At 38.6% G+C, this 144,179-nt stretch overlaps 9 protein-coding genes and 1 long non-coding RNA gene across 13 annotated transcripts; 4 read left to right on the top strand and 6 right to left on the bottom strand.

The window, feature by feature from the left end:
* The first annotated feature begins 23,610 nt into the window (after positions 1-23,610).
* LOC121992047 lies at positions 23,611-32,783 on the top strand. Its single transcript, XM_042546168.1, has 5 exons — positions 23,611-23,626; positions 23,844-23,904; positions 25,597-27,202; positions 31,550-31,610; positions 32,725-32,783. Exons 3-4 carry the CDS (start codon positions 25,600-25,602, stop codon positions 31,573-31,575), a joined length of 1,629 nt encoding a protein of 542 aa, XP_042402102.1. The 5' UTR covers positions 23,611-23,626; positions 23,844-23,904; positions 25,597-25,599; the 3' UTR covers positions 31,576-31,610; positions 32,725-32,783.
* Positions 32,784-44,978: 12,195 nt separating this feature from the next.
* LOC121992045 (TNF receptor-associated factor homolog 1a-like) lies at positions 44,979-58,690 on the top strand. Of its 4 annotated transcripts, none has more exons than XM_042546165.1 (13): positions 44,979-45,146; positions 45,808-46,026; positions 46,741-46,852; positions 50,027-50,115; positions 50,216-50,284; positions 50,377-50,506; positions 53,044-53,202; positions 53,351-53,714; positions 54,013-54,125; positions 54,320-54,467; positions 56,122-56,582; positions 56,661-56,844; positions 57,228-58,690. In XM_042546165.1, the coding sequence occupies exons 2-13, from the start codon at positions 45,840-45,842 to the stop codon at positions 58,551-58,553; spliced, it is 3,342 nt and encodes a 1,113-aa protein (XP_042402099.1). In that variant the 5' UTR covers positions 44,979-45,146; positions 45,808-45,839; the 3' UTR covers positions 58,554-58,690. The 4 variants fall into 4 exon arrangements, with proteins under 4 accessions (XP_042402099.1, XP_042402100.1, XP_042402098.1 ...); XM_042546166.1 differs by having other exon boundaries at positions 54,317-54,467; positions 57,231-58,690; XM_042546164.1 differs by having other exon boundaries at positions 54,317-54,467.
* Positions 58,691-68,329: 9,639 nt separating this feature from the next.
* Positions 68,330-73,558, bottom strand: LOC121992044 (protein WVD2-like 1). The gene is made up of 7 exons (XM_042546163.1): positions 73,386-73,558; positions 71,427-71,835; positions 71,023-71,111; positions 70,844-70,937; positions 70,685-70,756; positions 69,355-69,465; positions 68,330-68,822 (listed from the first exon to the last, which is right to left on the bottom strand). The coding sequence occupies exons 2-7, from the start codon at positions 71,829-71,831 to the stop codon at positions 68,517-68,519; spliced, it is 1,077 nt and encodes a 358-aa protein (XP_042402097.1). The 5' UTR covers positions 71,832-71,835; positions 73,386-73,558; the 3' UTR covers positions 68,330-68,516.
* Positions 73,559-74,373: 815 nt separating this feature from the next.
* LOC121992043 (light-inducible protein CPRF2-like) lies at positions 74,374-80,306 on the bottom strand. Its single transcript, XM_042546162.1, has 7 exons — positions 79,797-80,306; positions 78,958-79,051; positions 77,446-77,602; positions 77,034-77,109; positions 76,827-76,952; positions 74,815-75,223; positions 74,374-74,752 (listed from the first exon to the last, which is right to left on the bottom strand). Exons 1-6 carry the CDS (start codon positions 80,172-80,174, stop codon positions 74,822-74,824), a joined length of 1,233 nt encoding a protein of 410 aa, XP_042402096.1. The 5' UTR covers positions 80,175-80,306; the 3' UTR covers positions 74,374-74,752; positions 74,815-74,821.
* Positions 80,307-84,205: 3,899 nt separating this feature from the next.
* Positions 84,206-96,824, bottom strand: LOC121989956. Its single transcript, XR_006114374.1, has 3 exons — positions 96,605-96,824; positions 84,616-84,720; positions 84,206-84,509 (listed from the first exon to the last, which is right to left on the bottom strand). It is a non-coding gene; the product is annotated as an uncharacterized LOC121989956 (long non-coding RNA).
* A 175-nt stretch (positions 96,825-96,999) lies between these two features.
* Positions 97,000-98,817, top strand: LOC121992042 (sec-independent protein translocase protein TATA, chloroplastic-like). Its single transcript, XM_042546161.1, has 2 exons — positions 97,000-97,390; positions 98,589-98,817. Exons 1-2 carry the CDS (start codon positions 97,052-97,054, stop codon positions 98,709-98,711), a joined length of 462 nt encoding a protein of 153 aa, XP_042402095.1. The 5' UTR covers positions 97,000-97,051; the 3' UTR covers positions 98,712-98,817.
* Positions 98,818-103,382: 4,565 nt separating this feature from the next.
* LOC121990781 (isoleucine--tRNA ligase, chloroplastic/mitochondrial-like) lies at positions 103,383-104,370 on the top strand. Its single transcript, XM_042544850.1, has 4 exons — positions 103,383-103,450; positions 103,882-104,009; positions 104,083-104,247; positions 104,362-104,370. Exons 2-4 carry the CDS (start codon positions 103,938-103,940, stop codon positions 104,368-104,370), a joined length of 246 nt encoding a protein of 81 aa, XP_042400784.1. The 5' UTR covers positions 103,383-103,450; positions 103,882-103,937.
* Positions 104,371-104,776: 406 nt separating this feature from the next.
* On the bottom strand, positions 104,777-110,104 carry LOC121992041 (NADH dehydrogenase [ubiquinone] flavoprotein 2, mitochondrial-like). The gene is made up of 10 exons (XM_042546160.1): positions 109,951-110,104; positions 109,826-109,879; positions 109,636-109,701; positions 108,611-108,727; positions 106,385-106,462; positions 106,157-106,262; positions 106,030-106,076; positions 105,827-105,904; positions 105,142-105,207; positions 104,777-105,073 (listed from the first exon to the last, which is right to left on the bottom strand). The coding sequence occupies exons 1-10, from the start codon at positions 110,014-110,016 to the stop codon at positions 104,966-104,968; spliced, it is 786 nt and encodes a 261-aa protein (XP_042402094.1). The 5' UTR covers positions 110,017-110,104; the 3' UTR covers positions 104,777-104,965.
* Positions 110,105-112,029: 1,925 nt separating this feature from the next.
* On the bottom strand, positions 112,030-112,512 carry LOC121990780 (auxin-responsive protein IAA3-like). Its single transcript, XM_042544848.1, has 2 exons — positions 112,313-112,512; positions 112,030-112,249 (listed from the first exon to the last, which is right to left on the bottom strand). The coding sequence occupies exons 1-2, from the start codon at positions 112,510-112,512 to the stop codon at positions 112,030-112,032; spliced, it is 420 nt and encodes a 139-aa protein (XP_042400782.1).
* Positions 112,513-113,833: 1,321 nt separating this feature from the next.
* On the bottom strand, positions 113,834-120,356 carry LOC121992040 (pyruvate kinase isozyme A, chloroplastic-like). The gene is made up of 6 exons (XM_042546159.1): positions 119,794-120,356; positions 118,637-118,727; positions 118,356-118,549; positions 117,448-117,569; positions 115,736-116,214; positions 113,834-114,306 (listed from the first exon to the last, which is right to left on the bottom strand). Exons 1-6 carry the CDS (start codon positions 120,304-120,306, stop codon positions 114,005-114,007), a joined length of 1,701 nt encoding a protein of 566 aa, XP_042402093.1. The 5' UTR covers positions 120,307-120,356; the 3' UTR covers positions 113,834-114,004.
* Between the last annotated feature and the right edge of the window lie 23,823 nt (positions 120,357-144,179).

Below are 144,179 nucleotides of genomic sequence, written 5' to 3'. Positions count from 1 at the left end.
TGACGTCCGCTAGAGGGGGGGGTGAATAGCGTCTCACCCAAATCGTCGCTTCCTACAATGGTTAGTGTGCACAGCGGAAATACAAGATAAACACTAACAATAGAAAACAAACCTAACACGTTGATTTAACGTGGTTCGGAGATAAAGCTCCTACTCCACGGCTGTCCGTAAGGTGGACGATCCCGATCCGTCGGTGGATGATTCCCCGGAGAACTTCCGGCTAACTCGCGTAGCTCCTTGTGGGTGGAGAAACCTCGCCACAACCTCGTACAAATACGCTAGATCACTTGGGCACTTGGAGACTCTAATTAGGGTTAACCACCACTAATTTCGTCAACTTAAACCAAGCTTCCAATGCTTGGTTATATAGGCCACGGGTTAGAAAACCCCGCCTACCAGTCGACTACCAAAACATGCAGTCGACTGCCCTTCGTAGAAATTCGACCGTTGCAGCCCAACGGCTCGATACCAACCCTCTGTTCGCTACCAGTCGACTGATGAAACCACCAGTCGACTGCTACAGTACTGTTACAGTAACGCTACAGTACTGCTACAGTAACCCCTAATTTTGGAATTTTACCCCGAGTACATTCACTCAGCACTCGTTCTCGCCCGACCAACCTAGACCTAGCCTTCTAGCCTCCTCCATCAGCCTTGCGTCCCTCGGATGTCTCCCCATCCTTCACGTCTTGCCTTCTGGAGCTTCCATCGGCCTTGTCATTGTTATCGGGTCTTCCTTTGCCAAGAGGTCGCGCCTCCGGGACTTCATCCATTGCCAAGTCACACTTGGACTTACGTTGCCAAGACTACATGCTTGGACTTACACCGCCAAGACTCATCCTTGGACTTTCCTCCTTTGCCAAGATCACACTTGGACTTACATTGCCAAGACTACATGCTTGGACTTACACTGCCAAGACTCACCCTTGGACTTTCCTTGTTGTACCTGTATCCTGCACACTCACAATGCATATCAAATACAACAATAAACCTAACTTAAACCTTTGCTCAAACATCAAAACCTAGGGTACCCAGATTGCTCCAACAGGCCACACCAAGGATAGAGAGAGGAATAGAATAGGGTTATGTCTCTCATGAGGCACCCTCTCTTTCTCTTTTATAATCCTTGGTCAAGGTAAAAAAAGGAAAGTTTTAAACATAATTAAAACTTCATTATTTGTGGTCTTCTTTTAAAAAAGGAAATTTTAATAACAATTAAAATCTCTTTTTTTTTAAATTTCCTATTGTACATGGCAATAAAGGAAAGTTTTAGAATTAATCTCTCTCTTTTAAAACATATAGACAACTACAAAAAAAAAGAGAAAAGATTAATTAAAACTTCTCCTTTTAAATCATGGTTACAAGAAAGGAAAGTTTTATTAAAAAAAATTAAAATATCTCTTTTAAACATTATAGATAACTACAAATAAGGAAAGATTTTAACAAAATTAAAATCTCTCTTTAATCTTTTGTTAATAGCTATAAAAGGAAAAATTTTAAAATTTTAAAACTCTCTTTTAAAACCATGAGGATGGCTATAAAAGGAAATTGTAATCTTTCTTTTATCCATTATAGATAACTACAAAAAATGAAAGACTTTATTTTAATAAAATAAAATCTCTCTTTAACCATTATAGATAACTACAAATAAGGAAATATTTTAACAAAATTTTGTTTCAAAACAAAACTTCCTTTTCCTTTTATTCTTCATGTGGTCGGCCCTTAGCTTGGGCACCAAGCTTTGGTCGGCCACCTCTTGGCTTCCAAGCTCATGCTTGGCTGGCCCCCTTGCACCAAGCAAAGATGTGGTCGACCCATTACTTGGGTAAGAAGCGGACTTTGTGGATACAAGGATTTATAGAGGCTACAACAGGGACCGAGAGGAGAAATTGGTTTTGGTCTCCCGATGAGCTTGAGCTTCCTTGTTCGCCCTGAACACTCAACTCAAATTCATCAATAATAACTCATACCGCTAAAGAGTTATTATTGAACTACCGCACCAATCTCAAATTATATTATGGGTTCCTACTTATTATGAGTGCATTAATCTCCCTGTGTTTAAGATATCAAATGTCCACTAATTAAATGAGCTACTGACAACTCACTTAATTAATATCTAGTTCCAAGAGTAGTAACACTCAATTTCATTGTCATGTCGGACTATGTCTACCTGCAGGGTTTACATGACAATCCTTATGAGCTCCTCAAGGGGGCATCATCAACCTAGATAACTAGGACACAGTTTCATTCTATAATCAACAACACACCATATAAATAATATCATTTCTCAACTTATCAGGACTATTGATTTATCGAACTAAATCACACCCTTTAATGAATTAAGAAATAAATATTAAATATACGTGTTTGTTATTATATCATGATTAAAAGTATACACTTTCATAATAACAGAGGTTTTGTTCTTTTATATAGTCAGTATAAAAAGAAACTATCTCAAATGGTCTTGCTCAATACACTCATAGTGTACTAGTGTAATATTATAGTCAAGATAAACTATTACCAAATTATACTACAACCACTCCAATGGTTTGTCCCATTCCATCTTGGTCGTGAGCTACTATTTATAATTTATAAGGATCTGATAACATGATCTTCTGTGTGTCTCCTCACACCATGTTATCTACAATATAAATTAAATGGGCAACTACACTTAGCATAAATGTAGACATTTGACCAATGTGATTCTTATAAATGTTTATACAAAAAACTAGACTTTTAGTATACATTCCAACAAGATCAACAGTTAGATTCTCTGCGAATTAGTGATGAAGAATATATATGGTATTTGAAGTTGTAGTGTTTATAGATCTTCTAGTTTTAATTCTTCACAATATATTAACTTTTGAACAAATTAGTTACGAAGAATAAATATTTATATTTGTCTTGCTGTTATTTTTTTCTATCAAGTATTATAGTTCGCATGTTTGATACATTTTAATGTATTACAATTCAAGTTATATTTTACTACTACAATCGCAGCTAATCATGACTAGCTGCTACAATATGAAAATCACTGGATTAGCTAGTCGTAGTAGCTACTGGATAATAGCTGCTATAACATCAAACTCGTGTTGTAGTAGCTATGTAACCATAGATGATATAACATATTTTACAAGGCTGAGATAGATCAACCCACAGTTCAACATTAAAAGTAAAATAACTAATTCTATTAGAAAGGAAAAATATGGAAGATAGTCATTGATCCTGTTCGAAAATGGAGATGGCGGTAAACTGGGAATGTGGCTGAAAGATTAACGTGACATCGACTCCTCACAGTCCTACAACACAAAAATATCAGTGCCGGGTCAGGAAGGGGTTCCCGGCGTTGGCCCTCCGATGCTCAAGTCAATCTCTAGTGATGTAGAAAAGTGGAGAACTGTAACTAATGCGTGTAGAAAATGAAGTTGCGCATACCTCTGCTTGTAGATGCGAACCTCCTTTTATAGTGTCATTGTGGTGTTTATGCATGCATCTCAAAGCATAGGCATGTTTTCCTATATGCCCTAGGAAAAAATAAGTCAAAAAGTGTCCCTGACACCATTCCTTAAATAACCATGCAACTTTTTGATGTAGCGGCCTAGAAAGTTCTAAAGTATGATTTGCCTGCTGGACATGCTCTTCTATCAGCGGCATAAACTTCCAAAAGAATATGATAAAATAATTAATTGGCCCACACGCGGCCGACTAGTCGCTGCTCGGCCGGGTAGTCCTTGTCCGGACATAATGCACAGAACTATTGTCCTACTTTCTGATAGATCGGATGAGTACGATAGAGGGGGGGGGGGGGTAAATATCGTACTCTTTTAAAAACTTTTCTTTTCGTATTTCAAAACAATTTGAGTAAGCAGCGGAAAATATAAAGGGACAAGTTCGTTTACTTCGTTCGGAGCCTAGCTCGACTCCTACTCGAAGGCCCGCGATCCTTGATCGCACCGATGGGCAAATCACTATAGCTCTTCTTTCCGAGATCCTCGGAAAGAAGCAGATCATACAAATGAGCAAGATAGTAACAACCCTACTATCTTGCTTAAGTGAATTACAATGCAAGCTTATATAAAAATATACCGATAAGTAAATGCAGTTGAAGCTTTGGTCGGCACTTCCGGATAGTGTGGCTTGCTAAGCTAATGAAGGCTTGTAGCACGATTTGCTTGCAGAACAGAACTTGAGTCGATCAGAGAAGAGTTGCTGAGCCTCAGACCTCGAGCTCCTTTTATAAGTGCCATTGCTGTTCGGTCGACCGATCCCTCTGTTTGGTCGACCGAACCCGCTCCCTTCCTTCCTGGCTGGAGTCTGACGTTGGCTCGATCTTTTGCATTAACTGATCTTTAATGGTTCGGTCGACCGATAACCTTGTTCGGTCGACCGAACGGTGAATTTCCCTTCTCGCCGAGATTCGCACTTAATGCTCCATTAATGTTTTTATTGGTTCGGTCGACCGAACCTCATTTTCGGTCGACCGATCATGCTGTGATGCCATATTTGCGATCCTGATCTGCTTTTCCATTTTTGCCCGTTCGGTCAACCGAATCTTTTTTCGGTCGATTGATAAAAAGCCTTTTTTGGTTGACTAAACCTCATGTTCAGTCGACTGAACCCTTGGTAAATTGAAGGTTTCTGAGTGCTGGTCGCGTGGCCGCTGACAGAGCCTGATTCTGAGTTCTGAGTCAAAAGTATGACCATTTGAAGTTCAAGAGGTCATATGATTCTGTAACACAAAGTTAGTTCCATATAACAAGAATATTCCTGCAAAACAAAGTTAGCACAGTTATAATAGTAATATGCATGAGTATAACAGTTAGGACTGTCTTGATCTCAACTTGGAAACATTCCCGGTTTCTTCAGTTGGATCAGCGACCTTAGGTTGTTCCCTTCAGGAACCCGACCTCACTGTCGCTCCTCCAGTTATTTACCTCAACCTACCTGCCAAACGTTAGGTCCTCCAGACCTGTTTGGACTTTACTGTCTGGCCATGACTAGGGCTTTCCTGATTGAGTAAATAGCCTGCACACTTAGCCAAATCATCAGATCATAACAAGACTTAACTTGAACCTTTGACAACATCAAAACTCAGGTTTGATTCTGGTGCACCTTGCACCAACAATCTCCCCCTTTTTGATGTTTGACAACCAAGGTTCACAGTTAAGTTTAAAATATGTAGAGTTAAGTAAACAAACATTTAACTCTCCCCCTGAATTCAATAACTCCCCCTAAATTTACTATCTCTCCCCCTTTGACACACATCAAAAATAGGGGTAATACCAAACAACATGTTGAAGTAGTTTTTAAGAGAAAAACTAAGTTTGAGTTAGAAAACTCATTTGAAAATTTTTGAAATCAAGGTTCTCTAAGTATAAGTTAGAAGTTATTCGATAGAAGATAATAGTAAAATAAGATTTTTTTTTTTTATAAAAATCCATAAAATATCTAAGCTTTGAATTATTAAGTTAAAACTATTTGAACAAGTATTTTTGAAAAATTATCTAAGAAAAACTTTGGAAGTTAGAAAATTTTTTAAGAGAAAATAGTGAACTAAGTTTTTAAAGTAGTATTTAGATTTTTTTTTTAAATCTAAGTCAAATTTTTAATAAGAAACTTTGAAACAAAAAATATTTTTAATCAAGAACATTTATACTTTTTTACAAAAATAAGTATATAATTTTTGAAATATTTTGGAAAGAGAATTTTGAAATATATTTTAAAATTCATAAGTCTAAAAGAAATAAGTTTTGAAAATATGAATTTTGAAAAATTCTAGGAAAGATGGGTTTTGAAATGATGTTGATGCTCCCCCTTAATTAAATAATCTAAAGACCAAGCGAGATATGAAAAATATATGTTAGACCAACGTTTTGGAGTAATTTAGATAATTATTTAAGTTAAACTTAATTAAGGTTAGTTTTGAATTGATTAAGATTAATTAATTTAGGATTAAATTTAAATTAATAAAATACGGTGATTAGTTTAAGTTGTTAATCAATTTTAGATTAATTAAAACAACTTAATAATTAATTGATTAAAATTAATTAATGTTGATTTTTAATTATATTAGATTAAGATTATTTAAACGTGAATTAATTTACGTATTAAATTAGAGAATTTATAAATTAATTGATTAAGTTGAGAATTAAATTTCGATTAATTTCAATTTTGTGTTAATTAGATTTGTAAAGTTAATTTAAATAACTTCAAATTAATTAATGATTAAATTAATTTTTTGTGTTAAGTTTTAGTTTTTAAAAAAAATTAATTAAGTTTTAATAAAGTTTTAAAAGAAATTTAATTAAGTTTAAAATAATTTTAATTAAGTTTTAAAATAATTTAATTAAGTTTTTAATTAAATTTTAATTAATATTTAAAAAAATTAATTAAGTTTTAAATTAAGTTTAAAATCATTTTAATTAAAATAATTTTAAATTAAGTTTTAAAATAATTTTTATTAAGTTTTTAATAAATTTTTAAAAAAGTTTTAATTAAGTTTTACAATAATTTTAATTAAGTTTTATAATAATTTTAAATAAGTTTTAAAATCATTTTAATTATGTTTTAAAATAATTTGAATTAATTTTAATAAGTTTTAAAAAGTTTAAAATAATTTTTTAATAAGTTTTAAAATAATTTTTAATAAGTTTTAAAATAAGGTTTGATAATTAATTTTGAATTTAAGTTTGAATTAAAGTTTGATAATTAATTAAGTTTGAATTAGGTTTGATAATTAATTTTGAATTTAAGTTTGAATTAAAGTTTGATAATTAATTAAGTTTGAATTAGGTTTGATAATTAATTTTGAATTTAAGTTTGAATTAGGTTTGATAATTAATTTTGAATTTAAGTTTGAATTTTTTAATTTTGAATTAGGTTTGATAATTAATTATAAATTTAAGTTTGAATTAGGGTTTGATAATTAATTATGAATTTAAGTTTGAATTAGCTTTGATAATTAATTTTGAATTTAAGTTTGAATTAGGGTTTGATAATGAATTTAAGTTTGAATTAGGTTTGATAATTAATTATGAATTTAAGTTTGAATTAGGGTTTGATAATTAATTTTGAATTTAAGTTTGAATTAGGTTTGATAATTAATTATGAATTTAAGTTTGAGTTAAGTTTGATAATTAATTATTCGAGAAAGGTTATTGAACCCATGTTAGATTCAAACTTAGCTTTGGGTTAATCAAGCAAGCGTCCTAAGGATAAGCTTTCAATTCAGTGGCGAGACATACGACCTACTTGGATATCATTAGACCACTTGCTGAAGGCTTTCCAAACTGTTCCCGCCCAAAAAACTTAATTCTAAATTTTGGTCTAACTAGCTCATGTTTGACTGGGGTAGCTTCGGTCAGATCCACTAAGTCTAGTGCACCAGGTAGAATTCCATATTCAGCCTAGACATGCCTTCGACAAAGCTTCCTTGACGTACTATCATCCCAATTCATTCCGATGCTATGTTATAGGGTTTGGTAAACCTTTTTCATCTAACCGTTCTAAGCAGAAATAAACCTAGTCTTAAGTATTGAGTTTGGTTAATCAAGTTGGTTGTATTATTTTTCTACTTGCTCCCCCTAAGTCAAAGCTTAGATAAGGTCTATCTAAGTAATAGATTTGACTCTTAGGGACCAAGTATAGATTTGGTTCAATTTGTTTGATTAAAAATTTTGTTTGGACCCATGCTTGGACTTGACTTCTAACTTTTTGACTAATTAAAGACAAATATGATTTGTTTGTTTGTTTAGGGTTGTAGCCAAGTCTTGATTTGTTGTACACGGCTCGTTGCGACCCAAGTACCATATTTAGACACTTGGATCCCAAATCGAACTTTTCCAACATTTCCTTGAGTTGCTCGACTTGTCTTTTCAAGTTGGAATTTTCTTCCTCAAGTTTTGTAACTTGAGTCGAAGTTCCAACTTGAACTTGATTAGTCGAGTTACTCAAGTTAACTTATTCCTTAAGGTGGTCTATTTCCTTAAGTAGCAAGTTATTTTATTTTTTGAATTTTGTTAATTTATTAAACAAGCATTTAATTACTTTCAACATTTCAGACTTCGAATTAAAAGTTACCTTATCGTGTCCTTTTGAAACTGATGCAAATCCATGCCTTATCTCAGACTCGTCGTCAGACTCTGACTCATAGTCATCTTCAGACTCGGATTCGGACTCTTCAGTCTTTGCCATAAATGCTATATGACTCAAGTGCTTTGGTTCTGGTTTTGTTCGGGGCTTAGCTTCCTTGTTTAGCCTTGCATACAAAGCTAACCCTTTCTTGGCTTGACTCAAGTTAGTCTGCTCATGTAATGTTAATTCACAAAATAGTTCGTCTAATTTAATAATGGAAAGATCCTTCGCAACTTCTATAATATATGCCCATAAGGAGTTTCGAGGGAATGAGTTAAGCGTATACCTGATGATATCACGATTCTCAAGTTGATGGCCGATGATATGTAGTCCATTTAGGATGTCCTTATTCCTCATGTGTAGTTGCCTTGCCGACTCACCATCTAGCATTTTAATATTTAGTAATGAATTTAATAAAAGATCACACTTTATTACCTTTGTATCATTTGTCCCTTCATGTAGTTTAACTAACTTATCCCACAAATCTTTTGCATTGTCGAAGGGGCCGACTCGTTTTAATTCTTCTTTTGATAATCCACATTGTAAAGTGTTGAGTGCCTTTGAATCAATTTGTACTTTCTTCTTTATTTCTTTTGTCCATTCCTCTAGATTGTTGACTGGTGATGTGTAGCCGCATTGGATAATGAGCCATTGATCAATGTCTGTTTTGAGAAAAACTTTCATCCTCTTTTTCCAGTATGGAAAATCGCTTCCATCGAATAGCGGAGGACGCACGGTCGAATATCCCTCGGATAGTGTCAAAATATTCTAAGAAAAAAAATGATGAAAAGAAAAAGTTTTAAAAGATGCTTTGAAAAACGATTAAGTAATTTCAGAGCTAACGAGGCTCTGATACCAATTGATAGATCGGATGAGTACGATAGAGGGGGGGGGTGAATATCGTACTCTTTTAAAAACTTTTCTTTTCGTATTTCAAAACAATTTGAGTAAGCAGCGGAAAATATAAAGGGACAAGTTCGCTTACTTCGTTCGGAGCCTAGCTCGACTCCTACTCGAAGGCCCGCGATCCTTGATCGCACCGATGGGCAAATCACTATAGCTCTTCTTTCCGAAATCCTCGGAAAGAAGCAGATCATACAAATGAGCAAGATAGTAACAACCCTACTATCTTGCTTAAGTGAATTACAATGCAAGCTTATATAAAAATATACCGACAAGTAAATGCAGTTGAAGCTTTGGTCGGAACTTCCGGATAGTGTGGCTTGCTGAGCTGATGAAGGCTTGTAGCACGATTTGCTTGCAGAACAGAACTTGAGTCGATCAGAGAAGAGTTGCTGAGCCTCAGACCTCGAGCTCCTTTTATAAGTGTCATTGTTGTTCGGTCGACCGATCCCTCTGTTCGGTCGACCGAACCCGCTCCCTTCCTTCCTGGCTGGAGTCTAACGTTGGCTCGATCTTTTGCATTAACTGATCTTTAATGGTTCGGTCGACCGATAACCTTGTTCGGTCGACCGAACGGTGAATTTCCCTTCTCGCCGAGATTCGCACTTAATGCTCCATTAATGTTTTTATTGGTTCGGTCGACCGAACCTCATTTTTGGTCGACCGATCATGCTGTGATGCCATATTTGCGATCCTGATCTGCTTTTCCATTTTTGCCCGTTCGGTCGACCGAACCTTTTTTCGATCGACTGATAAAAAGCCTTTTTCGGTCAACTGAACCTCCTGTTCAGTCGACTGAACCCTTGGTAAATTGAAGGTTTATGAGTGCTGGTCGCGTGGCCGCTGACAGAGCCTGATTCTGAGTTCTGAGTCAAAAGTTATGATCATTTGAAGTCCAAGAGGTCATATGATTCTGCAACACAAAGTTAATTCCATATAACAAGAATATTCCTGCAAAACAAAGTTAGCACAGTTATAATAGTAATATGCATGAGTATAACAGTTAGGACTGTTTTGATCTCAACTTGGAAACCTTCCCGGTTTCTTCAGTTGGATCAGCGACCTTAAGTTGTTCCCTTCAGGAACCCGACCTCACTGTCGCTCCTCCAGTTATTTACCTCAACTTACCTGCCAAACGTTAGGTCCTCCAAATCTGTTTGGACTTTACTGTATGGCCATGACTAGGGCTTTCCTGATTGAGTAAATAGCCTGCACACTTAGCCAAATCATCAGATCATAACAAGACTTAACTTGAACCTTTGACAACATCAAAACTCAGGTTTGATTCTGGTGCACCTTGCACCAACACTTTCCGTTTAGTTGTACTGTTGTCGAAGGGATGCCCTTTGTCCGACCGGACATACCTCCCGCGCAGGGGTAGCGGTCCAGGGGAATTGCTACTTGGCTATCAGCCTTAATTGTAGGCTTTCCCAGAGCAGTTGTTTGGGCATGATTGGGGCCGACCAGGTTGTCATGCCCAACATGATAGACGAGGCCACCGCTCGGCTTAATTGGTTTGCTTCATAGGCCTAGGCGTTTGACTATTTTGATCTTGACCTCCACGTCTGTTGCTTTTCTTCTACTTTGACCTACTGGTGGGTCCCCTTTTATCACCACATCAGTCGTTATATGACACCAACAAAACAAAAAGGAACATCAACACAACAAAAGAAAGAGCTACAAAATGACCCTTCTTTAGCCTATGGACATCTAAAGAGAGCCCCTAGCATTCCATGCTTTCCAGCAGATCAATGGCTGCTTTCATAGCTACCTGAGTCTCCACCAGTGATTGAAGGGCTCCCTTCAACTAGCTCACAGCTTGATCCTACTTTTGCTGTAAGGTTGTCGTGGTTTAGAAGGGAGGGAGGTCAAAGAGTCTTCCCAAGACTCCAAAGGAGAGGAAGATGTCACGGGACCATGAGAAGGTATTATTTTCTTAGCTCCCAAAGGAGAAGTCATTATCTGAAATTGATTCGTTTAGGATAATGAAGGGTAAAGAGTTTAAGATGTTATCTTTATAATGATGTGATGCCATTAATTCTAGAAGTTAAGTGCAAGGAGTGATGAAAATATTTTAGGGAGTTGAAAAATCATTTCCAGATAGCATATTAAATGAAACGAGAGAAGTTGGTGAAATTTAATAATTATAATCAAGATGATGTTATAGCAGTTATGGACCGGTAACTACTATAACACAGATTTCATATTGTAGTTATTACACATTGTAGCAGTAATTGTGTAGTTACTGCTACAACATGTAACAAATTAAAATTTATCAAGATAAAGATTATTCATCCCATTGTAAGAACATATTGTTGCATACTTTTTTACTAGTGTTTAGAACTTGTAATATTTTCTTTTGATAAATCCATCTGTAATAACTAATAATCGCTCGTCGTAAGTTTGGTAAACCTAGCTTCATAACTCAAAGGGCATGTTAGAACTTGCAACAATAAAGACAATTATAAGTTGAAATTTATCAAGAACCACAAAATTAAATGAAATTAAACTTGATAATACCAGCTATGGATATCAAATCTTCTCCATATTTGTCGTCATCGTTGTTATGATGATTCTCTATAGTAGTTGATCTAGCAATTGACACATCATCATATTTATTAGTATTTAATTAAAATCATTAATTTGAGAATAAAATTGTAATACAAATGCATAATTAATGAACACATACCCTTGCTACAAAATTGAATAGTTGCGCTTGTCGTGTGAGACACCTTGATGACTGAATCCTATTCTTTAACTTGTTTTACGTCTTTTAGAAACTCATTAGTATGTGCAACCTAATAGGTTTTTGATTTATCTTGACCATCCATAATTAACTACTTAATTATGGAACAATCATGAGTGGCGCTAGTAGTACATCATGATCCCCAATTAGCTAGAAAATCATAGTTGATCTTAGAACTAATTCTAAACCCTTCAGTAGTTATAGTGAGTCATGCCTTATTTCTTTCACTCGTCTTATACTTACTTGGTTCAAGACATAGTCTATGTGTCTGCCCCCACTAGATTGACTATGTCATACCTAGCTCAAGTAATACTTCCTCGTTCTATGGATTCAAATTACTTGTACATGTGTCTAAGAGTCTTACACTCTTAACATGTGATGCTTTGGCCAAAGACTTTGAGTAATAATCCTAACGAGTGGTCATAGGGTATACGTCTCTTCGTAAGGAGCGATGAATCCTCTATGGGCTATCCAAACATCTTTGGACATTTCGACTTATACCCAACTATCCTGGATCCACACCTCAATGAGGTGCTTACTTAAGATGTCAAAGTATAAGTCTTCATGACCAAGATGACTTGTATACCTCAAGTCGAAGGAAACTTGCACTCAAGATGCAGTAAGAGCTTCATAGACATATCCATATATATAGATAACCATATGAAGTCTTACAGCGAGTCACTCCAATGAACTAGTTACCATAACTAGCATCCACGTTTAACTCTCGGCATCCCAATGTTTCCAGCCAGTGAGAAAATAGCTGCTTGGTGAACCAAGGAGTATAGCTCGTGCCACTCTTACAGAATTGATGATGTCCGAATGCATCAATTCAAGAACTAAGAAAATTTCAATACGTCCATAATTGCACATGTAAAGATAATCACTAGTTGTGATCCAATTATAATTTCTCTCATGCTATCAATTGTATTGCGGACATTCAGTAAATAAGTTTAAAATAATCAAACATATAATATGCACTCAAATAGTGAATCTATATTTAGCAAAAATCGTAAGGCGATTGCCTTAGGACATCCCTCAAAATCTAACACTCTCACTTGGCCTAATGTCAATCACCACGGTGTCCTAAACTGTAAGCATGGATGTAACTCTCAAAATTGCTTTGTGGTAGAGTTTTTGTCAAAGGATCCGCTAGGTTTCTTATAGTGGAAATTTTCTCGAACTGTATTTCTTTCTTATTAATGATCTTCCTGATCAAATGATAGCGGTGAAACACGTGTTTTAAACGCTGATGAGACCTCGGTTCCTTTGCATACGTAATAGCTCTGGTGTTGTCGCAGTAAACAGGTAATGCTTCAACAGCAGATGGAACCACTCCAAGTTCAGTAATGAACTTCTTGATTCAAACTGCTTCCTTTGTTGCTTTTGAAGCTGCAATGTATTCCGCCTCATAGGTAGAATCTGCAATGGTGTCTTGCTTGGAACTTTTTCAACTAACTGTGTCTCCATTTAATATGAACATGAATTTAGATTGGGACTTAGAGTCATCCTTGTTCATCTGGAAACTTACATCAGTATATCCGTGTATGATCATATCACTATCTCCATAAACTAAGAACATATCCTTAATTCTTCTTAAGTACTCAAGGATCATCTTGATAGCCATCCAGTGATCCATTCCTGGATTAGACTGGTATCTGCTTGTAACACTCATAGCATACGATACATCAAGCCTTGTATATAACATAACATACATGATAGATCATATTGTGGACGCATAAGGTATCTTATCCAGGTAAATCCTCTCGTCTTCTGTGCATGGGTACATAAACTTCGAAAGGTGAATTTCATGTCTCATAGGTATAAAACCTTTCTTGGATTTAGACATGCTAAACCGTTTTAACATTCTATCTATATATGTTGATTGTGAAAGACCAAACAATCTTTTTGATATATCTCTATAGATTTTCATCCCGAGAATGTAAGTTGCTTCTCCTATGTCTTTCATGGAGAATATTTTGGACAACCAAACTTTAACTGATTATAAAATTGGCACATCGTTTCCTATGAACAATATGTCATCAATATATAATATTAGGAATATGACCACACTCTCACTAACCTTTTGATACACACAAGATTCGTCTAGATTTTGTGAGAAATCAATTTCTTTGATCGCCTCATCAAAATAGATATTCTAACTCCTGGATACTTGCTTCAGTCCATAAATGGATTGTTGAAGTTTGCATACTTTATTCTTGTTAATAGATGTGAAACCTTTGGGTTGTGTCATATACACGTCCTCAAGCAGATTTTCATTAAGGAAAGCTATTTTCACATCCATTTGTCATATCTCATAATCATGATGAGCTGATATGGCCAGGAGTATCCAAATAAATTTAAGCATGGCTACAGGTGAAAAAGTTTCGCCATAGTCAATGTCTTGCCTTTGACGATAGCTTTTCGCTACCAACCTTGCCTTGTAAGTAATTGCATTACCATCCATGTTAATTTTCTTCTTGAAAACCCACTTGCACCTTATAGGCGTTATGACCTCAGGTGGGCTCACCAAATTCCAAACTTAGTTTTCGTACATGGAATCCATTCCAACTTCATGGTTGTAAGTCACTTGTCCTTTTCTGAACTATTCAGAGTCTCTTTGTAATTAGTAGGTTCCTCATCCTCAATGAGTAATACGTCATTCGATTCTCTTACAAGAGATCCATATCTCTTAGGAATATTACATGTCCTACCTGATCTACGAGGAGGTTGTACCATAATTGGTTGTGGTTCTTGACTAGGTATCTCGTTAGTATTTATTAGAGTCTCTTGAACTTCATCAAGTTCAATTATACTCTCACTTATTTTTTGTAAGAGAAATTCTTTCAAAAAGGTAGCATGTCTTGAAATAAATATCTTTGTTCCAAGGGGTAATAGAATTAGTAACCCTTAGTTTCCTTAGGGTATCCAATAAATAAACATTTATCAGACTTAGCGTCCAACTTGGCTGACATAATCCTCTTCATATAAGTAGGACATCCTCATATCTTCAAATAAGATATGAGAGATTTCTTACTAATCCATACCTTATATGGAGTAGTTGAGATTGTCTTCGTCGAAACTCTGTTTAGCAAGTAAATAGTTGTCATGAGTGCATAACCCCAAAAAGTTTTGGGAAGATTTGCACGATCCATCATTGACCTAACCATGTCGAACAAGGTTCAGTTATGCCTTTCCGATACACCATTATGTTGTGGCATATATGATGGAATCCGTTGAGACAATATACTATTGTCCCTTAAATAATCTTGAAACTCTTGGCTTAAATACTCATTACCTCGATCGAATCGAAGTATTTTTGATATTTTTACTAAGTTGTTTCTCTACTTCATTTCTGAATTCTCTAAAATTGTCAAAGGCTTCAGACTTGCGTTTCATTAGATACACATACCCACAACAAGAGTGATCATCAATGAAGTAATGAAGTAGCTATAACCTCCTAGTGCATGAGTTGACATTAGTCCACATACATTGGTATGTATGAGCCCAACCAACTCATCAACTCATTCACCCTTTCTAAAAAATGATAACTTTGTCATCTTGTCTTTTAAACATGAATCACATATATTAAATATTTCCAATTCAAATGATTTGAAAATTGCAATCTTTTGTAATTCAGATATGCGCTTCTTGCTTATATGACCAAGGCGACAATGCCACGAGTAAGAGATTAATTGATTATCTAATTGGGCGTGTTTATTACTTGTATCAATATTGAATGCGTCACTAGATGTATCTAATGTGTAGATGCCATTGTATAAAGTTTCAGTGTCATAAAGAACATCATTCAATGTTATATAACAACAATTATTAATAAAAGTCAAATGGAAACATTTTCTATTTAAGCAAGAAATAGAAACTATTAGGATCGTTGGTGGCCAACTAGTGGGGGTGAATAGCCCTTGCATAAATTAAACAAACAAAAATACCTTTCTTAGATTTACAACTTGATTAAAAGAACACTTGCATAAGTAAGAATAAAAAAGAAACTAAAAAAAAAGAGACACCGAGATTTTACTTGGTTACAACTGGGGAAATTGTTAATCCAAGGAAGTTAAAGTGCACTAATTTCTCCTTTAGGCGAAGAAGCCTCTTACAACATTCAAAGCTTACAAAACAAAGCTAAACAAGAACTAGGAAGTGTACAAGTGTTGTTTCAGACTATTCAATTATTCTTCTTAGTTTCTGGGAGTAGGGTTGCTTATATAGCCCTGCTTGGGGGCACCTAGAAGGGTTCTAGGCTCTTGGAATAGGATAGAAATCTATTCCCAATGCAAAGTTTGAATGTCATGTTGAACTGGATTAAAATTAAGTTCCGGGCGCCTCGGACTGGTCCGGATGCCCCAACTTGCTCCGGGTGCCCTGAACTGGTCTGGGCGCCCGGACTAGTCCGGGCGCCCCGAGGCCAAAAATCACCCCTTTGTTGATTTTTTGTTCCGGTGTCCTGCTTCAGTTCCACTCGCATCGGTTCGGGTGTTCCACTCCGGTTCCGCTCGTTTGGGTGATTTCTGCCGTCCGGAATATGGCTCACCCGAACCCAACTTTCAGCCTTCTCGAGCAAGCTTCTGCTCCGGCTTCTTATCCCTTGGAAATGTCACACGCCTCCTTCTCGTCTGTCCATGTACTCTTCCACAGCACCTCGTCCCTTAGACGCACCGAGCCCGTCAGCTCTCTCCCGTGTCGTCCTTCTCGCTAACTGTGTCTTTTGCCCGACGTCCTGTGCTCCTAAGTTCATGCACACTTAGACACAGGGTTAAACACAACAAGACCTAACCTAACTTGGTTGATCACATCAAAACTACCTTAAGATATCAACAATCTCCCCCCTTTTGATGTGAGCAATCCAAGTTAAGTTAGGGTAAGCCAACATAAAGTAAAAGCAATAAATTTTGTAATTAAGTGCAAAAAGTAAAAAGAATTTAAACTACCTCCCCCTAGACTTAATCTTTCCTTCTCCCCCTTAGTTCACATAAAAAAAAGGGGTACCTCAAAAGTTTAAGTTTTTTAACAAAAACTCTGAATAGTTAAAAAACTTTGAAAAAAATTTTGGTAAAGCAAAGTTTTTATATATTAAAACTTTGTAAGACAGATAAATAAAAAAAAACTTTAAGTTTTGTTAAAATTTCTAAGTTAAGTTAAAAAAAATATTTGAATAACTTTTTAAAGTATTATTTAACCACAATAAAATGCTTTATCAGTTAGTCAATTAAACATTTTATTTCATAATTTACTTCTAGGTTGTGGCGAGGCACTAGGCCTTCTTGGTTATTGAAGCAATAACCACTTTCTAGACAAAGTCTCTTAAGTAAATCAAACATTTAATCTACTCTCTGAAAGCCCTAAGTTCAATTTAAACTTAATTTATACAGGTTTTTGGAACCCAATATAGGTTCCTACCAACTGAGTTAATCAGAAATTTCTTTGGAATATATTTTCTAGATAGTTTTCTGATTTGGCCCCAGTGAAATCTAAAATATTAGCTTAATCTATTATAATTTTGGGTTTTAACATTTAAGCATGCTCGTATTGTCAATTTTTTTACGTGTATTTTTAATTTATCATTTTCTAATTTAATTTATCAAAATCTTCTACTGAACAAGATTTTTCTAAAATCAATTTCAATTCATTGTTTTCTTTTTCCAACATGCAATAGTTTTTCGATAGTAATTTAACAAACTTGAATAATTTTTCAGGAGAAATAGATCATACCGGACTTACCTTGTCGATCCCGTTATCCGTAGCTCCCCCTGAACTGTTGCTTTCTTCCGATGTAGCTCTCCCTTCATCGATGCTCGATATACTCATTTCGGATGAGTTTGCTTCATGTTCATCTGCTTGATGGCTTGCCATTAACGCAAGTTCGGAGAAAGCCTCAATATCTTATTCGGACGACGTTTCATCCCACGTTGACTTCAGGTTTTTGTACTTATTCATTTGGATGAGCTTCTTGTTCTTGCCCTTGTCCTTGTTCTTCAATTTAGGGCAGTTGTCTTTAACATGCCCTTCTTCATTGCAGTGGTAGCATTTGATTTTTTTTCTCTTTCTACCTTGTAGATGGTTAGATTTTCTAGATTTGAATAACTTTTTAAATTGATTTACTATCATTGTTGTTTCTTCATTGTCGAGAGAGGATTCTGAGTCTAGTTCATCCTATTGCAGCAATCTAGGTACCCTAGGTTTTGATATTTGGGCAAAGGTTTAAGTTAGGTTTATTGTTGTATTTGATATGTATTGCGAGTGTGCAGGATACAGGTACAACAAGGAAAGTCTAAGTGTGATCTTGGCAAAGGAGGAAAGTCCAAGGATAAGTTTTGACAGTGTAAGTCCAAGCATGTAGTCTTGGCAACGTAAGTTCAAGTGTGACTTGGCAATGGTTGAAGTCCTGGAGGCATGACATCTTGGCAAAGAAAGACCCGACAACAATGACAAGGTCGATGGAAGCTCCAGAAGGTAAGACGTGAAGGATGGGGAGACATCCGAGGGACGCAAGGCTGATGGAGGAGGCTAGAAGGCTAAGTCTAGGTTGGTCGGGCGAGGATGAGTGCTGAGTGAATGTACTTGGGGGTTAAATCCTAGGATTAGGGTTTTACTGCAGCGTTACTGTAGAATTACTATAGTGTTACTATATCAGTACTATAGCAGTCGACTGGTGTTTTCATCAGTTGACTGGTAGCCGACCGTTGGCTTGTAACGGTCGAATTTCATTTAAGACCAGTTGACTGGTGGCAGGGAAAATAGTAGGTGTTTTCTTCCCGAGCTCTATTTAATAGAGCTCGGGGTGCTTGGCCAAGGTTGACGAAAATAGAAGTGATTAACCCCTATTAGAGTCTCCAAGGTCTTTTTGAGTGATCAAGAGCTTGTGCGAGTTTGTGGCGAGGTTTCTCCACCTACAAGGAGCTACTCGAGCTAGCCGGAGGTTTTTCGAGGAGTCATCTACTAACGGATCGGGATCGTTCACCTTACAGACAGCCGTGGAGTAAGAACTTCATCTTCGAACCACGTTAAACAACATGTTATGTTTGCTTTCTTTTGTTAGTGTTTGTCTTGTATTTCCGCTTTACACACAAACCATTATAGGAAATGACATTTTGGGTGAGATAGTATTCACCCCCCCCCCCCCTCTAACGGACGTCAAGGTCCCAACACATCCATCTTCACCTTGAGGATAATATTGTGATTCAGTTCCTTCTTTGAATCTGCACATCTTGTTTCATGGACTTTAAATGTTGAAAACATTTCTTCTAATATGACATATTCTAAATATTTAGATATATAGTAAGCATCTACTAATGATGTCTACTCAGTAGTTCTAGGAAATGCATTAAGCGCGTACCTTAGCGAATCTCGGTTGCTTACCTTTTCGCCGAGATTCGAGAGTCCGGTGATTAATTCCTTCATTCTCGAGTGAAGATGTGCAACAGTTTCTTCTGCTTCCAATTTTATGTTACTCAGTTGGTTCCTTAGCAGATCCTGTCTCACGAGCTTAGCTTCGGACGCCCCTTCGTGTAGCTCAAGGAACTTGTCCCAAACCTCCTTTGCTGAGTTGTAGGCACCGATTCGATTAACTTCTTATAGCGGTAGGATTCTCGGCAGATGGAACTCTGTTTTGCCATTTGCTGCGAAGTCGACCTGCTCCTTCTTCGTCCACTAGTATTTTTCCTTACCTTCAGGTGCTACAAAACCGAATTTCATTATTAAAAGTAATTCAAAATCAGTTTTAAAGAATACCTCCATTTTCTTTTTCTAGCTCGCGAATTCCCTCTCGAACTTCGATGGGTATATGCTTGGTCCGACCATCGTCTCGTTATTTCAGTCGACGGTTAGTCCTTCTGAAGTGTCCTCACTCTGATACTACTTGTTAGGACTGTTGGCCACCGGCTAGGGGTGGGTGAATAACCCCTACACAAATTAAACAAACAAAAAGACCTTTCTCGGATTTACAACTTAATTAAAAGAACACTTGCATAAGTAAAAATAAAAAAGAAACTAAAAAGAAAGAGGCACCGAGATTTTACTTGGTTACAACTGGGAAAGTTGTTAATCCAAGAAAGTTAAAGCGCACTAATTTCTCCTTCAGGCGGAGAAGCCTCTTACAACATTCAAACCTTACAAAACAAAGCTAAACAAGAACTAGAAAGTGTACAAATGTTGTTTCAGATTATTCAATTATTCTTCTTAGTTTCTGGGAGCATGACTACTTATATAACCCTGCTTAGGGCACCTAGAAGGGTTCTAGGCGCCTGGAATATGATAGAAATCTATCCCCAATGCAATATTTAAATACCACATTGAACTGGATAAAAAATAAGTTTTGGGCGCCCCGGACTGGTCCAGACGCCCCGACTTGCTCCGGGTGCCCCGAACTGGTCTGGGCGCCCCTGGGCCAAAAATCATCCCTTTGCTGATTTTTGGTCCCGGTCTCTTACTTCAGTTCCGCTCGCATCAGTTCGGGTGTTCCACTCCAGTTTCGCTCGTTTGAGTTATTTCTGCCATTCAGAATAGGGCTCACCTGAACCCATCCGAGCGTCTAGATTTGGTCCGGGTACCCGGACCATCCGGGTGCCTGGACTTGGTCTAGGTGCCCGAACCAAGTGAACCTACTTGTTGACTTTTTGATCCAGGCTCTTGCTCCAGTTCCGCTTACTTGGGTGATCCCGACCATCAGGAATAGGGATCGCCCGAACTCATTTTCCGACCATCTCGATAAATCTTCCGCTTCGGCTTCTCGTCCCTCAAAAACGTCATGCGCCTCTTTCTTGTCTGCCTATGTACTCTTCCGCAGCACCTCGTCCCTCAGACGCACCGAACCCGTCGGCTCTCTCCCATGTCGTCCTTCTCACTAGTTACGTCTTTTGCTCGACGTCCTATGCTCCTAAGTTCCTGCACACTTGGACACAGGGTTAACACACAACAGGACCTAACCTAACTTGGTTGATCATATCAAAACTACCTTAGGGTACCAACAGAAACAATGTTCTTTATTAATACGGAAATAAAATAATAATTATTTAGTTCTAAGACAAGTCCACTAGGAAGCTGTAACAATTATGTTCCGATGGCGACTGCAGCAACCTTTGCTCCATTCCTAACTCGCAGACTTGTTTCTCCCTTGACAAGTCTTTTGCTATTCCTTAGCCCCTATATGTCATTACATATATGTGAGTCACACATAGTATCCAATATCCAAATGTCTGAGAAAATAGCATGACAATCAATAATGAAAATACCTGAAGAGGATGGGATATCAGATGTCATATTCTTCTTCACAGACTCAAGATAGATTTTGCAGTTTCTTCGCTAGTGTCCCATCTTGCCACAATAACGGCATGAATCCTTTTATGCCGATTCTACTATCTTAGTCTTTTTGCTCTTCCCCTTAGCCTGATATTTTGATTTTCTCTTAGAATCTTTCTTGGAGGAGTCTACTAAAATCATAATTTTCTATTCACCTTTAACAGAAGGCTCTACAATCTTAGGCATATTAATCATCTCGGGAATGGTCGATTCCAAATTGTTCATCAGATAGTTCATCATAAATTGTGAATGACTTTTCGATAAACTATGTAGACTTAAGTCAATACTTAACTCATGATTCATTATAAAATCGAGTGATGTTAAATGCTCTATGTGCCGTTCATCTTTAGTACATATTGTACTGCGAACGAACCCTCCTGCATCTTTAAGCAAAATAGAAGCTTAGAGATCTCGAACCTTTCGGATCTAGCTTGCTTATCAAATAGCTCACGAAGATGATAGACAATATCATAATCATCCAAATGCTCATGTTGTTTTTGTAGTTTAGGAGTCATAACAGCTAGCATGATATAACTTGCAAGTACAAAATCATCCCTATGTTTCTGAAAGGCTAACAATTGATTGGCAGTTGCATCGGCATCAAGACTTGTGAGAAGAGGTTGATCAAGGACATAAGCTAGTTTTTCTACTTTGAGAATAATTCTCAAATTTTGTAACCAGTCCAAGAAATTCGCCCTAGTCAATTTATTCGAGTCCAAAATCGAACGCTGATTAACATAAGTCATAATTAAATGATTAACCTAGAAATATAAAAACAAGAATGTATGAGAGATATGATATTGTTTATGTAAATAATTTACATAAAAGCCCGCTTATTTATCAAATTCAAATACTCTTATTTTTGAATTCGAGAGATAGTAGATTTTCTCCAAGTGGGTTGATATCCACTACAGATAAGAATAACCTTGACTTTGGCCAACAAGCCCTTAGCTATAGCAGTAGGTAACAAGTTTACCGATTGCATATTACTTATATGCAACTATCACATTATGCTAACAACTGATTAATTTTCACATAAACATCGGGTTATTAATACATTAAAAAGTATATATCAAATGTATATCACCCAACTTCACCTCTATCCACATTGATCATGGCTTTGACATAACAAATCAACGCTTCAAGTTTAAAACTGACCTGTTAATCATGAAATTGCATCTCAATTGTCACGCCCCAGAGGAGTCCTGCCCGGCAAACGGACAACATCTCCCCTGTAACTGTGACAATATGAAGCATATATACATTACCTCAAGGCTACTCACAAGCCAACAACAAACCACACGACTAGATATAAAACATAACCAAGCAGTTATATATACAACCCACATGACTGGAACAAAAGAACATAACCATGCAGTTGTATAGTAAGCAGCTCACACGACTGTAGCAAAACACAATGGAAGTCACAAAATAACAAACATAAAATCACAATACAATTAACCGCGAGCCGACCCGACTTGACACAACAACAACATCAAATATAAATACACGAAATCACGAAGCTAAATTCTATACAAAAGACATGTATATGAATAAGTCCAAAGCCAATAATACGAACGGAAGTAATAACTGAAGAAGTTGCTCGATGTGACATGGGACTGGCGGACAGGATCTCCAAGCGACTCCATAAATCCTTTACATGTTACTTGGTGAAATAAATGAATTTATGAGTGGGTAATAGACAGATAGTGCATGAGTATAATATAAAACTAGAGATACAAAGGTATACAGTCTCATAGGAAAATTAGCAAATACTATAGTGATATCATAATAAATGTCTATATCTGAAACCATATCCTAGGCTAGTAATGTTAAGTATTTGAAAAAAAAAAAAAACAAAAAAATCCACCTATGCCATCCACGTGCACTGCCCTCCCCCACACCCCCTTTTTCTCTTCCTCTTTTCTTCTCTTCTCCACCGCTTCCCCACCGAAACTTGCAACCCTTTCTCCTCCTCCTCTTCTCTAGCGGCGATGAACGAGCAAATCTCTCCCTCTTCTTCTTCTCAAGCACAGCAGCCCTCTTCTTCTCCTCCAGTACTTTTTCTCCTCCTCTAGCAAGGGCAGAGAACTGTTTTCTCCGACCACTAGCCTTTGCTTCCTCTTCTCTGCTTCTCGGCAGCATCGTCGGAGCTCCTCGGAGTGTGTCAGAGCCCGCCGGACCATCAGAAAAGAGGGGAAAGCAAAGCCCTAGTTGCTGCCCTCTTTTCTAGCCCAACCACAGCAGCCATCGGAGCTAGTTGTGGCCTTCGCTGGAGCTCGCCGAGATCACCGGTGAGAAAGGGGAAAAAGTTTTTCCTTGCCCTTCACTATCCCAGTAGCCTTCTTTGTGTTCAATCTTCTCTAACAGCCCTAGTTTCCTTTTGTTTCCTCCAACAGCAGCCCTAGCTGCTGTCCTTTTATTGGCAGCATCGTCGTTGTTCGCCGGAGCTTGCCGCAGCTTGCCGGAGTTGCCGACAAAGAACCTTATTAGCTGCCCTAATTTCCAGCCGCTACACAAAACCCTTAGAAGGTATATTTTAGGTTGCTTTTGGGTTAAATTGATGTGTAGTTAGAAGGGATATCTAGATTAGAACAGATGTTGTATCTAGGAATGCGAAGTGGTACGAGGTATCGAGATCAAAATAATTCACTGATTTTGAATCAGAGTTAATGTGTAGATTTTAGGTCATTATTATTATTAGATAGTATTTTGATTATTTAAGTTATGTTTGATATTGTGTTTGTAGATCCGAGCTCGAGTGGAGCACGGTGACCTGCCGATACTCGGAGATTTTTGCTGTATATAAGGTGGATACATCTACTCTTGTCTATTTCCTTGTGCATGAATAAATATATAAATTGGAATATGTATATGTTGTATTATTGTTTTCAAAATGGGGATTAAACTGATATTATAAATAGCGAAATGGGTTAAAATATTAAAATTATTGGAGGGTAAATAATTAATATTATTTCTTGTTCACATGTGGGTTCATATTGGGATTGATATGGGAAGGGTTGTTTTTTTTTAAATTAAAGAAATATTCTAAATTACTCTTCTGTTGATACCTTGTCTCTTTTGACTTGCTTGACCTTTCATACTTCATGCTTTTGATACTCTATCTGTTGATACTTGTAGCTTTTTATCTGTGGACCCTATAATGATAAATTAATAGATTTGATACGAAAATATTACCTTGATTGACCAATCAATATGAAAAGAGAATAATCATGATAAATGGATGAATATAATCATAACGATGAATTAAGAAAGATAGTAAATGAAGAATTAAAAAGTGAAGACTATGAGCCTAGCTTTATACCAGAGCTCTATATTAGAGTACTGGACCGCCCACATGTTATTGTGGTAGCGCGGCGGCCGCGGTCCAGAGTACCTGACCGTACACCCGAGGCGTGTTGGTGTGATGTAGCCCTCGGTCAGTGTTTATTATGTCTTCCACCGGTGAGGGATGATAGCCCGTACGTCAGATGACGTATGCGACAGTTTTATACTCTTAGGAGGCTTTTAGCCTATCCATATGATATTTCACTCTGATGATATTGGCTCAGTGATTCACTTTTTAGTTGATTTATCAGATTCAGACTATTGATATACATGTTGATCTTACCATGATAACTTATAATTGAGTGATTAAAATTGATTTTATTAATGATGACAAGTGATGATAAGGTGAAGATCCTAAACTCTATCTAAAAAATTTTACCTGATTATAGATAATGAGAAGATGATTATACATATATATGTATAAATGTAGAACTTTAAGAATAATCCTAAAGTTGTAACAAAAGATGATGATTTATTCTACTTCCTTGACTTCTTCAATAAGATTAAATTCATGCACATCTTTCTTGAATATCCACTTAGCCATTTGGCTAAATTGCTACATTCCTTGGTCTCCAGTTTTGCAGACACAGGGATCCTTTTGATATTACTGTTGATTTTGGACTTTCATAGAGTTGCTCAGAGATCTCGACGTGCTGATTTTCTGGTTTGTTTTACTTTTGCTTCGCTGTATTTACATTTTGCACTTTTGTTACAGATGTCGTTTATCTGTATAGTAATTGTAGTCTATGGATAGATATATATAATTGATACATTTCGTGGTTATGTTGTTTCTATTTTCTGTATGTTCCAGCCGTGGGGGCTGATGAATATGTTGTCTATGTTTATATATTGTGATGTATGTATGTATGCTTCATATTGTCACCGGTACAGGGGAGATGCTGCCGGATTTTTGTCTGGCAGGGACTCCTCTGGGGGCGTGACAATTTTATTGGTATCAGAGCCCGATTTTCGTTTTCTGTTCGTGGGTTTTGGCTTTATTTCGAGATTTTTGTTTTCAGTTTATGTACTTCTCGAGCAAAGGAATTTTTATACAAGTCGAGTTGTATCTCTGAGCTATAGGATTTACGGGTCATTCTTTGTTTTAATTATTCTGATTATAAATGATTATTGAAAATCTTCATCTGATTTTATAGGCAATGCCACGAGCCCGTGGTCGCGGTTGGGGCAGTAGCCGTGCCCGTAGTCGCAGTCGTGGTCGCGACAGTGGTAGTGGTCGCGGTCGTGGTCGTGCATGTCAGCGTGCCACTACTACTGATCTTGGTTTGGATGAGGCTCCTATCTCCCCATCTGAGTTGATACCGGGAGCTCAGGTTGGTCCCAGTATTGGAGTCGGTGGTCAGACTGAGGGACAACCTCATCTTGTTGCAGCTCAGGTAGCCGTACCAGCCATTCCTACAGCATCGTTTATTATGGAAAAGGCCCGTATTCCTTTGCTTGCTAGTTCAGCAAAGGATCGTTTTACGCTGTTCCATGGAGGCACCGATCCTTGGGTGGCGCGTACATGGTTGGAGGATATTGAGGGCACTTTTGGGTACATGTCCTGTTCAGACACAGAGAAGGTAGAGCTAGCCGCTTATCATTTTCGAGGGCAAGCATCCACATGGTGGAAGATGCAAAAGACAGTCTTTGGGGATCAGATTATCTCTTGGCAGTCTTTTCGAGAGGCGTTCGAGAGACAGTATTTTCCTGCAGCATTTTGTGTTGCTCGACGCCAGGAATTCATGAGTCTCAAGCAGGGTGACCGAAGCGTGCTAGACTATAGTGCAGAATTTAGCAGACTTGCTGAGTTTTGCCCACATATGGTTGCTCAGGACTCAGACCGTATGTTTCACTTTACACAGGGACTGGCAGCATATATTCGGATCAGGATGTCTGGATTTCCTGTTACTACTTATCGAGAGGCACTTGATCGAGCCATATTTATTGAGATGACTCAGCAGCAAGTCTCTCAAGAAAGAGAAGCCAGCCGACAGACCTCGCAGAGCTCACACTCTAGACAGCAGAGTCGAGGTCGTCGATCTCGTGGTCAGGATACGACTAGAGAGTCTTCACGGTCACGAAAGGTGGCCAAAGTATCACATGGATCTAGTCGCCCAGTTCCATCACAGCGGGGCCAGATATCGGTGAAGTGTTTTCAATGTGGTGCACCAAATCACCTGGCATCAGAATGTCCACTGGATAAGAGTATATGTTTTTATTGTAAACTGCCAGGACATATGCAGAAAGATTGCACTTTGAAGGCACAACATCAAGCAGGAGGATCACAGTCTCAGCAGGCTCGACCTACCTCACGACCTCCACAGTCTCGGCAGCAGAAAGGCCCGCAGAGATCTCAGCAGTCTCAGCCACGAAATCCCCCACCTACACAGTCTGCTCACCAGCCACAACTCTATCATTTGCAGTCCCAAGTGGAGAGTGAGTATCACTCAGTACCTCCACTTCAGCAGTATCTGCCAGCTCCATCTCAGCAGTACTTGCCAGCTCCATCTCAGCAGTATTTGGTAGCTCCACCCCAGCAGTACTTGCTACCTCCACCCCAGCAGTACTTGCTACCTCCACCCCAGCAGTATCAGCCACCATTATCTTATCAGCCTTCGACCCAGTCATACCAGCCTTCGCAGGATCAGAGTCAGCCCTCTTCTTCTATCCAGAGGGGTCAGCCATCAGGTCTTGAGCCGGGACATGTTTATGCTTTGACTCGTGAGGAGGCACAGCGAGCTGGAGGATCTGTTATCCGAGGTATTATTTCTGTTTATAGTATTCCTGCGGATATATTGATAGATACGGGTAGCTCGCATTCCTTTATTTCTCCTGAGTTTGTATGCAAGATTAGGAGGGTCCCAACTCTTCGACCTTATGGATTATCAGTATTGACACCATCAGGTGGAGTATTGATGTCAGATCAGGAGGTCAAGAGTTGTCCTTTAAATTTCGATAGCCATATCCTTACAGTGGATCTCCAGGTGCTAGAGATGACTGAATTCGATATTATTTTGGGTATGGATTGGCTGTCAGAGCATCATGCCACTGTCGATTGTCGAGCCAAAGTGGTGACTTTTCAACCTGTAGATCAATCATCATAGGAATTTATTGGGATCAATGATCGAGGGGTATCTATTATCTCAGCTCTCCAGGCTCAGCAGTTGTTGGCTCGGGGATGCAAGGGGTATCTCTTGTCTTTAGTGAGTTCCAATGTGGATAGTTCTGTCCAGCTTTCTGATGTCCACATAATACGTGAATATCCCGACGTATTTCCTGAAGAACTTCCTGGCTTGCCACCTCGACGACAGGTAGAGTTTGCCATTGAGTTGCTTCCTGGCACAGCTTCAATATCGAAAGCTCCATATCGGATGGCACCAAGAGAACTGGAGGAACTAAAGATCCAGCTTCAGGAGTTGCTAGACAAGAGTTTTATTCATCCTAGTGTTTCTCCTTGGGGTGCTCCAGTGCTCTTTGTTAAGAAAAAAGATGGATCCTTGAGGCTCTGTATTGATTATAGGCAGTTAAACTCTGTAACTATCAAGAACAAGTATCCTCTACCTAGAATAGATGATTTGTTTGATCAGCTTAAAGGTACCTGTGTGTACTCAAAATTGATTTAAGATCGGCTATCACCGATTCTGAGTTAGAGAATCTGATATTCGAAGACCCTTCCTTACTCGATATGGACATTATGAGTTTTTGGTAATCTTGTTTGGCAATGCTCCTGCAGCTTTTATGGATCTGATGAACCGGGTATTCTTAGAATATTTAGACCGGTTTGTTATTGTCTTTATTGATGACATTCTGGTATATTCGCGATCAGAAAAGGAGCATGAACAACATCTCAGAATAGTTCTAGAAACTTTACGGAAGGAACGCTTATATGCTAAGTTCAGTAAATGTGCTTTTTGGCTGAGTTCTGTGGGATTTCTAGGACATGTAATCTCTAGCAAAGGGATTTCAGTAGACCCCCAGAAGATTGAAGCAGTTGACCGATGGGAACAACCAAAGTCAGTGCAGGAAATTCGTAGCTTTCTCGGATTAGCTGGGTATTATCGGAGATTTGTGGAAGGATTTTCTAGTATTGCTGCACCTTTGACTCGATTAACTAGAAAAGGAGTCAAGTTTACTTGGTCTGAGGCTTGTGAAGCAAGCTTCCAAGAGCTCAAGCAGAGATTGGTGAGTGCTCCAGTATTAGTTATTCCCTCTGGAGATGATGGATTCATTCTTTACACGGATGCATCTATTCAAGGATTAGGGGCAGTTTTGATGCAGTATGACGGAGTAGTAGCTTATGCTTCTCGTCAGCTAAAAGATCATGAGAAGAATTATCCCGTGCATGATTTAGAATTAGCAGCCATCATTTTTGCCCTTAAAATTTGGAGACATTATCTCTATGGTATTACCTTTGAGATTTTCACCGATCACAAGAGTCTGAAATATCTTTTCACTCAGAAAGAGTTAAACCTTCGACAGAGAAGGTGGATGGAGTTTCTGAAAGACTATGACTGCACTATCAACTACCATCCTGGAAAAGCTAATGTAGTCGCAGATGCATTGAGCAGGAAGTCTAGAGGAGTATTGGCAACTCACAGGGTGGCAGTTACAGATATAGTCAGACAGTTTTCAAAATTAGATTTAACTGAAGTAGGGCAAACACAGCGTGGTATACTGGTCTCCTTGATCGGACAGTCCCCATTGGTGGAGCGGATTAAGGAAAGTCAAATGGAAGACCAGTATCTCAGATCTATAGCTAGTGAGTTGGAGTTAGGCCCCAAGCCAGAATTCACACGTGATATGGATGGATCCCTTCGGTTCCGAAACAGATTATGTGTCCCAGAGGTACATCCTGTTAAGGAGGATCTTCTTCGAGAAGCCCACCGATCGAGATTTGCAGTTCATCCTGGTGGTACACGGATGTATCAAGACTTGAAACGATCATATTGGTGGAAAGGTATGAAAAGAGATATTGCAGACTTTGTAGCTCGGTGTCTAGTTTGCCAGCAAATTAAGGCAGAACACCAGAGACCGGCCGGGTTACTTCAGAAGATTGCAGTGCCGGAATGGAAGTGGGAGCATGTCACTATGGATTTTGTCACGGGGTTACCAAGGACCCAGAGGAGACATGATTCAATCTGGGTGATTGTCGATCGATTAACTAAATCTGCACATTTCTTACCGATTCGTAAGACAGAATCTCTAGATCGTCTAGCAGAATTATATTGCAGAGAGATTATTAAACTCCATGGTATTCCCCTCAGTATTATTTCTGATAGAGATCCACGTTTTACTTCGAGATTCTGGCAAAGTTTCCAAAAGGCGTTGGGAACCGAGCTGCGCTTTAGCACTGCTTTTCATCCTCAGACTGATGGACAGTCGGAGCGCACTATCCAGACTCTAGAGGATCTGTTGCGTGCTTGTGTGCTAGATTTTGGGGGTAGTTGGGAGGACCATCTACATTTGGTAGAATTTGCTTATAATAACAGTTACCACTCTGCTATTCAAATGGCACCATTTGAGGCACTCTACGGCAGAGCATGTAGATCTCCTATCTTATGGGACGAGGTCGGTGAACGTCAACTCTTGGGCCCTCAGAGTGTTCAGCATGATGCTGAGCTTGTACGAACTATTAGACAGAGATTATTGACTGCTCAGAGTCGCCAAAAGAGTTACGCAGATAAAAGACGAAGAATGTTAGAATTCACAGTAGGTGATCACGTATTTCTTCGTGTTTCACCCATAAAGGGAGTTAAGAGATTTGGGTTAAAAGGGAAGTTAGCACCCAGATTTATCGGACCTTTCCAGATTCTTGAGCGGATTGGTGCTGTTGCATATCGACTTGCATTACCCCCAGCTTTAGCAGGAGTACATAATGTCTTTCATGTTTCTATGCTGCGGAAGTATGTTCCGGATCCGACACATGTCTTGAAGGATCTTATAGTTCCCCTACAGTTTGATGCAACATACGAAGAATTCCCTGTTCGTATTCTAGATCGCAAGGAACATCGATTGCGGAACAAATGCCTCCGTCTCGTAAAGGTTGGGTGGCAACACCACTCTGATCAAGAAGCAACTTGGGAGCGTGAGGATGATATGCGTATCGGATATCCTCATTTATTTACCTCAGGTATCAATGCGCCTTAATTACTTAAATTTGGGGACCAAATTTCTTTTAGTGGGGGAGAATGTTAAGTATTTGAAAAAAAAAAAAACAAAAAAATCCACCTATGCCATCCACGTGCACTGCCCTCCCCCACACCCCCTTTTTCTCTTCCTCTTTTCTTCTCTTCTCCACCGCTTCCCCACCGAAACTTGCAACCCTTTCTCCTCCTCCTCTTCTCTAGCGGCGATGAACGAGCAAATCTCTCCCTCTTCTTCTTCTCAAGCACAGCAGCCCTCTTCTTCTCCTCCAGTACTTTTTCTCCTCCTCTAGCAAGGGCAGAGAACTGTTTTCTCCGACCACTAGCCTTTGCTTCCTCTTCTCTGCTTCTCGGCAGCATCGTCGGAGCTCCTCGGAGTGTGTCAGAGCCCGCCGGACCATCAGAAAAGAGGGGAAAGCAAAGCCCTAGTTGCTGCCCTCTTTTCTAGCCCAACCACAGCAGCCATCGGAGCTAGTTGTGGCCTTCGCTGGAGCTCGCCGAGATCACCGGTGAGAAAGGGGAAAAAGTTTTTCCTTGCCCTTCACTATCCCAGTAGCCTTCTTTGTGTTCAATCTTCTCTAACAGCCCTAGTTTCCTTTTGTTTCCTCCAACAGCAGCCCTAGCTGCTGTCCTTTTATTGGCAGCATCGTCGTTGTTCGCCGGAGCTTGCCGCAGCTTGCCGGAGTTGCCGACAAAGAACCTTATTAGCTGCCCTAATTTCCAGCCGCTACACAAAACCCTTAGAAGGTATATTTTAGGTTGCTTTTGGGTTAAATTGATGTGTAGTTAGAAGGGATATCTAGATTAGAACAGATGTTGTATCTAGGAATGCGAAGTGGTACGAGGTATCGAGATCAAAATAATTCACTGATTTTGAATCAGAGTTAATGTGTAGATTTTAGGTCATTATTATTATTAGATAGTATTTTGATTATTTAAGTTATGTTTGATATTGTGTTTGTAGATCCGAGCTCGAGTGGAGCACGGTGACCTGCCGATACTCGGAGATTTTTGCTGTATATAAGGTGGATACATCTACTCTTGTCTATTTCCTTGTGCATGAATAAATATATAAATTGGAATATGTATATGTTGTATTATTGTTTTCAAAATGGGGATTAAACTGATATTATAAATAGCGAAATGGGTTAAAATATTAAAATTATTGGAGGGTAAATAATTAATATTATTTCTTGTTCACATGTGGGTTCATATTGGGATTGATATGGGAAGGGTTGTTTTTTTTTAAATTAAAGAAATATTCTAAATTACTCTTCTGTTGATACCTTGTCTCTTTTGACTTGCTTGACCTTTCATACTTCATGCTTTTGATACTCTATCTGTTGATACTTGTAGCTTTTTATCTGTGGACCCTATAATGATAAATTAATAGATTTGATACGAAAATATTACCTTGATTGACCAATCAATATGAAAAGAGAATAATCATGATAAATGGATGAATATAATCATAACGATGAATTAAGAAAGATAGTAAATGAAGAATTAAAAAGTGAAGACTATGAGCCTAGCTTTATACCAGAGCTCTATATTAGAGTACTGGACCGCCCACATGTTATTGTGGTAGCGCGGCGGCCGCGGTCCAGAGTATCTGATCGTACACCCGAGGCGTGTTGGCGTGATGTAGCCCTCGGTCAGTGTTTATTATGTCTTCCACCGGTGAGGGCTGATAGCCCGTACGTCAGATGACGTATGCGACAGTTTATACTCTTAGGAGGCTTTTAGCCTATCCATATGATATTTCACTCTGATGATATTGGCTCCAGTAATTCACTTTTTAGTTGATTTATCATATTCAGACTATTGATATACATGTTGATCTTACCATGATAACTTATAATTGAGTGATTAAAATTGATTTTATTAATGATGACAAGTGATGATAAGGTGAAGATCCTAAACTCTATCTAAAAAATTTTACCTGATTATAGATAATGAGAAGATGATTATACATATATATGTATAAATGTAGAACTTTAAGAATAATCCTAAAGTTGTAACAAAAGATGATGATTTATTCTACTTCCTTGACTTCTTCAATAAGATTAAATTCATGCACATCTTTCTTGAATATCCACTTAGCCATTTGGCTAAATTGCTACATTCCTTGGTCTCCAGTTTTGCAGACACAGGGATCCTTTTGATATTACTGTTGATTTTGGACTTTCATAGAGTTGCTCAGAGATCTCGACGTGCTGATTTTCTGGTTTGTTTTACTTTTGCTTCGCTGTATTTACATTTTGCACTTTTGTTACAGATGTCGTTTATCTGTATAGTAATTGTAGTCTATGGATAGATATATATAATTGATACATTTCGTGGTTATGTTGTTTCTATTTTCTGTATGTTCCAGCCGTGGGGGCTGATGAATATGTTGTCTATGTTTATATATTGTGATGTATGTATGTATGCTTCATATTGTCACCGGTACAGGGGAGATGCTGCCGGATTTTTGTCTGGCAGGGACTCCTCTGGGGGCGTGACAAGTAATAGAAAGCCAGGAGTAGTAAAGATAGTACTAACAACTAAGCCAATGTCTAAGCATATGCAATAGGTATATCACTCAACATATGTAAGCATATCACATGGATATAATAAAACAACTGCATAAGTAAGCAATCAATAATATCATCAGATATAATAATAACAGCGTATGCACGGATGATCACTCCCATCCACCCCTCTGTACCACGACCCCTCTATGGTCGAGAGGCGGGGATAATGATAACTGTACTCACTCCAGCTACCACTACTCTCGAGTGACCGAGTGGGTATGTGCTGAGTAGCTAACTAGCTACGTAGCAATGTGGTTCCTGCTGCTCACATCTCCAGCTATCACTACCCATGAGTGACCGAGTGGGAGCACTATAGAACAAACAACATCTGCTCCAGCTACCACTACCCATGAGTGGTCGAGTGTGCGGCGCTGACTGACGACTCTCTCACACCACAAGGGAGACAATGGTCGTCACTATGCATGCAATGATATAATGCGCTAGATGCAACAGTCATCATATATATATAAACATAAACAAGTATGCTACAGTAAGCCAGTATGTTCAATAATGTATCTGAATAAACAACAATCAAAACAAGTAAGCATGATATCTAGTATCTGCTAAATATCATGGATAGTAACGTGAGACTATATAGATATCAAGTTGATTATCTCAAAAATCGAGTGGATAAGTATCAAGCACAGGAAAAATACGAGAAGGGTTAAGGTAAATACAACAACTATCCGAATATAAAGCTCATGCACTAGAGTCAAAGTACTAAAGAGACAAAGCAGGAAGTACCCGCCTTTATCTGTCGATCGTCCTGAATTATCTCCATGTCGAGATGTGTCTCTGACTAATATCCTGCAACACAGAATGCATAGTACTGCTAAGTTCTATCAAAAGCCAATAGTTAATCCTAATCCTAATCCAATTAGGATTCCATATTTGAATTCCATTTAATGATCCAATACTTCCTTCATAGCTAATCTACTTCCATTATCTATTATCACCATAATTGATTATTCTACTAATAAGAATCAATCCACCTAATAATCAATACATCATGAATCCGACTCATATAATCCAACCCAATCCAATATCAAATTCTTCTTTTACATATTACAATTTAATCAAAGCAAAACATGAATCACAGTGGAAATTAAAGAGGAAAAATAGCAATGGAGACTTACACTGATGCATGAATAAGGATTGACTGCCAATATCCCAACAAGAGCTTAAATCCACTGATATCCAAACCTAACGATCATTCAACCACATCTAAAGATTAATCCAAATCTTATTCCACTTATGGAAGCAATTAGGTTTACACAAACCCTAGAAATTGGAATCAAGGCTTATCTTCTTCGGTCACTCCCTTCCCTACAATGAATCCCTGGCAACCGCACTCAACGGCAATGGCAGTGAGCAGGAGAGGTCAACAATCTGCTCACAATGAGATCCCAACGACCATCTGTTGTGGATGACACTCTTCAGTCCTGATCGGCTAGGAAACTTACAATAAGGAAAATATTTCGAATGTATAGTACCTTGGATGAACGAGATGGGGAGGAGCTACCGTCAATGGAATGGATGATGGCTTCATATTGGAATGGGAGCTCTCTGATGGTGGCAACTAGGGCATGAGGCGGATCGACATCGATCGATTGTAGAGGTAGGTGACAATCTGCCAAAGGAAGAAGATCAACGGACCTTTTGCCCGTGGCCAAAGAGGGGCCAACAGCAGCTCCCACCACCACCGGCAGCGTGCAATAACGGCGGCGTCGGTGGCATCGACCGATAGGTGTTGTGTGACAAGGCTGACGGCGATCGGGCGGCGCCGTGAGATCGAGAGAGAGATAGATCGAGAGAGGGGATCGACGACTCAACCCTCACTACGTCGATGGCAGTGGCGCTGGGCCATCGAGGAAGCGAAATGCTCGGGAGGCGACGATCGGGATATGGGGAGAGGGCGGCAACGAATCACGAAGAAGAGGGGGAGACGTCGGTGGTGAATCAGGAGAGGAGGAACTTCGGCACAAATGAGGGGAGATTAGGTAATTAGGTTTTCTCTTTATACTTAGTTTTTATGTAATTAAACCTAAGTTAATTCCTCAATCAACTCCCACAAATAGTTATTCCAAACAAGCTTTTCCTAAGCCTAATTGATTCATCCTCTTAAACGTATTAATTTCAAAAAAAAATCTAAAAAATTCTGAAAAATCCAATAAGGTTATTGCTCAAAATACTCTTATTATTTAATTACTAGATCTTACATCAATGGTTTGAGTATATTTAATTTCAAGTTGAGCTTGACTTTGGCTAACAACTCAAACTTAAACTCTGGTTCTTATCATATTAACGGAAGGTGTAGGTTTTAATATTGTGTAAGGGATTTGGTCACATCTACATCATGCAAATATTCTATCTACATGGTATTACATACATGACATAAATGATGACATGACACGTCGCGCGCATGATATAAATGATGACATGACACATTACATGCATGACATAGTATGACATATCACACATATGGTAAGATCTAATCACATCGTATGCATGGTAAAATCTAATCATGCCATAATTAATGCATTTACATAACATACAATATGGTATGAACATGACATAAATTTACATATGTTATAAATCTGATTTTAACTAATTAAGCTTTATTTAATTAAATTAGTAAACTAATTTCTAAATTTAATTAATATATTTCATCTAGAATCTTTCTATCAATCAAGAATCTTTAATTATTTTGAAAACAAATTTTCAAATTAATTTCCTAAAAATTTAGAAAATAAATAATTAACATTTCTTAATTTATTATAGAATAATTCAAATCTAATTTTTTTTAAATAATTTTCTAAATCTTTTCAAATTTAGTATTTCCTAACAATTTAGGAAACTTTCTAACAATAGAATATTTTAATAAATTCAAAAATTTCATAAAAGATTAATTCTATAATTTAATTTAAAATATCTCAAATCTAGATTTTTAATGATTTTTTAAATCTTTACAAATTTAGTATTTCCTAACAATTTAGAAAATTTTCTAAAAATATAATATTTTAATAAATCTGAAAATTTCAGAAAAGATTAATTCTAAAATTTAATTTAGAATATCTTAAATCTGGATTTTTTTATAATTTCAGAATCTTTCTATATTTGGTATTACCTAACAAATTAGAAATTTTTTCAAAAATAGAATATTTCTTAAAATTTCAGAAATGATAATTTCTAAATTAATAGAATATTTCTAAATTTAATTTTCTAAAATTATATAAAAAAACTTTCTAAAAATAGAATTTCCTAACCATTTAGGAAACTTCCAAACATAGAAAAGTCTTAATAATTTAAAAAAAAAAATCTAAAATTAATTACAACACTAATTGCGAACCGTAAAATAATTTTACGATCATGTCGAAGCATGATCAGGCTCTGATACCACTGTTTGGATATGTTCGATGCGGGTACGTGCTAAACTAGGTTTCGTAAACATGCGCAGTGGAAAATAAAACAATAATAATCCCTAATTATTACATCATACACACCACACGCATACAAGGATATAACATGTTAAACATGATTGCATAATTAAAATTTTACAGGAAGTAAATTTATGTTAGGTATACCTTACGGATGACCTGTAACGAGAAGGGCATCAACCGTAGCGACGTTGTCGAACCTCGCATGTCACACCCCGAGTGTAAGGTTGTCCGACGAAAATCGGACAGCACCTCCCCTGTAGCAGTGACAAATGAAACTAGTATACATTGCCCAAGGCTACTCATAAGCCCACACGGTTGGATATAAAACACAACCACACAGTTATATACACAACCCACATGGCTGGAACAAAAAGAATATAACCACGTAATTGTATAATAAGCAGCCCACACGGCTGTACTAAAAACACAGCGGAAGGCATAAGCAAAACATATAAATAATACAACTAACTGTGAGTCGACCCGACTTGACATAAGAAGTTCATAACCTAAAATAAAAGACATCACAAGTCCGGAAAACCATATAGAAGGTACATAATACAAATACAAGTACAAAACCATTAATACGAGTGGAAGTAATAACGATAGAGGTCGCTCGATGTGACATGGGACTGGCGGACAGGATCTTCAGGCGACTCCAAAAATCCTTTACATGCTACTTGGCGAAATAAATTAGTTTACGGGGTGGTGAGTACTAAGACTCAGCGGGTAATAGACAGATAATGTATGAACATAATTAAGAACTAGAGATATAAAGGTATACAGTCTCATATGAAAAATAGCAAATACTACCATGTTATCATAATAAATGTCCATACTTGAAACCATATCCTAGGTTAGTAATAGAACGTCAGGAGTAATAAGGATCTGCTATAGTACTGCTCATAACTACAAGAGTAACATGTGAGGTATATACATATTACCAATAAGTAAGTCAGTGTTTAAACACCTACCACATGTATATAACTCAGCATATGTAAGCATGTCTATCATATGGATAAACTAAAACCACAGGATAACTGGATAAGTAAGCAACAACAACATAAGTAAACAACAACAACAACATAAGTAAGCAACAACAACATAAGTATAATAACAACAACGTATGTATGGATGGTCACCCCGCCCACCCCTCTGCACCACGACCTCTTATATGGTCGAGAGACCGGATCGATGACAACTGTATGACACTCCAGTCATCACTACTCTCGAGTGACCGAGTGGACAGTTTGCGTAGTAGCTGAATAACTACGTAGCACGAGGTTCCTGCTACTCATATCTCTAGTCGTCACTACCCATGAGTGACTGAGTGGGAGCACGACAGGACAAGCGGCATCTGCTCTAGCTACCACTACTCATGAGTGGTCGAGCGTGCAACCCTGGCCAATGATCCTCTCAACCACAAGGGAGACATGGTCACCGGTATGCATGCAATGACATGATGCGTAAAATGCAATAGTCATCATATATATATAAATAGAAATCAGGTATGCTACATGAAGCTCACATGCTCAATAAGTTACATAAATAAACAGTAGTCAAAGTAAGTAAACATGGTATCTAGTATCTGCTAAATATCATAGATAGTAACGAGTGACTGTATAGATATAGAAACGAGTAGCTCAAATATCGAGTGGATAAACATCAAGCACAAGAAAAATACGAGTGGAGTCAAGATAAACAAAGTAACTATCTGAATATATAGCTTATGCACCAAGATCAATATGCTAAAGAGACAAAGCAGGAAGTATCCGCCTTTATCTGTCAATCGTGCTAAACAATCCCACGTCGAGACGCTCATTTCAAAATAAAGTCCTGTAATCTTGTAATGTGGAGTTTAGCTAGTCACATCTACAATAATTATCTAGACTTCAAGGCTTAAAACAGATAGGGAAAACCCTAATCCAAGCGATCATTAATTAATCTAATTTAATGATCAACTTCAATTAATCTAATACATGAATCCTTTAAAATCTTCCCAATTATAATCCCATCAACTGGCAATCTATCATGAACCAAGCATACATAATTCATCTCAATAAGAACCGACTAGTCTCAACCCATAAACCATCACAACCATATTGGAATATTCATAATTCTTCCATAATTAAATTGCATTAGATCTAGGTATAAACCAATCCATTCATTATCTATTAAATATGTTTCTCAGTCAATCTAATGCCTCAAACAACACAGAAATGGATCTACCAAATCCAATCATCCCAATTCCACAATGAACACTCTACATTAGAAATTCAAGCTAATTAATGATCAATAATCCTCTTAAACCAGAGATCTTACATTCAATCAAACCCTTGGTCTTGTCGGAATAATAGAGACCATAGCGTTATGCCTAGCTAGTGTTCGACTTCTCGTCGGATGGAGAAGAGAGATCCGACACGGGATCTTGTGGCCAAAGAGTGGTCGAAGTAGGTATTAGGCAACCTCTGGACGATGACCAACAACCAATCGGGGACAAGAGTGGTGGCTGCCCTGGGTGAGTGCGACACTGGTTGTTGCTAAGTTGTCCTAGTGAAGAGGGTGACGCGATCGGGTGGAGAAAGGAGACATCGACGCAGAGGGGAGGAATAAGGTTAGGAACTTAGGTTTATACCTAAGTTAATTAAAACAATCAACTCCCAACTAAATGAGTATTCCAAACATGCTTTCTCTAAGTTTAATCGACTCACTCACTTAAACGTGTCATACGAACTCCATTTAAATCCCGAAAAAATTCTAATTTTTTTTGAAAAATCTAATAAGGTTATTTCTCCAATAACACTTATTATTTAATTTTACCGTATCTTACATTGCCTCTATTTGTATCCACACTGAGCTCCTCAAAACAATTCCTTGACGCGAGGAGAAAAGTCCAAGTGGGTCAAAGGATTGACCTGACACTTGGTGACGAAATCCCAACAGGTCAAGGTTGACCAAGTGCTAGGTATCAGGGAGTCCCAACAGGTCACGGTTGACCGAATGTTTGGATTGGAAACCCTATGTTTGGATATTCCCGACGTGGGTGCATGCTAGAACACGTTTCATAAACATTCGCAGTGAAAAATAAACAATAATAATTCCTAATTATTACATCACACACCACACGCATACAAGGATAAACATGTCAAGCATGATCGGATAATTAAAATTTTTACGGGAAGTAAATTTAAGCTAGGTATACCTTACGGATGACCTGTAATGAGAAGGACATCAACCGTAAAGATGTTGTCAAACCTCGCCTCTATTTATATTCACGCCGAGCTCCTCAAGATAACTCCTTGAGTATAAGGCTCTCCTTTGGAAGTTACTAGCCATGAGCGAAGAAGTGGGATCAAGAGGAAGAAGAAGAGAATGACACAAGGAAGAAATTATTCCTTGTGGTGGTCACGACAACAAGGAGGGAAGCCTCCTTGTTGTTGGCAGCGGGAAAGAGAGGAGAGGGAGAGGAGGATTAGGTTTCCAAAAATACAATCAACCAAATAATAAAACTTGTATCTAATTTTCTCTCAATTATATCTATATATAATCCTCTTTAATGAGTTGGATTAGAAAGCCCAAATTCAACCCATTATCCCTTAACAAAAAATTAGCCCATTAACCCCTGGTTTGGTTCACAACTAAACTAAGTTGGTTTATGACTAATTCATGATTAAACCAAATATGGTTCAACTCTACTATAAGAGATGTAGCCCATACGCGCTTCCATCATGACAAATATTTCCATATTTATCTTATGTATAGTCCAACCAAATATTTATCTCTTGATCTAAGAATTATATTCTTTAACTTGTTTTACGTCTTTTAGAGACTCATTAATACGTGCAACCTAATAGGTTTTTGGTTTATCTTGACCATCCATAATTAACTACTAAATTATAGAACAATCATGAGTGGCGCCTAGTAGTACATCATGATCCCTAATTAGCTAGAAAATCATAGTTTATCTTAGAACTAATTCTAAACTCTTCAGTAGTTACAGTGAGTCGTTCCTTATTCCTTTCATTCGTCTTATACTCACTTGGTTCAAGACATGGTCTATGTGTTTATCCCCACTAGATTGACTATGTCATACGTAGCCCAAGTAATACTTCCTCGTTTTATAGATTCAAATTACTCGTACATGTGTCTAAGAGTCTTACACTCTTAACATGTGATGCTTTGGCCAAAGATTTTGAGTAATAATCCTAACAAGTGGCCATAAGGTATACGTCTCTTCGCAAGGAGTGGTGAATCTTCTATGGGCTATCCAAACATCTTCGAGCATTTCGACTTATATCCAATTATCCCGGGTCCACACCTTAATGAGGTGCTTGCTTAAGATGCCAAAGTATAAGTCTCCATGACCAAGATGACTTGTATACCTCAAGTTGAAGGAAACTTGCACTCGAGATGCAACAAGAGCTTCATAGACATATCCATATATATAGATAACCATATGAAGTCTTACAGTGAGTCACTCCAATGAACTAGTTACCATAACTAGCATCCACGTTTAACTCTCGACATCCCAATGTCTCCAGCCAGTGAGAAAATAGCTGTTTGGTGAACCAAGGAGTATAGCCCGTGCTTCTCTTACAGAATTGATGATGTCTGAATGCATCAATTCTATGATTAGGAAAATTTCAATACGTTCATAATTGCACATGTAGAGATAATCACTAGTTGTGATCCAATCACAATTTCTCTCATACTATGAATTATATTACGGATATTCAGCAAATGAGTTTAAGACAATCAAACATATAATTGTTGGTTGTTACTCGGAAAGCCTAATGGTTCCACTGTACAAAAATTTTGTACAAAGGTCTGAACCTTTTCCTAGCTACCATGTGTTCTTTTAAATTAAACTTGGATCGCCTGTGGAACTTAACACGTTTGATCCAAAGTTTAATCTATTTGTGCTTTTAGGTTTAGACTTGGATCTCCTGCGGAACTTAACACGTTCGATCCAAATCTCCTAGATTATTAATTCCATTAAATATTAATTTCCAAAATTGGCTTCCAGGACTGCATGGCGAGGTATATGACCTTCTTGGATATGGGAACAACCACCACCGCCTAGACAAAGCCTTTTAAGGAAAGCTAATATTTAATTTCCTTAAATAACTTTAGGTCAACCGAAAAGAACAATCAAATCACAAGGAAAAGAAAAACAAAAGAACACAACATCGAAAACAAATTCGAAATACTAGAATCGAATGCCTCTTGTATTTGGTATTTTTTACATGAAGATAAAACTAGTATGATGCGGAAGTTAAATACTAGTATACCTTTTCTTTTGCAAGCAAAAACCTCTAGGTCTTCTACCGTATTTCTCTTCTAACCTCGGACGTTGTGTGAGCAACAATCTTCCGAGATGAGAAACCACCAAAGCACCTTCTCCTCCTCCTTGCAAGGTTCAGCAACAACAAGAGCTTATCCAAGGATGAAGAGAAAACACCACCAATGCTCCAAGGGATACAAACTTTCTCTCCTTCTTCTCCAAGCTAGAATCCGGCCACCACAAGATCTCCAAGAAGATGTGAGGTTCGGCCACAAGGATGGAGAGAAGAGAAAAGAGAAGGACCGGCCACACCAAGGAAGAAAAGAGGGAGAAAATAATAGAGGTTATTCACCTTGAAGGCTCCCAAAACCCCCTCTTTTATAATCCTTAGCTTTGGCAAATAAGGAAATTTAATTACAATAAAATTTCCTTAACTTTCCTTGACATGAATTAATTAAGAAAAATTAAACAAAATTTCCTAAACCTCCTTGTCATGGCCGACCACATCATTAAGAGCAAACAAGGCAATTTCAATCAACAATTAAAATTCCTTATTTGTCTTCGAAAATTTTTAAAAATAAAATTTCCCTTTAAAATCCCTTCATGGTTGATAAAAAAAAATTTCTATAATTTTAATTTTTCAACATGTGAATAATTTATAAAGAAGAAAAATAAAATATCTTTTCAATCTACAAACAAGGAAAGAGATCTAATCTCTTTCTTTAATCTTTTGTAGATTCTTTTAAAAGAGATATTTTAATTTTTAATCTCTCCAATAAATTATATCTTTCACATAAGAAAAATTTAAAATTAAAATTCTTTTTAATTTAATGGGGGCCGGCCACCTAAGCTTGGGATCAAGCTAGGACCAAGGCTTGGCCGGCCCTAGATTGATCCACAAGCTAGCTTGGCCGGCCCCTACATCATGGGTATGAAGGTGGGTATAGGTGGGTATAGTACTCTATAAATAAGAGGCTACGATAGGGACCGAGAGGAGGAATTGGTTTTGGTCTCCCGATAAAATTAAGCATCCCGTGTTCGTCCCGAACACACAACTTAATTTTATCAATAATAATTCATTCCACTAGAGAACTATTATTGAACTACCGCACCAATCCCAAATTACATTTTTGGGCTCCTTCTTATTATGAGTGTGTTAGTCTCCCTGTGTTTAAGATGTCGAATGTCCACTAATTAAGTGAGTTACTGATAACTCATTTAATTAATATCTTAATCCAAGAATAGTACCACTCAACCTTATCATCATGTCGGACTAAGTCCACCTGCAGGGTTTAACATGACAATCTTTATGAGCTCATCTTGGGGACATTATCAACCTAGATCACTAGGACACAGTTTCCTTCTATAATTAACAACACACACTATAAGTGATATCATTTCCCAACTTATCAGGCTTATTGATTTATCGAACTAAATCTCACCCATTGATAAATTAAAGAAATAAATATCAAATATATGTGCTTGTTATTATATTAGGATTAAGAGCACACACTTCCATAATAACTGAGGTCTTTGTTCTTTTATAAAGTCAGTATAAAAGAAACGACCTCTAATGGTCCTACTCAATACACTCTAAGTGTACTAGTGTAATTATATAGTTAAGATAAACTAATTCCTAATTACACTACGACCTTCCAATGGTTTGTTCCTTTCCATTTTGGTCGTGAGCTACTGTTTATAATTTATAAGGTACTGATAACATCATCTTCTGTATGTGACACCACATATTATGTTATCTACAATATAAATTAATTGAACAACTACAAACAAATGTAGACAATTTGATCAAATGTGATTCTTTATTCAAAATAAAAGTTTACAAAAGCGTAGGCTTTCAGTATACACTTTAACAATAATATGCACTCAAATAGTGAATCTATATTTAGTAAAAATCGTAAGGCGATTGCCTTAGGACATTCCTCAAAATCTAACACCCTAGACTTAAGTTAAGTAAGTTTGGGTTGGTCAGTCGATCAGGTGATTGATTGAGCCAGAGCCCAATCGATTAGTGGATTGATTGGTTAGTACTTTTTGACCCGAGGAGCTCAATCGATCAGGTGATCGATTGAGTGAAAATCGCATGAGCATAGAAGGCTTCAATCAACTGATCGATTGGGCTACTCCAATCGATCAGTTAATCGATTAGAGTCAGTATTCTCACGATATCGCGAGGCAGTCGGAATCAATTGGTCAATCAATTCTGGAGTCTTCTACAAGAGTATAGAAGCATTCTGGATTGATCAGCTGATCGATCCAACTGCCCCCAATCGATCAGCCGATCGATTGGGAGATGACCATTTCACAGGTTGCGAGTTTTTGACAATTGTGATCACCTGGATCTGACGTGGTAATTGATTGGAAATAACTCAATTGATTCGGAGCCCTAGATCGCGAAGAATAAAATCGTTGGCGAAGTTCTTCTCTGCAATAACTTATCGAGCTCACATGATTCTTCATCGTTGGTTCTTACAAGCTTAGGGTTTAAGTGCTGCTACATTTTCAAGCTTACAAGAGGCATCTATAAGCAACAAAAGATCAAGCAAGAAAATTTTCCATTTGTATTTATACATTTATTTTTTATTTAGAGTTATATTCTTATTCTTAAGTTGTACCAGGTTTCTTTATCTCTAGATTGTTCTGAAAAAGAATGTATTTCTTAACGAAGAATACACTCGTATGTGAATCTTTAAATTAATCATCTCATGTTGATATATATATCAAATAAATCTTTTGTATTAATATTAAAGGAGTTCGTTTTGAATTTTCCGCTATAAATCATCTTAAAGGGAGTTAGAAGAGCTATGCTATCCCCGTGTCCCATCCCATACAATTTTAAATTTACGTACAACTAAGTTTGTAAAATCAAAATAAACCCTTTAATCATATTATTAGCCATTTAGCCCTGTTAATTAATTACACGGAGAAATTTTACAACTATACACGCACAGTTAAAACTTTGCAGTTTGGTACCCAGCAATTGAAGGGAAATTCGCCAAAATCTTCTAGGTGTTAAATGCAAAGCCGATGCCTTCGATATCTGTATAATTTTGTAGCTGTTTTGAGCATATTTTTCCCCCTTTTACTGCGGTCTCTTCGGCCTCTCCGTGTCCCCAATCTGCTTGCCTTCGGTTCCTCTCGCTCGCCCCTCGCGCTTTCCCTCGAAGGCGGGCGGCGACTAGGCTTTTCCCTCTCGTGCTAGCCTTCTCCTGCCGCTTCCGCCGTGCCTCGATACTGCTTCTCCAGGTAGCCGATTTAGATCTGCTTCCCTTTTCGAGCTTGCGGCGGTTTCTTTCGATACTCCGTGGATGCGCTTGTTTCGATGGCGATTCCAACCTTGGCTCTGACTGATGCCATTACTGCAGCTGGGGATGACGGTTTCCGATTGTGGGCTATTGTTTGATTTGGGTTTGGAGGTTTATGGTTATGGAGAACGAGCGATAGGCTGGCGTCTCAATTTGACTCCATGGGCTAAGATTCTTTCTTGGTTCCCTCGTCGATTTTGCTTTTGCCTTTGATCTGGTAGTTTGGTCGTCAATGCTTGTCTCGATCGATTCTGGTCTTCCGCGAGTATCACGTATGGTTCCTGACTACCTGAAAATAGAGTGTGAGAGACGTTGTATTATAGTCGAATTGAGTGGGAGATTGAGGTTTTCGTTCTTATAGCGTTTTTGTGTGTGGATAAATTATGTGATTTTCTCACGAATTCCCACCTTTTCTAAAATTTGACAATCGCATGTTGGGGGATTTTTCTATTCGTGTTTCCTTTTCTTCTCGTCTTATCTCAATCAAACGATTTACTTATCGCAGAATAAACTAAATTTAAACAACGTGTTTTTTTTATACCGCTACTCTTGCCTTTTATCTTTCTGACTGTGTATAACTTTATGATAATTTTTGTTTGCAGTAAAAGAAGCGCAGAACGAAATTTAGTTGGCAATGGCTGGAAATATAACAGAAGATTTAGGGATGAATCTTAGGCTCCCTGTTACAGATGGGATGTTGAGTGAGCAGCGTTGCCTATCTGGGGATTCAATCTCGGAGTGGCGATCTTCTGAACAAGTCGAAAATGGAATAACTTCCACTTCACCTTCTTACTGGGATACTGATGATGACGACGACTGTGGTGCGTCTTGCTAACCTCCTCAATTTGCTGTTTTGTCCCAAGTTTCTTAGTTGTGACCTGACAAAATTAGCATTGGCTTTTTTTGTTGATAACTGGAACTACTTGTTTATCAGCTTAATGTAGATTGGTTTTCTTTAGATATGAGTGTGCTTGTTGACTGACGCAAACCTCATGTGCCAAAAATTTTTATGCTTGCATAAAGATTTTGACTCATATGAATTTGTGGATGAATTTAGCTAGTCATTTGGCATTATTAGGCTTCCATTGTTACCGAGCTTGTAAACAAATAATACCTGTGCCTAGAAATTTTGATAGTTAACATGCTAAACAAGGATGGAGCATTCAGATCTTCTTTTGCTCTTGTATTCATAGACTTGACTTGCATGCAGGCCTTCCATAGCTTAGATAATTTTTTGATATGATCTCTTATATTCTTCTTTAGAGTCTCATTAATGTTTCTTTATGATGCTGATTGGTCTTGCTGCATTGGTAGGTGATATAATTCTACACTGAAGATTTGCCAAAATTATGTTTTATCAATCTTCTAGTTGAATAAAATGGTGTATTTGGATTACTTTTTTTTGTCAAGAAACTTACTTTTATGTTGTTCATTAGTGTGATGCCATGTTTGTCCCTTCAAATTCTATTTTTTGTGTCCTGCATTGCATTGATTCCATCTTTGTTGTGCTTGAACTTCTGTGTCATCTCTTTTAGGACCAAAGCCTTCTGATCTCTATGGACGATTTACATGGAGGATTGAAAATTTCTCGACGATCAATAAAAGAGAATTGAGAAGTGATGTATTTGAAATTGGTGGTTACAAATGGTATATGTTTAGTTTTTATTCTATGCCAATTTTTAATCTGCACTTTATACTTTCTTTGACATCTGGTTAGTTGTGCTCTGATATACTCAAGTTTAAAGAATTGATTTTTTTTTGTTTTAATAATCAAACATCTGCCAACTTCCAAGAATATGAGTGTCTTACTCTACCATGAAATTGTGAAGTTTGCGCAATGGATATGAAAATATTATGTTATTTTTCTAGTATTAGCACCCAAATATTTGTTCTGAGTTCCATCCAAATTTGAATGAAATATAGGTTTCTACCATCTCAAAAAGTTTTGTTCTGTCAATTTGCTTATGCTAACTTTAAATTCATCGCACCAAAAAAGTTAATATGGAAATTTTTTATTGGCCCCTGTATGCATGCTCTATAGCAAGTGGCAGGGTATTTTGTAGCAATGTAGATCCATATTGAATAATACGGATTCTTAAAAAAAAATCCACACAAATTAGTGTTTATAGGTTGACTTGCTTATGCTAACTTGCCATCCTAGATTTGATTGTCACGTGCTAATTTTGTGTGCTCTATATGTTTGTAATAAAGAAGGTTGGATCAATTATATAACATTTTGGCCTGTGCAACACTAGCATAGTGATTTAGAGATTGGTTCTGTAACCAAACTTCATGCACTTTAGCAATTTCTAACTCTTAAGTGTTTTTAAGAAATAAAAATTAAATCACATTTTGGGTAGACTAAGTAGATAATACATATCATGTTGGCAGAGAAGGATTATAAGAAGAAAACCTATAAAAGAAAAAAGGATTTAGTTGCTCAACTGGCACATGGAAGTGTTAAATGCATAGATGTTTCTAAATATTACTTGTTGTATCTTCTGTCAGTTTGCTTATCACTTATCAGGATGAAGGTGTGTTTTATTTGTTGAACAAGGTATTGCCATGGGGATGGAATCCTTTTGCTATTCCTACCTAGAACTGTCTCACTCAGTACCAGTTTTGAACCTTTCTACAGAGTGCAAGAATCTGTGTTGATAAAATGATGAAGGAGGTGGATGGCTTGAGGCTGGAGCAGAGGTGGTGCGGTAGGAGAGGTGGAATCCTGGAGTAGAGAGCAGAGAGAGAGTGAACGAGAGCATAGAGAGAGAGAGAGTAGAGAGAGATAGAAGGGAATAAATAGAGAGAGAGAGAGGGAGTTTTTATTGTCTAATTTTTTATTGTGTAAAGATTTATTTTATAGAGAAAAATATATACCTTTTCTAATAATTCATTATGGAGATTTAATTTTTCTTCATTAATCAAATCTATTGTTGTGGAGATCACTTTCCACTGTGACCTTTTCCTCCTTTGATTTTTTCCTAGTTTCCAAGTCCATTTGACAGATTCTCATCTCTGAGTTCTCTTCTTTGAAGAGTGGGATGCTACTTGTGAAGAATGGTTCCCTTCCTTTGCCGAGATAGAGTTTCCAAGTCCATTTGACAGATTCTCATCTCTGAGTTCTCTTCTTTGAAGAGTGGGATGCCACCTGTGACGAATGGTTCCCTTCCTTTGCCGAGGTAGAGTCCTCCCACTTTGATATTTCAAGAGGTGGACTAGGTTCCTAACACTAACATTTAGCACCCATTTTGAGCCTTTCTTGACATTTTCAAACCAATTTATGAATGAATTATTTTGCAATTTCAAGGTTTCAATAATGGCTTTGAGTTGGGAGTTAATCCATGACCGAACTAAGACATGTTGACCATGCCAATGGTGGTGTCGGTGCCTATGCTTACCATAACACTAACTGTAAAAAAGGGAGAGATAGCAAAGGAGGAAGAAGTTGCTCGCTCTTGCCTCGCATGTGTCATACTGTGTTTCACTCAGTTGCTGGAGGAGCCACTCACTATTTGCATCTCACCTTTTCCATGTCAAGGAACTATTCTGGATGAGCAGAGAAGTAAATGAACTAGTCAAAGAAAACAAATTTTGGTATCTCACTCTAGTCAGGTGGTGGAACTAGATGTTTCATTTGTGCTGGCCAACATGAATCAAATTCTGAAACCATGTGCTTCATGGAGTCAGTTATTTGAATTTGGATCTCTTCTCTTAAACTCCATGTAATTTATATCATTGTCTATAACAATGTTGTGGTTGTCTCAACTATTTGGGGGGATAGCTACATGAAGCCTAACCCGCATATGCAAGGCTGTAATATTCAAATCATTATTTTTCTGTTAGGATAGGAGAGGACGAGTTGCCTGGAATCGCGCGATTTAAATATTTAGGATCATTTTTACAAAATGATGGAGGGATTGAGAGAGATGTCTTACATAGAATACAAGCAGGATGGGTGAAATGGAGGGGAGAGTCGAGTGTTTTATGTGACCGTAAAGTACCTCTTAAACTTAAAGGTAAGTTCTATAAAACCGCAGTTAGACCTGCTATGTTATTTGGAGTTGAATGTTGGGCTATGACTCGAGCACACGAGCAGAAGATGAGAGTTGCAGAGATGAGGATGTTAAGGTGGATGTGTGGGCATACGAAGATGGACAAAATAAGAAATGAGAGCATTAGAGAGAAAGTCAGAGTTGCATCTATTGAGGAAAAACTTCGAGAGACACGTTTAAGATGGTACGGACATGTACTTAGACGACCAATAAATGCTCCAGTTAGGCGATGTGAAACTATGATAAACATGCATATCAAACGAGGAAGAGGAAGACCAAAAAAGACTTGGTTAGCAACAATAAAACAAGATAAAATTTATTTAAATATAGATGATGATATAATAGGAGATAGAGCTCAATGGCGTAAAAGGATTCATATAGCCGACCCCACCTAGTGGGAAAAGGCTTGGTTGTTGTATTGACTAATATTTTTTTGGCTATCTCTCTATCAATATGCAAGGCTATTCACTAGTAATATTTCAATTAATTAAATCATCTTTGTTACATTGGCTAGAATTTCTGCAATTGGTTATCTTGGTCAACTGACACTATCTCCCTTTTCACTTTTTTTGACTTCTTGATAGCCAGTTTCCTCTGTGGCACTGTGATGTCAGGGAATGTACTTGTCATCATTAGTAGCTGTGTGAAAATGCTTATTGTGCTATCCTGATCTTACCATAATGTGCTGCATATAGTAACTTCTTAATATACTCTCTGCTGAAAAAAAATACCTTTCTCTATTTATTTTAATCTTTAATTGAATTTGCAGGTATATTTTGATCTACCCACAGGGTTGCGATGTATGCAATCATCTTTCTTTGTTTCTTTGTGTCGCTAATCATGACAAACTTCTACCAGGTTTTCAACATAATTTTTTTTTGTTCATATTGGTTTACACCCTATTAAGCTCTAAATATTAGTACCAAACTTATTCCTTTGTGCTTCATCATATTGTCAGGGTGGAGCCACTTTGCACAGTTCACAATAGCTGTAGTCAATAAAGATCCAAAGAAATCCAAGTACTCTGGTTAGTCAATGTCCGACAATATGAAATTGCAGGTATTCTATTGAGTTTCACTGATATTTATAAGGAGCTTATCCTTATAAGAAATTTTGCAGACACATTACACAGATTTTGGAAGAAGGAGCATGATTGGGGTTGGAAAAAGTTTATGGAGTTATCAAAAGTTTTTGATGGTTTTATTGTTACTGACACACTTGTTATCAAAGCCCAAGTCCAAGTTATAAGGTAACTGTTGTGTGACTGCTTCCACTTAATAGTATCACTATAAACAATATTTTAAACTTGATTGTTCATTGTTCTACTTGAATGGAACTTATTGACCACATTATCATTCAACTAACATAGACCCTGTTTGTGATTTTTTCTTGTTGACAAAAAAGGGAAAAGCAGGTGTTAAAGAAAAGCATATTTGAAACATTGTTGTGTTTGCCTATTTTAGGTTGCATTGTATAGATGTCCAAACCAATGAATTCTTGAGTACCTTAAGGATGCATATTGAGTTATGGTACTTTTCCTCGTGACATATCATATGGGGCTATAACTAGTATTAATAACATAACGATTCTGAAATTCTTCTAGTTGAATAATTGAACTACAATATTGGTAAAGTTGTTGGAAATATGCAGATATTTGAGTTAATAACTTATTTCCACATTTGTCATTTGAAAATTAGATATTGTGTTACAGTTTGTCTTCTTAATTTGGTGTTCTCAAGATTTTCTTCTTCAATCCCCTGAAGGAGAGACCTTGTTCTTTACTAGTTGTGATTGTTCTCCCTTTCCATGGCATGATTAATTTCCTCTTTCATCATCTCATTCTCTTTTCTTCTCTGCTCTCGTGTGGTGGTTCCTCTTTTGTCTCTCGTAGGTTTTCTTCTTCCTTTCTACCCTCTCTATTGTTTGGACCTTCTGATCCTCTCGGGATGTTACCTGTGTATCAAACCATAACATTCCTCATTTGTGCTCTTGCTTACCACTACATATGCGATGCAATATTCTCTTTACCCTCACCATCAACACTTCCAAACTGGCGTGACCACTTTAGTCTGCCTCTTCTTGCCTACACCCCCAATATTGTTGCTCATGACATCCAGATGGATCATCTTCTTTTTTCCATTGCCATGATATTTTTCTTCATTCAACAAACTAAATTCTACTTGTTTTTTTATCGTTTCTTTGATCCAGATTCACCATCATCTTTGTTTTGTGCCCTTTGCGTGTTTTGGGATGCTATCCTTAGTGAGATTAAGCAACTTGATTCCTTCAAAAAAAAAAGTGTGTTAGAATGACAACAAAGAAGGACATGACCTATTCTCGTGTCAGTTTGGGAGAAGCAGGAGCAATGGGCGTTGGAGAAGAAGTAGGGACCACGGTGCTGGCGAAGTAGGAGCTCCAGATAAAGGATCATGAGAACTGAAGCTAGTCTTCAGTCTTGACCATGTCCCAACAATATGCCAAGAGTATCCTATGAAAGCGAGAAGGATGGATTCTATGTTAACTCTGTGTCTAAGCTTCTGAGATATCAATACTAGAACTCTGAAACATGAAATACCTTGTAACTCCATTACATTACAGTTTGTAATAAAAGGGTAAGAACAGTAAGAAAGAAGGGGGATAACAACAAATCAAATAAGTAGCTAAGTTTTGAAGAAAAATGAACAGCACATTAACAAAAATAAAGATAGCAGATTCTATGAAAGGAGAGGCCAAATTTTAAAATGAAATTATTTCAGAAAGGGGAAAATAGATACCATGAAGAAAAAGGAAGACAACTACATTTATAAAAAAGGAGAGTGGATTAAATGGATTTAAAGCCAAGATTTTTCTAGCAATACTTCACCTTCCTTTCTCCTGTCCTATTAAAATTGAGGTGCCACTAGATTCTTTAAGTCACTATCAAGTTTAATATTCTATTCATCTGTTAATATATGATCTGCATTATTTAAGATAAAATATTATCTATCTCGTCCAAAATCTCTGTTATCTTAGAGTCGATGTTAGACATTTATTCTATCTTTCTTGGCATCTTTTCTCCTTAAGTAAAACTATCAGAACAGTTTTCTTCGTACATTTCTCCTGTCTTGCTATTATTTCTTAGCCCCAAGAGTAGATATTGGAATTCTAATCTATCATTTTTTATTCTGTAACCCTTTACAATTTGTCACTTGATCATTGTAAACTTTCTAATGATATCTTCACTGTGAATCAGAAGTTAAGAAGATTATATGTACCTCCTTTGAAGATCATCACCAACTTCAGTCCAAAATGTTCCATTGTATATATATTTTTTATTTGCAATTTTTTTTCTATTTGTGTAACAAGTTGGGCATTTATTAATCTTATGCTCTAGCTTGATGAAGAGTGCTGGAGTCAATAGTAATATGGGTAATAGCCCACATGGGATATTTGGTCATTAGCCTTTTGTTAGTGCATAGTGTAATGAATCACTTGGGATCCATGGAAAAACAATTTTATGCCTCCAACTATTACAATGAAGTTCTATTTTCCATGCTTTTTATATTTATTTTCCATGTTTTTATATGCACGGGTATGAATGCTTGGTGTGATATTTCTCTTGAGAGCAGTGCTTTTACTTGTTTCATCTTATATTGTAAGTTCTCATTATGGTTTCTTTGTTATAGTTGTACTCTTTTATTTTTTGGCTTTCTTCTTTGTTATTGTAGCTTTACATAAATATGTAATGCTGTTATGCTGCTCGTAAATATGATTTTTCTTTTTAATATCTGAATTTGATTTTTTTAGGGAGAAGTCAGATCAGCCTTTCCGTTGTCTGGATGGTCAGTATAGGAGGGAACTAGTACGTGTGTATTTGTCAAATGTCGAGCTAATATGTCGGCGTTATCTAGAAGAGAAGATAGGGAAGCTTAATAAGTTCATTGAAGACAAAGTGAGGTGGTCCAGGTGGGTATTCTAGTGATGCTTTTTTCTATGGTATATGTAAATCATGACCTTCATTTGTATAATTTTTTTGCTGCATCTGATTCTTATGGGTTTTAGTATTTTCTTCCATGGGTGCAATATTATGTTGAATTTTACTTGGATTTTGCAGTTTTAGAGCCTTTTGGCTAGAAATTGATTCAAGCAATAGGTGGCACATGTCAAGAGACAAGAGAGATGCCATATTGAAAGTAATAGTCAAACATTTTTTCATAGAGAAGGAAGTCACATCTACTTTGGTTATGGATTCCCTGTACAGTGGGTTAAAAGCTCTGGAATTCCAAAGCAAAAACTTAAAAGGGAGATCTAAATCAGTTGAGTTAGAAGAATTACCGGCACCGATGGTACATGTTGACAAAGATCTGTTTGTGTTGTCTGATGATATCCTTTTGTTGATTGAAAGAGTGGTCTCTGACGTTTTGCCCCTTCAGCCCTTTCCTTCAAAAGATGACAAGTGTTTACAGACCCGTACAAAGGTAAGAAAAGAACTAATTTGTATTTTATGGTAGGTATGCATTGTTGGCATATGAGTTTTTGTTCTTTTTGCAATTCTGCGCGCACGCGCGCGCGCACACACACACACAGAGATACCTATAATATATGCATATATGTGGGACATGTTTGGCTATGACAGATGTGGCTGTTTGTTCTATGAAAAGTTATTGTTTCATATTATGGACCTAATTCCTAGCATACATTTGGAGTCATTGTAGCAGTGGAGTCCATTTTCCAGAGATCTAATATCTAAATATTTTAATCAACCAAAATATGCAGGAAGGAAGTTCTGGAGATGAGTTTACTAAGGATTCCATTGACCGTGACGAAAGGCGGCTTATGGAGCTGGGTCGTAGAACTATTGAAGTTTTTGTCTTAGTCCACATATTCAGGTAACAGAATCTTTTTGACATGTTGGTCAGATTTTTTTAGGGAGAAAAATATTACTGTGACTTCTTTGCGTCCATTACAAGATGATTTGTGCATTTAAGTGGCAATGGGGATTGGGGGCATGCTTTGCCCCTTTCAGATCTACTCCAAGGCAACTTTTGTGATGAATCTTGGCTTCTTTTATTGTTGGCAGCAGTAGAATTGAAGTTTCCTACCAAGAGGCTATTGCTCTAGAGAGGCAAGAGGAGCTCATTCGGGAAGAGGAAGCTGCTGGCTTAGCTGAGAGTGAACTCAAATCAAAGCGTAGTGCTAGTGAAAAGGAAAAGCGCTCAAAGAAGAAACAGGTCCACCAGTATATACTCATTGAACCTTTTCATCTGTCTATAACAAATTATATTTTGTATTCACAGCTTGATTAGAATTCAAATACGGCATATTTTCATATTTACATTTTGGTTACAAATCAACAACAACAACAAGAATCAAGCCTTATCTCACTAGCTTAAGGGAAAACATAATGGTCAGAGCATATATGTACAAACCTAGTTATTACAAATATATTTGAGCTCTAGGCTTTCTTAATGATTTGGTTAACAAATATGCTAACTGACAAAGGAGTATGTTCTCATTAGATTTAACTTTCTATTCGATGAAGTGACAATCTCTTTATGTTTGGTTCTCTCATAAAACACGAGCTATATTTGATAGCACAATGAAGCTTCGTAGGCTTTGCAGAGACATATTCTAGCTTGGTTATTAAATGTTAGACCTAGATGAACTTGCATGTTGCTAAGCTCATGATCCCATATTCTGCCTTTGCACTATTTGTTTCTTAGGGAGTGCTTGGTTGGAGGGAATGGAAGTGAGGAATGGGAATGAGATTGAAAGTTAGTGTTTGGTTTGGGGTATTGATGGTGGGTCCCACGGATTCAAACCCCCAAATATGGGATTGGGCCATTACCAAGTAAAATGGGGGAATGGGAATGGTGGGTCCCATGGATTCAAAACTCCTCATTCTCATTCTTTACTTCAATGAATCTCATTCCTATTCCCATTCCCTTCCGCAAACCAAGTGCCCCCTTACTCTTTTAGGAAATAAGGTTACCTCCTAAGAGAATACAATAGAAGATGTACATCGTCTATCTATAGGAGAACCTGGCCAATCTGCATAAGAGCACCTTTGAAGATGACTTTGATCATGAATAAGATATCTTTTCTTGGAGCACCATTTAAGTATTGTAAATCTTTGTAGGTGCTATCCAATGGTCATGACATAAAATTGACTGAGCATACTAACAACAAACAGAGATATTCAGATATTTGTTTCAATAACTGGGAATAATTTAGAATTTTCCAGGTTCATCCAATGACCCCCTTTGTCATATAATTAATTGGCACTAGGATCCATAGGAATATCTAGAGGGTCAGTCACTAACATGTCGACATTCTAGAGCATATCAAGTACATACTTGCATCGAAACATTGAGGGTTTAGGTTTAATAAGATATACATACCTTGTTTAAAATAAGCAACCTTTATACCATGGAACTAGTTAAGTTTACCTAAATGTTTAGTCTGAAAGTGTTGGTGGAGATAATCTTTCAATTTGCAATCCCGATGAGGCCATCACCAGTGTAATAAGATCATTTATATCGACAATAAGAAGAATATGTCTTCCAAAGTGTAAAATGAGGTAGAACACTTGGTGCTTTGTTGTACTCATGGTCAATATCTAGAGGGTTAGAACACTTGGCCTTGATTTCCCTTTTTTTGGGTGAAATTAGTCTTCCTTTCTTGTATCACCTGTTTTTTACAAACTCCTAATAGCAATGTCATTTTGTTTATTACTAGTTTTGTTGGTTATGCTTTACGAAGTATATACATCAGTCTCTCTTTCTTTTTTGAGCTTGGATGCCAAATGTGTGGTTTTCTACATCTTAAGTACTGAAGTAGACGCATGTAATATGCTATGCATTATTCTGCTTGTTCTTCTTACAGGCTAAACAGAAGCGCAACAATCGCAAAGAAAAAGAGAAAGGAAAATATGACAGGGGTAATCTTGTACAAGAAGCACTCCAACAAGAAACTTTTGATGAAGAAAGGAATTCAGATTCATTGTATTCTGAGCCTGTAGAACATAATATCAAAAAGATTGGTGCACATGAAGATGCATCTGATGTTTCTGACACTGTAGATGTTGCTGCTGAAATGCTTCAACCTGATTTAGATGACCGAGCTGCCAGTCCTATTAATTGGGACATAGACGCATCAGAAATTCATCTTACCACGGAAGCTAGTGGTAATGATGTCCAGAATGGTCACATTGATAATAGGAGCCAATTTATTATTGATGATAGCTCCTCAAGTTGTTCTACTGACTCAGTCCCCTCTGTTTTCATTACCGAAGTATATAAAAGAGCCATTTCACCCGTCAATATAACTCAATCACCTCCTAACAAGTAAATTTAGATATGCTTTTCTTCAGTTTTGATTGTTAAGATAGGTAAGTGTTCTAATGAGTGGTAAACTGTATGCAGAGGAAAGAATCATCAGAGTAAAGAAATGCATAGCGGAATAAGTTCAACCATGCTAGCTGAAACTAGTAATCTTGATGGCAGTTCAAATAATGCCTCAGCCAGCAAAGTTGACCAACCAGAATCTGCAGTCTTTGTATCATCCTTGAAGAGTGACATGCAACAGCAAGAAATTCAAGTTGACAAGGTGGTTTTTTTTTGTTTTTTTGTCATAGTGAGTTTTTCAGTTTCGTTCTGTGTATTAGGGATGGGTAACAAATCTAAGCCACCTGACCTGGTATGGAAAACCAAACCAAATTGACTTGAATTTTTTCTTTTTCAAGTTTTGCTTTGGTTTCATATTTTATATATTTTGAAATTGTATTTGGGTTCAATTTTTTATCTAGATTTACTTTATATCATAGATACATGCACATATATGATAATACAATTTTATTACACATTGTGTGTGTGTGTGCGTGCGCGCGTGCATGCATGCATGTGTGCGCGCATGCATAATATTAGAAAACCTGAAGCATTTCAGGTTACTACACAGAAAGTAACTTACTTGATGCCATCTTGTCATTTTAGCAGGTCCTTTCTCTGCAAAACAAACAAATGCCCAAAGATCAGATTGATGTGGAGAGACAATCCCCTTCTTCAAATCTTGGTGAAAAGCAAAATAACACTAGTCAGCTGCCAAAGCAGTCACCAACCTTCACCACTGATAGTCCTGTTAGCACTTCCAACAATACAATTGAGCTAGCTTCTTCTAAACTTCCAAATAGCACATCCCTTGGTGATAAGGTTCTTGCTCATTCATCGAGATCTCGACCAATGTCCTCCAGTTCCTTGTCTGAAGCTCAGAAACAAAATGTACCAGCAAAACATAATAGTCCTCAGCAGGTCAATGCAACATCAAGGCCATCCAGTGCCCCTCTTACACTAGCACCAAGGTCGACAGCATCTATTTCTCCCACTGTCCAAGTGGTACCTTTACTTTCCCGCTCGGTTAGTGCAGCTGGTCGGTTGGGGATTGATCCATCTCCATCGGCCCCAAGTTATGTTCCTCAATCATATAGGAATGCTACATTAGGTAGAACAAGTGCAAGGACAACTAGTTCCACTGATGTTGGTACTTCCTCAGGGCAAAGTGCTTCATATTCACAGTCACCTACAGTGCATGTATCATCTCTGCTGAAGCTTCCACCTCAAACACCTTTAAGGAAGGACCAATCATCAATTCGGCCTGGATTGACTTTTGGTTGTCTTAACCTGGAAGCAATTTGTAGTCAGCAGCTATGTAAGGACGGCAACCAACACGAATCAAGCAGCAGCAGTGTTAGCGAAAGCAGCAGTCAGAGGTATGCTTCATCTCTGATGGATAATAACATGGAGAAGCTCAATGTTTATGGCATTGTGCAAAATGAGTTAGTTGGGACCGCTTCCAGTAGTTTGCCCTCTCAGGTACATGGGACCATAGCAGAAGAGTTTCCTCACCTTGATATTATCAATGACTTGCTAGACGATGAACAGAATATTGGATGGCCCACCAGAGGTCCCCATCATGCCTTCAACCGGCAGTACTCTTTACCTGGTAATCTGTCAATGGTGACTGGCCAGCATGATCAGTTTGAGCAGTATGAAGATGGTTTTCTGAGGTCCTATGGTGCTTCCACTAACCCTCTCCAGGGAGTGGGCGATGGACTTCTTCAGCTGCCAGAATTTTCATCATTTCCTAATAGATATGGCCAATTTGATGGATTGATGCGGACTAGTTTGCCTTACAGGAGCACTGATCTATCAATGCTCCGATTGGGTGACACAGATGCAAATGGATATCCTTACCAACTTGGAGACTATTCGACAAGAGGAGGGAATGGATATTTTTTGTATCGTCCTGCTAATGGGCGTTAATAGCAAGTTTAGGATTTGATCATTTCGTCATCATATCAATGATTGTTATCAAGGTAATCTTTTCATTTCAGCTTTGCAGTGAGCTGCACCTTCCCATGTTATCTTTTTCCACTTAAATTAAAGAATTTCGTTCTGAAGTGATTCTTCTATTCCTCTTTTTTGATTCTGAGTCGGTTTACCTAGAATATTTATGAAACACTCATTGCCCGAAAACACCAATCCCTTAATGCCAAACCCGTGGGTGCCAACATTCTAGTAGTAACAGTTATCGTACCTAGTTACTTCCAATCATCATGTTTGAAGCAGTTACTCAGTGAAAATAAGTAAGAAGCTATATTTAGATACCTCCTGTGAACTTAAGGTTCCCTGTTAGAGGTTTAGGGTGTCTCTTATCCTCACAAAGAAATTGACTAATGCTTGGTGTATAGTTTGCATCCTGCTGGAGAATATGCGGTAGGGGAAGTTACTTTTTAATTTTATTTTTTATTTTCTTCTCTCGTTACCTGACTGATGATCGATTGTTTCTCTTGTTCCTTGCCGATCGATTAATTCTCCGATTGATTTTGTGGATTGTCCATTTTAATCAAGCAAATAGAGGAGAAAAGATTTGTATATTCCTTTCCATCCTGGTAATAATCAGGTCCTAAAATAGGAAAAACCTTAACCTCAGACCACTTCACACAAATCTTGCTCTCGGTTGTAGTCTGATTGTTCTTAGTCATATGTTGTCGTGCTGTTGGTTGCCATCCTCGAATGGCCAACAAATCAGCTTGAGGTGAAGGAACAATTTTTCTCGTATAAAGATGTTTAAATTCCAAAGCTAGTAGATATACTCACAGAGGATATATAGAATACTTAAAAAATGAGTGAAAGTTAAGGTTCTAATGAAGGACCACAACACTTTGGATAGCAGTATCCATAAGGGTTTGGGTTTTGCTTCCTTGGCGTCGGAAGATGTACTTGGGACCGAGGTTGGCACTCCGGGCGGCTTCTTTGGCTGTTTATAGTGCAGTCTTCAGGTTGGCGCGTGGCAGAGTCGTACCTGTATTCGACGGGGCCTGAAGCACATATTAAAAAGTGACCCTTTTACTACGATAAATAATGATAAAGTTCAATTTACAAATAATATATATACTAAATACATAAATAAATTAAAAATAATATATTATTATAAACACTACTTGACTAGCTATTTTAGAGGTAAAAATGTTTATAAAATCTGAATAATCTAATTATCGGACTATTTCTTTCTCAATCTATAACATTAATAGTTCATTTAGTGTATCTTGTAACACTGAGACCAATATGGTGGCCGTAGATAGTAGCAAGGCGACAAGCAGTAACCATCATGCAATTAGGTTGTCATTCGCACAAGCGACCGGGATAACGCGCGACAGCCACCGCGCTGTGCAATTAGGTCACACGAGCAAAGGCCAACAACCACCAGCCCGTGTTGCGTGAGATAGCCACTGCGAGAATGGACGTGATTAGGTCGCACAAATGGCCGTTGTTGCACGATTAGGATATAATTGGTGTCGCGTGTTGTAAGACGAAGAAGAAGGTCAAAGAAGAAGATTAGGATTATCTCTTGTTCAGGGAATCCATGCATCGGTAGAAAAGAAAGCTGGAGAAGAAATCACGTGCAAAGAAGAGCAACACTAGAGAAGAAATTGCATTGAAAGAAGAGTCATGCATCGGTGCGCGCCTCGAAACTGTGAGAATAGGTTTAGCAATCATTTAGGGTCCATGCCTCTCATTTTGTTTTAGGTATAATTAAAAAAAATGGGTCCTTCATCGAGCTGGGCCCTGAGGCGATTGCCTCTCTGACCTTATGGAAGTTATGGCTCTGGCGCGTGGGCATACCTCCCTCCGGTGTCTCCATAGGCTCATTGAAGTCGTCCCAACCCCTCCTGGTCGACATGGCTGTGCTAGAGAAGAGAATTGGAGCCAACAGAAAACAACAACCGAATTGTCTCATCTTGTTTGCTTTGTGATAGAAGAAATTAGAGCTGAGAGGCATGACTATATATATAAATTATAGAGTATGGAAGGCCTTCCATGGAGTTTTTTCATTTTTCTTTTTGGATAATTTGATTAATTTTATATTTCTAAGATTATTTAAGGGGGCAACATGTGAAATTTTTAGTGGATTCATACCGAAGTGCAAATCCGAGTGTATTCCATTTGCTCGGACACTTTATATGAGTTAGCCATCACCACTACCATGAAGACGCTAGCAGTGGCAATGAGCTAGGTTGAGTTATATTTGAATTTTTTATTTGTTTATCGAGTTTATCTAAATTTATTTATCTCAACATTTTTTTAAACAATCTCAAATGACATTTTAAGACATATAATAATTTTAAACATACTTGGAATTTAAATAAAATAGATATGATACGTGAAATTTATATTATTTTTTATTTTAAACAATTTTAAATTATAAACTTTATAGAATATTATGTTTTTATGTATTTAAATAAAAATATAAAAATAAATATATAATTAATATTTAGATAAGTTAATAAATATGTGTATTTTTAAAAAATCTTAACAAATTGAAATAACAAGTGTTCACCTTTTTTAGTCAAGGACTTCACATTATTAATATTCTATTTTACAATGAAAACATGCGAAGAAAAGGGAAAGAAATGGAATCGGCACCCACCAAACTATTGACTTGGAGTCTTTGATCACCATAATTGACTTCCCCAATCCACTCACTTCGAGTCTTAGAAGAATTTTTTTTAAATTTAATTTATTTTTTGGAGAGCAATAGCAATGGATGGTGTGACTGAGTTAACTGAGTCGAATGGTTGCACAAACGGTGTGGTTTGACCAGAAAACTTTGAACGAGTGATTTTTTAAGTAGGCTACAACTTTATGGTAACATAAAACCCTTAGTTTTTTTTTTATTTTAATCCGATATTAAATCAACTAATCTAAGAAGTTGATGAATTCCTACCGAAATTTTTTCATTGATTATCAAAATAAATCTAAAAGTACAAGTATCACATGACCCAATAATCAATATTCCAAATTTATTGATCCGGTGATAAGACGGACCCGTAAGATAGGAAGTCAAAATGGTCAACACCCAGGATAGGCAGCCGATCGGGTGAGATACCTTCTCGAGCAGCAGGAAGAGTAGCCGATCGGCCCGACCCGGCTTCTCGATAGCTCGGCCTGGCATCGAATTTCCGATGCTCATAAGGCAAAGCAAGAAGAGACGAAGGTCGAGCGGACATCCCGCTTGGCTACCCAGGAACATGGCATCAATCCGGCAGTTAAGGCTCCCTCGCTCGACAGGACGGAGTCGGACATCAAATCATCGGTTGAGCGGACATCCGAGTCGGTCCGACATTGGTATCGCCCGGAGGGCGTTAGTTGAGTGGTTCCTTCGCTCGGCCTGGGAAAGGCGTTAGCCGAGCGGTTCCTACGCTCAGCCCGGTAAAGGACAAAGGGGGCAGTTGATGATATCTTCCTAGGAACCAGTACCGCCGACAAGAGGCATGGTCGGCGGCATGGTCAAATAGGGAATCGTACGGCGGAAACTTCCATTGTCATGTCAGAGATATGCTCGTGCTACTAAGGTATGGAGTCAGACACGCTTTTCTGACACATCCATTCCAGGTATGCTTTGAGGAGCGTGCACGCCTCGGGGAACTTGTGCGCACCTCCGGGGAGTCTTATATAAGGACCCTCAGACTTCGACGGAGGTACGCACACACATATACTATAGCTACAGTTCTCGTTTCTTCTTGGCTCTACTCTTTTTTCGTCGGAGATCTTACTTGAGTATCGGAGGGTCGTCGCCGGGGAACCCCTCCCCGGCTCGGCATTGTGTTTGCAGGTCCACGCCAGCAAGAGACTTACGCCTTCAGAGTCCTCAACCAGTCAACAGAAGCGCCACATCCCCAGTGTCCATCGACTTAGCTCTTGGACAGAATCAAATTGGCGCCGTCTGTGGGATGCACCTGAATCCGAGTCAAGGAGATGAAAGAAGCTGGATGCCAGCATACTGTGACGCTCTCTCAAGAGGAACTTGACGCGCTCGTACAGGCGCGAGCAACCAAGATAATAGAGAAGCAACAGAAGGCGCTAGCCGATCGGTGGCGCAACAAGTAGCCTCAGTATCTGGAGGCCGAGCGGCGACGTTAAACCCTAGAGTCGAAGCGGCGACTATAAAAACCCCACCTTGAAGATTGTCGAGCGACGACGTTAAACCCTAGAGTCTGAGCGTCGACTATAAAAACCCCGCCTTGAAGATCGTCGAGCGGCGACGTTAAACCCTAGAGTCGAAGCGACGACTATAAAAACCCCACCTTGAAGATTGTCGAGCGACGACGTTAAACCCTAGAGTCGGAGCGACGACTATAGAAACCTCGCCTTGAAGATCGTCGAGCGGTGACGTTAAACCCTAGAGTCGGAGCGACGACTATAAAAACCCCGCCTTGAAGACCGTCGAGCGGCGACATTAAACCATAGAGTCGGAGCGGCAACTATAAAAACCCCGCCTTGAAGACCGTCGAGCAGTGACGTTAAACTCTAGATTCGGAGCGACGACTATAAAAACCCTGCCTTGAAGACCGTCGAGCGGCGACGTTAAACCCCAGAGTTAGAGCGGCGACGTTAAACTCCAGAGTCGGAGCGACGACTATAAAAACCCCGCCGTACAGACCGTCGAACGGCGACGTTAAACTCAAGCCTTAGAAAATCATCTAGCGGAGACGCTAAAACTGAAGTCGAGCGGCGACTATAAACCCCAAAGGTATGATCCTAAGCGAATGTTTCAATAATAGCGTGGGTGTCACAGTCGATCAAAACTGCGCAACCAAATACTTAGCAAACAAACAACATATAAAAAAGACACAAAAAGATTTCATTGATAGACGCTGCCGAACGGCAGGAATACAGTTAAGGCTTACAAAAAACACTCTAGCGACCCTTCGCTCACTCAATACAGTTAAAGGCCTCGTCAGGAATAGCCTTGAGAAGCTGGACTCGGTTGACATCCCTGTCGGAGAAAGCTTCAGGGAGATGGTCGTTCACCTTCAGCTGGACGAGCGTGGCATTGATCGCCAGCATGAACGAGTGGACAATCCGGTTGGTCGCTTTCTCCAAGAATAGTTCCGAGCGGAGGTACTGTTGTTTCAGGACAGCAAAGTGACCCGGCTCGACCTCTTGATAGGTTTTCATAGCAGCGCGCAAAGCCTCTAATTCCTCTTCAAGGCGCTTCACTTGGCCTTGCAATTTAGCCTCCTTAGCCGATCGACTCTCCCGCTCGGTAGACAGGGAGTCTTTTGCTTTCTTCAGATCCTCGGCCAGCTGTCGGGCCTCCCTGTTCTTTTCTTTCAGATCGGCGATGGCTCTTTGTTTCCTTGTGGAGGTCAGATTAAGTTTCCTATCATAAGTCTTCAACTGTGCCTCAATCTAGCCTAGCCTGCTGGCCTGCTCGGCCGACTTCTGCTACTCCTCAGTGAGGAGTCATTGGGCCTTCTCCAGATCAGTCTTCAGATGGGCGGGCGATGGTCCCTGGGAAGAGGCTTCTCCAGAAATCTTGAGTCTCTTCAACTCATCTTCCACGTGGGTCAGCCGCTGGCACATGGCGATATTCTCCACCCAGTACTGCAAGCAAAAATTAATGTCGAGAGGAGGTAACTTATGAACTAACGCAAATACTAACCCCAGTGGACATCTCCAGATGACTGTTGGCCAGCGCACCCGGGGGCTTCATGGCTGTTCGCGCCCTTGCCTCCTCCCAGACATGGGCGAGCCGACCCCGGATGTAGACTTGATGCTGGGGAGAGCTAGGTTGGTCGCCCGACGCGAGAAGATCCTTAGTCGGCAGGCAAAGGGTGGCGGTGATGGATCGTCTCCCGCCCAGCGCCGATTGGGCAGAGGCAGACGGACCGGAGGGTTGAGCAGGGTGGACTGGAAGAATGGCTGATCGGGTTATCTTTCGCCTAGCCGAAGGAAGGGAGGTGATTGGCTGAACGGAGAGCGGCTCCTGTAGCTCAGCCACGGACGGAGTTCGATCGGAAGAAGTAGCCTCAACTGTTGTGGGGGCTAGGGACGAGACGCCTCCCCCCGCAGAAGCTTGGACGGCTGAAGTAGCATATCAGGATGGCGCCTCCACTCAGTGCCTCTTGTGGGAGAGCGGTACTTTGTCGCCTGAGGACCCCGATCCCTCAGCAAGAATGACAGGGGGTGCGCCGCGAACCTAGCCTGGTTCAGTCGCCCCTCCTGCACTGGGTGTATGTTCAGTGGTCTCGTTGCCCGCAGTTGCTGTTTCCCCGGTTGTGTCCTCCTGTGAGCCAACGGGAGGCAGGCCGAGTCGCTCCATCTCCTTAGTTGTCGCTGCCTCGATCTCAGCCTGCTTAGCCTTCATTATACCAGCCGCTCGGGCACGCATCATGATGTCGGCTGCAAAAGAAGAACAGAATCAGTTAGACTCAAAGGAAGAAAGTTAAGAAATCTCATACCTAGGCTGTTCGGAAGTTTCACTCGACTCGGACTCAGCCCGAACATGTATATCACGCATTCTGATAATAACTTGTGGATGTTGAACTTCAGCCCGACCAACATATTAGCGGTGTGGAGGTAATCCGATTGAGTCTTGCGCCTCTTCAGCTCGGGCGGGGGTGGCAGGGCAGTCTACCATCGAGTTCGGAAGTGGGGTTGCTCGGGGAGTCTTAAATACAAAAATTACTCCTTCTAGTGTTTGTTGGAGGAGGGCATCTTGTCGAAGAAAACTAGGCCAACACGAGACTGAAACAGATAGGTGCCCAGCTCGGATTGTTTGGGGTAGTAGAAGTAGTGGAAGACCTGAGGGGTTAGTGGGATGTTGTGCACGTGGAACATCACCACCACGCCGCACAGTAGGCGGAAGGAGTTGGGGACGAGCTGAGCAAGCGGGATTCGAAAAAAATTACAAACTTCGGTTATGAACGGATGAATGGGAAATCGGAGGTCGGTCACGAACTGGTATCGGAAGAAACAAATAGTGCTGGTCAGCGGGTTGTGTGGTCGGTCGGACGGGCCGGCCAGGACAATTTCGTGATCGGACGGGATGTCGTAGGCGTTTATGAGATTCGCGGCGTCACCGCGTCAAACCGAGTCTCCATGGTAGTATACCAGAAACCGGGAGCGGGGTCGGACGGCTGCGAAGGGCTCGCCATTACCGGAGGATGAAAAGGCAGAAGGTTCGACGGAGAAGATGATCGAGAAAAACCAAGAGGACACGGGAAACAGGAAAGTTATGAAAACTACGCACAAACAGAGGTTGGAAAAGGTCGAAAGGCTTACAAAGGGAAAGGCCGCTGAAGGAGGAAATCGGGAGTCGCCAGAACGCTGGAAGCCAGCAAAGTCGCCAGAGCAAACTGTCGAAGAGCAGAAAGAGAACGCAGAGGAAGAAGCGGCGACGCTGAGGCTTTATAAAGATGGGCGCGACCGATCGGGGTCGTCCGATCTAGGGCACAGGAATCGGAACGCACATCCGACCGTTAAATTTGAACCGTCAAACGTCACATCAGCAGCTGTCACCTCGAACGTGCGGTGACTACGCCAACGACACGTGGCGTTCTCCCATAGGGCAGCATTTAATGAGCGCGTGCTCGACCTTAATGGAAGTTATTTGCACGCATCACGAGGAGATGCGGACGGCGTCAGCATTAGCTGACCGGCTCGTGCCCCTTCGAAAGCGGTGAGGAAAAGTATCCAAAATATCCAAGTACTAAGGCACGAAGCACCGACCGGGGGAGAAAGATCAGTCTTGCGGAGACCGAGCGGGATCCCACTCATCTATTAGCCGACCGACCAGCCGTCCACTAGACTACTTGTCCAGTTAGTCGGACTTGCAGCTTCTTTCGACTAGACTTGAGGGGGAGGCACGCGATCCGGTAGTAAGACGGGGCCCGCACGATAGGAAGTCAAAGTGGTCAACACCCAAGATAGGCGGTCGATCGGGCGAGATACCTTCCCGAGCGGCAGGAAGAGTAGCCGACCCGGCATCTCGACAGCTCGACCTGGCGCCGAGTTTCCGACACTCATAAGGCAAAGCGAGAAAAGACAAAGGCCGAGCGGACATCCCGCTCGGCTACCCAGGAACACAACATCAACACGGTAGTTAATGCTCCCTCGCTTGACAGGGTGGAGTCGGACATCAAATCATCGGCCGAGCGGATATCCGAGTCGGTTCGACCTTGGTGTCACCTGGAGGGCATTAGCCGAGTGGTTCCTTCGCTCGGCCTGGGAAAGGCGTTAGCCGAGCGGTTCCTACGCTTGGCCCCATAAAGGACAAAGGGGCAATTGGCGATATCTTCCTAGGAACCAGTGCCGCTAACAAGAGGCATGGTCGGCGGCATGGTCAGACAGGGAATCGTATGGCGGAAACTTCCACTGTCACGTCAGAGATATGCTCGTGCTACTAAGGTATGGAGTCAGACACGCTTTTCTGACACATCGATTCCATGTATGCTTTGAGGAGCGTGCACACATCGGGAAGCGTGCGCACACCTCTAAGGAGCCTTATATAAGGACCCCCAGACTTCGACGGAGGTACGTACACACATATACTGTAGCTACAATTCTCGTTTCTTCTTGGCTCTACTCTTTTTTTTCGTCGGAGATCTTACTTGAGCGTCGGAGGGCCGTCGTCGGGGAACCCCTCCCCGGCTCGGCGTTGTGTTTGCAAGTCCACGCTAACAGGAGACTTACACCTTCAGAATTCTCAACCAGTCAACAGAAACGACACATCTCCAACGTCCATCGAATCAGCTCTCGAATAGGATCATTTATTATCCCACTAAAAAAAACACCTTACACTACACCGTAATTAAAGATACCGTGAGAATATTGAAATGTCATTACCGTGTCTACTGTAGCCGAAGACTCAAGACTTTTGATTGATATCAAAATACACATCACCTTAGTAATTTCTATTCGAGTATTTGACAATTTTATTAAACTTGGCTTTGAGTTTATGGGCTTTGTTTACTTAGACGAAAAATTAAGCTAATGGATGATAAAGACGATAGCTTTCTAAAATTTCCCATCCTTACAAATATATTATAGAATAGAGGTTGGAGAATTAAATGAATAGAGATGCCTCTTATTTCATTCGCCATTTTGGTTTCATTGAAATCAGACGAAAACAAATCTTACTTCACCATTGAATTGCCCACTTATGACTCCACAGATCTCTCATCCTTTGAATTGCCCACTTATGACTTCTTGTGAAAGAAACAATACACAATCATTGACAAGGTATGAAATTCAATTCTCATGGCCCAATACCCAACTCGGAGTTGGATTGACTAATCAGGTTAGACAAATAGTAGAGATCTTAGGGCCCAAGTTTGATGAGACAAGGTTTTTCAAGTCAGACGATGAAAACAAAATTTCAGATTTTGATCCAAATCGCATACACAATCACAATGGGAGCCTCTTCTCTTAAAATCTTGACGAGATAAATAAATTCCCTCGGATGGATCTAATAGCTAGCACATGAGATGTTACCACAATGAGATTTGAGGTTCGAATCTCGACAAAATCGAAATAAATACCTTCCTTATGTGTTAACCCTGAAATGGATTGACGGGGATACTAAGGATGAACGTATTCACCTTTTGCCACAATTGACGAGATCAACAAAGGAGATGATTTCCTTTCCTCTGCTCAGCTTAATGTGAGCAACAGGTGCAAAAACAAAAGAGCAAAATTCTGCAAATATTTGCATGAGCTACTGATTCCAAATAGGATCATAACAAAAAATCTAAAATCCCAGCAAACCCAGTGCCATGATCTAACATATATAGGTACCTACAAAATTTACATTATACATGTGAAGTCCACTATCACTACAAATCTTAATCGGGCAGTTCGATATGGAGTGAAACTATAAATTATAAGGAGGGTTTTTCAAGTTCAAGTAACATTAAGATGATAACAGCATACCAGATGCTAAACACTGGGGTTGGCTGGTGAGATTATATCAGATGGAGCCTGGGGCACTGCCCTCTCGGGCAGCGGCTGCTTAGAGTTCTCTCTAGTAGATTTGATCCCTTCTCTGGGCTTATTCACTGGATTCTGGTATTTGGGGGTAGCGTTCAACTTGTTTGTAGCATCCTTGCAAGTGCCCAAACTGTGACGTTGAAGGCGACCATGCCCTCGGCGTCCACTGCCATTTTCTCCTTCTACCTGAGTGCTTGAATCACCGCAGCTCTTCCTTCGACCCAGTTTTGGTGATCGAGCACGAGTAGGAGGGACCTTTGTGTGAAGATTCAAAAATTAGATATTCACCATTTTAAGCATACATGACGCATGAAAAACCTAAAGGTCATAGATGGCATACTGCATCAGATGGAGGACACTATACAACTTCAAATAAGACTACATGAGAATATTTTTGCAAAGAATTCATTATTGAGTCGGAATAAGGTAGCTTTTGTCCGAACATTGGTATACCATGGTGAAGATAATTAATAAGCAATAAATTTTAATTGCTTGGTGCCAGAAATTCCTTCCCTTTACTAGTATGTGTTTTTAAGGTTGCTCGAGTAATAACATCCGCTAGTCAAATTTGAGTTCATGGTTATCAAGAAAGGATAGGCTGATCTATCATGCAAACTAAGATACTGGACTAAGCCCTCAGTATTGAAAACAGAACAAATATCAGCAATGATATCCTTCAGAAAAAGGAAAATTTGTTGAAACTATACATAAAGCATCCAGCTAATGACTTTTTAATTTAACAACACTCTTTTCACTAGTTTTTCAAGTCAAAGCCTCAGCTGAATACCTTTTTAAATTCGACCTTGGGGGGTGGCGCCTCGCGATAGAAGTTGGGCATTGGTGTTGCTCTGAAAGTCAAATTTTTCCTTAGTTGTCTCAGAGCAACCTCTTGTTCTTCCTAAAAATTTCAACAGTTCAATAAGAAACTAGCAAAAATGTACCTTTGCAGGAAATTTTGTTCAGAAGTGATTAATAAAATATCAAGTGAAGGGTGTATTATTCTTAAATTAGAACTCATATTTAGCAATGTGATCCATATGATTGAGGAAAAATGATCACAAGATAGCATGACCAAATAAACACATATAAAAGGGCAGTCCGTGCACAAAGCTCCTGCCAATGCGGGTCCCGGCGAAGGGTCTATTGTGAGCAACCTTATCCTACTTTGCAAAGGGCTGACTTCGAAACTCGACCTCTAGGTCACACGGCCGATACCAACTTTACACTTGCGCCAAGGCTTGTCTTCACCAAATAAACGCATATACGAAAAGAAAAGGAAAAGATAAGTACATTTTAATTCTTAACCTTAAAAATAAGACCACCTTCACGTGCAAAAGAATGCATTCTTACCGCTTACGGTGAAGGGTCTGGAACAGAAATTGCTACACGGCTGAGGAGACGGAAGCTAATCTAATATTGTTATCTCAGATGCGGTGTCTAATATCTGTATTGCAGACTTGTAGATTTTTCCTTAGGCTATCATAGCATTAATACAACTTTGACATCATTCTTCTAAAGTTAAAGAGGATTCAGAAAATCAAGACAGTAGAGAATTCAAGAAATGAAAAATTAATCCATTGCACCATCCGATCAACATAAGAAATGACACAATACAAGTACCCTAAAAATAAGCAAAAATAACTCATAAGATGCCAGTCATTAACAATCAAACTGTTCAGAAGTTGCAATTTGCATATAGAAGCCACAAGGATATATGCACCCAATATAAAATGCAACAATAGATGAATTACAAATAAAGTATAACATTCCAAAGAATATCCTTTAAATAATATCTTTTTCATCTACACAATAAGCATTACAATCTATCAAATTGTTAATATGATAATGGGGGCATTTCTTCCTAAATAAAACTCATGAAACAACATATATAAGAAGCCATCTCTTCATCTTATACTTTCCTTTTTTGATTAGTAATCTAAATTTCAATCATACTTGGACATGGCATGGCAGAACATAAGGCCTAAAAACATTTTTAACTATTCAATTTGCAGATTCTTGTCTTGTTAAAACAGTTGTATGTGACACTATGTTTGGAAAAAGATTTAACTTCTCGAGTAACATCACTCACAAGAACTACAGAACAGAAGAAATCATACCCTAGTTCTGGCTTCACATTGCAGCTTCTCTGCTTCCAGAGCCTGGTGTTTTTCTTCTAACTTTGAGTAGAACTAACAAGAAAAGAGCTTATTAAATCTTCCTAAAAAATTCAGGATGCATCATCAACTCCAAGAACTTAAAACAACTGAAATAAGTACCTCCTTACGCCTCTCTGCACGTTCATTGGACCTGAATGTAGGGGCAACTGCCATTGTTGTCCTAGTTTTCATATTTTTTATAGACGGTGCCGTGCTGAGAGTAATTAAGGGAAAATAATATTAGAATTTTCTTCTAGCAGCCAATCTATTTCACAAAATAGAATTTGTGGAAAGTATACGAAGAAGCAATGGAGCAAGAGTCCTCTTCATCTGGGTGCCTTATGCTATCAGGATGCTGTGGCTTTCTAGATGTGACCTTAGAGTTACCCTGCAAACAAATTGCAGAACTCTAAATCTTGAAAATCCATACATTTGTCTTCCAATTATATAAAATTAAGATTGAAATGAGTTTTTAAAGAAAGGAAATCCATCCTCTAATATATAAACGTTAAAGCACTGGAATTTGACCTTTTTTCTATCAAGTGCTAAAAACAGCATTAAGATAATTATAGATTTGATGCTGAAGTCGATTATGAAGAGGAAAGTCAACAAAAAATATTGAATTACACAGAAAGGGACAACTTTAGATTCTGAGGTTACTCAAATTAAATGTTATATTGATCGTCGATAGAATAGAAAGCACCTTAGTCTTTTGAATATTTGATGATTGTGATTCCACAATAGAATTTATTTCTTCAGTAATGCCACCTTCAGCAACCAAGGCATGGCTTTCTCGAGAAGCATGCTTTTCAATTACAAGGGCAACTGGATGTGAAGTGCTTTGATTTGATTGTATAGTTCCATTAATGGAATTTGATGCTACTGACTCCTGATCGCCATACTCCTTTTTCGTTGTCTCCTCATCCATCCTCAAATTTCTAATTTGAGATAATACATGTACTTGGACATTAGAAGTATCCTGATTGTTGTCCATGTGTTCATCAGATGGTACATATCCAGAAGGACCGTTTGGACTGTTCTGATAAGTTTTACCATTAGCAAAATTACTTTCCTCTTCTATTGGATGTTCTGTCACTTCCTTACCCATCGGGCTACAGAAAATGAACCATCAGAAAAGTCATCAATACTACGCTCCACAAATGATTTTAATTTCCAATAAATAAAAAAAAGAAATCATATGATAAAGTACTAATATTATTAAGAGGATACATGAATTGGGTATGGTAAACATTAACAAGTATATTCTACAATTCTAGCAGTAGATGGCCAACAAATCCATTTGCATGTGTCCGTTCATTTCTAGTGAAGCATGAAATATAATGGAAATATACTGTCAGAACATTTTCAGTTTGCATATTGACATTGCGTGGGGAGCCTTGGCGCAACGGTAAAGTTGTTGTCATGTGGCCAAAAGGTCACGGGTTCGAATCCTGGAAACAACCTCTTGCAAAAAGCAGGGTAAGGCTGCGTGCAATGGATCCTTCCCCGGGACCCCACATGGCGGGAGTTTCGTGCATCGAGCTGCCTTTATATCGACATTGCCCGCCATTTCCAAAAATCAGGACAAATGTATAAATGTCTGTTCTACATGTGTAGCAGAAATGAAAGCCACAGAGGACAAGTGACAGAGCTAAATCTTAGATATAATGGAACATTCAAGAAGATTTTGCCGGATTTTCATATCACAGACATGGATAACAGTATCAGTGAGGGAAAATAACATAAACATGAGGTGTTATTTCCTTATCAGACATTATCCAAAAAACATATGTGCTCAGTGAAGGTGAGAAGAATAAATCTATTTCAAGCTCCATAAGGTAATACAGAGAGAACATACTCCATGAAGAACTTTATAAGTTGTAATGGAGCCCTCGTTGCATTCAGAAGATCTTTTGTAAGATTGGACAAAAGCGCACCATTATGATTTCTCATTCAGCTACTCTACCTCAGTAGTAGTCCGTGACTTGTTCTTTCTATTTTCAAATATCATCTCCATGGATTTCTTTTACCAAGCTAAAATAGATCCAATATCTACCCAATTACTACTCAGTTATCATGGAAATAGACTGAACTAATAATTTCATCAAACAAAAACCTTCATATCAGAAACCTTTAACAGACAACTGAACAGACAACTGAAACTACCAATACCTTTGGATAAAAAACGCAAATGCAAACCATTTCAAGGCACACCAAAAGGAGGAAATTACCAAGAAACAATAAAACCTGAGTAATTAACCAGAACCATAAAAACCAACTAGCATATTGATAAACCTATTCCACTTGCATCTTATCCAGAGACTCCTTGTAGAGAGAAATGCAATAAAAGCAATGGGAAAGTGGAGCACACACAAGACACCATTTTGCTCCGCGTTCGCTATATATGGGATGATCACAAAGCACGTCAGCAAGATTATTTTTTAGTCAAAACCCTAATCTACGCCGACCGAAAGGTAGGCAAACTCAAAATGCAGACAAACTTTCGCAGATATCCCGGGCACATGGGCCAGATCTCAACCACTACCGCAGAGCCATCCCTCAGTCAACAAACCCCTAGCGCATTGCATTGCCGACAAGAAGTAGCAGATTGGTAACTAAGAATGCTAGATCCGAACGGAGGACATCAGCACAAGCGACTTACCAACCACTTTCCGAGCCGATTCGAGAGATCTGGAGCTCGTTCCGAAGTGATTTCGTTTGGTTCTTTCGCACTTCGCTCCGCTCTATCCACCGCCCCTCCTCCTCCACCTCCTCCTCGGGAACGGCGACAACCTCGGCTGTGCTATTTATCGCTAGCTGTGCCAGAGCTAACGCCGTCAGCTAACGGTTGAACTCGTGCTCCTTCCAGCGAGCCGATTGCTTAACGGCAAATTTTCAAATCACACCTTGAATTTTGCGAGTCATTATAAATGTAAACTAAAAAATTTAAAATCTCCTTTCTTTCCTCCCGTGAAATGGACGATTTGAATTGACCTCCATTTATTTTAATAATCAGTGAAATTTTTTTATAGGATTAAATTAATCATCTTTAAAATTAATTGAATCTAAAAAATAACCTAATGAAATCCTTAGTTGGTCCTAGACTTTCACATAGTGACCACACACTAATAAATATGCCCATAATATCATATTAACGGCTTTTTTAGGACAGTATAAATTATAAACTAATATTTGTTTTAGGGCAACGGCCATTGACATAAAAAAAAAACTTAGACACCTACATTTTACACCAATTAAAAATTAATCCCAAAATCTATTAAAATAATTATCCATATAGATATCATCGGCTTAAATTTCATATTTATATTTCAACTTATAGAGATCTATTAAAGTAAAATGATCGGTTGACCACAATAATCGATTTTAGAATCTCAGGAGCGCATTAGTGATAGATTGACACTAATTAAATTGAAAGTTTTAGTTCATTAATGAGCTTTTAGAATTTTCAAATGTACAGTAGTAGTAGCCATTTCACCAAAATATAAATGCGAGATCTTCAGTTTTCTACTTTATTCTCCATGTTTTATAAATCTTTATAAAAATATATATTTTTTTTTAAAAAAAAAACAATTTCTAGCTGTTTTCTATAAAAATTAACGTAAAGCAAATGTTTCCAGACGATCAACAAGTTGAACAAAACTGACATGAAGAGGCGCTTCATATAAATTTATTTGAAAACCCTTGATCTAACTGTCAGATTCAACTTCTATTAACAAAACTGAGTAAATCATCTCAACATTAGACAAATTACACGCATTCTGTTGGTCTAATTGAAGAAAAACTTACGCAAAGGACGAGGCATTTGTACCTTTTCAATTTGGAGAGGGAGCTTGTTGCCTGTTGATCATGGAATGTTGATGGATCACTTGAAGGGGAATTAGAAGTGATAACAAGCAAACTTCATAAGACTGATGTCGATCGGAATGATCGAACGGAGAAGGCACAGATTTGTTTGAAACTAATCGACATGAACATCGACTATGAGCGACGTCCATCCTTTCACAACACCTATAACAAGAGCACATGAATGTGGTTGCTCATCATAAACTCAAATGGAAATTTGTCAATACCTGCTAGCTACTTCTTGTTATTGTTGCTTATAGAACTCTCGGCATCCCAAGAGGCAGTGTCCCATTGCAGGGGAGAGCTTGGTCCTCCGAAGATTTGCTTCTGAAGATGCTCCAGGCTGTCGACCTGATGCACTGAAGCACTGCCCATGATCTTGCCAGAAGCCACGGCACCGTGGACTCCATCCCTCAATCTACTCCCAATTTCTGGGAGAACGGCGTTAGTCCTCTGGAAATGCGGTGAGACATGGAAAAACTGGCTCAGGTCATCCTGGAGAGGAGCAGAAGCATCAGAGTTTGCATCGGATGGGCTTCCAGTGAAGGGTAAACTGATATTCGACATGTTGGAGAACATTGGGTACAGGTGACCAACTCCAGTAACCCTCTTCACAGACTCCTCTGCCATTTTGACCTGAATATTGAATGTGTTATCAGATTGAAGTAGATGACCTATGCACGGAAAAAGAAAAAAACTGATGTCTTTCAGGAACTAAACAGAGTAGGAACTATATCAAAATGTGACAAAGCAAACAAATATCAATTGCTGTTACATTTAAAGATAATACTACTCCTTGAAGGTTATATGAGTACATTCAAATGAACAGAGACAAAAGGATGATTCATAATGTCAGTTATCTTTTCAGTAAGAAATGACTTGGTCTCTATGAATTATTCAGTAGTGGAAACGGCACCATAAAGATGTCAAAGATAGGAGGAAGCCGCCCTTGAACAATATAATATTTTTATGCCACTGAACAAGCATATTTTCTTTACAATAAACTTCAATCTTTTTCAACAACATTATCATTGATGTGTTTGCCCCAATAATTTGAGGTACACTACAGGAATCTATCTTCCATTGAGCTTCATCCTGACAATATCACTAGTAATATTCAAATTATTTAAATCTATTTTTATTATTTTGACTAGTTTTCTTTAATCTTCCTTTGTCTCTTAACACCTTCCATTAAGATAGATTCAACTATTGTAACTATAGAATCTATTGGTTGTCTTGAACATATCTATACCATCTTAACCTACTTTATTGCATTTTATAAGCAATTGAAGCTACCCCTAATTGCTTTAGAATATTAATATTTTTATTTTATTAACTAGCAGAGCTACATGAGACTTATTTTATCCTTTCTCTCATTTTAACCTATACTCTAGAGGAGCTACACTTCTATCTTAGCATTCTCATCTCTGCGGCATTATTATTATTATTATTATTATTATTTATTTTTGGTAGATGTTTCATGACTTCATCCTAACAGATTTCATTGAAGTGTTGGTTGATCTCATACATTTTCTACTTGAAAAGAAACCAAGAATAATCATTCAATCCTAATCATTATGATATAGTTCCAATGGAAAGATTTGACCCCTTAAAAACAATACAACCCACTCTAAAAGGAGAAACATTCCATAAATTGAACGAAACATGAATGGACCACCCTCTGGGTGGGTCTGAATATTGAAGAAAACAAAGGTGACATGAAACATATGATATATGTAGTTTGTCCACTACCCTTTCTTTTTTATTTTTTAAAAAAGAGTTTTTATATCATAAAAATGTAATTGATTATACATCACATACATGCTTTATGTTAGATTACGAAGAATTGTGATCCCTAAGTTTTAGAATAGGATTTTCTACATTCATAATTTTAAACAAGATTTTCCTCATTTTGGTTATTAAGAAATCCTTGAACCTTATAATATTGAAATCACTACAAGGTTAATAAGGCTGAACAAGTTCTGAAGCCACTAGGATAAGTTGCTAAAGGTTTTACACTTCATAAATTATAGTGGGAACCATAGTTTTTACCATTCCCCGTGTGAAGCATACACAATATACAAAGGCATTGCTCCAATAAAATAAGAACAATTTTCTAACAAAATCGGGATTGTTGTAACTATGCAATCACAAGTCACCAGATTGTATCATGGAAAAACTGCATCACAGATATAGTCAGGGATTTAGGTAAACAAACATGAATGAGTGAACAGCTTACCTTAGCTCTTAGGGTCTCGACATCAGCTTTTAGTATCCTATTGTCAACTGCGGCATCACTATACTTTTGATTAATATCAGTAAAGCGGTTTAAGAGCGATGAATTTTCAATTCTTAACTGGGAGACCTATTAAAGAGTAGGTCAACAATTACCAATTATACCTCCTAAAAATGCAACAAATTGGAAGTTTGGTTGTGGGAATAAAACCTGCGCCTCAAGCTCACTCAAGTGAGCTTGCTTTCTTCTTCTCGAGCGCCTTGCTGATTCTCGATTTGAAAGCATTCTAAGTAACAAACAGATAGAATATATAATTACTAGACACAATAACAACCAAGCCTTATCCCACTAGGTGGGGTCAGCTATATAATTAGTAGACAAAATATAAAAAAATTGAAACTTTATCTAGAAAAGACATCTCCATCATAAGCATCATTGTCATTCTCAAACAAAATGTTTTTATCTATAAAAATAAAGAAACACATACAGGGCAGTTGTGTAGTGATTATAGAGACTACTTACTTCCTGTAGAACATTAGTCTGTCAAAACAATTATTGAACGCAGAGACCAAATGGAACCAAGGGTCACTAAAGAGAATCATATGAATACAATAATGCATACCTCCTCATGCGCTTTACATCAGAAGGATCTGCATCTTCGTTGGTTTCTTCTCCCTCGAGTTCTTCATCATCATCAGATGAACTGCTGGTAGCAAACCTCCCCTGAGTAACTGAATTTTGTAGATTGGACAGAGCTGGAACTCCACCATGTCCACCACCTGCTAAATGTTGCTTCTTAGACAATTTCCTGACTATCCATTCAAAAGCCAAAAGAAAGGAAGACGGGGAAAAAGTGGTATGCATACACCTGATGATGCAAAATGGCTAGCAAGCCATATTATCATATCATACTACTTGTGAATTTGAGTAAAAAAGGACCTCAGGTCAGTTCATCGGCATATGGCCTCTTTTCTGTCTAACAACTGTTTTCTACTTGGTAAAAATTTATCTTGATTGAGAAAAACTATAGTCTTTTTTGTTTCTTTCTGTACCAACTCTAGTCCTGCAGATTTTATGTAAAGAGACATATAGAACTCTTCACAAATAAAATCTAAAGAATTTAATAACCCTGACAGTTGCATTGCTATCATAGACTTTGAAAATGAAAAGGACCCAAGAAAAGTCTCTAATTGTTATCCTAAATATGAGAACATTCCGTGAAGAAACAAAATGATAAAAAAATTAATCTTATAATACAAAAGGATAAAAACTCATGGAAAATTAAAACTATTGCTTCTAAATCAAACTAATTGAGAAATAGGATATCGGATTCTATTAGTGAAGGGCATCTGCTATAACTGATTTTGGACCAGTTCAACTGGAAGAACTTGTAACCCACGGCTTCTAGTTCCCTGCTGTGTCTAGTTTTAAACCTGGACATTAATTTCATCCCAGTCAAGCTCCAAATCTAGCCAGAATAGACCAGCTATAGAGTCTAATTTATTTTCTCAACATAAATAAGGTAGAATAGTTAAACCGCTCCCATAGAGGCTATATAGAGGATAAAAAATAGACAAGCATCATAATATTTGTCTATTTATCAATATGAAATAATTAATAATGATCATATCCCATGTTTCTTGCATCAGCTGCAACTCAACTAGAATAGGCCAAAATTTATGAGGTCAATAATGATCATGTCCCATGTTTCTTCTACCAGCTGCATCTCTGTAGAATATGACCAAACTTTATCTGGTCAATGGCTTAGTGGTTGTCAAATCAGAAGTAGTTTTCTTCTTTTGAATCACTGACTAGAACTTTGTCCCACCCGTTCCTTGCCTACTGAGTTGCTCAATGTGACACTAGTACAGCCAAAAATTTATTGTGAGATGAGCAAAATACAAAAACTAATAGAATAAACCCAATTAAATTTAAGACAGATGACTTGGTTTGAATAATTTATACCAATTTTGAGGCACATCAATAATACACAAAAGTCTACATAGGTAACCAAAAAAAAAGAGAAAAGTCCATGTAGATAAATATGCTTTGCTTTATCAGACTTCAAAACAATTTTGAAAGAGGAAATGAAGCTATAATATGTCTAAAAGGATAGGCAAATTCACGATTGTACCCTTCATGGGTGCTTGAGAACCAAGCGGCAAAGAATCTGAAATTGGAGACATGTCAGCTGCAGAACCAGCATTTTGTGAATTCACAGTAGAATCCTGCAATAAAGTAGTTTGCAAACTAATTCCTCACTTTTGCTTACTCATTCAAACATATAGTAACCCAAGCTGTATAAAATAATTGTATCTCTGACATCATTGAACTGTGAGAGAATTTATAATTATTAATTGCATATCGAAAAAATTTCTACTCTTAGAATTCTTTCTTAATTTATATGTTCTTTTTGGTCTATTAATTTGTGCCCCAGTGAGTTGACCGAGTTGATTGTACTATCTAAAAGTTTTAGATTTCTTCACTGTGCCACCAACCTCCCAAATAAAAAATGTATGACAGCTCTGTTTTTGTACAACGATTTAATGTTATAAGCCTCTAAGCTACGTCGACTGGTGGTGCTGCCTGCCCCAACCTGGCCAAGTTAGTTCATTCGTATTTTTCTAATGTTGTCATTATTTATTTATATTCCTTTCAATCAATCACCCATGACTCATTGAATCGGATAGAAACATAGATGAATGTATCGGAAGTTCAGCCTCTATATTTAAACACATACAATGATACAAGGACACTTTCGCAGTTCTCCTTTCTAAAACTATTGGTGAAAAACCTAAAGACAGCTAAGTGCATAATCTGAGGAAGGCAGCGAAAAAAGAAAACATTTCTTTAGAAAAATTTAATTTCTTCCGACAGTAAAATTGGAGAAGTTTACAATTAGTAGCAATGCTTTAAAATACAAGTGGATTAGACAAGGGAAATAAAACAAGGAAAGAAGGAGGGAGCGCATACCCGAGACATGGCAACAACAGCGCAGTACATGTCCAGCTTCTGCTTCAGAAACGTTTGGTATTCGACAGCAGCCGGCCTATCGTACGGAGGCCGGGAAACTGACTCCTTGACTTCCACAACATCTCCATCAGCTCCTCGTCCAAGATCCCGGTTCCCCGCGCCGAAGTTCGACCCCACGACGGAGGCTGAGGCGGCCGCAACGGCGACCCCGCTCCGGTCAGGGTTGGCGACGTCGGAGGGACTTGAGGCGGTGTCCTCCTCGAGGAACTTCTCGAAGAGCCACTCCGAGGAGCTCCGGTTCAAGACGAGCGAAGGGTCCGGGGAGGCGGCCCAGAAAGCGTCGCCGATCTCGTCCGCCGAGAATGCGCTATCATCCATCGCCGCTCTCGTCTCGCTCCCGATATCGATCTCGATCGCTCGGCGTAGCAAGGAAGCGAATCGAGGCGGTTCCGTGGGAGGCGTCGCCGTCTCGTTCCGCCTTTTTCATGGTGGATGGATGAGCACTGAGGCGGAGGTGAGGTGGAAGGAAGTTGATTCCGCGTCAGAATCTAATCGTGCTCAATCTTTTTGACTCAAGTAGCTACCCGTGCTTTACTCAACCAGGACCCACCCGCGGGGCCATATGGTCTCCCTTGAAGAGAAGTGGGAGAGAGCTGTGTCGTCATTCTTGTGCCTTGTTTCGGCATGCAAATCCTGATCCGTTTGGAATTCAAAATAAACAAATATTTGTTTACTTTTAGGGAAAATCTAGATAATTTAGTCAACTTTGTAGTAATAAGTTTCATTTAGGAAGTAATGTTATCAACAAATACCAAGGCTGATTCGAACCAGTACAGCATTAGTTTAAAGATCAATACCGACTTTGATTTTAAACCAGTCTCAATATTAATTTTAAATCAACATCAACCAGCACCGTATTATTATCGATATTTAAAGACCAGTATCAATACTAATTTAAAATTAGTATCTACATGATGTTAACCTTGGTATTAGTTATCAAGACTAGCATCTTGGTATTGTTCATGAAAGATTAACACCAATGAAAGATTAACACCAAGACCTTTAAAAATCAATACCAACTTTAGTTTTAAACCAGTATCAATGTTGATTTCAAATCAACATCGTATTGTTGCTGATTTTTAAGACCAGGATCAATGCTAGTTTAAAATCAACATCAACATGGTGCGATCTTGGTACTGATTATCAAGACTAGTACCTTAGTGTTGGTCTTGAAAAACAAGTACTTTGGTGTTGTTCTTGAAAGACTATCAATTGGTGTTGTTCTTGAAAGATCAGCACCATATTGGTGTTAACTAATACTTGTTTCAAACTAATATTAATGTTAGTTTTTAAAGACTAGTGTTGGTGCTAGTCACCCGTCAGCATTAGCGTCAAACTAGCACTAGTATTGGTCTTGAAAGACCAACATTAATATGATGCTAATTTCAAATCAGTGTTAGTGCTGGTCTTTAAAGACTAGCACTTAAAGTCTAGCACCACTTTGCATGTCGGCACGTAGGGAGATGAGATCCTTTGTCTTATTTTCTTCGTGTCTCTGTGTTTTATTCATTGATCAAACATATCACATCATATTATGTCAGATCTTAAAAATATATGATTTAATATGATTCATCTGATAGTGAATGAAACACAAACACATAGGAAAAGTGAAATAGGAGGGCGGATCCTCTGTCCCGAAACTGTGTCTATCCTTGTGTCCCAGTCAGAAAATGACAAAAATATAGCGTGCAAAACACGTGCTTTCAAGTTGCCGAAACCACTCGCCAAACCCTTCTCCCCGAAAAGGCTTATATGTGCCCTAACCCAAACTCCAGTCGAACCCCACTGCTTTCGTCGTCGACGCCATCTCCGTCCCCTCCCGAAATCGACGACAGCCATCTCTGTCCCCTCCCGAACTCGACGACAGCCATCAGCTTCATCTCCCGAACTAGACGGTCACCGACAGCTTCATCTTCATCCAGCTTGGTACTTTTCTTCCTCCCCCTTTACCATTCTTCCTCCCCCTCTCTCCCCTTCTCCAACCAAGATCTATATGTTTCTGTAGTTTGATTTGGGTGAAAATAAACCATAAGAAAATGGAACTTGCAGTCCCCAAATTTTGATCTATATATTTGTGGTATGGTTTATCATACTTCTTTTTGGATAGTTTGTTGTGAGATTTTTGAATATGTTGTTGTTGGATTGCTATTGCATTCCTTAATTTTACAAAAAACTATATAAAATAAATATTTGCAGATCATTCATTTAGTAGTTTGTTTGTCATCTTGTATTTAATTTTATAAAAGAGAGGCACATTGTGTGCTCGTTGGCCATTAATAATTCGAATGTGGATGGTACCTCCTTCATCAAATGACATTTTATTTTTGTTGTAGGACATCTAATTTTGTAGTGCTCATTTTTTCTACACTTAAAACATGCAATTTGATTTTTATCTCATTCTAAACACTATTATCTAATTTGGAACTCTGATGGGATTCTGCTAATTGGCTTTAATGTAGCATATTGTTACACATTTTATGAATAGATGGTAAATCAAGGTTTTGGCATATAATACTATACATTATTTATCTTTTTTTTGTTTGGAAAATATGACGTGTCATAAAATTTAGGTATTTTAATGCAAGTTGTAGCTACTTTGAATATTTGCATATCATTTTCCTTTAGTAGTTTGCTTGTCATCTGGTATTTAATTTTATAAAAGAAGCACATTGTGTGCTCGTTGGCCATTAATAATTCAGATGTGGATGGTACCTCTTTCATCAAATGACATTAGAGTTTTCTCCTTGTTGTAAGACATCTAATTTTGTTTTCTCCTTGTTGTAGGGCATCTAATTTTGTAGTACTCATTTTTTCTACACTTAAAACATGCAATTTGATTTTTATCTCATTCTAAACACTATTATATAATTTGGAACTCTAATGGGATTCTCCTAATTAGCTTTAATGTAGCATATTGTTACACATTTTATGAATAGATGGTAAATCAAGTTTTTGGCATATAATACTATACATTTAGTTTTTTTTTGTTTGGAAAATATGGCGTGTCATAAAATTTAGGTATTTTAATGCAAGTTGTAGCTACTTTGAGTGAAGTTTGTCAAATTATTCATAAAATTGTGTGATTTTTCATTACTTAAGCAAACTACTATTGTTTAGTTTAATTTTGTAGAATTTTACTTTTTAAGTTGCTATTGAATGGCATCATCAAGTAATAGCAATATCGACCATACCAAATTTGAAACTGTACAATGCAGGGACTGCGGACTGAGAGCATTGATGCTAGTCTCTAGATCGATCAAGAACCTAAGAAGACTATATTATGGATGTAAGTAGCATGGATGGTTAAAGTGAGTGATGTATGATACTGGACTAAATAAAGACACCAGTGATATACGTTTTAAAATGTTGCCAAGAGTGGAGTCAAGAGTACAAAGTGAAGACATTGTTTATTCTGGACACAATATGGAAAATTGGAATGTACCGTCTATGATCTCGATATTAGTAATAGTGAACTTAATTCTTTTGGCTGTATATTTGTTTTGTTTGTTAGTTGATTTGGTTAAGTAGTGCTAGTGTTGTAATGTCATAAAGAAATATAATTATGGATGATGTTGACATTTGATTATTTTTTTTTATGGATGGATATTAGTCTTGTATCATTAGTATTTTTATCTCATATATACTTTGTCGCTAAATTTTATATTCAATTTTAGATAGATGTATTTATGTCTCATTGGTGCATCATATACAAACTTACAAAACTTTTAAGTTACGAAAAGTTAATCATGTTTCTAGATTATGAATTTTATGCAATGTTTCATGTAACAAAATGTCATGACTTGTATAGCATGTGTTCACTGATTTCTCCCCATAATTCTAAATCCCTGACCATGTTTTTGTAATTGATGGCAGCATGTGTAATTGCTGGAAATGCTGCCCGTCGTTTGTGATTGGTTTGTAAACACCACTAAGATTGCTATGTCTGTGAGATGCTATGTAATGGATGTAAGTGTGAATGCAGGTCTCGAACTTATGAGTGTGAGAAAGCAAGTCTGAATGTGGACTTGTGAGCGTGTGATAAATGGATTGCATGTCTGTAGGTTTCAGTGAGTGTGTGATAAATGGAGTGCATGTCTGTAGAATGCATGCAACGTGGTTAGCGTGACATTGTAATGGGCCCATGTGATGGAAATTGTAGTGTGCAATGTGGTCTATTGTGTGACTTTTAAAATCTATCATAAGACAGTAGAGATATTTCAGTTTTGTAGTTGCTAAGCTTGTGCTGATGAATCATCCTATTTAAATGAGCGCATAACAACCTTCCTTGGTCTTGCTCTATCAATCAAACATCCGAACTGAATTTAGCAAGATCCAACAATTTGTGTCAATGTATCATAAGATTGTAAGATCCAACAAATTAGCCACATCATCCATAGTTACAAACAAATAAAATACTCTACGCATCTTCTTAACCCATTGCACAATGTCCACTCCAACTTTGAACCGCACAACAAGTTTTCTTCCAGTAATCATTTCCTAAAGAACAACTCTAAAGCTGTAAACATCACGCTTCCCGTCCACCTTAAGGGTGTAGGCAAACTCTGTGCAACAAAATAAGCCAAACAGGAGAGTAAACTCTTAATAGTAGATATTGCGTCTGTCCCAAAATTGTGTCCTTCCTGATACATTAAACTATTAACAGGAGAGTAAAAGTTAATTAATTTTTGTTATGTCAATAGGCAAGGGATATCTGACTACATAAAAACATACGGAGCATACAATTTTAGTAACACCTTACCCATTAAAAATTGTCTTTGTCTTGGAGCGTAGCACCAATTAGACTCTCACCAAAGTTTGCAATTTGAAAAGCCAAAACACAAATAGAAGCTTGTGGTAAAGTTACCTGCATCATCAAGGTGTGACACAAATGGTACCAGTTACAACCAATGGAAGAATCTTTGTACAAAAAATGAATTATTTATTAAATCAAGAGCTAAAATGGAAATCCTTGAATTTCTATGTTTACTGAGCAGAGTTAATAGAAATTTCTCTTCGTATAATTTCGGTTTACACATCACATATATTATAAGAGTTGAATAAATTGTTCATCAGAAGCGTAATTTCTCATCATCCTTCTCGATTATTTGGAGTGAACTTGAGACAGTTGTATTGACAAAAGTGATGGGAATTGAATTTCGGTCATACTCAAACCTTCAATATAGCTATGATTTGTAGGCTAAAACAATAAATTATAATTTTAGATAATGATAACATAATTATCTTAGTTTAACATACTAAAATAGTACTTAACCTGATGGATCATCTGTTGACATTCTACATTGGGCATGATGGATATATTTTCATAATGTTCTTCTATAGCATGTTATAAAAAAATAGAATGATTTAATTCTATATGCTTTCTCAAATGTAACAACAAAAAATAAACAATACTTTAGTAAGAATGGGGACAAAACCTTAATTGTTGAAGTTTGGTTGGTTGTCCTCGCTGCTTTTCTTTTCTTTGAAATCTTATCTAATGCACCTTTTAAGCTCTTATCTGAAATTGTTTTCTTCTTTGTTTTAATTCCTTTGACTCCAAGAGAGTTTCCTTCGTCAATTTCGAACTCTCTTTCAATTGAGTGTTGGACAGTTGGTTCATTAACTTATAACCTCTCATCCACAATCTTAAATATACTCAACAAACCATCTTTAACAATCTTGTAAGTGTCTTTCCTCTCCGCTGCCTTGGTAACCAATTGAACATACAACCCACTCAATTCTTTATATCGCATATTGTTGCAAGTTTTTGGATCCAAACTACCTTTGTTTGCAATTGAATCAATAACTCCAAAGTATCCACCCTTTGCTTTTCGTGCCCACATTTTCAATATTTACTCACTTGGGATCTTCATGATATTTTTCATCGTAAATATTTTCAAAATAAGAGAACACAAAATCCCAACAAAATCATATTTTCTACAGTTACACTCAATTTTTTGACCCGATGAATCAAGTGTAACTATATGATGGTAACTTTTTTTGGGAAAAGTAATTTTATATTTTGTATGTGATTCAACATTCTCACAAATTTCATACTAGAATCGTGAGATTTGTACCACTCTTATTCAAAACACTTGTATACCTCAGGAGTATAAATACAACTTGCATGCTTTAAATTTTTAATTGGATACACTAAACATGGAACACTTGTATTTGATCTAAAATATGCTTTTAACTCATATCGACGATCATCAAGCAATCTTTGGAAGTGATTGAAAAAAGTCTAAAAACTTGTGTTGATATGTGACATACCTTTTCACAATACTATTCATGCTCTCACTTCTTTGGGTTGTAGTCATATCTGTTGGTGCAACATCCCTCAGGTCAAGGTTGACCTGGTTGACCAAGCTGAGTCTTGGTTTGAGTTTAGATGTTTGACAATAAGAAATTGTTTGAAGAAGAGTCAAGTAGGTCAAGGTTGACCGGATACTTGACTGGGAAGTCCTAACTGGGATGTTAGGTAGAATGAAAGTCCTGGTGAGTGAAGTCAGGCAGAAGGAAAGTCCTAGTGAGTGAAGCTAGGCAGATTGAAAGTCCTGGTGAGTGAAGCTAGGTGAAAGTCCTGGTGAGTGAAGCCAGGCAAGGGAAAATCCAGATGGATCAAGGATGATCGGACATCTGATGTTGGGAAGTCCAAGTAGGTCAAAGGATTGACTGGATACTTGGCACGAGGAAATACAGATAGGTCAAAGGGATTGACCAAACATCTGGTAGAAGTCCAAGTAGGTCAAGGGAGTGACCAGATACTTGGCATGAATAGAAAAGTCCAAGTGGGTCAAAGGGATTGACCAGACACTTGGTGGGAAGTCCTAGCGGGTCAAAGGAGTGACCAGATGCTAGGCATGATGTACCAACAGGTCAAGGTTGACCGGATGTTGGTTTGAGAGGCTTGGGACTTGGTTTTGGGCAAAAACCAAGTACTGGATCGATCAGTGGATCGATCCAGGCCTTTCCCAGCGAACAGAAAGCCTCTGGATCGATCAGTGGATCGATCCAGATGTCCCAATCGATCAGTGAATCGATTGGGACGCTGCTGCTTCGCGCGATAAGCGCTGGATCGATCCGTGGATCGATCCAGGCGTTTTTCCAGAGCACAGAGGCGCTCTGGATCGATCCGTGGATCGATCGAAAGCCTCCCCGATCGATTGGGAACATTCGAATCGATCGGGATCCGACCGTTGGCGTCGATAAAGGCCGCAGGCGCACGATTCCTTCGGCATCTCTTCGCAGATTCATCTCAGATCTCTCGCCAGCTTCTCCACAGCACTCACAAAGCTCAGATCGCCAGTTCTTGAAGGATCTTGGAAGGTTTCCAAGTCAAGAGGCGGATCAAAGCCAAGAAGAGAAGCTAGGGTTAGGGTTTGTACTCATTGTAAGCTTGTAAGCTTGTATTTCTTGTATCCTTTCCCTCTCTTCTTGTGTTGAGTCTTGTAGGGCTTCTCCGCCCTTGGTAGTTACCATAAAGGAGAGTTTTATTTAGTGAAGGGTGTGTGTGTTGGTGTGGATCCTTGGATTAGTCACCTCTTGTGAGGTGGATACCAAGTAAACCAACCGTGTTAGCGTTGTGTGATTGTTTCTTTGTATTTTCCGCTACACATCTTTGAAGAAACAAGCAACGCCGAGCAACGAGCAAACGCGACGAGCTATTCACCCCCCCTCTAGCTACTTTCGGTCCTAACAAGTGGTATCAGAGCGAGACCGCTCTTCACCGGAATCATCGCCGGAAGGGTCAAGCATAACAAGAAAAGCTAGAGGGTGAAGAAGTTGAAGCAAATTCATCAAAAGTCAAAGATTTCAAGAAGCTCAACTTCAAGATGCAATTCCAAGATGGACTTGGATTTGATACAAGGGTGGCTCCACCGTACACTTCCACGAGCTTCGATTCTTGGAAATCAAGAATCGAAAACTTTCTTATGATGGAGATAGAGCAATGGTTTGCTCTAATGGAAGGATTTGAAGCTCCAACAAACTCCAAGGGCAAGCTTCTCAAGAAAAGCAAATGGAGCTCGGAGCAAATTCAAAGGTGCAAGGCAATTGACAAAGTGACCAAGCTTTTGGTCAATTTATTGTCAAGCACCATCCTTTGCAAAATTGGAGAATTTGAAGATGCAAAGGAATTATGGAGCAAATTGGCCAAGCTTCATGAAGAGATCTCCTCCACTGTACAAGAGCAAGAAGTATCTAGAGAGGGTGACTCTTTGGAGCAAGACCAAGAGGAGGACTCCGAGGTTGAGAGATGCTCAACCTCCGAAGAAGAGGAAATCCAAGAAGCTTCATCCTCAAGGGAATGCAACGAAGGGAACAAGGAGGGAGCATACTCCTTGTTTCATATTCAAGATGATGAAGCCTCCACTTCTAGGATTGAGGGGGAGCAATCCTTGGTGACGCCGTATCAAGAAGAAGGAGAAGCTTCTACATCCGGGTCAAAAGACGAAGAGGAGGAAGAAGATTCTACCTCCACAAGTCAAGAAAAATCAAATGGAGGAGAATCAAGGTCCGATCAAGAGGAAGCTTCTACCTCCGGATCCAAAGGAAAAGATGACACCCCTACAAGCAAAGGTATAAATATTTCAATTAATAATAAAAATCATATTATATGCTTTGAGTGTAGGGAACATGGGCACTACAAGAGCAAGTGCCCTAAATTGGCCAAGAAGAAGGGCTAAGTGGCACAAAAGGGCAAGGTGAAGCCCAAGGAGATCATCCCCAACACAAAGAAAAGCAAGGAGCATATTATATGCTTCTCTTGCAATCAAAAGGGGCATTACCGAAGTCAATGCCCCAAGGGGAAGAAGATGGTCAAGGCTCAAGGAGGCATTAGTCAAGGGGGAGCCTCCAAGGTAAAGAAGAATGTAACATTTATTGAGCCTACCCCTTTACATTATGGTAAAAAATATGATAGTTCTAATTTTTATCATTTTAATGCAATTTACCATAAGAATAGAAAGCATGAGGGCTTTAAGGAAAAGCATATGACCCTACATGCCAAAACTACCCAACCTAAGGTTAGGAAGGTAGATAGACACTTGGGCGGGAACACTAAGGAAAATAGATACATGCCCAAGAACAAAAATGCTCATGGACCAAAACCTAAGGATTTAATGATAGAAAATCAAGTCTTGAGATCAAGACTTGATAAAATGGAAAAGACTCTAAAAAGGATGGAAAATATCCTAAAAGGGCAAAAAGAGCATAACCTAGGTTTAGGGGTCCAAAAGTCATCCAATGGCCATAGAGGTTTGGGATACAAACCCAAAGCTAAAAAAGTTGTGCCTAGTTATCATAGGGTTCCATATAGCTATGGAACAAACCCTAAGTCTAGAGGTCAAGTCAAAGATACAAGGGAAGATATCCCTAGAAGTATCTTTGCAACCAAAGTGACTAAGACTTCTAAGAAGTCTAAGAAAGTCACTAACAAAGTCACAAGGGAGGCTATCCCTAGAGTTGACCTAGAAAATGTGACCAAGGCTTCTAAGAAGCCCAACAAGGTCACTAGGAAGGTATCTAGGGAAGTTATCCCTAGTGAGTACCTAGAGCATCCAAGGAGCACCAATAGGTGTTGGGTTCTTAGGAGCATTTTCTCTACCCCATAAATGGGTTAGAGAGTGTCAACTCCGATTAGAAGGGTAGTTAACCCAACTTTGAGGAAATCGACACTCAAGGAGTATTTTCAAGGTTTTGTTAACCTTTGAAAATGAAATGGAATTATTATTTACTCCTTGAAAGAGTAAAATGTGTCTAATGGTGGAAGAATTGATTTTAATCTTAAATGGCACATATTGGGAAATTCATAAGAACTACCAAGTTGGGATTTTGGTATGTTCTTAGGAAATTTAAGGCGATCCGGGCCTTAATTTAAAGGTGCTACTCTTGTGGAAAAATGAAATATGCCAACATTTGAGGATATGCTTATTTTCAATTGGCATGCATTAATCAAGGGAATTAGAAATGCCAATTTAGGCTTTGGCATTTTCTTGAAGCACTTTAGGACAATCTAGGTATATTTTATTTATGCTAAATCTTGCCATGATTGTTTGCCCATCATATGCCATGACATCATGTATATTTTTGAATTCATGTTTTATTATGCAAAATCCAAAAATACCATATCATGACATTCATACATCATGTAGTTATAGGAATCTTTCTTTTGAAAGTTATTTTATTTTGATGTATGCCATAACATTATCATGCATTAGTTTAATTCCTTGTAATTAAGGACAAATGGCATTTAACAACACTTATTAACAAGTGACATCCTAGGTGGATGTCTAATATCTTTAAAATGCCTAGATAGATATGCATGATCCCTAGATTAGGGCAAAACCAAAATCTACATCTCACAAAGACTATAAGGTGACTTGTATGTGATTTAGTGCACATTAGATACAAGTGAGATGTTAGGATGATGAACAAAGCTCAAGATGTTGATTTAGTGCATTCTTTTGAGTTTTTAGGTTCATCAAAACACATAGTTATGTGTTTTCCCATCATTGGGAAAGCTAATGTACAAGTCATGTGTATTATGCCCAAGGAACATTATGGGATATTGGTTTTGAAAATGTTTTTAAAAGATGCTTTTGGAAAACCATGGTGAAGGCTATCTTTTGATAGTAATCACCATTGAATAGTTAGACACAAACTTGAAGAAAATGCTAAAGTTTTAGCAAGTTTTCAAGCTTGTGTCAATCTTTGAAAATATGATGTATTTTCATAGAAAACTATTTTTCCATGATTAAGTATGCCCTGAATAATGTCTACACGAAATTTTATGATTTGTGGATTTTTGTAGAATTTTCTAGGGGTTTCTGAAGTTGACTGAAATGGAATTTCAGCAACTATCAGAGCTTCGATCGATCCATGGATCGATTGGAGTGCATGAATCGATCCGTGGATCGATTCAGAAGGCAAGTCTCCCGCGAGCAGAAGCTCGCTGGATCGATCCAGGTAGTCTGAATCGATCGGTGGATCGATTCAGAAAGGTTCAATCGATTGGAACCCAACTCCAATCGATCCAAGTTGCTGATTTTGGCTGGCCTGATTTCAGCTTCTTTGAACCTCTTTGAGTCTAGGTAACCATTCCAAACCCTTAAAATACATTTGTATACATACAAAGGGTGTTTTCATGTGAAAACAAGGATGGATTGGTTAAGGAAGGCTTCATTGAAGTTTAGGTTGAGGTTTGTTTCAAATTTTGAGTATTTGAACCTCAAAACTTCTAAATTTGGGTTTCCTAAAGGTTTAGGGATTCCAAGTCATTGTTGGTGCAATGACAGAAGTTACCACCATGTCTTTAGGGGGAGGGACTCTTTAAAGACATGAAAAATTTATTTTTCATGAACCTTGGAAGGTGGTTAACCTTCTTTAAAGAAAATGCTCATGTATGAGCTTTTGAACTTAAATGGGGAGTGGATATCCTCATTATTTCAAGTGGGAACTCAAGTGGTTAGAAAATGCTCAAGGTTGGGTATTTGTCTACATTGAGGGAGAAGTTAAGGATAAATGAAGGGTATGGGACCTTCATTATCGTGTTGATCACAACGAGCGATGTTGTGAACAACGTTGAGCAACTCTTCAGGGGGAGAATCGTCAACAAATGGATTTGTTGATGTGTACCCAAAATTGGGGCATGGGTTGATGTTGTTGGTGCAACCTTAGGTCAAGGTTGACCTGGTTGACCCGACTCGAGTTGACGTGACTCGAGTTGTATTTTGATGTTTGACTTGGGAAGATTGTCGGTGCAACCTTAGGTCAAGGTTGACCTAGTTGTGTTGCATGTTGATGTTTGACACTCGTAAGAGAGTTCTATTCTTGATGTGGGACAAGAATAAATGTTTGGGAGATTATTGGTGCAACCGTAGGTCAAGGTTGACCTGGTTGACCTGATTCGGGAAAAGTCCAAGTATGGAGACTTGGCACGGAAAAGTCCAAGCAGGGAGCTTGGCACTGGAAAAGTCCAAGTATGGAGACTTGGCACGGAAAAGTCCAAGTATGGAGACTTGGCACGGAAAAGTCCAAGCAGGGAGCTTGGCACGGGGAAAGTCCAAACAGGGAGTTTGGCACGGGGAAAAATCCTAGTGAGTGAAGCTAGGTGAAGGTGAAAAGTCCTGGTGAGTGAAGCCAGGCATTCGGGGAAATCCTGGTGAGTGAAGCCAGGTGAAAATCCTAGTGAGTGAAGCTAGGTGAATGAGAAAGTCCTAACTGGGATGTTAGGCAGTGTGGAAATCCTGGTGAGTGAAGCCAGGTGAAAATCCTAGTGAGTGAAGCTAGGTGAAAGGTGAAAGTCCTGGTGAGTGAAGCCAGGCAGTTGTGGAAATCCTGGTGAGTGAAGCCAGGTGAAAACCCTAGTGAGTGAAGCTAGGTGAAAGTCCTGGTGAGTGAAGTCGGGCAAGGGAAAACCCAGATGGATCAAGGGTGATCGAACATCTGGTGTTGAGAAGTCCAAGTGAGTGAAGCTTGGCATATGGAGTCGGAGAGGGCTCGGTAGCTCGTTCTCCGAACTAGGTTAGAGAGGGCACTCTAAACCGAGGAGTTGGATCGGTCTGGTGACCGATCCAGTGATACTGCGTTTGCCCTGATCGGTCTGGTGACCGATCAGAATTAGATCAGTGGCTCACTGATTGCAATCTGATCGGTCTGGAGACCGATCGGTCTGCTGACCGATCCACCCATGGCCTGATCGGTCGGCAGACCGATCAGGAAGAGATCAGTGGCGAGAGGAGCCGAAGCCTGATCGGTCTATGGACCGATCAGGTGGTTCCCTGATCGGTCCACAGACCGATCAGGGCTTCGATCGCGACACCTGATCGGTCTGAGGACCGATCAGGTGACAAACAGAAGCTTCACGAGCCTAGGCTGATCGGTCTGCAGACCGATCAGTGTTCTAGCCGTTGCGATGCAACGGCTAGTTTCTTCGCTGTTTCTTCTTCGCAGGTATAAAGGGGCTGAGGGCTTCTACAGGGCTTCTTCTTCTTGCTTCCTTCTTCCTGTTCTAAGTGCTGCAGTGCTTGAGCTTTGTTGAGCTCCTCTGAAGCTTCGCGTGAGTTTCATTCTACGACTGGGTCAGCTGCTGCTGCTCGTTCTTCCGTGAAGTTGCTGCTTCGTCAACGGAAACCAGTCGAAGGCAAGCTAGCGTTTGTTTTTACATTCATATTGCTCTTGCTTCTTGCTGTATTTCTTGTACACTTATCTTGCTGTTGCAAGAGACTTTGTGGTGAGGTTTCTCCACCCACAAGGAGTATATTATTAGCCGGTTCTCCGGGGACTCATCCACCGACGGATTGATAGGGCTCGTCCACCTCACGGACACGCCGAGGAGTAGGAGTTCATCTCCGAACCTCGTTACATCCTTGCGTTTGAGGTTTGCTTTCTTCTCCTTAGTTTCTTTCTTGTATTTCCGCTGCGACTAACCTAATCGTAGGAAGAAACGCGATCGATTTGGGGCGGCTATTCACACCCCCCTCTCTAGCCGAGTACGAAGGATCCTAACAGATGTGTGCCCAAAGATGGGTTGATGTGTGCCAATAGGAGGAGAATGAAAGGACCTGTGATTGGGTGTAAGTTAGGCTTTCATTACCTAGAGGGAGTGTGCCCTCTTAGGAGGAGAATGAAGAGCTTAATTTATGTGTTCATTACCTAGTGACATGAAGATTGAGGCTATAGGATTAGCCTAACTTACATGTGGTATTGTAAGTGTTATTGTGGTATTGTCAAACATCAAAAAGGGGGAGATTGTTGGTGCAACATCCCTCAGGTCAAGGTTGACCTGGTTGACCAAGCTGAGTCTTGGTTTGAGTTTAGATGTTTGACAATAAGAAATTGTTTGAAGAAGAGTCAAGTAGGTCAAGATTGACCGGATACTTGACTGGGAAGTCCTAACTGGGATGTTAGGTAGAATGGAAGTCCTGGTGAGTGAAGCCAGGCAGAAGTAAAGTCCTAGTGAGTGAAGCTAGGCAGATTGAAAACCCTAGTGAGTGAAGCTAGGTGAAAGTCCTGGTGAGTGAAGCTAGGTGAAAGTCCTGGTGAGTGAAGCCAGGCAAGGGAAAATCCAGATGGATCAAGGATGGTCGGACATCTGGTGTTGGGAAGTCCAAGTAGGTCAAAGGATTGACTGGATACTTGGCACGAGGAAATACAGATAGGTCAAAGGGATTGACCAAACATCTGGTGGAAGTCCAAGTAGGTCAAGGGAGTGACCAGATACTTGGCATGAATAGAAAAGTCCAAGTGGGTCAAAGGGATTGACCAGACACTTGGTGGGAAGTCCTAGCAGGTCAAAGGAGTGACCAGATGCTAGGCATGATGTACCAACAGGTCAAGGTTGACCGGATGTTGGTTTGAGAGGCTTGGGACTTGGTTTTGGGCAAAACCAATGTTGGATCGATCGATGGATCGATCCGGCCTTTCCAATCGAAAGCTCGGATCGATCGGTGGATCGATCAGATGTCCCAATCGATCGGTGAATCGATTGGGACGCGGCTGCGATAAGCGCTGGATTGATCCATGGATCGATCCGGTGAGTCACACAGGCGCTCTGGATCGATCCGTGGATCGATCGAAAGCCTCCCCGATAGATTGGGAACATTCGAATCGATCGGGATCCGACCGCTGGCGTCGATAAAGGCCTCAGGCGCACGATTCCTTCGGCATCTCTTCGCAGATTCATCTCAGATCTCTCGCCAGCTTCTCCACAGCACTCACAAAGCTCAGATCGCCAGTTCTTGAAGGATCTTGGAAGGTTTCCAAGTCAAGAGGCGGATCAAAACCAAGAAGAGAAGCTAGGGTTAGGGTTTGTACTCATTGTAAGCTTGTAAGCTTGTATTTCTTGTATCCTTTCCCTCTCTTCTTGTGTTGAGTCTTGTAGGGCTTCTCCGCCCTTGGTAGTTACCATAAAGGAGAGTTTTATTTAGTGAAGGGTGTGTGTGTTGGTGTGGATCCTTGGATTAGTCACCTCTTGTGAGGTAGATACCAAGTAAATCGACCGTGTTAGCGTTGTGTGATTGTTTCTTTGTATTTTCCGCTGCACATCTTTGAAGAAACAAGCAACGCCGAGCAACGAGCAAACGCGACGAGCTATTCACCCCCCCTCTAGTTACTTTTGGTCCTAACAATATCCACATAAAATATTTGTCGTCCATATACTAAAACTCATTTTTCCTTTATGTGAAACAAATGTCTCAATCAATCATTGTCTTCAAGTGCATACTTGGTCAACATCATTTTCCAAGATAAAATAAAATCTTCTCTTCATCAAAATCATATATACATGAGAAAAAAATCTTTAGTAAACTCTTTGAAATCAGAAAAAACTCCACTCAAATGTATTGCTACATTTTGATAAATGTGCCAAATATACAAACGATGATGTGTTTCAGGCCATTTGGAAGCTAAAGCCTTTGCCATTGCTGCATCTTGATCTGTAAGAATAGTTGTTGGGTTTTTCTCATACATAGCTTTGGTAAATGTATTAAACCACTCAAACGTCAAAGAGGTTTCATCATATAATAAAGTTGCACCAAAAATTATGGATTGCTTATGATGATTAACACTTACAAACAACGCAATTGGACGACATTCATTGTTTTTCTGTAGGTTGTGTCCAAGCAAACAATATCTCCAAAATTGTCATAATCAACTCTCATCTTAGCATCACACAAAAAAATATTAGTTATCAAATCATCTTCATCAACTTGAATAGCATAAAAAAAAATTAGGATCATCAAATTGCATTTTCTGTAAATATTTTAATACACCCTCCTATATCACCAACTCTCATATCTCTTGTTATTTTGGATCGCAAGTAGTTTTTGTAATCTTCAGAAATAAAACCTAAATTCTCCCTCCCACCTACTTGTCTTACTATAAGATCATGAGATGCTTTTGGGGGATTCTCACATCGCTTGTCATCTCAATCTGTATCGCTGCAGAAGAAGATATATTCTTATGACATATGTAGATGTGAGTTTTGCTTGGACTTGAAAGATAATGATTATGCTCTTTAACAAATTACTCCACCCTAAAGTTGTCATTTTTCGACAACTAACCTTCATTTTAGCGTCACAATCAAATTTTATTTTAGGACAACTTGATTTCATATAAACATCTCGTTTGCCCTTTTCCCTTTTATCTTGCATACTACAACAAAAAATCCTATCAACTAATTTACTTGATTTATCTTGCATACTAAACCCTAATTTATCATTGTGACTTTTACTCCTTATACCAAATCCAACTTGTTTAGCATATTTCAAATAAAATTCATAGGCATCCTCTTCTGTCTTAAATTCCATGCCTATTTTTGGCATCAATTCTTCTGTGATAGATGGGTCAGAACTCATCAATAACATGGTAGATTCCATATCCTCATTAATAACATCAAACTCATATCTTTTACTGTCTTCGTTTGCATCAAAATTCAATCTACGATAACTCGTAGATTCAACCAACGACAACTCTATAATAATTACCTTGATCCTGAGAAAAAAAACAACTAAGAAATATAAATTTAAAAAATTAGGGAATGCAGTAGCAATCCAACTGCATCATATTCAAAAATCCCACAACAAATTATCCAAAAAGAAGTATGATAAACCATACCACAAATATATAGATCAAAATTTAGGGACTGTAGGTTCCATTTTCTTATGTTTTATTTTCACCCAAATTAAACTATAGAAACATATAGATCTTGGCTGAAGAAGGGGAGAGAGGGGGAGGAAGAAAAGTACCAAGCTGATGAAGATGAAGCTGTCGATGATCATCGAGTTCGGGAGATGAAATTGATGATTGTCGTCGAGTTCTGGAGGGGACGGAGATGATGTTGACGGCGGAAGTAGTAGGATTTGGCTGGAGTTTGAGTTAGGGTACAGAGGAAGCTTTTCGGGGAGAAATAATAATATAAAAAAACAGAGTTTTCGCTGTTCCAGATACATTCGCTGTCGTCGATCGTTGTGCAGATGAATAGTTTATTCGCAGCGAGAACTTTAAAAAAAATAAAAAAAAAATCACCAGCAGCTCCCAATTAAAAAGCCATTATAATTATAATTATAATTATATATATATATATATATATATATTAAAATTGAATTATCATTGAAAATTCGTGAAAAAATAGTAAAATAAATAATTCCATCGTCTTGGAATTGTGTGGTCTAGCGAAGCGTGCAGGACAGGAGATGACGACGGCCATGGCCTTCTTCTCTTACCCTTCGTGCGCCTCCTTAACAGCTCCTCCGCCCTCTCCTCGGCTCTCTGCTACGCCCTCCTACCTTGCCGCCTCCAGCTCCCTCTTCTTCTCAGGCGGCCGGGGCAGGGCCTCCCTCGCCGTCGCCCTTCGTCCCCGCACCCTACGCCGCCGTCAGGCGGGGGGCGGCGCCCTAGGCTGCCGATGCCTGTTCGGCCTCGGGGTTCCGGAGCTCGTCGTCATCGCGGGGGTCGCCGCGCTCGTCTTTGGCCCGAAGAAGCTCCCCGATATCGGGCGGAGCATCGGCAAGACCGTTAAGAGCTTCCAACAGGTCCGCCGTGCGATTTGTTACTGGTTCCCTAAAATTTTGACTGTTTTACCTTCATCAGATTTCATGTTGTTGTAGATTTATTTGTTTGATTATCCTATTTGTTGCAATCTTTCACCAAACTAGATCTTGTCCGACCCACCACACATGTTCAAGAAGGGATCTCTCCGTGGCACATAAATTTACCTTTCTCTTCCTTCTAGATTCATCGGTAGTCTTGGCTTAGCGAAGAGTCATCGTTGAGGTATCCACTTTGGCCAACATCCCATGCTCTCACCCTCACAGTTCCACCTTGAAATTGCTCCACCAGAGCACTTAAATTTGCAGTTTTATGCAGAATTGAGTTAATTCCTCCAAAAGATACCTCATTGTTATTGAGAATGTGTATTCTTGATCCATTTGAGGCATCCCACGCACATGGCAGCCACACTTTTCCTGCTTAGCTTTGTGATCTGATTCCTTCTTGCCTCCAACGACCAAGGAGTTGCACATTGTTTGAACAGTTTGTCCCTTTGATCACTCTCTGACCTCGTCTAACCGGCACATCAAAACTAAAGGAGAGTCATTTCATGGAGTATTAGGTATTGAAAACTTTTTCTGGGAACCAGGTGTTCCAGTATTTATTCAGTGCTGATTGCTACTTCTGTTCTTTGTATTTCAACACTGGCCAACCTTATTGTTGTTTCTTAAGGTTATCACTTGGGCCTGGCCAAGTGGCCATGCATCCTGCCCTAGGTGGTGCAGGTTAAAATTATGAAGTTACTTGCTTTTGACTTCTCTAAAGTTCATCTCTCTTAGAAGATGTGAATTCATCTCCCTTAGGTCCTTGCTTTAACCCAAGACCTTACTTAGAAGGGGACTACTTGTTCTGTGTCGGGCCTAGCCTAATCTTCCCAGATTGGTTGTGGAGATGTGTGTCCCTATAACCGAAATGCAGATACTGTCTAATTCTGATTCAATGACTTTTGACAAGATCCTTGATCTCATTAGCCATGCCTAACTTATGGTACTGATCTTTTCGTCACAAAGCAACAATTTTACCGTTGCGTCAAAGTTTCCCTTCAACAAAACACATCAGGTCACTCTTGTGCTTCTTGTAATCATATGTTTTGGGGATTAAGGTACCTAAGATTTTATCAAAGGCAGAAGTTTTCGTATCTTCAATCTAACTGCTACCTCTCCCTTGTCTTCAATTGTTCAGGCTGCAAAAGAATTTGAAACTGAACTGAAGAAGGATCCTGAAGATTCTGAAAGCTCGAAATCTGCAAATGACGAAGATGAGAGAAAAGAACTCGAGACATCGGGCTCAAAAGACGGTCGATGATTGTTGTTACTTATTTCGGTTTTGATGTTTTATATTGCAACAGAAATGAGACTCGAGCTATGTCATGGAAAATATATATCTATATTTTTCTAATTTTTCTTTTTAATTCTTTAGTACTTGACTAAAGAGAGAATAAGAGCAAGTCCTCCGCCCTTCGTCTACAGGCACCCCTCCCTTTTCCACCTGTGCCTTGAACGCACAAAGTTCTTTGTTCTATAACAAATTTTATTAAAACTATTTCACATTAACATTTTATGTGAACCAAATAGACACTTGATCTCACTCAGGTCACAAGCCAAATAAAATTGGGATATTTTCTCAGGTATAGTTCTATCTTCACCATGCTTCTTCATAACTCATTGTGCATATCTCCATTAAGATAGGTTGAATTGTCATTCCCAACATGGAGAACCAAACATGAAAGTAGGGCTGGAATTTTTTACAAAATTCCCGACCCTTCCCGACTCCCAACCCGTTCCCATCCCGAATTTTTCCCGACCCTAATCTTTCCCGACCCGTGTGGTCGGGATTTTCCCGACCCGACCCAAATTCGGGAAAAGAATCGGGTACAAAAGTTCTACCCGACGGGATTCCCGACCCGACCCGAATATATTAATAATAATTTTTTATTCAACTTTTTTTAAAAAATAATATAGAAAATTAAACACAGAATGACAGAAGTATGATTTTAAAAAACACAAAAAAGAAAGAAAAGTAAAGTAAGTAAAATAGTAAACAGTAAAGTAGGGTTATTAGTTGTTTACGACTTTACGCATCTCAAATTATCAAATCTAATTCACTCCTCATTCACTTCACGCCACACGCAACACGCCGTTCGGCCTTCGCCAGTTCGCCCTACTCCGTTTGCCGTCCGCCCTTCTCCCTTCGCCGTTCGCCATTCGCCATTCGCCTTTCATCGTTCACCCTTCACCCTCACGGGTCTCGCCCTACGCCCTTCACCCTTCGCCGTTCGCCGACTTATTCCACTGGAACCCTAGCCCACGCCCACACCGCCACACGCCCACACCTCCTTTTCGATCCGCTGCTTCTGCCTGTCCATTCGAGAGCTCTCTTATCTCTTCCATTTCTCTGCGTGTTCGGCTACAGCGTCCCTAACAACAGTTCAAGCCGCGCTGCCTCCTCCGTTCCCATATCGGGTCTTCACAGCTGACGTTTCCCTCCGGACCCTCCCTCTCTTTGTCTGTGCTCTACTGGCCAGTAAGCCAAGGCAGCAAAGAGCTACATTGATCTATAAAGGTATTTGCCAAAACTCATGATGGTTATCAGGTTATGTATTTGAACCCCTTTTTGGTTATGTATCTGGAACTAGAAATGTTTAAGCCAAAGTGAAGGTAGGCATAGAAGTGGATGTTATTGTAGAAGATATTATGAAACGTCATGCATTAGTAGAGTTATACCAAGCTGTTGCGGCTACGGAGTCAACAACGGCGCATAAGAAAAAAAATTACTTTGATACAAATTGGACATTCAATTTTTGATGGAACCCGTCTTCCTGAGACCATTAACATCTTTGGAATAATTTTACTAGTTATCACAGTTCCTTGTTGTCTGAAAAATGTTCAAATACTACCCGCCATTTAAGTTCCTTTTCATCTGTCTTTTTGTCCATTTTGTTTCCCATATGAAGATCATAAATGGACAAATTTTGGATTCTCTTGTTTCTTTTTATATTGGAGTCTGATCATTTTAATGTTTTTAGTTTTATGTGGTTAAAATGTATTCTTGGTAACCTTTCTTCCTTTAAAATGAATCCAAGATATAGTGAATAGGAATGTAATTTCTAGTTGTTCATTGTGATATGTCCAATAAGTATAAATGGATCCTAGGGCAATTTTTGCTTATAGTTATCAGATTGCCTGTGGATTTTGGTCCTAGATCATGTTGAATTTTGTATGGTTATGGTAGTTTATGGAAATATCCTGGTCAATTTTTTTTTGTTATTGTATGACTAGTGTTCAAGTTACTAGCATGAGTATTATTGTAATAACTTATGTTTGATGTTATTGTATTTCTATTTTTCTTAAATCTTGCTCACCTAGCATTCTCTTTTTAGTAATATTTGAATGTTTCTAACTATGCAGCTATATAATTCTGAACGATATTCATATTATTGTTATATTGTAGCCGTTCATAAGTTCATTCATGGATGCATCTAGCGGAAGTGGTAGCTCTCCTTCCATCACTCAACCTCACACAGTATCTCCATCCAAAGCATCAATCATTCATGAGGAAGTAGTAGATATTGGAGGCAAAAGGAAAAAAGTAGCGGATGTATGGTCACACGCCAAGAAAATTATAAGGAGAAATGACAAAAATGAGGTCACTGCTGTTGTTGCTATTTGCAATTATTGCAAAACTGAAGTTCCTGCCCATAGCAAAACACATGGGAATAATGGCATTGATGGGCATGTGAAGAAATGCAAAAAGAATCCTCATAATGCGGTGAAGTCAGGTTCTTCTCAACCAATCTTAACACAGTCGTCCATGAATAATGCTTTGACACCCCACATCTTTTGCCAAAAAAAGCTTGAAGATAAGGTTCTTGCATTTGTTGTTAAAGATGAGATGTCATTTAGGGTAGTGGAAGGGGCAGGGTTTGTAGAGATGATGAAGGAAGCTCAACCTCGATTCAAGATTCCCAACAGAAAGAAAATTGCATCTCTTGTATGGGATTTATATGCACTGGAGATGGCTAAGATAAAGAGTGTCATTGGTGATCAAAGGGTAAGTATCACGACTGATACTTGGACCTCAATTCAGAATATCAATTACATGGTAATCACAGCTCATTTCCTGGACAATGATTGGAAGTTGCATAAGCGAATAATAAATTTCACCAAGATTACCTCTCACAAAGGAGATGACATTGGCAAAGTTTTAGAAACGTGCTTGAGCGATTGGGGGATAGATAAAGTTTTCACTATCACAGTTGATAATGCTAGCACAAATGATAAAGCGGTGGAGTACATGGGAAAAAGGCTAAAGGAAATGGGCACTCTATTATTTGATGGTAAATACTTGCATTTGAGATGTTGTTGCCATATTATAAATTTAATTGTCAAGAGTGGGTTGAAGTTTCTTAATGAGTCAGTTGAGTCCATTAGAAACTGTGTGAAATATATTCACTCTTCTGGGGCACGGTTGGATCAATTTAGAGAGTGTGCTATCCTATTGAAGATGGATAAAATGTCAACTGTTCCAATGGATGTGCCTACGAGATGGAATTCCACCTATACAATGCTTTTTGTTGCATACAAGTTTAAAAAAGTGTTTGGTAGGATGGCAGAGAATGTTCAATTTGTTGAATATTTTGAAGAGGTAGATGGTTTGGAGAAGAAAAAGAGAGTGGGGCCTCCTATGGAAAAAGATTGGGAGAAGGCACAAGTCTTTGTGAATTTTCTCAAGAGGTTTCATGATACTACATTACAACTTAGTGCTACCAAGAAAACTACGTCACCCTTGATTTGGGAGGAAATAGTTGCAATGAGGATGATCATTGATGAGACAATACTTGACACTACTGATCCTTCATTACAAGAAGTTGCTAAGAGAATGGAGAGTAAGTTCAATAAGTATTGGGGAAATCTTGAGAAGGTGAACAAGCTTGTTTTCCTAGGTCACATTCTAGATCCTCGTTATAAACTTCAAATGATTGGGATCCATTTGGGAGATATGAAATTGGATGCTAGTAAAATACATTCCTTTGTTGACAGTTTAAAGAATTGTCTAATGGAGTTGTATCATGCATATAAAGGGAATTCACCTTTGGATCATATTAATGGGATTGATGATGGCGATGTAGATAAAGATTTGATGGAAATGTATAAGAATGATCCCATTAAACTAAACTATCATCTGAAAATGGCTCAACTAAGAAAAGCTCAAAAACAAGCAGAAATAACCAATGAGGTGGACAAGTACTTCTCGGATCCTTTTGTGAAATGGAGCTCAAACTTCGATATTTTAGAATGGTGGAAAGGAAATACAACGACATTTCCAGTGTTGTCTAAGATTGCCAAGGATATTTTTTCAATCCCTTCATCTACTGTTGCTAGTGAGAATGCTTTTAGCCTTGGGAGGAGGGTTGTAGATCCATTTAGGGCATCATTGCATCCCAAAATGGTGGAGGCACTAGTGTGCACTAGTGATTGGCTTAGAGGTGAAGAAATTAACTTATACAAGGAGCCGACAGAAGATGAATTCAACTTTTATAAGGATTGTGAAGAAGTGGTCACAAGTAAGTTAATATTTAACTTGTTTATCTTGGTATATACTATAGAATATAGATTATGCTTATATGATATTTGTTGTTTGTAGGTACCGTCATTGCTTAATTGTGGATGCTCCTGCTTACCAGATAAAGGCAGATATTGAAGAATATGAATATCATCAACACTAGTGTTTTGTGAATGATGATCTTTAAGACATCTACTTAGTTGCATTTATGAACATTTGTATCTTTTTATTTCTGACGGTTGCAGTGTTGTCATAAAACTTATGTTGTTTGCTTGTAGTTATTCTTATTTTGGAGGTTTATCTATTTGTTTATTTTTGATTTATCTATTTGTCTTGGACTTCATTGGACCAATGATCTCTTGAGAGCCATGATACAAGTAAGTGGTAAATTTTTATTTTTTTTTCCTTTCTGTACCTTGAAGGATCTGACCAGCATCGTGGATGGTTTCAGAGCTCTTTATTAACCAGTATTGCAGCAACAGGTATCTAGTTTCATTTTAGAATTCTGTTTGCTTTAGACACACTTCAATCTGCATGGTGCTAATGTTGAAAAAAATTCTTTGTGTTAAATCAGCAGTTGCCAACCAAGACTAATCCATGTAGTTTGAAACACAGTTGATTATTTTAACACATGAAAGAATTTAATACATCATTTTGGAAAAAGGTTCAAACTAAGAATCTATTCATCGATGCTTATTAATTGCAGCTTGAATAGCATATGATTGTCTGTTTACTTGATTATGGTTATGACAAAAATAATTAAACCATTAGAATTTGCACTAAGCATGATTCAATATTAATTCAGAATTTCTTTCTTCTGGATTTGTTGATTTGTACAACCTAATATTATCTTAACATCCACATGCCCATAGCAACCTAATAAGTTTATTCATTTTATCTGTGCTTTTTGCAGGAATTGCTCCTTACTCATGTGTTGTTACACATGGGTTTGTACTTGATGAAAAGGGTATGAAAATGAGCAAATCTCTTGGTAACGTTGTTGATCCTGATGTTGTAATTAGTGGAAGGAAAAACACAAAGGTTTGTTCAAATATACTTGCTTCTAAATTCTTTCAATCATGCCTGGTGTTTGATGCTTAATTTGTTATGTTAGGATCAACCGGGTTATGGAGCTGACGTTCTTCGTCTTTGGGTTTCAAGTGTTGACTACACTGGAGATGTGTTGATTGGCCCTCAAATTCTCCACCAAATGTCTGATATGTATAGGAAACTACGTGGAACATTGCGGTTTCTATTGTCAAATCTGCATGATTGGAATGTATGCCATCTGTTTTATTTGTTTCATTCTTTCTGCATGATGTGTGTTAAAGGCAAAAATGATTACTTCAGCTTTCTGCATTATGCTACTATTGTTTTTTAAACCTATAAATAGGTGTTATAGCATAAACGATAACGATCTAGTGAGATTGGCATTGGAATGCTTTCGAACTTCTCAACGTACATATCAAGAACTTCAAATGCTTGACAAGTATTTTCACTGTTCTATTGTGTATATGGTTAGATAGTCTCAAAATACTGCTGTATAATAAAAATATTTGAACATTCGGGATATCATCTCCCTACCCGACGGGTTCCCGAACATTCGGGATCCCGAACATTCGGGTCCCGACACTTGTCGGGTACGGGATCGGGAGAAAAATTGATTCCCAATTTTTTATCGGGACGGGAATTGGGTAAGATGGTTACGGGGCGGGTCCCTACCCGATTCCACCCCTACATGAAAGTAAAAGTTTACTCCAACACAAGAAAGAGAAGCCATGGTTGCTTCATTCTGAGGGCCATTTCAATTGTGACAAGAATGACCATGGGCCTGAAAAAATGACACTAAAAATAAACAGTGAAACAATATTCATTTTAAGCCAGTTGAAGTAGTTTATTGGAGTATAATTATTGCTCATGGCAAAGACTTCGATCTCAAGGCCAAGTTATCAGACTTTGATGCTTCAAAAAAGTTCATGATAAAGCTGCAACTGAATTCAGCAGGCATCTAGATCCCTGCATGGAGGTGGCTTGCATTCCCCAAGTAAGGTAAGGTTTCCTCCTTCTGGTCCGCTCCTTGTACGGTTGGGATTTTGCGTTCCGACCTGCACAAAATCATAATGCACAATCAAGGAAGGCAGTGAGTGAAAATTAACTGTCGCTGAGCACTTACCGGAGGTTTTTCACCTCTTCTCAACATCTCAACGATCTCAACAACTCGTTTCGGCGTAACATCCTCCTGGAGTAAAATTACAGAATTAAAATTTATCATCGATTCACCCAATGCAAATCACCAAATCATCCTACAATAACATATTGCAATCAAGATAGATGTCTTACAATTGACCTCAAATCTTGATTGAGACACTAACTCATCACTTATGTTTTACACAAAGTAACAACATTGAGATTCTAGTCTTGGATGTAAAGATCTTGATTGAAGAAAAGAGTTCCATAAAGAAGATAAAAAAGAATTGACAGATCTGGGGAATGTTGGCATTTTGCATGTTTTTTAATATTTTGGGTCAGTAATATATGGCAACTTTATCAATCAACTTTTTAGAAAAATTGTAATTTAATCAAGTTGATCTAACTCAAAATTGCAATGAAATGCATCTATAATGTAGTGGGCTACAGATGAAGTAAAAAAAATGAAGCCAAAGAAAAGAAGTGATATATAGCCCCATTCATCAGTGAATAAAATTTGAACATTGTCCTAAATTACATCTTAGGAGAATAGAGAAAACTGACATAGTAGATGAAGCCAAAGAAAAGAAGTGATATATAGCCCCATTCATCAGTGAATAAAATTTGAACATTGTCGTAAATTATATCTTAGGAGAATAGAGAAAACTGACATAGTAGTTATATGTGTATCCCTCCGAGCCATTGCTGTAGTCAGCTACGGTGATCATAGGTGCATTGACACAACAACCCTGTTGTGGTGGACAAATGCCATTAGCAATGGAATATTAAATCTGAAAACTATCAAATATAGCACCTCAGTCAATACTTCAATTGCCAGAAGAAATTAAATACAATAGCATTTGGTAACACTAACCATACACTCCATTTCACCAACTGAAAACATTCCATCCTTTGTTACTTCTGTGAATATGAATTATATCTTGTTCAAAACCATGAACACTAATTCTTTAGAGTGATGGAAATGGTCTTTAAATACTCACCATTGCGTTTTACCCCCAAGTGCTTTAGCAAAGCCTCTTCAATTTCTCGAGATCCCCGTATCATACAAGGTGTTGTTCCACAAACCAAGAGGTGATACTTACCAACCTGAACACCAGTAGTTAAATAGTTGCCAGAAGAAATAAGAGCACAGTTGTACACAGAAATAGATGATGAAATTGATAGCATGGAACAGGATAAAACATTTGACGAAACTAGTAGGGTCATACCTTTGTCCGATTGAACATTGAATAGAATGTAGCAACTTCATAGACACGTATGGGAGCAACTTCTATAACCTTTGCCACCTAAAATAGAAAAAATTGGAAGTAGATGAAAAAAATGGTGTGATACTTGTGAATAATAATAATAATAATAATAATAATAAATACAAAGAGTTATTTTCAACCGTTGGCAATAAATGGATAAACCATACAAGCAAATAATAATTTGAAGAACCTGTAATTGACCACCTTTGATCAAAATTAAAATATTAGTAATCATTTTCTCAAGTTGTTAAAATAATCATTGTACAAAGGTTATCCAAATAATCATTACAAGCATACATATCCTCCAAGATAAGGCAGTCCATCTTAGTAGGAAATTTAAATCTTAGGTTCTTGCACAGCATTCATTCTGTTTGGTCAATCCTTCCAGATTAACATAATATTTATGATATACACATGTATCATGTGTGGATATATATAGGTTAATATGTTAATTGCTATGATATTTTTATTGTTATGTTCAACTTAAACCTTAAACTACAATTTTTATTGTTATTCTCAATATAAAAATATTGCTTGAAAACTCATTTTTGATTATTTTTTTATCAATATTATTTTCCATTTTACAGTTTTAAACTGAACCAAAGTAAATTTTTTATTTTTGTTTCAATATGAAATATTTCAATTTGATTATAATTTTTCTCTCCAATCAGATAAACCCAGCCATGCCCACCCATAGATGTAGTTCTTGATTCAAGAATTCTAATAAATCTTATGCAGTTATGCCTAAAATTTACTCTTTTCCTTTGTCAATCTTGACGAGCAAAAAACCGGTGTTACCCTTTATTTCCCAAAGCTTAGTCCTCAATCTCCAAAAGGATGAAAAATAAGAAAGCAACTGGTTACTTGTAGGACCATAAAACCATCAATAAGAACTTCACAAGTATAAAACTGCTTTAGGAACCAGTATACAGGTGAGTTTGGGAGAGCTTTGCCAAAGTGCTTTAAGGCTTCGAAGTACTTTGAGGTTCAAATAAGGTGTCTGGTAAGAATATGATCATTTTTTTTTCTCCAATGCACAACCTACTCAAATCCATTTTTACAATATAGGTAAGGAGCACTAGTACAGCCCCTTCCCCAAAGTTAATTCTTAATTTGCTGCTAAAATCAATACAGTGTAAGAGATGACATATGAAGTCCTGTAACAATAGGGGGCAAGAGAAAAAAAAAAGGTGGTGTCAAGCAGTTATATACACACACCAATGTAAATTATAAGGCAGAGAAACTCGAACTTGGTCGTTTAAGAGAAATGAAAGATATAGACCTGTAACAATAAGGCAAGCAAAAAAACCCAACCATTGATGTATACACACATGCATACATACTTACATACTCACGTGCGTGCTCACACACACATGCATTCACAATCATAAAAAAATGGCAACAATCAGTCAATGTAAATTGCGGACAAACACCAATGTAACTTATAAGGCACAGAAACTCTAATTTGATCTTTTAAGATAAGTGAAAACATAGTCCTGACATTGTGCCTCATAAACCGAAGGGAAGGTGTGTGTGTGTATATGCATATGTATATGTGTGTCTGTGTGTATGTATTCAAAAAAAAATGTCAACAATCAGTCATGTAGATGAAAATGAGCAGACAAAAGACAATAAACAAACAATAACAAGAGAAAGCTATTTTATTCCTGCAACCAGAGCAAGATAATGATGACTCTTCCAAACAAAAAAAATAATGACTGAACACAATAGGAAAATTCAGGAATTTAGAGATGGAGAATTAATAAGACAAGAGTCTTAAATTACAAAGCAAGTTTTGCATTAGTGGTCAACATCTGTGTTCAAATTCTTGATATCACTCAATCAATTCAGTTGTTGTGGAAACACAACCATACTAAAAATAAAAGAAAAAACAGTAGCAAGAAAGGAACTTTGACGGTAAGACCCAACCAGTTATAAGTACCTAATTGCTATCATGAGGAAGAGGTTAAGACTTAATGTCCTTAGCAAAAGAAGAATTTCAAGTTCAGTTATATGAATTCACAGTCTTCAATTTCATATTTATAGTTGTATAGGTCATATTCTTTCTGTGATAGACCACTTGTCCATTAGTCAGCATGCCATCATTAGGTTAAAGCTTGTGGATGAACAACAATTGTAGATAAATAACTCCTTAAACAGAGTAAAACTAAGTAGAAGCTAACATACAGCATTCATTGCAGAAACGGGTAGCCATCCACCATGTTGTTGCTGTGCAAGATCCAATAAAGGAATAACAGCAGATTGCTTGTAATTTGAAGGATAATGGGACATTATCTCCTTGACCTAGAGATGCACAAAATAAGAAGCATATTAAAACAAAGAAAAATAGTATCCATCTGTCAGAATAAACAAATCATGCTGGATTTAAAAAAACAGTGATTGTACAGTCTGTATGCTAACAACATTTATGTACGTCAGGTTCAAATTTGTCCGCTCAAGATGCCATATATAAGAGCAAAGGATCAATATGCATAGTTACAGAAGCTTCCGTGAGCATTTGTCAATCTTGTGATTATGATGTAACAATAATGGAATTATTCCCGGGTGTATTATCCACTGGGCATTGACTGTTAAACAGAATTCCCGAAGCAACTCAGAATAAAAAATCATCCACAAAATTTCTATGAAGAAATTACAACATAAAACACTGAATGATGAGGGAGAATTTAGACACGCATTGTCAAAGGGTTGAGACATTGTAGAGCAGAGATAGATCCCTATCTTTTGAGAAGGTCACAATGGTGTGATTCACTTACAAAGCCGACAAGAGCTCAACAGGTTCAAGTATGAAGATCAGTATACAAAAACGACTGTCATCAAACAGGTGAACTATGCATAAAGAGAAGAACAAATATCTATAAGATTAGCATTTCCTGATAGAATCTGAAGTTTGAGAAGTAATAAGATCGATGCTGGCTAAAGAGGAAGTTCCTACAAAAACAATGCTACTTTTATTTCATCCTGCTCCAGAAGACTAAATGATTCACAATCTAGAGAAATGCTAGGAAATTAAAAGAAGGAAAAAGAGATTAACTAACAAATTCAAATCACAACAAAAATATCCAAAACAACACTGAACAAGAGAAAATTGAAAATAATCAGAACAACATCTTAATCACGATCGCATCAGATTCGGCGTCATTCACAGCGTCTCACAAGACGCAAACAACAATTGGATTCAAATGTCATACCCTCTCCATATTCGCGGCAGTAAATTCCCATGGTGCGTCGGGCTTGTTATCCGGCGAATCAATGTGCTGAAAACAAAATGCAAATTCGAAGCTTTAGCAGTTCCAAGCCTAATCCGAAAACCTAGCAAAAAAAAAAAAAGAGAGAGATCGCATATCTATGTAATAGATCCCGCGATTTCTAAAGACTCACATAGTTCAGGGCTGTGGAGAAGGATCTTGCGGCAGTAGAAGCGGGCGAAGAAAGCTGGAAGAAATCCAAGACATTAGGGATCCACAAAGAGCTCACGAGACAAAATCGAAGAAGGCAAACCCTACCGCCAGCGACGGACGCAGCACCCGGCGAATCTCCAAGAGGCGTTTGGCCGCCAGACGCGAGAACATGACGGGCGATCGGCGCAGAAGGGTTCGCAGCGATGCCACAAATCAGAGCTAGATCTCCAAAAGGGCTCGCGTCCTATGTTATTATTGTCGACGCAGTCTAATAAATCATCGGTTCAGATCAAATCGACTAAACTGATTTAACTAAAGTTGAATCAATTAATTTTTTTAACTAATCTAATGAACTTTTTTTAAAAAAATTAATAAATTAAATTAATAAAATATCAATTAATTTAATTTTCAGCGTCCAAATTTTCAATTTTTATATATTTATATCTGATTTTAATTTTCTATTCGATTATTTTAAAATTCTAACTTTTAAATTTAGTTGGTTTGGTGAGTTAATTTAATTTAATTAAATTTTTACTTACTCGTACATAAAATAGAGTAGTATTACATAGGTGATGAGTACAAAACAAGTAACATCTATTTATATATTAGTTAGAGTAAATTTTATATGATTAGATATATGTCAGTAAATCATGAGAGTACTTTATCTTAGCACAACAATCTTTGTATAATGAAGGTCAGGTAGGGTTATAAATAAGTTGAGTCGAGTCAAGGTTTGAGGTATTTCAAACTTATTTGATAAGATAATCAAGTCGAGCCGAGCCAAACTTAAAATGAACCAAACTTTTGAAATGAGTGTTCAAGCTTGGCTTGGTTTATTTTTTATGAGTTTGAGCTTGTTTGAACCTTGACTTGAGCTTGGTTCGTTTAGATGTTATCAAGCTCTCAATTCAAGCTTGGCTTAAACTTGGTTCAAGCTTGGCTTAAGCTTAGTTCGAACTTGGTTCGTTTAGATGTTATCAAGCTCTCAATTTAAGCTTATTTGATTGTTTAAAACTTTTAATTGTTTGATTGGTTATTGAACTTGATAATTTAAATTTATTTATTTATTTATTTTATTATTAATTTAGCATATTGAAAAGAGTTTTATTAATGAATATGGTTCATGAACGTTGTTCACGAACGTTAACGAGCTGAACACATATGTGTTCAAACTTGTTTGTTTAGCTTAATGAGCTGTTCAAGTTTGCTTGTTTAATTAATCTTATGTATATTGAACGAACATAAACAAACTCTTACCAAATCGAACACCAAACTTGTTTACAAACGCTTGGTCATTTACAACCCTAAGGTTAGGCATCCGATGGGCTATTTTATATCTATTGAAAATTGACACAACCACTCATATAGTTATTAATTGTATTAATTAATTCGTAGGGGGAAAACCACGATTGTGTTAGTGAAGCATAACTAGTTGGTGCAGACTTGGGTTGGGCCAAAATGCACTATGCCACACTATTAATTATAGTTGATGCATAAATATATATAAGCAAATATATTTTTTTTCAAAACTAATATTTCTTCAATTATTAAAATGTGTTTTTTGTTATTGTTTGTGGTTACAAAAAAATGTTTAATTAAATAGTTTCTTTCTTCTCTACTTCATAATTACAGTCATTCATGTTTAAAACGTAAATAATATTTTTAAACATAACTAATACAAGTTTCAAGTTTGCAAGCTGATGAACTTGGAAATTGAACTCCAAGCAAAAAAAAAAAGAAAAAGAAAAAACAATCTTCTCTTTTGGATGAACACAACTTAATTAATAAATTAATCTCCATTCCTTTTGAAAGCTTCCTCAAATACATTCAATCCTTCGATTGCAATCTTCTCGCTTCACATTCTTTCATTATCCTTAGCCTTGTGCAAGAAGAGACAAACATCCTACAAGCACCAAATCATAATATTAACAAAGTGTATTTATTAAAAAAAATTATCGCAAAAAAAAGGAAAAAAAAAATACTTACTCCCATGGAACATCACCAACTAACATCAAGTCTCTATCTTTATCTTCGTAAGTAATGGTGTACTCATTTTCTCTTTCTTTCTTTGATACCTCTCCTAAGAAACATAAAGATTTCAATCATTAAGTATTGAATATTTCTTGTGGATTGCATTTTCATTCTTGATGTCAAATAAATTAGATGCATAATTAATTATGTGTATTACTCACCTAAAGAAAAATATTTGAACATATTGTTCAAGGCCTCTTTGAGTTCCTTGTAACTCTTATACATTTTGAGATCTATCTTTCTCAAGTAAGGAACCCCATCCATGCTTACTTTCACGTACAAGCCCATCGTTTGCCCGTCCTCCTTTAGTTGAAACGAGCCCGAGTTGTTTCTACGATAAGCTTGTATCGGTGGCCATCCAATTACTTGTGCCCTATCATGATTACTTAAGTATAAGTGAGTCATTTTCAAATCACTAAGCTTTGTTGACACTTACTTTGCTCTTGGTGTTTCTTGACTACTTTCGCTATTGGAGACCCCTTCAAAGGATTTGTTCTTCGCAAGACTTTCATTTTCACATTTGGCTCGTTTACTACCCCTTGTGGCACTCGATTTCTCTGATATATCACCGGTGCCAGGCAACCCAAGCCTTAGCTCAGTATCTCGAAGGTTGTAGTCATTCAAGGCACACTCCATGGCAATTGCAATTGTTCTACCTCTCTTTGGCTATATATATATATATAGCACCTAATGTTCAATGACAAGTAGATGGGTCAATAACAATTAGGCTTGTATGGTGGATGAATGACATCGATGGCCGCTATGCTGATCGAGTACCCTACCTTCCGATCGAGATCAAGTGATTGAGATTCCATCTTCAGTCGACCGATGGCAGCCCATGTGTTTGGCCAGAGACATAGGCATGTGGCTGAGGAAGCCAACCCAGTTCATTGATTCATGTATTGATTAATGCATAAAGTAGCACATGAGATGTTAGGGTCTGGTCTGCTGGCCTAACACAATAATAATTGCTCAGGCTTTAGAAATGTCGAATTGAATTAAACTAAGTTTAGTCGAAAGTTTTCGTAACATGGTTTCGGAGAATCTCGATGATGTTTAAGGATGATGTCGACTTGTGTTAAAGGTGGTGATATAATTAGGAGGTTAGGTAGTAGAAATGAGGCCCCATTTGCTAGTTGGATTCCCATCAGTGTGGTGGCTTATTGAGTAAGAGGAAACATCTTTGGTTGACATGAGAATCTATGAAATTCTTAAGGGGTTTCAAACAGGGTAGGGCAGGGCACATGATGGAGGCACTAGAATTCAGAATGGTTCAGCACCTACAGCATTGGGATTTCCAGTTCATAGAGGCACTGTGAGAATTTGAAGCCCTTTTAATGTTTGGAAAACTTTGTACTGTTTTTTGGACTCTCATATGTTTTTCTAGTGTGGCAAAGTAACAAGCACATCAAAACCAAGCACACTTGGATCATTTCCACAAAAGTTAAAAAGGAACCGACACAAGCAAGTGAGAACAAACAAGGGGCAGTGCAAGCTACCCTAGGCATGGTACATATTTTTGTAAAAAGTCATGCATTGACCTCAACACCCCCAAACGGTTAGCCTCACAACTATCTACCTATAAAAAGATAACTTAACAAATTGAACAGGTAACTATATAAGAGGGGTTTTCTACCGATTTTATCAAAAATCAACCCTTATCTATTTATACAAATATACCTTGTGATGAACTCTGCAAGACAGTGCACAGTTAGATTACACAATTAACAAGCATATACAGCCCTACAATGGAGGAAAAGCTATAGAGGTTGGCTATTAGGCGCACTACTACGAGTGCTTCCAGATTTCTCTAGTGAGCGAACCACCATCTTCAATAAAATAATAATAATAATAATAATAATAATAATAATAATAATAATAATAATAATAATAATAATAAGAAGCTGTGTGATGGACGTGACAAACAAAATAAGAGAGGACTATGGGACATGGGGGGAGAAGGAAATGAAAACTAGACAAATTGCAGAGAAAGAGAATTAGTAAATTAGTTCACATGATAGACTGGAAAAAGGTACAAAATTAAAAACTCATGAATTCTGCACTTCGCTTGTAGTAATCTGCCTCTGGTGATAAATAGTCGGAAAAAAAAATCAAAGAGAATTTCTTCCTACGGCACATTCATCACTTGAATAGTCTGCAATGTATCTGACAGTGCAATGATCAAATCACCAGGTTGGATCATTCCTCTGGCCTTGAGCAAAGAAAAAGTGCGACTTAGATTGTTCTCCATGTCGTACGAGAAACTAAGACGAAATGGAATCAGACCCCACTGAAGATTCAGTCGTCGTCTAACTGATGCTGAAGGTGTAAATGCAAACACTGGACAATCAGGACGACACCGTGAAATCAGTGAGGCCATTTCGCCATTCCTTGTAAAGAGGAAGAGTGCATCAACTCCCAAGTTGTTAGCTGCAAATCACAATCAACGAAATCAACAAAATTAACCCAAGAACAATCTTAAACACAAAACTCGTTAAAAGAGGTAAACTGACTGTCTTTGAATAAATATTAGATATCTAAGTTGGATCTTTCCTACCATAATCTTGTATGAGTTTAGAATTTTAAACTCGCAAGCTAATTTGTACATAATTGTAGCAAAAGGGGATTATGCTCACCCAAGTACCTCTCATAGCTCGTCCCTAGGTTATGTGAAGGGAGGTAAATCATAGAAACAGCTTATAGCCGACTGTTAAACTAATTTATACATAATTATAGCAAAAGATAATTACGCTCACCCAGGCACCCCTCACTGCCCATCCCAGGAAAATTAATATTCAAGTCTCTTCCATCATCCGATAGTCATTTTAGAATTTCTCACATTCTAATTTAGCATAAATTTTAAATTTTAGACCCAAAACTTGATATTAAAACTACTATGTAGTAACGGATTTTCATGTGTTCTGCTGAAGCAAAACAAAACCAAAAAAAAGTCTCAAGGAGCAATCCACATAATCTAACAAAATGTTCCATTTGTCCGCCTAAGTACCCTTTGTATAACCAAGTATGATTTTACACTCAAGTATGATATTCACCGAGGAATTATATAATATAACTCTTGTCTCTTAATTGAACATAGGGTGAAACAAAAGTCAAATGCCAATAGGGTTGTGAACCAAATCAAGGTACAAAACGGTAATTGATAGATGGGCAACCCACTATATAACGCTGAGGCAATAGTCAAGGACCTACGCAGTCAATATCAAATAATATATCAAAGATTGATATCAACAGAAAAACTCACTTACACATGTATCTAACATAATGAATTAATCAATTAATTAAAATAAATTTATAGTGAACAGTCACAATTGTTAAACAAAGACATAACAGAAACAAAACACGTCATACTTCACATCGCAATAAAAAAAGGATAGTACATCACAAAACATTTAAATGCATAGCAATATGTATCCAATCAAACAAATTATAAATAGACATAAAACTCATTAATCAATTAGGGCATTATGAATTCAGATAATTAAGGCTTTATTTAAGTGAACCATTTTTTGTTAATCAACTCACATAGGCCACTTGGTCTGCCCATGTGAATCTCTAGGCTACCTAGACAAATCATCTGAGTCATTTTTTTAATAGCCACTTAAAGGGAACCGCTTCATCACTATAACAAAGCAGCCCCCCCTTTTATTTCAGTCTTAGTGGCTCCCTATACCACCTTTTAGAACTATAAACTACATAAAATAAAAAAAAATTAATAAAATTAATAACGAGTTTATCGTACTCCAGTAGATGCATGAATAAATATCCAAGAAATAAAATTGAGATGGCTACTGAAGTCGAGATGAAAAGAAATAGGCAAATTGAAAGTGAAAATGATTACCCATTGTGACAGCTGAACTACATATATTCTCTGAAACTTTATCACAAAACGAAGATGAAATATCTGGAAGGTCAATCCCCTCACGTTGCTTCTCTTCTCTCCACCATCTTTCAATGCGCAGGCTTACACTTCTAAGCACAGTTAATGCCTTATCTGGATACTGGCCCATAGCTGACTCACCTGAGAGCATCAGAGCATCTGCCCTCTGTTTAACTGCCTCTGACACATCAGCAACTTCAGCTCTAGTTGGTGTTGGATACTCGATCATAGATTCCAGAAGCTGAGAAGCTACAATTACAGGTTTGTTAAGCTGACGGCACAACTTAACAATTTTTTGCTGAGCTGAAGGGACTTCTTCTAGAGGAATTTGAGAACCCATGTCTCCTCTGGCTATCATTGTTCCATCTGACGCACTGATGATCTCTTCTAGATTTTTCAACGAATCAAAACTCTCAATCTTGGCGATCACCGCAATTTCACTGAAATATGCAGTATAAGCTATCACATAAGGATGTATTATTGTTTTATAACAGAGCTATATCGATATAGATTATGCTTCAAGTTAACATTTATCAAAACAATGCACACCTGATACACTCCCAAAATATACTTAGTTGGTTTTGCTTCAAGATTGATCTTTCTAGTACAATTCTCTTCCTCACTTACAGTGCTCATCCTCCATGATACACAGAGACAAGGAAACTAGATACTAGTGAATATGCACTAATATTAATGCTATGAAAAATGAACATGTGCCACTTGCATCATACTTATGCACACAATATTACTCAAGACAAGAAATTGACAGACTACGAAGCCATGCTTCATTAGAAAGATTAACATTTTAAAATTCTCATTCACCCTTGACATGAAAATGCTCTAACCACTGGGAGTGGAGTTTTCTATCCATGAAGATTTCCTATTTGACAATTCGATGGTCCATGCATTGGCACAAATTTGCTCAGCAGATCTACCGATTTGGCATTTATCCTCTCTATTATTTTCATAAAAAAAATGAATGGAGACTCATATTTGATACTGCATTAACCTCTCTTTCTTCCAACTTTTCAATATTTTTTAGTACCAGAATCATTAAACCAACAAGGTATTCAGTTATGGAAGTCTGGAAAAGCGTTCTCAATGTAGATTAATGTAAATCCTTTAACCTGTAAAGTTTCACCAATGTTAAAAATAATGATCATCAAAGGCATCAATCATTGTAACTTATACTGAACCACTGAAACTTAAATGGAACAATTTGTTTTTCATAAAGAAAAGATACAATTGTGCAATTTACAAATATGTACCAGAAATCTAAGTGAGTTGTAGTTGGAGCAAAACCGGTTGATGATAATGATGAGGTGTAAGAACCTAGGTGAAACTTATATCACAGGATTTTAACACAAACATGAAGACAAATAAATAAATCATAGGAGGGGGGTTGAGTTGCACAAGTGAATTTTAGTTGAGGAATACGGAAGAAACAAGCATGTACAAATGTTCTCAATCACATTTGCTAATCTATAATGAGCCATAAGCTCCAAGTCTTGGATCCAAGGGCAAAGCCTAAACGCTTTTTTGATCATCTATATAGTTTAAAAAGATTAGCTAGTAGCACTTGGTCTAAAGAAGAATAAAAAGAAATACATTTTTGAAAAACTAAAAAGCAAAGAATGTAAAGAAAGAGGAAAAGGGCAAAAATTCCTATTTACTTGTCATGACATCTTGCAGCTATATAGCTCTTGAGATGATTTATGACATCTGCAGACTTGACAAAGGAAACTGCAATGAAGTCCACACCCTCAGATATTGCACTGTCAATATCAAGCCAATCCTGCACATAGCCATGCCATCAACACGAGGATGCAGATTAGTAATGAATTTTGACAGAGGTAATTCAGTAGTTAATTTTTGTTGCCAGTATATCACCTATCTTTGTATCAGTATTTTCACTTATCTAGATCTGATTACAAACAAAAATATCAGCTAAACTCTGAAGATGGTTTTGCTTTTCTTGTCCCAGTTATAAGGAAATATTGTGCCACAACATTTCGTCACTGACCAATTGCATGACATCATTTAAAAATATGATTTACTCTAACACTACTACAAAGATTAATATCTGTTTTCATAAATCATAAGATTGCTACAAATTTAAATGCTTCAGGTCTTATGCAAAAGAACAACAAACTTAGATGATCCAATGATGATGTTGAAAAGGCAACCTTTTATGTGCTTTTTGCAGTCTCAGAAAAGAGAATATCTTCCACTAAGGTTAATTGTGGTTTTCATGACTGTTTTTGATAATCACTACTCATTTTGCTCATCTAATCAATAAAGGAATTACTTAAGACAATTGTAAGATTCAAATGAACATCAAAATGAAAGCTTGAGAACAAATAGATCAGGTGATGTTTTTCCTTTTTAAACATACTCTAAAATTTAATTTGCAATTTAAGAACCCTTTCTTAACCTGTAAGAGCATAATGCATATACTCACAAATGAAGTTTAAGAACCTTTTCTAAACTTGTAAGAGCATAATGCATATCCTGATAATTGGAGTTATAAAATTCCACAAGTAAGCAAATTGAGTGGACACCTACAATGAGATGCACAAACCTTAGAAGAAATTGTAGGAAGCATTGCATTACGTTCTTGGACCAGTCTTCCATTCCTCCGAAAAGTAAGACTAGCACGTGGCAACAACAATCCAGGATCATTGCACCGGCATTTTACATCTGGACCAATCTTTTCAATCACCTCAAACCTAACCATTCCTCCATCCACAAGAAGTTCATCGCCAACACTAACATCTGCATTAGGAGCATGTAGACATGAGAGACCAAATGATATAATGGCCTCCACTTATCAAAAGGGGAAACAAAGAAATAGTCTTCAACCTTCAGCAAAGCCATCATAATTCACAGTGATGGTCCTTTCTGGAAGTGGTGCATCAAAAGCTCTTACACTAAATGTCCAAATCTCTCCGTCCTGTATAAGATAGAATGTTTACTAGGTTAGTGTCACATGAGTCCAACTTAACCAATTTAGTCCTTATGGATTTTCAACATGGAAAAAAATCAGATTAGAAAATCATTTTGATTTTATTCAGATCACTAATTACTTGAGAGTTGAGACCATATAGTTATTTTTTGGATAATAAGAATGATGAACTGGCTTACAGTTTGATACTTATTTTGCATTATGTACTGGTTGAATCAACAAATTGAAAGGAACCTAAGCCTTGGTTTGAAATAAATGCAAGGATGAAACATAGATTAACAATTCGGCTTGAAATTCTTTTGCACGTTTCTGGATTAATAACTCTGCTTGACAGGTTTGTACATGGATTGATGATGCATAGGAACGCTGCATCTCATTCCATGCAAGGTGATGGCACAGATTAAAAATATTGTATTGCATGGCTAGGACCATCCATTAGTTCCACCTACATGGGACAAACTCGATGATACACAAAATGCACACGTCAGATGATGTCTTTTTGCATGTCCATCTGATCCACATGATACTAAGAAGAATAAACACGTTGCAAATTCAGTTACTTATGAGCCCATATGAGGTCTGGAATTTTGATAAGAAAATTTTTTAGACAAGCACTTCGTTTATATCAATGGATATCCTTGATGCAGATCTTGTGAACCTTTTTCATGCAAAATATTAAGGATGATACAATGACAAATCAGTCATTTTTTCCTTCATTCTTTACCAATGACTGCAAATTAGACCCCTACTCCTCCAGTTTTCATCTATCCCCAAAAGATAAAATTCTTCAACTCATCACGTTGCTGAATTGACTCTATTTAGATTTGCAAGCATGTTTAAAAGTCTACATGCTTATTAGACCAATTGTTGACTAATAAACTAGTACACTTTTCTTGAGTAAAGGATTGAACATAATGACAATAGGGAATAACAGGCATATGAAATTGAACCCCCTAAATATGGAAAACATTTACAAAGCTTCATGATGCTCATTTCTTGCATTATCCAAATGCGGGAGTGGAACAAAGGAGAAAATTATGAACATAAACCTTACCTCGGCCTTGACAGAGGCGGCTCCATCGAGATCACCCATGTGGATCTCACTCCCCTCGGTGTCCACCATCACAGCCACGGCGAACCCCTTCTCCTCGTTGAGGCGGCGGATCTTTCGGATGACCTGGCGGTGCCACTCGCGGGTGCCGTAGCACATGTTCACCCTGGCCACATTCATTCCTCCGACGGCGAGCGCCTCGATCTGGTCAGCGGAGCAGGTGGCGGGGCCGATGGTGCAGACCAGCTTGACCCGCCTCGTGCTCCGGAACCCGTTCTCCCTGAGCTCCGCCTCGGTGATGGCGTCGACATCGATGGATGCGGGGCCTCCGTGGGAGGGGACGAGGCCCAGATCAGGAAGGTAGGAGGTGGCGGCGGAGGCGCGAAGGGAGAGGGGACGATGTCGGGAGCAGCGGAGCGAGGGGAGTGGGAAAATCGCAGGCTTGGCGGAGGAGATCGTCGGGAGAGAAGGGGAGCGAGCGGGAGTGGAGAGGAGGTGCAAGGTCTGCGCCGCCATGTCGATTGCTTGCTTGGCCAACTCGAGGAGTAGAGAGGGGAAGCACGCCCATAATTTTGCACGCCCGATCTGACGGTCTTTATCATCTCCATCTATGATCGAACGGTTTGCAAGAGCCTGGACATCTACGTGGCCACTGGCTGGGGACGTAGAAAGAGTCAAACCGAAGCGCTTTGACCGGGTGGTGCCTTACCAGGAATGTAGGGTTTAATTTGGAATTTAGAAATCATGAGGGAGTAAAATGATATCCTCAAGACAATGAGGCCATAACTGATAATATTGAAGTTTATTCAAATTTATACAACTGTTCACCAAATCATAATTGGTAAAATTACGATATTATGTAGAATCAATTTAGGATCCAAATTAGATCGTAGAATCGTACAATCCTATTAATTTTTTTTAAAATTTTATAATACATAATTAATAATTAGAAAAAATACTTTAAAAATTCATTTATAATTAGTTTTGTATATATATATATATATATATATATATATATATATATATATATATATATATATATATGCAATCATTTATACTCAACATCTGAGATTACATTATTATGTGTATAAATTTAAATTAACTTGTAATTTAATGTTAGTATATTAATAATATTTATATTTTTATATCATAAAATGAGAGAATATAAAATTTCTATTAACATAATAATAATAATAATAATAATAATAATAATAATAATAATAATAATAATAACGTATTTAATGTCAAAAATATTTCCTTATTTTATAAGATAATTCAATTTAAAGGCTAACAAATATCAAAAATATTTCCTTGGTTTATAAGATAATTTAATTTAAAGGCCAACAAAATACCTAACAGAAGCTATTGAATCCTTTGGTTCAAATATGAATGCCGGAAATAATCTTCTAAAGACTGGTTGATATCATATAATACTAGACAATAGACATCCAAAAACTCATCATTTTGGAAAAAAAATGACAGAATATTATTGATAAAAAACAACTCAAAAATAATTAAATATATATTTAAATAATTTAAAATCCTAATAAGATAAAAAAAATAATAAAAAAGATAAAATCTTCTAGACATCTGAAAAGGATTTAAATGATATTTTTTGGGTTTGAAATAGGGTGGTTAAGATAAATTTTGAAATTTATTAAAAATTTCTGAACGAGTTTTGATTTGATATATTATAGGCCCCGTGGTTCAATCCAAGTCAAAAGTTATGACCTCTCAAAGCTTCCATCGATTTTACTCCGATCCTGTTCTGATCCTACTGATTCTGTTCCGATCCTACGATAAAAATCGATTTTAAGTTTCCGGATCGTACGATCCTACGATTCGGATCACATTTTTGCAAACTATGGACCAAACTATATATATTATTATTCTAACCCTTTAGATTTATATTATATTTTAAATATATTAACATAATAAAACAAGAATAGAATGTATAAAATGTTATTTTATCTATAAATAAATAAGAGTGCTGAACTTATTTACTTTATATATATTTATTTTATTTTACAAATATATCATCTTAAAACTTAATATTTTGCATAAATATGATTCTAATTGATAATATTATATTAAATTTTAAAACAAATTAAATATATTTGAAATCTGATCGTTTAATGACAGTGACCAATTATATGATTTCATTTAATTTTTAAAAAATAAAAGTTATTTATTTTGACATTTGAATGTACATGTAATATTTTTTAAATAAAATGTAAAAGTAAGGAAAGATAATATATATATTATTTAAAAAAAATTGCATTATTACGGTATCTCTTTACTTCAAAAGTATTTTTTTTTTTTTTTGATAATTTAGATATCTAAGACAGAGGAAAATGTCCTATAATAAATCTTGAGATTCAAATCATGAGTGCTTGGAAACTACTTAAGCATTTTGTCATATTGTAGCATGGCCCAGAGGCAAATACCCCTCCTCTTATATGTCATGGTTATTACATGAGATAATTCCACATGTATGGAATTGAAGGAAATGAAAACTTTAAAGTATTTATTCGGCATGCATAAGAACCCCTTGCTAAACCAATGTGCTACTATGAACCCTCAAGAACAAACCCTAGCATTGATAGCCTTTGAAGTCATATGTTAACATCTATTCAAAAAGAAGTCTGATTACAGATGTGCCATATTGGATTATACATGAAAATTATAAGACAATTTAAACGGAAAAAAAGAGAAAAAAAAACTAAAATTAAGAAGCTAATTGTCGACATTAGGATCGAGATGTAGTATCTTTTGACCAGGATTAGTACTGACAACATCAGCAAATAATAAATCACTGTTCTCAACAGCAAATTAAACATGAAAAAGTAATTAAGTCATTTACTTTCTTCTCCATCTGCAAGCTAAGGATCTGAAGATATCCAATGCTAATTAGTTTCACTTGGTTAAATCATGAAAAACACATAAAAAATCAGATTAGATTTTGTTAATTAATCAGAATGAAAAAGGAGCATAAATACTCACATATTAATTTTCAGGCATTTTGTTCTTCAACTTCTTGGCCATGCATGCCAACAAATGAAGGAGTGAGGCTGGCACAGCATGACCTAGCAACGATCAAACCTTCAGAAACTAAACCCGACCGACAAGTCGATTTATGTCGTGGTGATTCAGAGCTAGATCATGCTGGCAGCTTCACTCGTTCCCCAGGACATTTTTAATCTGCTTGTGGAACTCTTGAGGACAGGAAAAGGAGATATAGAGAAACATACATCTAAAGATTGAGGGAGAGGGAGAGAGAGTTAATTGCTTGAGGGAACAAGGAGCACATGAGAATCTAGGTCAGGACCAATATTATAAACTGAAAATAATTGCAGAAAAATCATGAAAGAAACCTTGACCTATTGAAAGAGAAAAAAAGAGAGGTTAAAATCTTTTTGGGAGAAACAAGAAAAGGAAGTAAAGATCAAATCAAAGTATAGAAGAACCTCTCAAAACTTGAACAACATGCATCAGGATGCAACTTGCCAAACCTGTAGATGAAGAAGACTTCCCAACTAAAGGCACAAAACATGAAATTACCAAAAGATGGATAGATAGAAAGAAAGAAAGAAAGAAAGAAAGAAAGGTAAAGCAGTAGGAGTATGTGACGCATGACCCACACACAAGTAGTAGGGACCTATAGAAGGGGAAGAAAGAATGATAATGTAAGGAATAAAATAATATATCTTGAGGAAGCTAAGACAAAGACAATAGTAAATATGAAACAAAGAGAGGTTAAAGATAGAAGGATCTAGAATGAATTTATAGTTGATGTTCTTATCCTCAAAGATATTCGTCCTATTTGGAGCTAGTTCAATAAGAACCATTCAATGCTCAACATCTGAAACATGGTTTAAGAACACTTTAGGTTTGCAGTGCTACATGGCTGATTAGGGTTTAGGGTCAGGTTGTACTTCATATAGAGTGGCATGCATTCAGCTGCTGCAAGGCATTAGATGTTAACTATTGAACACATTCCTGTCAAAATGACACAAAATTTACAGTAATCTTCATGGTTAAAGTTGCCCTAGATTCTAGCTGTTAAGGTTCTTACTGCTGTTGCATGCCTAAACTCATGCTCATGAGCGACATGATTTAGTGTCAATTCCCCATGCAAAGATGGTAAACCCTAGACCATGTGTTTGCAAAACCCTAGAAGTAAAAGTTGAGCTAGTTTGTGGTCCATGCATGTGCCCATTCAATTCCATGCAATTAATTGTTTGTGGTCCAGTACTTGTCCCCCCACTCAATATTAATTACTGAGCAATGCTGCTGCAGAAAAGAATAGGGCATTAATTAACATCTCATGTAAACATTGCTAGACCTCTATGATAGCTAGGGAGGTTCTATGTATGGGACAACTAATGTGTCATCTTGCTAGCCAAATGGAATATTGGATCATGGTCATTTGGTCTTATCATTGTATTAGTTTATGTAATCGATGCCCCGGGTATGACCACCCACACATGCTCATTGTGAAACCCTAAGTTCGCGAATGGTCGCTTGGTTGATTATATTAGATGTTCTTGAAATGCATGTGTCGATATTTGATTGGTCGGATAAGGTAATGTTCATTAGATTCAACTTGATTGGGAATGCATTTGATTGATAAAATGACAACATGAATACACGAAATGAGATATGTTAGGTGATACGGGATGTTAAAGGCGGACTTAGTTATGACGTGATAGTTAAAGTCAAGGTAATGTGACGATCAAGGTCAAGGGGAGATGACAGCCAGCGTGTCACTCTCCATGAAATTTTATTATTTGCCCAGTACTGCTAAGGCCTTTGGTGGGAGGACGCCTGCCTATGAGCCGGTCGGACTTAGAGAACCTAGCGTCCAATTTGTGCATAAAGACACCTATCATATATCCGAGTAGTCTATATTTGACCGAGTTTAAGGGATATCTAACTTATCACAGATCCGATCGGTCATAAGTCCGACCGAAATAAGGAGACCCAAATTCCCACTTACAACAAGTCTTACAGCATATGACCGGTCGACCTTATGAGTTTTTTCACATGCCAGTCCTCTTTTATATAGCCAGTTGGTAATAACTCCGTTCAAATTTACACAACTCAACATGCTCATCTCTCACACATACAGAAGAGATGTTTTCCTTATAAATTCTGTCGGATTTCAAGATCTCAAGTTCCCGTTGTTGGATCGATACACACGTGAGAAGGGGGGGAGGTGAATAACGTGATTTTTAAAAACTCGTTTTCTTGTTTTGAAATCAAAGTATGCGCAGCGGAAAAACTAAAAAGAACAACACAAGAAAACACAGGTGGTTTTACTTGGTTCAAAGCTTTCAGCGACTCTTACTCCAAGACCCAGGTCCCGTTGACCTATCGATGGGTAATCCACTAAAAACCTCTTATGATACCTCCGGAAGAGAGAATCGAGTACAAAGATGATCAAAGAAGTGCAACAAACTGCACTTCCTGTTTGTAGAATTTAAGTACAATAAAAATTTTACCGACACTTAGGGAATTAAGTAGCTTGTTTGTGTGTCAATGTCGGTCTGTTGGCCATGATCAGAAGTCCTTAGAGCAATTGTTAGGCGCAGCAGCTTCGTAGCAGAGTCGTAGCAGGAGGCCGGAGTAGTAGGATGCTCAAATGGATGCGTAGTAGCTCGTATATGTGTTCTGTATTGAAACTTCCTCGAGACTGCCTTATATAGGACATTGAGGGTGCCTTCCATACTCATTGAAGGAGCCTCCAACTTGAGAAAGTTGATCCCGAACAGTCCGACCTCTATCTGCGACTTAGTCCAAATTTCATCCTGCGGAAGGCACCTTCCATGGCTATGGAGGCACCTTCGATGAATAGTACGAAGGCGCCTTCAACTACTTGAAGGCGCCTTCGGACACTGTTCATTTGAAGGTAAATTTGCTCCTTTGTCCTATAAAACAATGTAAGTCCAATAAACCAAGTAATAACCCATAAGACAAATGTTAGTACAATAATAATGAGCAGTAGTAATTAGTTCTTGTCTTCTCAGGACTAGAAACTAGTCAATGTCTCAGATTAAGGATCCGAAATAGACCTAAACTAGATCAACGCCTACTGTCCCCTTAATCAGGACGCGTTCTCACTTAGTCACTCTCCTCCAATGACTTACCTTTACTTACTAGTTTACCAAATATCCGATCAGCCTGTCGACCTATCTAGATTTCCTGCTAGATATCCGGTCAGCTTGTCAACCTATCTAGACTTCTCGCCAGATATTCGATCGGCCCGTCGACCTATCTGGACTTCCCGCCAGATATTCGATCGGTCCGTCTACCTATCTGGACTTCTCACCAGATATCCGGTCAGCCCGTCGACCTATCTGCACACTTGGTAAAGTGGTTAGATTACAATTATACCTAACTTAACTTATTTGTTATTTATCAAAACCTGAGTTAGATCGTTGATGAAAACGGTACCAATAATCTGCTCTTTTTTTTTATGCAATGATAACCTGAGTTAAGTTAGGAAAAAAGATATGCAAAATAAGCATGAAAAAATGATTTTTAAGAGAAACAACAAGTTTGAGACAATTGGTTTTGTTCTCTTAATCATTTTTTAGGGTTAAGCTATTTTGATTTTCTTGATTTTTTTTTATTTGCTAACTTGATCCCTAACCCTCTCCCTTTGATATTCATAAAAAAAAACATGAGTAAAACAATGCTAAGTAAAGTAATGGGGGAAAGTGGTGAAATTTTGACAACATCAAAAAAATTTCAGAATTATTAGGTGAGTTTAAAGAAAACTTGTTCAAACTAATCGAAAAATGAAGTTTGCAAAACACTTGTAATAATTTCTTTTTAACAAAAAAAGAAAATTGAAAGGAAAGCTTTTGAAGAGTTATACTAAGTTTTGAAAGCTAACCTTTACACAGCTAACTTTAAAGGTAAATAGCTGTTAAGAAACTTTCAGAATCATTTTCAAGATCTATCAACTTTTTAAAATACTTTGGACAAGAATTTTGAGCTTAGAAAATATTTGTAAGATGCTTTTAAAATATGAATAAGTTTTAAGGAAATTTTAAAATAAGTTATGCAAGAATGAAACTTTTTAAAAATTTTCAAGGATGAAACTTTTAGAAGACTAAGTTTTGCAAGAATGGAACTTTTTCAAAAACTATTCAAAAATATCTTTTAAAGTTGGTTTAAAAGTAGTTTACAAAAATTGAAAAAAAAATTAAAATAAATTTTCAAAACATATGATTTGATAAGTATCAGAATTTTTTAAAACATGTGATTTTTCAAAATGTGTTAAGAATGATTTTCAAAGTAAGCATTTTGAAAAAGAGTTTTTTTTTTAAAACATCTTTTCAAAGGATGTAAAAAAAATATTTTGAAAGTCAATTTTAGATATTCTTCCCATGAACCTAATATTATTTAAAAATAATCCGATCAACTAGAAATTGTCCTTAAGTGTCTAACCGTTAGTTACTAACTAACTATTAGAGGATAGCAATGTTCACTTGGTTAGTCAGGTTAAGTGATTGTTTGACTAAAAGTGGATTACTTAACTTGGTCACTGTTTTGTTTGGTATTTTACGCCCAGACTTGTGTTGATGCACTGATATAAGCATCTTAAGTCCAGGGAAAGGACTTACGCATCTCACACCATTCTAAGTTTTGGAATACATAATCAAGGGAGTCCTAATGTGTTTGTGAGATGTTCAAGTCCTAAATCTAAAGGAACATGCTTTCTATGGATTTGATCTAGATTAAGACTAAAATTGATTTTGAAAAGCTAAGGAAATGGAAATTTTTAGAAAAATATAGGTAAGGGGTTTTCCTTAATCATTTGAAAACTATTTTTATAGTCCTATTCTATAGAACATATTCCTAGTTGTCGATGTAAATTGCTAAAGTCACTTTCAGGGAGAGGTTTGGTAAATATGTCAGCTAAGTTGGACTTAGACTCAATGTAATTGAGTTCAATGTCGCCTTTAGCTACATGATCCCTGATAAAGTGATGTCTAGTTTTGATGTGTTTGGTTCTTGAATAATGCACTGGATTTTTTGTTAAGTTAATTGAGCTAATATTGCCAATTAATATTTTTATATTGTTAAAGTTTAAGTTAAAATCTTTTAGGGTGTGCATCATCCATAATAATTATGCAACATATTCTCCTATTGCTATATATTCTGCCTCAGTAGTAGATAAGGCAGTACATTGTTGCTTTCTACTAAACCAGCTGACAAGTGATGGTCCAAGTAATTGACATTCACCACTTGTACTCTTTTTATCTAGTTTGCAACTAGCACAGTCTGAGTTAGAGTAACCTATTAGTTCAAAATTAGTTGTTCTTGGATACCAAATTTCTACGTTTGGTGTTCCTTTTAGATATCTAAAAATTCTTTTTACATTAGTTAAGTGAGATTCCTTAGCACATGTTTGGTATCTAGAACACATACTAACTGCAAATAAAATATCAGGTCAACTTGTAGTTAAGTATATGAGGCTGCCTATGACACTCCTATAGTATTTTAGGTCTACAGGTTTTCCATTTGGATCATTATCTAAGGTTGTGTTAGTTGCCATTGGTGTTTTTATTTCTTTGGCATTTTCTATTCCAACTTTTTTAAGTAATTCTTTGCTATATTTTTATTGATAAACATAATTTCCTTCACAAGTTTATTTAATCTGTAACTCTAAAAAGTAAGTTAATTTACCTACTAAGCTCATTTTAAATTTTTGTTCCATTAAGGTTATAAATTCTTGTAAAAATTCTGAATTGGTTGAACCAAAGATTATATCGTCTACATATACTTGGGCTATAAAGATATCTTGTTTGATTGATTTTACAAATAGTGTTGGATCAATTTTTCCTTGGTTGAATCCTTTGGAAATTAGGTAGGAGGTCAACTTCTCATACCAGGCCCTAGGTGCTTGTTTAAGACTATATAAGGCTTTCTTAAGTTTAAAGTGTAACGCACCACCCTACCTCCCTACTAGTCTGTGAGGGTGGAGCGCTACTGGACTACTAACTTATCTTAACTAATGTTGCTCACATGAAATTATCTATGCTTAAAACTCTCAAAACTCAAAGCATACAATATGTAACAGCGGAAAACATACTACTCAAGCATACGTTCACAACTAAAACTATACATCAATCTGAACATGCTAGAAACTATATATATAAATCTACACAAGCATGCAACATTGATACAACTCAGATAATAAACCAATGTGCATAGCAATTAAAAGAAAGAGTTCTAAACATGAAATATCCAATGCAAATCTAACAACATGAAAAAATGGTTCCAATATTCTGAATACAAAGTCTTAATGAATTATTAAACTAAATCTCAAGGCTTCCATAGTCCAAACATCACATATCCATCCACACCTCCTTGTCGCCTTCCTTCGCTATAGCTTTTCCTTTCCTTTATCTGCAGTAAGAGGAAATGCAACTTAAGCAAAATTGCTTAGTAAGCGCTATCTAACTCACAAAACTCGAATATGCATGTGAATAGGAAGAAATCTAAAAACTGAATACTTTAAGAGAAATACTACACATGCTCAATCTAATAGCAAAGGAAATAAACATACTGAAATGCTAAACATGTAAAGCTGCTCATGCTCATCTAACAACATGCTAGCATAAAAGGAAACTAAACTTGTTGATTTTTATGCTTATGTGAAACTTATTTCACTTGTTTAAAATCTTATACTTTTATACTTCAAAATAATAATCTTTTAGGCCCAGCTTAGTACCATTGCGCGCTCCCTAATAGAAACTGAGGTAGCGAGCCACCAGTCCTACGAGGGTAAAGACCTTGGTCTTACCAGGGCCGAGACCTCGGAAACGGTCACCTGGATTTGTTTAATGACAACCTCGGAAGTCGGGTACTAGCCTCTTTAAGTAAAATACTTGTTCTTGTTAATACTTCTAATAGAAGAATGCTTCTTTTAAAACTGAAATGTTTAAACAAATTCTAACATTGAAATGCTTAAACAAAAATCTGCATTCGAAGCTTTAACAAAAATATGCATACAAAGCTTAACAGAAGAAAACTGCATACTATGCTAATCAAAATTCTGCATACTATGCTAATCAAAATTCTACATTCTTTGCTAACAAAATTCTGCATACTATGCTAATTAAAATTCTGCATACTAAGCTAACAAAATTCTGTTGGTTAAAGGATTAATGACAACAGGGCTGTTCTTGCCCCTGGAAACACAAGGAACCAAAGGCTACACATAACCATTCAAAACTAGAACTTGTTGAAGCTATCTGTAGTGCCACGGCAAGGAAGTAAAAGGAACTAAAATACCACCCATAGCCATTCAAAACTAAACAATTTACTCATTTCCAAATCTAAATAAACTAAATTTAGTTTTATGGCAGCAAGCTTCAAGATAAACCGAACTAGGCAGTGAGGCTATTCGTGCCCTTTGCAGCAATAAAAGTCTAAACTAAGATGCTAATTGGAAAACAGCAAGGGTCCAAACGGCACAAACCAACCTGCACAGCAAACCCCAAGGGAAGTTGCTCATGCCCTCTTCACAGTACAACCCGAAATACCCATTAAGGTCACAAACAGAAAAAGATAACTCAATTTCTGCAATACTAATTACAAAGCCTGAAGAAAAATAACCTTCATGCTTAACCTATAACAATTTTTTTCCTTTCCTTGTTCCCTTTTGAAACTCACGGCAAAAACCTCAAAAGCCACACACTTTACAGCAAACAAAGAATGAAATTACAATTCAAGAACTACTCTTACTGCAAGTGAGAAACACTTACATCGTTCTTGGACTTACTACCGAACAAAACGGCTTCTAGGGCTTCGGAGGACTCGAGATTTCAGCTCTTCCTCGTGCCCCCGAGCTCTCCTCGATGAGAGGATCTTGAGACTGCAAAGGAAACTTTGGATTGATCCTTGGCCGGCCGCCGGAGACAAAAACCCTAGCTTCCTTCGGTTCCGCCCGAGCTGCCATCGCACGCGAGAAAGAGATGGGGAAGAGGTTTAGGTCACGGCCACAAATATTACCTATTCCTCTCTTAACTTATCCCTTTTAATACCTAACTATTTCTGTTATTATCTACTACTTAAATGATTTCCGCTCCTTCTCTAATCAGCACGACCTTGCTGGGTTCTTGGTCATCATGCTTCGCTTAAGACTCAGGTTGGGTCGGAGGTCACGGGTTCGAACCTCGGCCGAACCTCTTTTTTTTTTTGAAACTTCTTTCTTTTGGTAAAAATACCAAACGAACTCCAAAAATTACATAAAAATACTCTAAAAATTCCTAAAAATCTCTAGAATATTTCTAAAGCATTTCTAAATATTTTAAATTACTATTAGGACTCGAAATGAGGAAATTTAGGTTGTTACAATTTCCTATACCTTATAAAAAGTTCGTTCTCGAACTTAGAATAATTTTGGATATTTCTGTCTCATATTGTCCTCATGCTCCCAAGTAGCTTCCTCGTGCTTCTAGTTCTGCCAGATGACCTTCACTAGTGGTACCTCTTTGTTCCTTAGTCTCTTAACTTCTCTGTCCACTATCTGTGTAGGTTTGCTTTCATAGCTAAGATCCTCCTGGATCTTCACTGACTGTGGCTGAATCACTTGGCTAGGGTCGTGGAGGTACTTCTTTAGCATAGAGACATGAAATACATTATGTATTGCTGACATGTCTTGTGGTAAGTCCAGCTTGTAAGCTACTTTCTCAATCCTTTCTGTGATCAGGTAGGGTCCTACGTGTTGGTGCGGTTAGCACTAACGATTTAACCCAGGTTTTGATGAATGACAAATCAGGTTAAGTTAGTTTGTTGTTGTCTAACACTCTGATCGTGTAACGACCCGCCTCCTACTGACTAGGCTGCGAGGCCGATCGTTACGTAATGCTGTGCTAAATTACTATTGCGAAAATCTGGATTTATTAAAATTTGACTAAACTGACTACTGTAAAATCTGAACTTAATATTCTAGGTGTACCTAGGAGTTGTACACATGCTAGGGAAGGTAATCTATGCCTCTTGGATGACCTGCTAGCTGTAATCAGGCATTTCAATCGACCTATGGATCGATTGGGCTGTCGGATCGATCCAGTGATCGATCCAGCTTGGCACTGACACGGAAGAAGACTCCGGAGCGATGTCGCTCGATCGGCTCAGCTTCTTGTATGTCTTGTCTCGGTCGCTCCGATAGCGTATTCATCGATGGATTCGAGATAGGATTCCTCTTGTCGGTTCCGCGGAGGGATTTGGTTGCCTTCTGGCATTTGGATGGGGATTCAACTGGATCGGTCAGCTGACCGATCCAATGGCACAACTCAGCTCTGATCGATCCGTAGATCGATCGGAGTTTCTGATTTCGCACTGGAACTCTGATTTCAGCACTAGTTCATGCCAAAACCTCACACAACAATTATACAATGCATGGAAAACATTCTAATATCCTCTAACTAGCATTCTAACATGACATAGTGCAAGGTTTATTAGTTCATAGCATTTAAACCACTAGAAATGCATAAAAGTGTCTTAAGAAAAGAAACTAAGTTCTTAATTTGCTAAACTTCCTAAGGATCTTCATTCCAGGTTCCTGCCACACACACCATCTCTGCATTGACCTCCAGCTTCCTCTGCTAATTCATTTTCCCTTTACCTTTATCTGCAGTATAAGGAAAAAGTATCTGTAAGCTTTAAGCTTAGTAAGAAACCATCTACCTCACAAAAACATGCAACGATGCAATCATGTTTTTAAAGAATGCTATTTAAAAACATGCACTGGATTTGTTAAAGCATGGCATACTGAAGTTACATGGCATAAACACTTAAACATGGCATGCATAATAAAATCTAAGCATGGAGCTATCTCATGGTATCAACTGTTGGGGTTGCAAGGTTGCAAACATAGTCCTATATTGAAAACACATGGAAAAGATCATGGGTTTATAAGAGAAAAGATATCTCTATTGGCATGAGGCCTTTTGGGTAGAGCCCAAGAGCAAAACCATGAGGGCTTAGGCCCAAAGTGGACAATATCATGTCATTGTGGAGATATCTAAATTCTTTTCGATCCTACAATTGGTATCAGAGCCCGGACTGCTAGAAGGTTTAACCGCCGACTGTGCACAAGAGCTATGGTCTGATTGAGTCATGTGGGTACAATATTGACCTCGAACAAAGAAAGTGGGGGCTCCTATGTTCGGATCAAGAGGACCATACACCAGGCAGGAAGTCCTAGTTGCGACTAGGCAATGAAGGCCTAGTAGGTCGGGTGGACCGAGGGGCAGGAAGACCTGGTGGGTCGAGGATCGGACGTGGGAAGCCTATTGTCCTTTGTTTGAGGGGGGGGATTGTTGGGGTTGCAAGGTTGCAAACATAGTCCCATATTGAAAACACATGGAAAAGATCATGGGTTTATAAGAGAAAAGATATCTCCATTGGCATGAGGCCTTTTGGGTAGAGCCCAAGAGCAAAACCATGAGGGCTTAGGCCCAAAGTGGACAATATCATGTCATTGTGGAGATATCTAAATTCTTTTCGATCCTACAATTGGTTCCGTTGTCGGGACCCGAACCCGGGTCTCTCTGGTGAGAGCCGAGTATCCTAATTGTTGGTGCAACCTTAGGTCAAGGTTGACCTGGTTGACCTGACTCGAGTTGTATTTTGATGTTTGACGAGAATAGAAAAGTTCTATTCTGATGTTTGACTAGAATAGAAAAGTTGTATTCTGATGTTTGACAGAATACAAACTTGGTAGATTGTGGGTGCAATCTTTGGTCAAGGTTGACCAGACATCTGGTGAAAAGTCCAAGTATGGAGACTTGACACGGAAAAGTCCAAGCAGGGAGCTTGGCACGGGAAAAGCCCAAGTATGGAGACTTGGCACGGTAAAGTCCAAGTATGGAGACTTGGCACGGAAAAGTCCAAGCAGGGAGCTTGGCACGGGAGAAGTCCAAGTATGGAAGCTTGGCATGGGAAGTCGGAGAGAGCTCGGTAGCTCGGTAGCTCGGCAGCTCGTTCTCCGGACTAGGTCAGAGAGGGCTCGGTAGCTCGTTCTCTGGACCGGATGGAGTCGGAGAGGGCTCGGTAGCTCGGTAGCTCAGTAGCTCGGCAGCTCGCTCTCCAGACTAGGTCAGAGAGGGCTCGGTAGCTCGTTCTCTGGACCGGATGGAGTCGGAGAGGGCTCGGTAGCTCGTTCTCCGGACGAAGTCGGAGAGAGCTCGGTAGCTCGGTAGCTCGTAGCTTGGCAGCTCGTAGCTTGGCAGCTCGTTCTCCGGACTAGGTCAGAGAGGGCTCGGTAGCTCGTTCTCAGGACCAGGTAGGGTTTAGGGCTGGAAGCTCTAAACCTGGATCAGTCTGGTGACCGATCAGTAATCATACAGAAGTGAAGAAGATCGGAGAAGAAAGAGGGGGATCGGTCTGTGGACCGATCCACCTGAGTCCTGATCGGTCTACAGACCGATCAGCACCATCCCAGATCGATCAGGATGTGTCCTGATCGGTCCAGAGAGCCATGGATCGGTCTGCTGACCGATCCACAGCGATGTCGCGTGTATTCTGCTGTTTTTCTGCAACTTCTGATTTCTCTAAACTAACGATCTTCTGTGAGCTTTTTGAGTTACAGGTTGCAGGTATCATGACGATGCTTGAATTCAAATTAAGGTCTATTAGAGGAATAAGACAAAATGGTTTTTCTACTGAGCTTGACTGCAAATGGTGCATTTGAAGCATCAACGGATACTGGCGATCTGGGTATGTTCTGGCTGCAATCAGCTTGACTCCTTGGCATTGGTTCGAGCTCAGAAGACACCAGTGAAGACCATGGATGGTATTGGTGTGAGTTCAGAGGACCAGATGAGGAGGAAGAGTGATTGGCGACGCCTGAGTTGACTGCAGTGATTCGATACAGGTTGCAGCGATTCTATGCAGCTTGCAGTGATTCGATGTAGGCAAACGCAGTGAAGAAAGCAGAGAAATAAGAGGGAGGAAGAAGAGAGGTTGGAGTAGTGTTTTTGCATTGCAAACTTTCTATCATTGATTAAGCAAGAGTGCCGTGTGGAGCTCTTGGCTGAGGATCCGCTTCTTTAAGCTCTGCTTTCATTGTGGCTGTAAGTTAATTGTGCATTCATTGTAGCCACCAAACTCTGTAAGTCTTGTGCTTCATTTAAATCCTTTTGAGACTTTGTGGAGAGGTTTCTCCACTGAGAAGGAGAAATACTTAGCCGGAATCTGTCCGGGGGTTGATCTACCGAAAGATCAAGGGATCGTCCACCTTACGGACACGCCGAGGAGTAGGGGCAAGTTATCCCCGAACCTCGTACATCATTGTGTTAGTGGTGTTTTATTTTCTTCCTTGTATTAGTTTGTTTTTGCTTATTTCCGCTGTGCTAACAAAGTTCTGGAAGAAAATTTGTGTAAGTTTGTGAAGAGGCTATTCACACCCCCCCTCTCTAGCCATCCGAAGGTCCTAACATCAACTACGTGAACTAAACTGAAACTGAAACTAAAACTGAGCTAAAACTATATTCACATAACTAGATTACGAATTTGAAAGCTATTATCATAATAAGTGAAAATAGTAATCATGCTGCTGTTTGGGCCCGACAACTGTACTTGCTGTGCGCGCATCCCTAGCTAGACCCGGGTTTGCAAGTCCCGCATTTAGTAGGGTTTACTAGGTTATCTAAACCTAGGGACCGACTATGGGAGCCCAGCCCAATGGATATCTAATCCTGTACAGTGCCACTAAAAATAAAATACTGAATATAGCTACTAATTGTTTATTTTGCTGTTTCTAGGTTATCTGAACCTAGAGCTAGGTTATCTACACTTGCGGAGCCCACCCATTGGACCGTAGTCCCATGTAAGCTGAAACTAGACTAATATACTGATTTAAATGCTACTAATGCATTTAACTGAGCTGTTAAAAATATCTGAGGTAATATTTAGCTACACTAATCATTTTGTCGAACACTTGGTGTGCTCCAACTGTCCCCTCTAATAGGGAGACCACCTCTAGGCACCTGACAACGTCTAGAGCCTCCAACTGAAGGAGAACAACGTGTCTGGCCCATTAGAGGTGCTCAACTAGATCCCTAATCTGCGAGGAGGGTTTAAACACACCCTGAGTGTCGAAAAATCTGCATATAGCTAAACTAAAGGCATGCAATCAAACGAAAGCTGCTTATACTGCAGGTGAGGGGTTTCTTACCTCGTGCGCTAGTTTTCTTACGAATCTAGTCGCTAGTTTTCCGGTGAGGACGATCTTCTCGACGATCCTCTCGTGTCTACGTGTTCTTCTCGCGGAGGGGAACGTCCTCGTGTCGGAGTCGTCGCCGGAAGGTGCTCCTAGAGCCCTTAGGGAAGGAACCCTAGGTTGTTCTTGTGGTTGGCGCCGAGAGAAGGAGAGGAGAAGGAGGGTCGGCGGAATTAGGTTTGAGGGAGAGGAAAGCCACGATCCAAAAATACATCTCTTCACTTAATTATTTCTTATTTATATTAAGTGATCTAATTTGCCCCAACTCCAACTTAAATAAAATTGATTCCCTTTCCTTTCAGCACGGCCCTGCTGGGTTCACCGGTTACTAAGGCCAACTAAAAGTTATCGGATCCGAGAGGTTCCGGGTTCGATTCCCGCCTAAGCTATTTTGCGGTTCTAATTATTTTTGCTGCTTCTGCTACTCGGAAAATTTCGGAAAAATATCTAAAAATTCTAGAAAAATCATAGAATATTTATAATGCAGTTTCGAGAATTTTCGGGCGTTACAATCCCCCATACCTTATAAAAAGTTCATCCTCGAACTTAGAATAATTACAGGTATTTCTAGCTTCCATCTCCCAAGTTGCCTCTTCTGTGGCTGTGCCAAATAACTTTGAGTAATGGTACTTCCTTGTTCATAATTTCTTAACTGCTCGGTCTATTATCGAATAGGCCGACTATCATCATTGAGGTCTTGGCGGATCTGTGGGGCTCAATCACGGTGACATCTGGGTATGCTTCTTGAGATAGAGACATGAAATACGTTGTGGACAACCGACATTTCTGGGGTAGCTCTAGCTCATATGCTACCTTGCCCACTCTTCTGCGATAAGGTATGGTCCCACATATCGGGACTTAGCTTGCTCTTCTTCCCAAAGCATTACTCCTTCATGGGAGCTACTCTAAGGAACAGAATTCCATTGAACACTCTAAGGGTCTGCTGTATCGGCATAGCTCTTACAGCGGCTCTCTATCCTCTGGCGGATCTGCTGTATAGTTGTTGTGGTATCTGCTACTAGATCTGTCTGAAGCTCTAGTTCTTTCTGTTCACTACTCTCATACCAGCAGATTGGAGATCTACACCTCCGCCCGTAGAGAGCCTCGTAAGGTGCCATACCGATAGTGGGCTGATAGCTGTTGTTGTATGCAAACTCTGCTAAGCTCAGATATTTGCACCAACTTCCCTTGAAGTCTAGGGCACATGCTCAGAGCATATCTTCGAGTACCTGATTTACTCACTCCGTCTGACCATCTGTCTGAGGATGGAAAGCTGTGCTAAATTTTAACTTCGTGCCCAAAACTGTTTGTACACACTCCCAGAAGTGTGATGTGAACCTACTGTCTCTGTCTGAAATAATGGTTCGTGGGGCTCCATGCAGCCTGACGATCTCCTTGAGATACAACTGAGCTAACTGCTCCATGGAATAGGATATTCTGATAGCTAGGAAGTGGGCTGATTTAGTCAACCTGTCGACTATTACCCAGATGGTGTCGAAACCATTCATGGTTCTGGGTAGTCCCACTATAAAATCCATAGAAATGTCTTCCCACTTCCATTCTGGAATCTGAATGGGCTGCAAAACTCCTCCTGGTCTATGATGTTCTGCCTTAACCCTCTGACAGGTTAGGCAGGTGCTGACATATCGAGCGATGCTCCTCTTCATCCCAGGCCACCAAAAACGTTTCTTCAAGTCTTGGTACATTTTGGTGGAGCCGGGATGTATCGCATAGGGAGTCTTGTGAGCCTCATCTAGGATTTTTCTCTGTAGTTCCTCCTGATCTGGAACACATAGCCTGTCACCGAAATACAACACCCCACTATCTGATATTCTGAACTCTCCACCTTCTGATTCTGCTATACCTTGCTTGATTCTCTGAATTTCAGGATCCTGCTCCTGAGCTGTTTGGATGTCCCCAAGCAAGGTAGACTCTAATGTCATAGTAGAGAGCTGTCCGACTATGAGTTCGAGACCGAAATCTGAGATCTCCTTTTGTAGGGGCGGTGACATGACTGCTAGAGATAATAGGGTAGCGCTGGACTTCCTGCTAAGGGCGTCTGCTACCCTATTTGCTTTTCCAGTTACTCACAGCTTCTATTTTACTGGGGTCTACCATGATACCATCCTTTGAGATGATATGACCCAGGAAGGACACCTGATCTAGCCAAAATTCACATTTCGTGAACTTGGCGTACAACTGATTCTGCCGAAGGGTCTGCAATACTGTCCTCAGGTGCTCTGCATGTTCTTCCTGAGTTCTGGAATAGATAAGGATGTCGTCGATGAACACGATAACAAACTTATCTAAATATTCCCTGAATACCCTGTTCATGAGGTCCATGAAAGTAGCTGGAGCATTTGTCACACCAAAGGGCATGACTACGAACTCATAATGTCCGTATCTGGTCCTGAATGCTGTCTTGGGTATATCCCCTTCTTTAACCTTCACCTGAAGATAACCTGATCTGAGGTCTATTTTAGAGAACACTGCTGCTCCCTTTAGCTGATCGAACAGGTCATCTATTCTGGGAAGAGGATACCTGTTCTTGATTGTGACTTGGTTCAGTGCCCGGTAATCTATACACAGGCGCATGCTTCCGTCCTTCTTCTTCACGAACAATATAGGCGCTCCCCATGGTGAGTGACTAGGGCGTATGAAGCCTTTGTCAAGTAGCTCCCGTAATTGCTCATGAAGTTCCTTCAGTTCGGCTAGAGCCATGCGGTAGGGTGCTTTGCCGGGAATGAGCTCTATCTCAAATTCAATCTCCCTATCTAGTGCTAATCCTGGTAACTCTTCAGGGAAGACTGCTGGGTAGTCACTTACGACTCGAACCTCTGCTAGCTGTTGGTCCTTGTCCTGACTGGTTCTGACTACGTGTGCTAAAAATCCCGTACACCCTGAATCCATTAATCTCTGTGCCTTCATAGCTGAGAGAAACCTCTTGGCCTTTCTTTTGGGTTCTCCGACGAATTCGAACTGTGCTTCTGCTTCAGGTTGGAATATGACTTTCTGCTTACGGCACTCGATGGAAGCACCGTATCTGATCAAGAAGTCCATTCCAAAAATGATGTCGTAGTCAGTCATATTTAGCACGATCAGATCACAGAAGAGTTCTCTGTCTGCTATAATGACTGACACTGCTCTGAGCCAGTGTGTGGATGTCATAATTTCTCCTGAAGGTAATGTCGTCAGAAACTGACTACTGAGTACCTCTGGAGGTATTGCTAACTTGTTTGCGAATGCCCTGGCTATATAAGAATGGGTTGCCCCAGTATCGAATAAGACAGTTGCTATTTGCTGAAAAATACTAATCTGACCTGTAACAACTGTCGAGGCATTTGCTACGTCCTCTCTGGTGAGTGAGTAGATCCTCGCATTGGTCATAGCTGGAGGGGCTTCTAATCTGCCCTGGCTGATGTGTGGACCATCTAGAGCGGCTGCATCGATCTGTTGTCTTTGGTGGCCCCGTCTTGAATCGGTGTGGTGAGGAAGGCGGTCTTGTTTGGGCCTGCTTAGCCATGTGCCCTTCTTGTCCACATTCAAAGTATCCTCGTGCCCTTACGACAAACTCAGGATGGAATTTCCCACAAGTAGCACACTTTGGATAACTGGGCTGACTAGTCCTCCTTTTGGGTAACTCCCGGTTTGCGCTTGTTCTTGGGGTTCCCTTTCGATTAGAGCCATGAGAGTGGCCTGCCGCTGGGTACAGGCCTCCTTGACCCTTAGGTTACGAGGGATTTGCTTCTGCTGCTTTAGTAGTGCTCGGTGGTCAGAGCTGCCGACTAGTTCTTCGGTGGTTTGCGGCCTGTGGATGCCGCGACCACGTTCATTGCTATTTCCGACCTCGGCATCTTGAGCATCAACCGGACTCGTTTTTTTCTATCGACTAGTTCGGGCATAGGCGAGCCAAACTGTTGAATTTCTTCACGGCTTCCTCCTTTGAAAGGTTGCCTTGACGAAACTCGTGAACTTCGTCGTAGTGGCGGTTCGTAACCGCATGTGAAAGAATTCCTCAAAGAACTCCTTCTCGAAGTCAGCCCATAACATCTGGTTCACTGGGCGCTTCGCTCTGATTCTCTCCCACCACATGCGTGCATCCCCTGTCAGGCAGAAGGAGGCACACTTCACCTTCTCGTGTTCTGGCCAGTCCAGAAGCTCCATCGTACTCTCCAGTGTTTTGAACCAGGCTTGTGCATCCCATGGTTCACTAGTGCCTGAGAAGTTCTCTGGCTTGACTCTCTGCCACTGTATCAGATAAGCTTCTCTCCTTGCCTCTGCTGCTGGGGCTGCTAGTGCTGGTGCTGCAGGCTGGACTGGTGGAACCTCTAAGACCACTGGAGTCGTCAGATTTGGTTCCGGGGTGACTGTGGGGGTATTCTGCTGGTTAGCCTTTAAGGTGGCTATTTCCTGTTGCTGTTCAGCTAGCTGCTGCTGTAACTGAGCCACTAACGCTGTAAGGTCTGGGGAGGCACTGAACTGCCTGCCTCATACTGGGGCTCAGTAGCTGGTGTCCTTCTAGCTGGGTGTCCTCGTGCCATTACTAAAGACATAGAGGACATACATAACTAAAGCATTCATGTTTGTAGAATTTCTACTATCATGTTTAGCTAGCTACTATAAACATGTTAAAGCTATCATATGTAAGCATGCTATAATTATCCATAAACATGAAAGCAAGACATAATTAAAGTAGAGGTATTCTTACTTGGAAGCTGCAGGTTCAATGCGGATGTGTGTGTAGGAAGTATGGAACACTGCTCTGATACCACTCTGTAACGACCCGCCTCCTACTGATTAGGCTGCGAGGCCGATCGTTACGTAATGCTGTGCTAAATTACTATTGCAGAAATCTGGATTTATTAAAATTTGACTAAACTGACTACTGTAAAATCTGAACTTAATATTCTAGGTGTACCTAGGAGTTGTACACATGCTAGGGAAGGTAATCTATGCCTCTTGGATGACCTGCTAGCTGTAATCAGGCATTTCAATCGACCCATGGATCGATTGGGCTGTCGGATCGATCCAATGATCGATCCAGCTTGACACTGGCACGGAAGAAGACTCTGGATCGGTCAACTGACCGATCAGCAAGCCATCTCGCTGCTGTATGCGGCTGGATCGGTCCACCGACCGATCAGCAAGCCATCTCGCTGCTGTATGCGGCTGGATCGGTCCACCGACCGATCCAGGAGTGCACTGATCGGTCGGTAGACCGATCCAGTGGCTCACTGATCAGTCGGCTGACCGATCAGTGAGTTGTTGCACCTTCTGTTCGCATTTGGATCGGTCGGCTGACCGATCCATAAACTCTCTGTTCGCGACTGGATCGGTCAGACAACTCAGCTCTGATCGATCCGTAGATCGATCGGAGTTTCTGATTTCACACTGGAACTCTGATTTCAGCACTAGTTCGTGCCAAAACCTCACACAACAATTATACAATGCATGAAAAACATTCTAATATCCACTAACTAGTATTCTAACATGACATAGTGCAAGGTTTATTAGTTCATAGCATTTAAACCACTAGAAATGCATAAAAGTGTCTTAAGAAAAGAAACTAAGTTCTTAATTTGCTAAACTTCCTAAGGATCTTCATTCCAGGTTCCTGCCACACACACCATCTCTGCATTGACCTCCAGCTTCCTCTGCTAATCCATTTTCCCTTTACCTTTATCTGCAGTATAAGGAAAAAGTATCTGTAAGCTTTAAGCTTAGTAAGAAACCATCTACCTCACAAAAACATGCAACGATGCAATCATGTTTTTAAAGAATGCTATTTAAAAACATGCACTGGATTTGTTAAAGCATGGCATACTGAAGTTACATGGCATAAACACTGAAACATGGCATGCATAATAAAATCTAAGCATAGAGCTATCTCATGGTATCAACTAGGTGAACTAAACTGAAGCTAAAACTAAAACTGAGCTAAAACTATATTCACATAACTAGATTACGAATTTGAAAACTATTATCATAATAAGTGAAAATAGTAATCATGCTGCTGTTTGGGCTCGACAATTGTACTTGCTGTGCGTGCATCCCTAGCTAGACCCGGGTTTGCAAGTCCCGCATTTAGTAGGGTTTACTAGGTTATCTAAACCTAGGGACCGACTATGGGAGCCCAGCCCAATGGATATCTAATCCTGTACAGTGTCACTAAAAATAAAATACTGAATATAGCTACTAATTATTTATTTTGCTGTTTCTAGGTTATCTGAACCTAGAGCTAGGTTATCTAAACCTAGAGGCGACTGTGGGAGCCCACCCATTGGACCGTAGTCCCATGTAAGCTGAAACTAGACTAATATACTGATTTAAATGCTACTAATGCATTTAACTGAGCTGTTAAAAATATCTGAGGTAATATTTAGCTACACTAATCATTTTGTCGAACACTTGGTGTGCTCCAACTGTCCCCTCTAATAGGGAGACCACCTCTAGGCACCCGACGACGTCTAGAGCCTCCAACTGAAGGAGAACAACGTGTCTGGCCCATCTAGAGGTGCTCAACTAGATCCCTAATATGCGAGGAGAGTTTAAACATACCCTGAGTGCCGAAAAATCTGCATATAGCTAAATTAAAGGCATGCAATCAAACGAAAGCTACTTATACTGCAGGTGAGGGGTTTCTTACCTCGTGCGCTAGTTTTCTTACGAATAAAGTCGCTAGTTTTCCGATGAGGACGATCTTCTCGACGATCCTCTCGCGTCTACGTGTTCTTCTCGCGGAGGGGAACGTCCTCGTGTCGGAGTCATCGCCGGAAGGTGCTCCTAGAGCCCTTAGGGAAGGAACACTAGGTTGTTCTTGTGGTTGGCGCCGAGAGAAGGAGAGGAGAAGGAGGGTCGGCGAAATTAGGTTTGAGGGAGAGGAAAGCCACGATCCAAAAATACATCTCTTCACTTAATTATTTCTTATTTATATTAAGTGATCTAATTCGCCCCAATTCCAACTTAAATAAAATTGATTCCCTTTCCTTTCAGCACGGCCCTGCTGGGTTCACCGGTTACTAAGGCCAACTAAAAGTTATAAGATCCGAGAGGTTCCGGGTTCGATTCCTGCCTAAGCTATTTTGCGGTTCTAATTATTTTTGCTGCTTCCGCTACTCGAAAATTTCAGAAAAATATCTAAAAATTCCAGAAAAATCATAAAATATTTATAATGCAGTTTCGAGAATTTTCGGGCGTTACAGATCGAGTGTGCAGGAGAAGTCCAGACAGGTTGACGGGCTGACCGGATGTCTGGCACGAAGCCCAGCTAGGTCGACGGGCTGACCGGATAGCTGGCACGAAGTCCAAGCGGGTCGACAGGCTGACCAGACGCTTAGGCACGAAGTCCAGCTAGGTCGACGGGCTGACCGGATAGTTGGCACGAAGTCCAGACGGGTCGACGGGCTGACCGGACGTCTGACAGATAAGTAAGGTAAGTCAATGGAGGGGAGTGACCGAGAGGACGCGTTCTCGGGAAGGGAACATTAGGCGTCGATCCGGCTTAGATCCATTTCGGATATCTAAGTCGAGATCGTGACTAGATTCCGGTCTCGGAAAGACGGAATCTAAGTCATACTCTTTTTGCTGATTCATACTCAATTTGCCTATCTATAAAACTGTGCTAACAATCTGTGTTGCAGAGTATATTTACCTCGGACTAACCTTTTCTTGCAGGAGAAGGACTTTCTGGAGAAGAGGGGTCCGGGCGCCCGGAGGTGAATTTTATCCAAACCGAGTCGTCGCCACATGGAGTTTGCTGATTAGACCTGCCACGTCGCACCAGGGCGCCCGGAAGGGATCCAGGCGCCCGGAGCAGCATATAAAAGAAGCCCCAGGGGTGGAGCTTTAGAATCATCACATAACTCTTAGACTGCTTGCTCTGCTGCTCTGCGCTCCAACGACGCTAACGAAGCTCCGACAACGCGCCCTTGTCCTTGTGGTTTTCTTTCTGTCGGTATAGCTTTGTTTTAATTTTCATTAGCATTTCTTGTACTGTCTTTGTAATCATTATTTCGAATTGCTAGTGAATTACCCAACGAAAGTACTCACGGAGTACGGGCATTCGAGTAGGAGTCATCACAGGCTCCGAACGAAGTAAAAATTACTGTGTCTATTGTTTTTAAATTCCGCTGCGCTTAAC

The sequence above is a fragment of the Zingiber officinale genome, chromosome 6B (genome assembly GCF_018446385.1).
Source record: "Zingiber officinale cultivar Zhangliang chromosome 6B, Zo_v1.1, whole genome shotgun sequence".
Classification (NCBI taxonomy): Eukaryota; Viridiplantae; Streptophyta; class Magnoliopsida; order Zingiberales; family Zingiberaceae; genus Zingiber; species Zingiber officinale.
Note: the sequence above shows the minus strand (reverse complement) of the source record. Positions and strands in the feature narration are given on the sequence as shown.

Excerpts from the sequence above, each read along its gene's own strand:
- LOC121992040 (XM_042546159.1), bottom strand. The coding sequence starts at position 120,306 with ATGGCGGCGCAGACCTTGCACCTCCTCTCCACTCCCGCTCGCTCCCCT. Across the intron at positions 118,728-119,793 it reads CCGCCTCTGTCAAGGCCGAG|GACGGAGAGATTTGGACATT; the intron begins GTAAGGTTTATG and ends TATCTTATACAG. Across the intron at positions 117,570-118,355 it reads TTCCTACAATTTCTTCTAAG|GATTGGCTTGATATTGACAG; the intron begins GTTTGTGCATCT and ends GGCTATGTGCAG.
- LOC121992044 (XM_042546163.1), bottom strand. The coding sequence starts at position 71,831 with ATGGGTAAGGAAGTGACAGAACATCCAATAGAAGAGGAAAGTAATTTT. Across the intron at positions 70,938-71,022 it reads TCTTGCTCCATTGCTTCTTC|CACGGCACCGTCTATAAAAA; the intron begins GTATACTTTCCA and ends AATTACTCTCAG. Across the intron at positions 68,823-69,354 it reads CCAAGGTCGAATTTAAAAAG|GTCCCTCCTACTCGTGCTCG; the intron begins GTATTCAGCTGA and ends CTTCACACAAAG.
- LOC121992045 (XM_042546164.1), top strand. The coding sequence starts at position 45,840 with ATGGCTGGAAATATAACAGAAGATTTAGGGATGAATCTTAGGCTCCCT. Across the intron at positions 46,853-50,026 it reads GAAATTGGTGGTTACAAATG|GTATATTTTGATCTACCCAC; the intron begins GTATATGTTTAG and ends TTGAATTTGCAG. Across the intron at positions 50,507-53,043 it reads GCCCAAGTCCAAGTTATAAG|GGAGAAGTCAGATCAGCCTT; the intron begins GTAACTGTTGTG and ends TGATTTTTTTAG.
- LOC121990781 (XM_042544850.1), top strand. The coding sequence starts at position 103,938 with ATGAAAATGAGCAAATCTCTTGGTAACGTTGTTGATCCTGATGTTGTA. Across the intron at positions 104,010-104,082 it reads GTGGAAGGAAAAACACAAAG|GATCAACCGGGTTATGGAGC; the intron begins GTTTGTTCAAAT and ends TTGTTATGTTAG.
- LOC121992043 (XM_042546162.1), bottom strand. The coding sequence starts at position 80,174 with ATGGATGATAGCGCATTCTCGGCGGACGAGATCGGCGACGCTTTCTGG. Across the intron at positions 77,110-77,445 it reads GATGTAAAGCGCATGAGGAG|AATGCTTTCAAATCGAGAAT; the intron begins GTATGCATTATT and ends TTTGTTACTTAG. Across the intron at positions 75,224-76,826 it reads TCGAGACCCTAAGAGCTAAG|GTCAAAATGGCAGAGGAGTC; the intron begins GTAAGCTGTTCA and ends TTCAATATTCAG.
- LOC121992041 (XM_042546160.1), bottom strand. The coding sequence starts at position 110,016 with ATGTTCTCGCGTCTGGCGGCCAAACGCCTCTTGGAGATTCGCCGGGTG. Across the intron at positions 106,463-108,610 it reads CCGTTTCTGCAATGAATGCT|GTGGCAAAGGTTATAGAAGT; the intron begins GTATGTTAGCTT and ends TTTCTATTTTAG. Across the intron at positions 105,905-106,029 it reads TTGGTGAAATGGAGTGTATG|GGTTGTTGTGTCAATGCACC; the intron begins GTTAGTGTTACC and ends CCACCACAACAG.
- LOC121992042 (XM_042546161.1), top strand. The coding sequence starts at position 97,052 with ATGACGACGGCCATGGCCTTCTTCTCTTACCCTTCGTGCGCCTCCTTA. Across the intron at positions 97,391-98,588 it reads CCGTTAAGAGCTTCCAACAG|GCTGCAAAAGAATTTGAAAC; the intron begins GTCCGCCGTGCG and ends TCAATTGTTCAG.
- LOC121992047 (XM_042546168.1), top strand. The coding sequence starts at position 25,600 with ATGCCACGAGCCCGTGGTCGCGGTTGGGGCAGTAGCCGTGCCCGTAGT. Across the intron at positions 27,203-31,549 it reads TGGAGGATCTGTTATCCGAG|ATCCGAGCTCGAGTGGAGCA; the intron begins GTATTATTTCTG and ends TTGTGTTTGTAG.
- LOC121990780 (XM_042544848.1), bottom strand. The coding sequence starts at position 112,512 with ATGGAGTGTGCCTTGAATGACTACAACCTTCGAGATACTGAGCTAAGG. Across the intron at positions 112,250-112,312 it reads CAAGAAACACCAAGAGCAAA|GGCACAAGTAATTGGATGGC; the intron begins GTAAGTGTCAAC and ends TAATCATGATAG.